The sequence below is a fragment of the Pseudonaja textilis genome, chromosome 11, assembly GCF_049901715.1.
Source record: "Pseudonaja textilis isolate UNSWEBS1 chromosome 11, rPseTex1.2, whole genome shotgun sequence".
NCBI lineage: Eukaryota > Metazoa > Chordata > Lepidosauria > Squamata > Elapidae > Pseudonaja > Pseudonaja textilis.
Genome location: NC_142000.1, coordinates 1,578,152 through 1,719,799, shown reverse-complemented (window position 1 = coordinate 1,719,799; position 141,648 = coordinate 1,578,152). Strand labels below are relative to the sequence as shown.

General features: G+C 44.5%; 5 protein-coding genes and 1 long non-coding RNA gene across 7 annotated transcripts in view; 4 read left to right on the top strand and 2 right to left on the bottom strand.

The window, feature by feature from the left end:
• LSM14A (LSM14A mRNA processing body assembly factor) overlaps positions 1 to 19,821 on the top strand; it is a 20,451-nt gene extending 630 nt beyond the window's left edge. Inside the window, exons 2-10 of the mRNA XM_026714350.2 lie at positions 8,055 to 8,218; positions 9,717 to 9,849; positions 10,084 to 10,203; positions 12,516 to 12,686; positions 14,067 to 14,132; positions 14,880 to 15,056; positions 15,722 to 15,884; positions 17,032 to 17,269; positions 17,995 to 19,821. Of these exons, the coding sequence (XP_026570135.1) occupies positions 8,055 to 8,218; positions 9,717 to 9,849; positions 10,084 to 10,203; positions 12,516 to 12,686; positions 14,067 to 14,132; positions 14,880 to 15,056; positions 15,722 to 15,884; positions 17,032 to 17,269; positions 17,995 to 18,018 (1,256 nt within the window). The 3' untranslated portion in view covers positions 18,019 to 19,821. The remainder of the gene's footprint in view (positions 1 to 8,054; positions 8,219 to 9,716; positions 9,850 to 10,083; positions 10,204 to 12,515; positions 12,687 to 14,066; positions 14,133 to 14,879; positions 15,057 to 15,721; positions 15,885 to 17,031; positions 17,270 to 17,994) is intronic.
• Positions 19,822 to 21,132: 1,311 nt separating this feature from the next.
• Positions 21,133 to 33,185, top strand: PDCD2L (programmed cell death 2 like). The gene is made up of 7 exons (XM_026714331.2): positions 21,133 to 21,274; positions 21,802 to 21,965; positions 23,646 to 23,715; positions 26,496 to 26,854; positions 28,580 to 28,693; positions 31,302 to 31,453; positions 32,642 to 33,185. The coding sequence occupies exons 1-7, from the start codon at positions 21,164 to 21,166 to the stop codon at positions 32,770 to 32,772; spliced, it is 1,101 nt and encodes a 366-aa protein (XP_026570116.1). The 5' UTR covers positions 21,133 to 21,163; the 3' UTR covers positions 32,773 to 33,185.
• LOC148124812 (uncharacterized) lies at positions 32,968 to 33,775 on the bottom strand. The gene is made up of 2 exons (XR_015744924.1): positions 33,673 to 33,775; positions 32,968 to 33,094 (listed from the first exon to the last, which is right to left on the bottom strand). It is a non-coding gene; the product is annotated as an uncharacterized LOC148124812 (long non-coding RNA).
• A 4,209-nt stretch (positions 33,776 to 37,984) lies between these two features.
• On the top strand, positions 37,985 to 54,695 carry UBA2 (ubiquitin like modifier activating enzyme 2). Its single transcript, XM_026714329.2, has 17 exons — positions 37,985 to 38,240; positions 40,934 to 41,017; positions 41,845 to 41,915; positions 42,475 to 42,539; positions 43,685 to 43,785; positions 43,895 to 44,016; positions 45,363 to 45,430; positions 46,409 to 46,530; positions 47,644 to 47,743; positions 50,827 to 50,987; positions 51,291 to 51,384; positions 51,476 to 51,588; positions 51,673 to 51,828; positions 51,995 to 52,091; positions 53,007 to 53,112; positions 53,324 to 53,451; positions 53,772 to 54,695. Exons 1-17 carry the CDS (start codon positions 38,097 to 38,099, stop codon positions 53,966 to 53,968), a joined length of 1,929 nt encoding a protein of 642 aa, XP_026570114.1. The 5' UTR covers positions 37,985 to 38,096; the 3' UTR covers positions 53,969 to 54,695.
• Positions 54,696 to 63,890: 9,195 nt separating this feature from the next.
• WTIP (WT1 interacting protein) lies at positions 63,891 to 112,845 on the top strand. Of its 2 annotated transcripts, XM_087940401.1 has the most exons (8): positions 63,891 to 65,111; positions 81,344 to 81,445; positions 96,965 to 97,032; positions 103,189 to 103,251; positions 109,091 to 109,221; positions 109,800 to 109,851; positions 111,067 to 111,135; positions 111,766 to 112,845. In XM_087940401.1, the coding sequence occupies exons 1-8, from the start codon at positions 64,286 to 64,288 to the stop codon at positions 111,916 to 111,918; spliced, it is 1,464 nt and encodes a 487-aa protein (XP_087796527.1). In that variant the 5' UTR covers positions 63,891 to 64,285; the 3' UTR covers positions 111,919 to 112,845. The 2 variants fall into 2 exon arrangements, with proteins under 2 accessions (XP_087796527.1, XP_087796526.1); XM_087940400.1 differs by lacking the exon at positions 81,344 to 81,445 and having other exon boundaries at positions 63,994 to 65,111.
• Positions 112,846 to 117,899: 5,054 nt separating this feature from the next.
• On the bottom strand, positions 117,900 to 139,164 carry GPI (glucose-6-phosphate isomerase). Its single transcript, XM_026723959.2, has 18 exons — positions 139,019 to 139,164; positions 135,210 to 135,300; positions 134,292 to 134,360; positions 131,889 to 132,008; positions 130,142 to 130,225; positions 129,909 to 130,055; positions 127,121 to 127,192; positions 125,209 to 125,253; positions 124,929 to 124,982; positions 123,541 to 123,601; positions 122,430 to 122,473; positions 121,970 to 122,122; positions 121,518 to 121,647; positions 120,878 to 120,954; positions 119,749 to 119,877; positions 119,195 to 119,270; positions 119,030 to 119,096; positions 117,900 to 118,368 (listed from the first exon to the last, which is right to left on the bottom strand). The coding sequence occupies exons 1-18, from the start codon at positions 139,135 to 139,137 to the stop codon at positions 118,245 to 118,247; spliced, it is 1,662 nt and encodes a 553-aa protein (XP_026579744.1). The 5' UTR covers positions 139,138 to 139,164; the 3' UTR covers positions 117,900 to 118,244.
• Between the last annotated feature and the right edge of the window lie 2,484 nt (positions 139,165 to 141,648).

Here is a 141,648-nt window from a genome sequence, read left to right as displayed (position 1 = left end):
TAACGCCTTTCCTGCATCATTTCAGTGCTTGATGTTGTCTCTGCTTCCACTACCACCCCCATTATTATTTCTTGAGTTTTCGTCCCTTTTGCCTCTCTTTTAAAAAATAAAAGAATCCTCACTAATTTAGGTCTTTAGATATTCTTGAGGTGGATAGAATAACAAAGATGCTAATCTTCTGGGTAAACATTTCTGTTCTGCTTTTCACTCCTCCCAGTTTTACTGTATGAAATACCCAGTGTCACTTTTTGTAATAGTTTGGGAATAATTCTTTGGTAGAACATCTGTTGTGCATTTCAGAAGCCTTTTCAGCCCTCCAACATCTTCAGGTAGACTTTCCCAGATTAATGCCTGAAGTTGGACACGTAAATCGGGATCTTAGCTTTACCGGAAGATGCTGTCAATCCAGCTGTCCCTGTCTGGGCCATTGGGACTCTTGCTGGAGATAGTGATAGAATAGAACAGAATAGTATTTTTTATTGGCTAAGTGTGACTGGACACACAAGGAATTTGTCTTTGGTGCAGAACCTCTCAGTGTACATAAAAGTACATTCATCAAGAGTCAAGAATCATCAGGTACCATGCTTAATAATAGTCATAGGATAGGGCACAATAAATTAAATCATACTAGGAAACAGTCAATATATGATGTGAGTTGTAATTCAAAGTACAAGAACTATTCGTTTTGAATTTGGGGTTAGTATAGACCAGAGGTCTTCAAACTTGGCAACTTTAAGGCTTGTGGACTTCCAGCTCCCAGAATTCCTGAGCTAACATGACTGGAGGAGGAATTCTGGGAGTTGAAGTCCACAAGTCTTAAAGTTGCCAAGTTTGAAGACCTCTGGTATAGACACTGTGAGGTAGGCATAGCAAGCAGCAGATTGAACTGAAAAAGAGAACTTGTGTCACTTCCCCAGGAAGCATTAAAGGAGGACAAAATTTGGTTGTAGGCAAAACGTCTTGACGAATTAAGCGAACTCTGCTTACCCAAATTATAGGAACCACAGTACAGTGTCTGACTGAAGTTTTGTAAAGGGAGACCTGATGTTTAAAATGCTGCTACGGGCTGGAGGTACAAAAGGTAGCTAGCTCAGCCTGTAAAAAGTATGCCAGACATAGTCTGAGTCACAGTATAACAGCTTCCGTAGTAATTCATATTTTCCAATTGTTATGATTCTTTTTCTAAATATATTGAAAAGTTCTGTTTACCTCAGTACAGAATTTCTGTATTTTAAGATGGCTAGTCATCTTGGTCATAATATATTTTTAAGTCTGGTCAGTATTTCTAAATGCTGTTAGCTTTTCATTGTGGAAGCATGTTATAATATGCCAATATCAATTGCTCAAATTGCATTGGCTTATAAGTTAGTTACACAATTTTTATTGGCTTCCCCATTGATTTTGCTTATCAGAAGGTTGCAAAAGATGATTAGATGACCTTGGGAAACAACAACAGTCATAAGTATGAGCCAGTTGCCAAGCATCTGAATTTTGATCACGTGATCATGGACCTGTTACAAAGGTTGTAAGTGTAAAAACTGGTCATAAGTCATTTTTTTCAGTGCTGCTGTAACTTTGATCATTAAGTGAACTGTTGTAAGTTGGGGGTTTCCTGTACATGCCGCTTGTCAAGCCCCTGAAATTTTGATCATGTGACCATGCGGGTACTGTAACAGTCGTAAATATGAAAACTGGTCAAAGTCATTTTTTCAGTATCACAAATGGTTCTAGACAAATGTTTGTGAGTCAAGGACTACCTGTACAGCAGTCACAACATCCCACATGATTGCCACTCGGAACCTTCACAGCTGGTTTCCAACAAACAAACTCAATGGGGAAGCCTGAAGGAACTTACAGGGTTGTAAGATATTGGGAACAATGATCCGTGTGATTTCCTTAATGATGGGGGCTGGAACTGACGACGAACTGCCATTGTAAGTTGGACATGACAACATGATTTAGCCACAGAGTTGCCAGTCCTAATTGTGGTTGGTGAGGGCTACCTGCCCATCTGATGCTCCTGCTTGTGAGTTCTATGTGGGAGAATCCTGGAAAGAGCTGGATCAGTAGAAGTAGAAATGCCTCTTGTCCTTGATAGTTGTGTGCAGATTGGGGAAAGACTATTCTTTTGGGCTTATGCTATTTGATGTAGTTGCTACATTTTGGTTGTCTGATATTTGATAGATTTGATTAGAAGCTTACCAGATTTCAAGAATCATTTGGCTACAGTATTGTGGTGTGGAGAATAGAGTAGTTTAGGGAATTGATTGTCTTCTATTTCACAGTATATTCTGATGTGATATATTATTGTGGTGTTGTAAAAGATTCAATTTGTCAGTCAACACTTGAGATTCGAATTATAAAAATGAATCAATGATCAAGAATAACTTGCAAAAAATTCAGAAAATTAACAACATGGAAATATTAAATAGCAGATAAAATATTTCTGGGCAGTTGTGTGTTGTGCCTCTTTGTATATAGGTAGTCCTTGAATTATGACTGTAATAAGGAGCTGGATTTTTCATCACTAAGCAATGCAGCCAAAATGCGAAGTCACATGAACGCATTGCTTAGCTACTGCAATCCTGGCACTTCCCATTGCCGTCCTTAATCAAATTCCACCCAAGGGTCCACCCCAATTCAAGCCATTTCAGGCTTGGTCCCTCCAAGCCTCAGTAAGGAAAAAGAGACTGCTTCCAATTCCACCCCCACCCCCCAAATCTCTGCCCTTTGGGGTGTCCTTGCCCAATAAGAAGGAGCACTATAACTGTAAGGCTCTGGGGTTGCTTGCCACGCTTCTGCTTCTGGTGTGTCATGACACCGAGGGTGCAAGAAACCCTGAACCACAGCATGAAGGCCGGTTGCTGCAGTTGCACAATACAGAGTCAACCATGGGATACCACACTGCATTGGTAGCGCAAAGCCATAGCAGCATCAGCCCTTTCTCAGCTACAGCCAGTCTCCCCACCCTGTACTCCACTGGCCCAGCTCACCTGTGCCATCTTCTTGTTCCTGCTGCTGTCAAGGCATGCCCAGCCTAGTCTTTCATGAAGGAACTGCTGGCCATGTGAGGCCATCTTACCTAGGTCCTCTGAGGAAACTGCCATTTGCAACGGGAAGAAAACTATGTGGCAAGCAGTTACCTTACTAAGGACCTGTGATGACTCCTCTGGATGCTTCCCCAGATATATCTCTAGATGTCAGCTCAGTGGAGAATGAACCAGTTCCAGGCCCATCTGGAGAGGAGTTGGTCAATGGCTCCAAGCAACTGTCTGAGAGGGATTTGACTGAAGCACAGCACAGGACGGCCCGGAAGCTTCAGGTGGGCAAAGCATGTGGCTGCAGCTGGTCAGCGATGAGAAGAAGGAACTGCCTTCTGCATCCAAGAACACCTAATAGGGCAGAGAAAAGGCATGAGCAGAGAATGTCACCCAGATTACTCGCGGGGAGGCAGCCTCGCCCTTCCTGATGGGCTGTACCAGAAGCTGGCTATTTATCCCAGCAGGCAGATGGTAGTGATGCTGGGAACATGTTCATTTCCTAGCTGTGTGTTTGCTTCTTTCTTTCTTTCTTTCTTTCTCTGAGATTTTTATTTTTACAACAAAAACAACAAATAAAAATCATATTTCAATTATACAATGTGTCATCTGGGTACATATTTCTTGTGCACATTATGATGTTTATATGCATTTATGGTTAAATTTACATTCATGTTAATCAACATTGTGTATCACATCAAATTATCATTGTTACAGTATCATTAGTTTTTTAATTTCAGTTACTATCTTTGAGAGCTTATCCTCTCTTACTAAATATATTCATATTATAACTTATTTAAAGTAAAATTTCAATACATCATTTATATAATATCCTTTAATGTCTTACTCTACTTTCTAACCATCCATAAAATAAATCCCATATCATAATAATCCCTTTCTTCTTGCTCTCTTGTTTTCTGATGGCTGTGATTCTTGCCTTGCTTTGGATGGACACCATGCCTTGACTTGGATCGTGCCTTGTGAACTCTGGACCTTTTTTGCCTTGTGAACCCTTTTGTGTTGTGGATTTAATTTTGCCTGTTTATTTTGGTTGAGAAACTTTCAAGTGCCTTGAGGACTCACGGGCCATTGCTCTGCAGACTAGGATTGGTCTGCTCGTGGCTGGACTTAATTGGGACAGTTCTGGGTTTTTGGTGAAAGGACTTGTAGGGGAATCCACTAAATGGTGTGTGTGTGTGAGAGAGAGAGAGACAGACAGACAGACAGACAGAGAGACAGCACAGGGCCAGGCATGGCATACTTGGTCATCAGTGGGAGCAAAAAAATGGGGAAGAGTAGCCGGGGCTGCAGAGTTCAGGGAGCTAAAAGGGCATAGATGGGGGAGATAAGCAGGTGGGAGGAGTTGTGGCCATAGATGTGGATGGGCTCTCAAGCATCCAAGTTTTGGTCACTTGATCATGGGATGCTGCAACATCTGTAACTTCAGAGACTGGGCATGTCCCTTTATTCAACGATGACTTGACTACCTGTAACATTTGGGTGAGGAGCAGTTGCCACAGTATGTGGGTGGTCCTCAATTTATGATCATTATGTTGTTTTAACATAATGTTTTTAGTTGTGTCCATCTATAGAATTTTTAACAAACACGGGGACTTCTAAGTGTTTATCTACTGAAGTCAAAGGTAAAGCTGTGTGTTTAGTTTGCGAAATACGGATTGCTGTGTTTGAGGATTACAATTTGAATCCCTACTAGGAGACTATAAACACAGAGAGAAATAGAGCAGCTTGACTGATGCAGAGTGGCACTGGCATCTGATGCTTTGCTAGCTAAGCTGGAAAAAGAACAAGGAATATTTTTTTGCCAAGCCTCACACATCCAGGGATGGAGCAGTCAAGAACAGTTATGTAGTATCTCAGAAAATCACAAAAAGCAGAAAGCCATTTTTTGATGGATAATTTATCAAAGAGTGTTTGGACTCTACAGTGCTACTGTATCCCAAGTGGTGGGGGGGAAGGGGCATTTGAGAATGTGCCCCTCTCCAAATGAACTGTAGCTAAAAAGATTGAGGGCATTGCAGAAAATCTGGAGTTTCAGCTGCCAAACAAAGCAGACAGTTTTGACTTCTCCTTGGCTTTGGATGAGAGCCTCGACAGGACATACAAAGCTGCCAGAGTCTGACTCGACTCAACATCTTCCACTCCTGCCGGGTGCTCATTTACATTTGATTCCTAATTTCCAATTGACCTCACATAGGCCAGGCAGGGATGGCCAGAGGGCTGGATATATGGCCTAGGGGACTATACAAAGGCCAGATCATGAGAAATTTGCAGTTTCTTTCAAGCCAAGTGGAAGCCAACATTCTTACCAACTTGCCAAGGCTAAAGGAAGCCACACCATCAGCTGATCAAGTCCGCAGGTACTCATCCGTGTTATTAAGCGCGCTGCGTGGTGAGTTTCCAAGGCAATTGCAAGATTTCAGAATAGTTGAGAATAAAATGCACATGATTTTTCTCTCACTTAACCTGCAGTGTGGATAATACACCCAGCAATGTTCAGCTCAAACTCGTTGACCTGTTGTCTGATACACTATTGGCAGAGCACTTTTAAGTCAGTATCACTACTGGGGTTTTATTTTTCTCTCAAAGAGGAGAACTTTCCACACATGAGGAGGCATGCTGAGAAGATGTTAATTCTCTTTGGATCTACTTACAAATGTGAACAAACATTCTCAGTGATGAAGTTCAACAAGTCCAGATAGAGAGCTTCTCTCACTGATGGTCACCTGTCGGCTGTCCTTTGCATATCAACCTCAGACATTCAACCAGACTTCAGTGCCCCTGTTCTGTCCCAAGACAAGACAGACTTTTTCCTCACTGAACAAGAAAAAAGAACTGAAAAACATCAAAAGCACTTACAGCTTTTTGTATAAAGTTAATTAAATGCAGGTCTTTTAACATACTGCAAAGCATATAAATTGTCAGTATTTGGGTTTTTTTGCGTGTGACAGTTAACAGTATGTTATGTTGAATATAAGATGAAATGATGCAATGATTGGAGCTTTTACTATTTTTTTGCTGCTATAATTTGAGATGCTCCACATTTTCATAGCTAATCAGAATGTGGATTCTTACCAGTAGCAGCTAACTAAAACCATATAGTTTACAATTTTTTTGTAAAGCAAATTAATATTAAGCAGAATTAAATTCAGCCTATTGGTTCAGCCCTCCAAAACAGTCCCAGTTTCTCATGTGGTCTGTTGGGAAAATTAATTGCCCATCCCTGTCATATAAAGACTTCTTCCCCCACACAATACAAGTAGTCTTTCTTTAGTGACTGCAGTTAAAGCAATGATGAAACTGTAACTATGGCCTCTCACATTTTGGACTTTTGCAGCCCAGTAAAGCAAAGGAAAAGTGAAGTAAGGATCCTAACCATAGTCATGGTCTTGCTTGACAGTCAAGTTGCCAGTCCCAATTGCTAAATGTGGGCTACTTCTTGTTCTAAATCAAATTTGTGGATCTGAATGGCATTTCAGGTGTTTCTGCAAGGAGTTAACCTGCTGTTCTCTAAACCAGGGCTGTTAAACTCCTGGTCCATGGGCTGGATGCGCCATATACTGCCCATGCCCAGTTTATTGAAGTGATGCAGCTGTGATGGCAGCTGGTCTAAACCAACGGATGCATTAATGATTATAGTCAACACTATTGACATCACTAGCCTGCTACTCCCAGATGTTCCACCTCTATATCAAGTGCTGTTTGTTTTTAATTTAATTTAAAAGGACAGATTAAAAATATTGGCATTGTAGAATAATAAAATTATATCCACTTGAAAGGGCAGGTAGTTTGCAAGTTTCCTTGTTTTGTAGCCTTGAAATACATTTTAAACAGGCTCTGCTCTTATTTCAAGCTGTTATTAATTAAAATGTTTAGTATTCTGAATTGTTTTCAGCTATTCCTTTCTTTGAAGCTGTTCTTAATTTTCTCCTTAGGGTATTACTGTTTTAGTAAGAATTTGTTTAGTTTGAACAGTGTTTTCTGGTAGGTTCTCCAGCTAGAGTGGAGGGCGGTGTTAAGAGGGGGGTCAAGCTTAGAGTCCTTGCACTGCAAAAAGCAGCTCAAGCCTGGCCTGCAAAATCTCTCAAACCTTATCTGGCCGTTCCACAGATGGACAGACAACTGCATTGTCCATCTGGTGAGATTCTTGTAACTTAGGTGACTAACAATAAAGCTTCTGCTTGAGACAACACTGAATTGTTCTGGTTGCTTGTGTCTGATGGACTATTGGTAGCTAGGCATGATGTGACAGATTTTTGTAGATTCATTACTGAGCCGCATGCAAATGTTGTAATAAGTAAGACATTGTTTCAGATTGATATGCCTCTATTTAACTCTCCTGTATTTTTAAGAAAGCATGTTCATTTGAAAATATTGGCATAGTAGCAGGGGTGGGTTTCTACCGGTTCTGTCCACCTCTATAGAACCGGTAGCTCTGAAGAGCAGCAGACATAGAACCGGTTCTATGTCTGCTGATGTTTTTGCCCACCTACCCACCCACCTGGGTTCTTACCTGATCTTTATTTCCTGATTTTTCAACTTCAGCTGCCGAACGAGCCACAGCTGCTGTTAAAAAGGCAGGAAAACAGGGCTGTTTCAAAGGCTGCTTCTTGGCACACAGCGTGTTGATGACGATTTACAGGCGTGCGGCTCACAGCGGGCAAGGAAGCTCGTAAATCATGAACTGGTAGTTAACCCTGTCAAATCTCACCCCTGCATAGTAGACCAAATGTATGAGTGATATTGCTCTAGGATTGCTTAGAGCAGGTATGTCCAACCTGTAGCCCACTGCATGCAACCCTGGACAGCTAGTAATGCCATGCCACAAGATTGTAAACTTTAACATTAATATGTGATTTATGTACATTAACTATTGCCCAAGACGATTCTTCTTCACTCAGTGCAGTTGGACACCCTTGGCTTAGAGCAAATACTTAATGATCCAAATTTTTGAATTGTTTGCATATAATATTAATATAAAATTGTTTTGTTCTGCAGTTTGTTCATTTGGAACTGAAGACAGACCAACTGATCGGCCTATACCACCTCGTGATGAAGTATTCGAATATATTATATTCCGTGGAAGTGATATTAAGGATTTGACTGTTTGTGAACCTCCGAAACCACAGTGTTCTCTTCCCCAAGATCCAGCAATTGTTCAGGTATCACACTGCAACACACTGAGTTTCATGAGAGTCATGTCTAATCATGAAAAGTGAAAAATGGATGTATGTGTGTATGTGTTTTAAATATTTAAAAATAAATATTTGCTGTCTGTTTCCTTGAATTTGAGAGAAAAACATCCAATACCTTGCATAGTAGTACTTTTAATAAAATAATGATCAAGGCCAATATCTAACATGTAGTCCTTGACTTACAGCTGGTCATTAATAACTATTTGCAGTGACAACAGCTTCAGAATGGGTGTGCTGTAAGGCACTTCTGGCCAATGTAAAACATCATGCTGTTGCCTGCTTCCCATCGCAAAGGTGCATTTCAGGTGTTTGATAGCCAGTTCGTATTTATGACCAGTTGCCAAGTGCCCTGCAGTCATGTCATTTGGAATCATCTCTGCCAATTTCCCCAAAATGTCAATGGGAAGGGGGAAGGATATTAAATTTGAAGTCTCTTCCTCCAGCACTTTGAGGGATTTCCCCTCCCTGCACACTAGAGGTGGGACCTCAAACCAGGTGAAAAACTAACAAGCGCCATGATTCAGAGCCTTTGAACAATGTTTTTCCACATCTCCACAGGAGAAAACACTAGCAAATGCCTTAGCAAGTGCTTATAAATCAGCAACACATGTACAAATGATGCAAGTGTGAAGAGAGCTAATTCACCATGTGTCAGCCTTCAAGATTTTTCCTTCAAGATTTTTCTCCCTTTGCGTTGCATCTTTCGGCTGTCATAAGTAACGGGGGGAGAAGGGGGGAATGGTTATGGGAAGTGAGCTGGAGGGGTTACAAACCAGAACTGTATAAGCTGGCGGGGGCGGGTACATTCTTGCTTAGGTTTCTATCCTATACTATGCGCAGCTGCAACCCTTTATCAAACTATGTCAAGGTCAACGGACAGAAGCCTCATCACCACCTGGAGATGCCCACATGATGATATACACAACTTTTAATTGGATGAGTCAATTGAACTATTGGGGGTGGGAACGTTGCCATTACTTTGTCTATGTGATTTACGCGCCCATTTTCTCAGATTCAGAATCCTTTTGTTGCAACCACTCGATTTCCAGTAAAAGATACCTTTTCTCTGATTAATGGAGTCTAAAAGTATTTCTTTCCTGGATTTTGAATGGAGCACCAGCTGACACCATGCATGTTGCTGCTAGGATAACAAAACAATAAGAGGGAGTGGCCAACATAACTTCAGAGTTTTAGTAGACATAGCCTCGTATTCAGGTTGAAGTCATTGTTATTCCATACTTTGTTATCTTAATGGCTAATGAGTTGATGAAAATCAAAATGTCTCCAATGTGTAAAATGAATTTTTATAAATGGACAATTGCGTTTCTTGTATGCCCCATTGTTAAGACAAAAGAAGAGCCTCTTTTGTTCTTATCGCTGATTTCTAGAAAACAGCACAAATTCTCTTTTGGGGCTCTGTTTTTCTCTGTCTTGATTAGTCTCTTCCAAATATTGTTTTCTTCAGTCTTCCCTAGGTTCATCGTCTACTTCTTCATTCCAATCTGTGGGTTCCTATGGTCCTTTCGGCAGAATGCCGGCCTACAGTCAGTTTAGTCCAAGCCCATTAGTGAGCCAACAGTTCGGGGCTGTGGGTGTTGGTAAGCTGCTTTATTTATTTCTTCAGCAAGCAAAAAGATATATTTGCACAGTAAAGGGATCTTATGGGCAAAAAGAGGGAAGCCTTTTGGGTGAGTTGAGCTTCTGAGTGGCCTTCAAGGGCAAAACCGTATAGAGCTCGCAACACATAGCCAACACCCAAGGTGGCTGAGTGACTTCATCTGTCAAAATGTTTCTTAAAAGTAGTAAAAATAATATTTCTTTTGTCGATGCAGGAAATTCATTAACATCGTTTGGAACAGAAACTCCAGCAAGTACTAGTTTGTCCCAAAACAGTGCAGTTGGTTCCACTTTTACCACAGATGCAAGATCTCTAAAAACACAGCTCTCTCAAGGTAAAGAATTAATCTTTTCATGTCCCTTATAATTGTCATGTGTTCCATAATGTAATTATGTGTTCTATAAATCAGAGCAAAGCTGGCTATGGAGTTCTGGGAATTGAAGTCCACAAGCCCTGAAGTTGCCACGGTTGGAGACCCCTGCTATAAATCTCTGCTCTCCAAACAGTAATGCTAGCACAGGTTTAAGCAAAGCACAACATTTTTATATGCCCTGCCCTATTTCTCCATATCAGATATTAAAGCCTCTGTGCTGAAAGTCCTTGAATTTTGGACCACACTAGATCTTAGTCAGGAAATTGCAGATATAATTTCTAAAATCCCTTACTTGAGAGTAGTCTGTTTTCTACCTAAGAGTACCAGTCAGCAACGATAAATGCAAACAAACATACCGTAGAAGGAATCTAGATTCCCAGACCCTCATATATTTCTGGCTGGATATACAGATAGTCCTTGACTTACAACCATTTGTTTAATGACCAAAGTTACAACAGTACTGAAAAAAGTGGCTTATTGTTTTTCACACTTATGTCCACTGCAGCATCCCCGTGGTCACATGTTCAAAATGGAGACACTTGGCAACAGCCATGTATGCTTGGGCTGGGGGTTGGAGTAGATGACCTGCGAGGTCCCCTCCAACTGATAATCTCTTATCTGTATGTATGACGGTTGCAGGGTCCTGGGGTCATGCGATTACTGTTTGCAACTTTCTGATAAGCAAAGTCAATAGGGAAGCCAGGTTCACTTAACAACCATGTTACTTAACTTAACAACTGCAGTGATTCATTTAACAACAGTGGTAAGAAAGGATGTAAAATGGGACGAAATTCACTTGTTTTGCTTAGCAACTGAAATTTTGGGCTCAATTGTGGCCATAAGTCATAACCCGATTCTTGCATCATTATTGAAAGCTTTATCTCATTGCAAATGAGGTGTTGATTAAATACTCTCCATCAGACAACAGTGGTACAAGCTTATAAAAGCTGTGATAAATTGCAGGCCTAGATTGGACCTGAGTGGCTCTGGGTTTATTGAAGTCTATGTATAGGATCTTCTGAGTGCTGTCACTGTTGAAAGATCCTGAACGATCGTACTACATTTTTTGGTATAAAGAAAATATTATTTTGTATTCCCTGGCTTTCAAGTACTATTGTATTTGGTTGGTTTTACTCTATAATTACACATTATTTTGCCTGCTCTGTATTGGTAATCAAAACATCTCAACATTTCAAACCTGGATGCTTCTTCTCAAATTCAAAACAGTTGGTCCAACTTTACCAGAATTGCTCCAGTCCTCTTTTATTATTCCAAAAAAATTTTGAGCTCAAAACAATGTATCTCAAACTTAAACATTCAAAATATTGTTTGTGCCCTTCGCTAATATATCTACTGGTGGCTTTTTTTTTTAATAATTTCATAACCTATTTAAAAAACTTGTCAGAATATATTTCACTTGGAAGAAAAAACTTTCTGAAAAAATAATAGTACTACTTTTTAGAATTTTCAGTGATCTGATTAATGAAATCCCATAATATTATAACATTAACACCATAATTAAACATAATTGAAAGTGTTTATTTATTCTTTTCCCAAAAATCTCAGAATTAATTCTGTACAATGAGGATACACAGTCGGTTTTTCCAACCAGATAACAAGACTCCTAGAACTTAAAGCAATTTCCTTCTTGTTCAAGCTCTCTTTTTAAGCTGCTGTCTTAAGAAAATGACTATAAAACATTAATGCTGTATCATGAACAAATTTAAGTGATAAAACCTATCCATCCCACCTAAATCTGGCAGATCCAGTATTACTGGATCCTTTCCTCCTTAAAAGAGAGAGGAAAATAATTTATGGGAAGAGAATTAGTGGCTGAAGATAAAGATTTAACAACAAGACAAGTTCTCTTTCTTTAAAATGAAAAAGGGGAAATATTTTCATCTAACTTTACAGATAAATTCTGTTTGAGAAAGTTTTGAGCCACGGTGGTGCAATGGTTAGAGTGCAGTACTGCAGGCTACTACTGTTAATTGCCAGCTGCCTGCAATTTGGCAGTTCAAATCTTACTAGACTCAAGGTTGACTCAGCCTTCCGTCCTTCCAAGGTGGGTAAAATGAAGACCCAGATTGTTGGGGGCAAGAGGCTGATTCTGTAAACCACTTAGAGAGGCTGGGAAGCACTGTGAGTCAGTATAGAAGTCTAAGTGCTGTTGCTAGTGCTATTGCTATGACTTCTTCAAGGGAATTAGTAGATTTCCAAGGAATCCTTAAAGGAGGGCCTAAGCTAATACTGTTTTCCTGCTTCTGTTTCAGCTCGGTCAACCCCGCCTCCCTTAGATCACTTGAGAAAGAGTCCAACCCTGGAACAAGCAGTGCAAACTGCCCATTTACCTGCCTCAGTCTCAGTTGGGAGAAGTTCTATTTCAAACCGACCACTTGGGTCTATCAACCAAAAAACATCAGACCACCAGGATCACAGGAGAGGTAGAATATTACTTTAGTATGATATTGCTGCCACATTGTGCATGGTGGGGGATTTTAGACTTGGGTCTTTTTATTAGTCTTTTGAAAAGTCCATGTAATTTAATTTTGATTTGTCTTATGTGCTAAAATGGTCATATGCCTGCAGATAAATGTCAGGCCTTGAGATAAAATGGTAAGTGCCTCTTTGTGTCTTTTATCTGGGGAGATACTTCTGGTAGGAGAGAAGTCTGTTCCGTGGTGGATTCCAACTTGGAAAAATTGATCCTTTTGTTCTGGCGCGTATGCAGAACAGAAAACTTAATGATTCTTAATTTGGAAACAAACCCATCACATTCTGAGAGTTCCGCTAAACCTTTAGAACAGAGGTCCCAAACTTGGCAACTTTAAGACTTGTGGACCTCAATTCCCAGAATTCTTCAGCCAGCTGTGTAAGTCCACAAGTCTTAAAGTTGCCAAGTTTGGAGACCTCCGCTTTAGAGTCAACCAGAGTTTGGCAGAAATAAAACCAGGAATATGTTGATTTCTTCCCAAGCCCCAGATGAGACGAAGCCTGGTGGGGTGAGTAGGGCAAGGCCAGCACACACTGTCATGTTTCTCTCCTCAGGAGCTAAGAGTGCAACATCTCTCACCTGCCCCCATGGCACTGGCTCCCCACCCCGATCTCCCCGGCACCTTTCTTTCCCCTTTTTAGCCACTGCTGCTATACCAATGCAGTATATCCCACCACACCTTGACTTTTCCACTGCTAAAATACAGGCAGTAATTGGGGCGAGAATATTCATTGCTAAGCAGTGGGGTTAACTGCACCACAGCACTTAGTGATGGCAATCAGCAGGCTTCGGGCACCATCAGTAAGCAAGGACCTCCCACGATCCCAGCTTCCCCGTTGCCTTTGCTTGTGGGAAACCAGCAGGTAAGATCACAAATCACAGTGAAGTGACACTGTGATGCATGGAATCCAGGCTAATTGCTCTACACCTGAACTGCGTTCATGTAAACCACAGGGGCTCTGCGATGGCCATAATTTTGAGGACCATTTCTAAGTACCACTCATTCAGCACCATTGCAAGTTCAAATGGTCACGAGCAAATGGTGGTTAATCGAGAACCACGTGCACTTTATGCAGAGACTGAAGCATTCCCAGACCCTGTTCATTCTGTCCAGGGGTCACAAGGCACAGGTGCTGTTTCTGATATGTACCACTTGAAATGCGCACAGAAAATCTTGTACCTCTGCATTTAAAGCAGTGGACAAGGTGGCCTCCTCACAAACCCCTGCTGCGCTTGCTATCAATTCTGTGTTTTTGTGCTAAACAGAATTATTAATCTGTTAGTTATAATCATTTATTATAAGTATTACTGGCATTTCCTCTATTTCTAGCTGAAGCACAGAAGGTGACAAGATGTGAAGCAGAACATCTAAGAAATGAAAACAAGCGGCCAATAGGTAAAATGAAATCACTTTTGAAAATAAGAACGTTCTGCCAGAGGCTGAGCTAAACTCCAAAGATGCCACCAAAGTCCTTCCCAGCTTTAAAGGGTTGAGATTATAAGACGATTCCTCCACCACCACCATTTTCTGCTTCCTTTGGATATGAGAACAACTGGATAGAACCTCTTGCATTATGTCCCTGAACAGAGGGATGGGGCTTGTTTCAGCCAATGCTGATTGGAACAAACCAGTGGATTTCAGTCCTGGTCCACAAACAGCTAGCTCCTTATTCAGACATTGCAAGGATGTTGTTTCTGAAAGAGAAAAGGCAACTTCTTTCCTCTCCTGAGAGGTTTTTTTTTGTGGGGGGGGCGGGGGGGATGGGAGGAGCAGGGCTCGATCATAAGCTTCCTTTCTAAGGTTACTTAGTATGTTTTCATCACTGGTGACTTTTGAGTTCGTATCTCGGCCAAAATGCAAATATTTTTGATCCTGAAATGATTGAGGAGTAAAACAGTCTTCAGTCTTATGGAACATGTTAATTCATGATTTCTGTGACTTTTTAAGCTAATTAATCCAAAATAAAACATCCAGTATGTCTTCAGTAAATTGATCTTACCTGGTGACATCAGATATTACCAGTAAGTTGTTTCACGTTATTAATATTAGCAAACAGAACATTGCCCATTGTTCAATGTTGAGGATGCTGTTTACCAAAACCTGAACATCAGTGGTGCCTGATTGTTGTTGTTGTTGTTACAGTTCCAGGTGCACCTTCACGGAGGAGTCGGGGAGGTCACCGGGGAGGCAGAGGAAGGTTTGGTATTAGGCGGGATGTTCCCATGAAGTTTGAGAAGGATTTTGACTTTGAAAGTGCAAATGCACAGTTTAATAAAGATGAAATAGATCGTGAATTTCATAATAAGCTAAAACTGAAAGGTAAGTGGTAAACACAGCCAATTTATTTTTATGAGGCTTGCTGACTTTGAAGTTAAGAGTTATGGGTGTTTTTGTTGAAGAGAGGTTTCATTTAGACATATTCAAATCTTTGGGTTTTCTCTTACATAATTTTCCTTTTCCCTAAAGTAATTTGCAAAGTTGTCTTACATTCTAAAATGCAACTGTTGTATGCACCAGATTTAAGTAGCCAAAGAGTCTCAATTAATAGAATGTAATTATAGAGTTTTCAGTGAGTTCAGTTCATGCCAGTCATGCTTAGAATAGATTGAAAATCATCATGGCATGATTTCAAGTGGTTTGATTCTGAATCTAACTAAATCTGGACCTAGCTGATTGTCCTGGTGTAACTTTAGTTTTTTTGCTGCTTACAGGAATATGGTAAAGTGTAGTAAAAGAGTACGAAAAGAAACAGAGAAAATCAAAAGAATCATTTTGTGTCTCTTCCCAGTTTGGGGGTTCCCTTCCCCCATCTGACAACGTTGTTTGCAGTCATTGAAAGCAGCTGCACCCAAGAAGATCAGGCAGTGATAGTGAATTTAAATGGTTATCTGCCTTTCTTCAGAGATTTATTTTCCTAGAATGGTCATTGAAGATGGTCTTTTTTCTTTCCTCTTTCCAAGTCTTTTCCCCTCTTCATTTTCTAGAGGATAAGCCTGAAAAACCTGTGAATGGGGAAGATAAAGGCGATTCAGGTGTTGACACCCAAAACAGTGAAGGCAATGCAGATGATGAGGATCCACTTGGCCCCAATTGCTACTATGACAAAACCAAGTCTTTCTTTGATAACATTTCCTGTGATGACAACAGGTACCAAGTTTTTCTGAGCAAGCTACACATGGCATTCCTTTGAGCCCTAACAGGTAGCATGTCTGAGCCAGACTTTTGAATGTGAACAGAGAACTGAAGTTTCTTTTTCACATTAAGCAGAATGAAGGCAGTAGAATGAACTGGACTAGTCCATCATGTAGGTGGGTGCAGTTTTTGATTGCAGTCTCTGCAATTAAAAATGCTTTCTATCTTATGCGAACACTAGTACCTTGTTTTTATAAGTATAATCTTTCTTCTGTGTTCAGGCATGCTACAGTTCATTCCACTCTACTCATTTTGCTGCAGGACTTGTGAAACATAAATGGAGACTTCTGAGTGTCAGGTTTGTCCTGATTTGAGCATTTAGGAAAGAAAGACCCTCAACTCCATTTTTTCATGAAGTGAAAAGTTTACTTTTACTAAAGTCAAGTGGTTACAGCATAAGCAAAGCTGGATCTGAACATTCCCACCCAAAACAGGCATTTTCCCCTCTTCCCTGGCCCTCCGCCATTGACTGTCAGTGTCCAATGATATTTGGCGCCTCTTTGGTGGTGGTTCACAGTCCGTTCTCATGGCTCCATCCTTGATCGGCTGGTCTCGTTCCAGATTGACACCTCTGTTTCCTGTCACCCTGTCACTCCCCTCTCCTACTTCCCCATTCCCCCACCCTCCCGCATTTTAAGGCAGGATGCCAGCAAAGCAGTGTATGCTGAAGATGGCAGATCTGGTAATGAGATTTAGACTTCTGGTTCTCTCAAAATCCAAGGCTGAGGCACTGGACGAGGTTGTTTCATCATTTTTCTCTTGAAAAAAGGTGCAACCTGTTTTTTTTTTTTAACATTTGAGAGACTTCTTAGCACTGCATCAGTCTATCAACAGTTTAATGAATTCCTTCTGATCTCAGTTCTCTCCCAAGTTACTCTCCATTACTGAAGATGTTGCCATTTCTAAATTCACCTGTCTCTTTTCCTTTGGGTATCCACTACTAAAGGTTTGAGAAACCTGTATGGTGTAGTACAGTTTTTACTTTTCATTTTGCTAAGTAACTCTGGCGTTCCTAGTGGTCATTTGGTGGAAGTATCTTTTGTAATGAAGAAATTGGTCGTAACTTGAAACAACAGCACCGTGTCACTTCTGTATCTTTCAGAGATCGAAGACCAAACTGGGCAGAGGAAAGAAGACTAAATGCAGAGACATTTGGAATTCCACTGCGTCCAAACCGTGGTCGGGGATTCAGAGGCAGAGGGGGAAGTGGAGGAGCTGGTGGCTTCCGGTCAGGTAGAGGACGTGGAAACACAAGAGGACCCTTCAATGCTCCTCGGGGTTTTCGTGGTGGATTCAGAGGTGGCCGTGGTGGCAGGGAGTTCGCGGATTTCGAATATAGGGTAAGACAGTTACCAATATTATTACTATTTGTAAATTGCTAATTATAGTGCTATTTACAGAACCAAAATAGTTTAGGTAATTCACTTTTTTCTTTAATTATAGTATTATCTTTATGATTTTAACATATATTATTATATTTTATATTATTATATTATATTTTATATTATATTATATTATATTGATATTATATTATATTATATTGATATATATCCTGCCAGTTTTTCCTTTTCTTTTCCACCACTGATGGGCGGCCTCATTGAATTAATTAAGCAGCACAATAAATGGGCTACAAACTCAGGGTGAAGTTTCTTTTTTATCAAGTCCTACCACTGATCTGTCTCATATCATTAGCTATACTCCCCAGCAACAGCACAGAACTTTCCATCTCTACCAGGCAATGAATTGGGACTTTTCACAGACCAAACATAGGCGCTAAAGTAAGAGGCATGGCTTAATTTTTCCTAAGAGCATAAATTACTCTATTCCATTCATATTTTGATGTACAGTAGTTATTATTGTAGGAGCATTTATGCTATATAATACATAGCTGGCAGGGCATAGTAGATGTGATGAAACTCATTTATTTTGAAAATTTGATTACAAGTTTACTAGTTATTTTGAAAATTTGTATGGCTGCCCATCTTTCAAAATGTTTATGATCTTGATCAAATTGACTTTATACCAGCTTGACCCAAAGTAATGTTAATCTTATATTGCTTTCTAGAAAGACAACAAAGTTGCAGCATAATCTACAAAGAATTTGAAAGCAGGTGGACTTGCTGATCTTCATGGTACCGAGGTGGTGTTGGTTTTTATAAAGAATTATGTTCATTTGCTGTTAAAACTTCACCAGCACTAGCGTTTGTTTTTAATTTCAAAGGAACAGTAACTTTTTTAAAAAATATGGCCATCTTCAAAAACAAGAATATTAAATATATTTGAGATAGAAAACTTAAATAATTTCTTACATATAGTTAAAAGTATAAAGCAGTACTTCAGTGGAGTTTTAGTATTTTTTTTCATTACAAAAAGGGTTTTTCTGAATTAAAATTGTATTTTATAATTGCTGCAGGCTATAAAGACAATTGTATGCAGAAGGCCGTCAGTACTGTGAGTGTGTTGATCCAGTGAAGGTTGTATTTGAAATCCTATAATCTCTCTTTTCAGATAGTTGTAATTTTTGTCAAATAGGATGCTGGGCAGTAAAAAAAAATTGGTTAAAGAAAGTATAAACATGGAAAATGCTGTTTCTTAGGCAAAGGAAGCTTTTATAGTTGTATAATTCCATGATTATCCCATTGCCAAAGAAACACTAGGGATTTTGTATAGCTGTATAAAAAGCAACTAATTTTTTAAGAATAAACATTTTTAAGTCTACAAAACTGCCGTGTTGAAATGCTAAACACATGTTTGGAGGGTTTCTTTCTAGCTTTTCAGCTTTAAATTTGTTTGTTTTTATATTTTGACTACCAATAAATATTTGAAATGTTCTTCCAATATTCAGAAGGATTAAAATATTTCTCTTGCAAGAAATCCATTTTCTAGTTTTTGGTCTTGCTGTACGATTGGACCACACTAAGGGACTATTTAGGTAAAGATAAATCTTAACATTTTATGCAGTTTGCAGGTCATGTTATGATAGTAAGTGAAAAAAGAGCCAGTTGTGACTTCTTGTTCCAGTTGATGTGCCTGGAATAAAAATGAAATGTCTCCGTTTGTCGATTCTTAAAATGTGGTTTTGTATTATACTCAATTAAGAATGATTTCTTAGTGTCTGCGATTGCCAGAGTTTTGATGGACTGTAACTTGGAGACATTGACTGTTCATTTTTACCCCAGCGTCACTAGAGTGCTTTTGCTTGGAGTAACTGAGGTTATCTGAATAACTAGTTATGACTTCTTTTGCTATTAAGTTATAATTAGATACAGATCTTTAATAATTTGTATTTTTATGTATATCTGAAAGCCGCAAGAATAAAGGGATCCAAAGATTAAAATATTTTATCTAATTTGCTGAATTTTTGTTCATTTTCCTTCGTGTTCAGTAGTGATAAAATATGGATAAATGCACTGTTAGCAAATGGGAATATTAAAGTGATAGAATGGTAATTTTATATTTTTTGTATAGCACTATAAAGAAGTATTTTGTAATTCATTTCCACATGAGGTCAAGTATTTGACAACTGTAGAATTAGATACTATTGTTTAGTAATATTCTGCATGTTAAAGCTTTTTTGGAATCCACAAATCATGATACTTAACCGTTTGGAGGGAGCTTTTTAGACAAAAGGCAAGTGCTGTGTTGTTGCAATAACTATGTATGCTGTATAAGGTGTCCCAAACTTATTAAAACCAGATAAATTGTAAATACCAATGAGACATTATGAGGGTATGATTTGGTTTCAATTTACCCATCACTTATTTGAGTTCACTAATTGGGGTGTACTGTACCCCAGCGAACAGCAAGCAGCATGACGTCCCTTCAGTGTATCTTGCTACAGAAAACTGGGCCTTCTTATTTTAAGCCAGAATAAAACCATTCAATAAGAAAAGTAATCTCTGTGAAGTTTCTTTACAGCTCAATCCTATTTCACACATTAGATATCTGGGCCACTGCTTTTGGCTGGCTTGTTTGGCTGACCACAATTTGGTCACGTTAAAGTTTTATCAATTAAACCTGCAGCCTCACAGCTTTGGATGAAAACATGCATAGTAATAATTTTAAACCTGGCTAAATGTTAAATTTTTGACCATTTTCTTATATTACATCTTAATGTAATACATTCTTCTATTACCATTCAATATCAAAATGACAAGAGAATAGGTTTGCTGTTTTAGGATCATCAAAACCAGGGGTCTCCAACCTTGGCAACTTTAAGACTTGTGGAGTTTAACTCCCAGCATTCCTGAACTTTAAGACAAAGCTGGCTGAGGAATTCTGGGAGTCCATAAGTCTTAAAGTTGCCAAGGTTGGAGGTCCCTGATCTAAACCCCAAGGAAGCAAAAAGGTGGGTGGGGTGTAAAGACACTTGATGTGTAGGAAACCCAAGATTTCCAATCAATGCTTTTGAAAACCTATCCCACGGGCACCATTTTTGCACACATGTATTTAAAAGCGCATCGTGGGCCGCATAACCCAACGATTGGGTGGCATCCTTGCAGGGAGGCAGATCGTGTCCCATTGCTAATGCTTGGGCGTGGGGGGGGACTCTAACCTCAGCATGGGACAGGATTTAAACCTGCATCTTCAAATCAAAACAACCTTTATTGTCAGAGTGCAACGTGTACAACGAGGTTGGCTGAGCCTCTCTGAAATTCTTGAACCTTTGCCTGCCTGAAATTAGACAAAACAAGCAAATTATTATTTGGTTATCCCTGGCTTTGCCTGCGGGGAAGGGGGGCTGGGCCGCCCTAGGAGCTGCTCCACGATCAGCACTCCTCTTCTCCCGCTTGTCTTTTGCAACGACGGAGGCGGAATCCCCGTAGCCGCAGCCGGACAGGAAGGTGAAGGGCGCTGGAGGAGACGCGGCGCCCGCCCGCCGCAGCGTTTACATCTGCGGCAGGCCGGGCCTCGACCCCGCCCCCGCGCCATGCCCCTTCCCTGCCGGGAAGCAGCCCTGCGCACGTCCCTCAGCCGAGCTCTGTCCCGCATCTTTCCTGATTCCCCGTTCCCGGCCGGCGGCCCAAGCGGCTTCCCTTCCGTCCCCTGAGAGCCGCCGGAGGAGCAGCAGCAGCAGCAGCAGCACCAGGCCGGCCTCCAGCTGGAAAGGGGCAGCTTCGCGCGCCCACGTTTGGTCGCCCTCGCCTGCCGTCTTCGAGGGGGGGGGAGAAGGGGGAGGCTCCGCGCTTCCGGTCTTTGCCGCCCCTTCCGCCACGTGGGTGGCCCGAGGCGCCATGGCGACGGTTTCGCCTCGGGTGCTTTTGGGGCTGCGCGACGCCGCCGTCGTCCCGCCGGGCGATGGCCTCCCGTCGCAGGGCACCGCCAGCAAGCTGGGCGGGTCTCCGGTGGGTTTTGGAGGCCCGGAGCCGGTCGCCGTCGCTTCCTCCTCCGGGCGGTCTGGGTGGGGTAGATAGAGGGAGCCCGGGCTTGATGGGCTCGGCCGAGCGAGGGTCCCCGCCTGAAACCTCGGGACTGTGGAAGAAACGGGAGGGCCTCGAGCCTCTGCCTTCCCTCTGCTGCGCTTGCCCCGCGGTGCTGGCGATAGCGAGGCGGGGTGCAACGGGACGCCGTGCTGGTCCCGGCTTTTCCTCGGAGCGCGAGGAGGAGGCGCCGGGTTGGGTAGCCGGGGGTCCTCCGTGGGTTGGAAACCCTCGGCCGAAATTGAGCTGGCCAGCTTTATGCCGGCTGGGCAGTTGGGGGGAAGGGGTAGCTGGGAGCCGCTTCCTTTGCAGGGTGTCTGCAGGCATTAGACCAGCTGGTTAGAGGGCGGCCTAACCAGCACACCTGGGGGCTTTTTCTGGCAGAAAAGAAAAGAAAAGAAAGATCCTTTATTGAAGATTGAACAATGGCAGGTTCTTTCCTTTTCTCCTAGGATTGGAAGCTCTCCGTCCCCGGGATCCATCCCTCCTGTGAGGTTTGCAGGGCTGGCTTGCTCCACGTGGTGCAAATCTATTGCCCCCTTGAAGGCTCACAGTACCACCGGGTCATCAACGTTTTTGCTTGTGCCACAGAAAGCTGCTGGGGGAATTCTGAAAGGTGGTTTGAGTTTTATCTCAGGCAGAACTTCATGTGTTTATGTGAAATTTGTGTAGCTAATCTAAGAAGTCATGCAATGTTGTCCCCAATTCGGGTCTGAGCCTGGTGCCAAAGCCAAGGATGGACGCCAGACACCAGGTGCAGGTTTTCTGATTGCCTTTTACTGGAGTCCTCCAAGGAAAAGGGGCTCCTGGTCAAAATGCCAAGAGCCAAGAACAAAGGATTGAGTAAGTTTTATACATTTTCACTAAAGGAGAAGGTGAGACAAAGCGAGATAATAAGAAATATCATCTAATAAACATTTTAGTAATAATTCTATAATTTGTTCTATTGGTCTCTAGCTTGTCCCTATTCCCAAGTCTTGGCTAATGAATGCTCTAGGAATTATCTAATACACATTTGATTTGCTGCAAGCCTAACTCTTATCTGAGGTCTGCAAGTTGGCTAACTCTGTTATTTTTATCAGCTTTCCAATTAGCCAGGATTGTTACAAGATTCACACACACATATCCTCCTGTGATAAGCATTCTTTGTTCTTGCCAGGCAGACTCCACAATTACAGGCTTCCTGATTTACTCTGAAGTATGTGCCATGACCTGGCTTTATTTTAGCAGATTGCCCATCAATGTAATACTTCACTCTGTAAAGTTCTTAATATTTTCTGCAATCTCCAGATTCCTATTGCAAGAGTTTGCAAGACAGTTATGGATGAGCACTTTCCTTGCATGCCAAAGACCTCAAATGGTAAAGAATATTCCAGAGATGTGATTTGGTTCAGGGACTCCAGCAAATCATAAACATAGTTTACAGGTTCAGCAGCTGTTTGAAGTTGTGACACTGTTGAACAATTGCTATGTGCAACTGGTCCTTGAAGTCCCAGTTGTCACACTTAAGACAGTCACATAATCACAATTTGCAGCCTTCCCCACAAGCAAAGTCAATGGGGAAACAGGCAGGAAAGGTCACAAATCATTCCCATAAGCCACTCCCACAGCTTTTTCTCCCAATGACCCTGCTACCCAACATCCCCCTGCCTTCACTCCCTATCATACATTTGCCTGCCCAAGGTTGGTCAACACCCTTACCTACCTGTATCCCGTAACACCCACCTGCCAACTGGCCTCATGAGCTGACTGGGACTTGATGTTTCCTGCTGGCTTCTCCATTGATTTTACTTGTGGAAGTTGCAAGTCATGTGGCCATGTGAGGTCCTTGCTTAACAATCCACCATCCTCATTTAACAATGGCAAGCGAGACTGGGAATTGCAATTGCTAAGTGATGAAGTTACAGGATTTGTTTTACAATGGAAATTGCCATCATCAAGCAAGGACTCCTTGTATGGCTTAGTATGCTGTGTGAAGCCAGCCACTGTAACTTATAACCCATAGTTTATTTTTTACTCTGTTGTGGTAATCTGTTGTAATAAAGCAAACCATATGTTGCATGAATACTGTGCAAAGCAAAATAGACTAGTGGCCTGTTTTAAAATCAGGTGGCATCCTGCATTAGTTCACCCAATGAGAACATGGCAGAAAAGGAATACAAATTAGAAATGTCTTTATTTATGCAGGTTACCTTTTTCCCTTAAGCTGTCAAATCTAGTAAAGTTACTGGGATGTAATTTTGTTAGCATTAATTAATTTGTGTCTCTTGCTATTGTCTGTACTATGTTTTTAAAGCTGGAAGGTGTTACGATCCCAGTATTTGCAAGTCCCAAGAAACGAAACACAAGGCTGCACATGGAAGCAGGTATTGTGAGCTGCAGAGAATATATTCTGTAATCAGTTGCAGGTGGACCGGGTCAGCTTTCTAACTGTGGAGGAACTTCTAATGTAGAAGTACAAGCCTTTGCTTAACTATTGATTAAAAAATTCACGTTAGAATTGGGGCATTTCATGGCTATTGAACTGGTAGCTTGTATCTAGTACCTAAGTGTCAGTGAAACATAGGGAGAGATAGCATTATATGCATTAGTCTGTTGAAACACAAGGGTAGCTTGCAACATGCTACAAGATAATATGTGTATTCTTCACCAGAATATATTTATTATATCTGTGCACCTCGTCTCAATATAGCTACTGTATATAGCTCAGTATAGTTATATGGAGGCAATCGGCATGAGCTTAAATGGATCTGGGAATAGTAGAGGACAAGAAGGCCTGGAGGAATGTTGTCCATGGGGTCGCGATGGGTCGGACACGACTTCACGACTAACAACAGCAACAAGTTATATGGAATATTAATGGGAAGACTAACATGCCTTTTTACATCAACTTCCCAGTCTGGGTGCAAGGATAGGCAAACATTCTCTGTGAACCAGAAGCGTTCTACTATGTGTTGGTTAGGTTATAATAGGCTGAACAATGTTCAAATCGTTAAAAAAAATGCCTAATTTATTTTTGTTCAAGTTTCTTTCTTAATGTGGTACCTGCTCCAGTTGGGATTGGCATATTTCACTCCTGGAGGATGTCCTTCATCCAACCTCTTGCCATCCCAGCTCCACCATATTGACAAGAGGAACGAAGGCTGTCTCAAAACTAATGCCCAGCCTGAAATTTAGCTGAAATTGGCCTAGAGAATGTATCAGAGTTTCTCTCCAAAATACAGTTAAATTTGAGGGGTCTTTCACACTCAGCTTGCTGGTTTTCTTAAAGATGTTTCATACCCAAACTAGGTAATATCCTCAGTGCTAGTAGAGAGTGGCTTTTGCTTTTATTTTCTGGTGGCTTGCTTTGTTAGCACTGATGGTCTTGGAGGTTTTTTTGGTTGGACTGTTTCCTGTTAGCTTGTTTGGCAGTTTCTTGTTTGGGGTATTGTTCATTTCTTGATTGCTGGTTGGTCTGATGTTAATCTTGGCATTAATCTTGGATCATCTGGGGGTTGATTGCTGTTAGGAAACTTCTTTTGGTCTTTTTGTTCCTCTTTGGCTTGTTGATTGTCTCTTTTGCCTAGTATGTAGATGCTTATGTGCCCCTTGATGGCCAATTGGTCAGAACACCAATGGTCACAACATCAATCCATGAACGCCAAGGAGAAGTCAGATGACATGATGAAAACTCTTCAATTTCACAATATATGGGCAGACTAACCATAGTTTCAACTGGACAGCTGTCACCAATCCTAAACCAAGCCAAATCCAAAAATGCTACCGAATTCCAGGAAGCCTGGCATCTTGACAAATTGGCCACTAATAAACACATAAGCCACATGCTATGCAAAAGAGGCAAACCACAAGCTAAAAAGGAAACAGAAAGATCAAACCACCTTCCTATCAGCAATCGACAATCAGATGAGCCATGATCAATGCAAAGATTAACATCAGACCAATGATCAAGAAGTAAGCAGCATCCCAATCAAAGAACTACCAAACCAGCTAACAGTAAACAGCCCAACCAAAGAAACTCCGAAGACCAAGAAACTTCCACCAACCCTGATGGGACAAGCTGCTAGAATATAAATTAAGAGCAGATCCCATTCCTTACTAGCACTGATGATGTTACCTAGTTCAGGTAATAAAACACTTGCACTAAGTACCCCTCATTTCAACCCCGAGCTACAAATATTCTCCTTTATCATTTTAATTTGATTTTTCTATAGCCATGTGTTCAATTTCAAAGATGTTTTCAGCTGTTCAAAACCTTCACTGTGTCCCCTGAAAGAAGCATAAAGAGCTCAAAGGTACAGCTCTGTTCTTATTCTGACCAAGGCTTCCCAAGACCGTAATTAAGCACACACTTAGTCCAAAGAACTCTTGTTTTATTTCAGCGCTGGGAATTATGTTCATTCCCAGCCTGTAATGAGTCCCAAACAGTCCCTCAAGATAAGCACCCACCTTTCTCTCCTTTGAAGTGCTGCCAACAACTAAAGTGCCAAATGAACTGTAAAAAACCAACCGAAGTACAAAGTCCACACAGAGCTTCAAGGATGAATCTGAACAGAACGAACGGCTTTGCTTCCTGCAAAGGTTTCTCTACCTTTGCACTTCCTTTATATCTTAGGGGAGGGGCAATCACCTCCAAGCCTTGCTCCCGAGTCGCCCCTTCTGCTTAAGCTGCTCTTGCCTTCTAGGAGCTCTGCGCACTGCACACACGCGCAGTGCAAACAGACTCCCCTTGTTCCTCTGCCTCGCTGCTGCCAGACTCTGGAGCCTCCGAAGGCAGCACCCCATTCCCAGGTGGCCCTGGTCCCATCTCTTCATCAAACGCAGGAACCTCGTTCGAGTCCTCTCCAGACTCCCGGACTGGTCCCCATTCTTCCCCACAGTCCGATTCTGCTGCTGTCTGCACCAGCTGCCGGCGAGCCACAACAGTTCTGCAGGCAGAAGGCCCCAACCAGATTTATATATTAGTTAAGTTATATAGCTGCCCATCTCAAACATGACTCATATTGGCATTGAAAAAAAGAATATAAATATACCCTGACTCCTCAAGGCCTGGAAAAGTCTCCAGCTGGATGGATTGAAGCAACTGCTTTATAGCTGCTTGGATCGGGCTCTGCATAAGTCACTTCTGTATCCCTTGGTTTGATAGGAGCAAGAATGGACCCAAGCAGCCACGGACTGGTGCAGTGGAGCAGATGACTGGGGAGAGGACTGTGAAGAGGCACCTTCTGAGCTGTGTGGGACTTCCAGCTCTTTCCCCAGAGAAACACAGTGTGCAGCTCTGCTGCAGAGGATGAGCCTGGGGGGAAACACCGGGGCCCTTTGTGATCTGACCCGGGAAGAGCAGATCAAGCCCCGCAGCCACGGCCCTGAGTTCCAGCCCTACTACATCAGTGTAGTGGATGAAGAAGACTACCTCTGTTGGGACCACCTGGATGATGCCCAGAGGCTCCTAAAGGAGTATCAGCAGAGGGAGGATGTGGATTTGGAACATTGGATGTCAGCAAGGTGAGGCTTGAGCCAAGGTGAACCTGAAAGTTTTCTCTGGGTTGCGAAGGTCCTAGAGTTGTACCAAGCAACAGCCAGGTCTGCAGATAAGGAGAATGTACTTCATAGAATGGAGTATATTCAAGAGACTTGCTATTTGAATATTTATAGTTTTCTATTGTAGGCTTCAAAGCAGCTCACAAAAGTACAAACCATTCAGGTAATAAAAGTACAAATGTAATGTAAAGTCTTGCTATAACTTTAGATCACAATGATGCCAAAAATGAACTTGAGCAGAGGCTTTGAAGAACAAAATCAAACTTTAATTTGATCAAGCAAAGTTAGGGTAAAACTAATCCACACATATACACAAGATAAACATGAGAGGAAGGCTACAAAGCATGTGGGACAATGAAAGTCATATACTTTAACTGCCTCGTAAAACTCTCTAACTTAGATTTACATCTTCCTGCAAAAGACAGCTCTTTTTCTGGCAACGTTTACCTTTCGTTATCTCTTCTCCTATTGTCTTCCTAATTGATCACAACTGACCACTTGAGGCTATTAACAGCATACTTCAAAGGTATGGATTACTCTGGGAGGCTTGGGATGCATTACATTCCCAGAGGATGCGGGGTGAGATGTGTCAATCCAGGAAAACTGATGGATTCAGATTGATTTAGATGGGAGAGCTATATGCCTTAATAGGAGGAGGATAGAACTGATTGCAGGCATGTGTTTATAATTGTTTTACAACAAGTGAATGGTTATGGAAATCTTTTTTTACAACAGCAAGATAACAAACGTGTACAGAGTGGTAAATGCTTAACTGTTATGGTTATGGCTGAGGTCTCGGAGAGCAAGGGCTAAGATGAGGGGCCTGCGTGTGACGCAGGGATGGGGCCAGGACCATCAGGGAGTGGAGCGCTGTCTTTGGGGATTGTGGAAGCTGGCAGCAATGAGGAAGAGATCCCCGAGGAGCCTGGGCCCAGTGGGCGTGCGCGCAGGGCTGCTCGAAGGAAAGAGCAACTGCAGCAGCACGGGAGACTCGGGAGTAAGGCTGCAAGGTGATGACCCCTCCCTTAAGAGATAAAAGCCAGCCCTCAGAGGTGGGATTCTTTGCAGGAAGCAAAGAGGTTCTTGCACTTCAAGTCTTGTGGAAGTTTGGTTTGTGTTTGGAGACTTTTGGTTTTGATTATTTCCTTGCAATTTAATCTAGTGTTCTTGGCAGACGTGACCAGCTTGTTCTTATCTGGGACAATTAGTTTTCAATAGCGTTTTACTATGAATGAACAGAATTCACAGAGAAGCATTAAAGAGGTTTTGCTTTTATCTCTGTTTGGTATTTGTTTGCTTTGAATGAGGCTTGGGTCAGAACATTAACAGAAATAATTCTACATATACATTATAGAACAAATGCCTATAAAGTAACTTTCTACTTAATGCTATAATATATTCTATTACATTTCTTTATTTATTATTACTATTCCCTTCAGTAAAAATGATCAGGATCAGTCATAAAGTCAACAGCATAAAATTACTATAGATAAATCTTCCTCCAGGTAGGATAAACCAGGCAGAGCTCCAACCCTGATGTCATGGCTCTTAACCACATCCTGTGGATATCCCAGTCCCAAGTTTTCACGTTCTCGTTTAGTAGAAAACACTTCAGAGTCTACTTTGGAGTTTGTTACTAATGCAGTAATATTGTGATGGTTGTAATATCAGTGTCTCCCCTATGCTTAGTTACACCCCTGATGGCTCTGGTGAGAAGTATGAGAAGAGTGAAGCTCAAAAGAGAAACCAGATATTCTACAAATTCATGAAAAGAATTTCCTCCTGCCAGGAACAGATCTTAAGGTAGGTTAGGCCCATTTATTTAGCTTCTGTGTATTAAAAAGGCAGAATGTGTTTGGAACTAAGCTAGAATTTAGAATATCTTCGAGCCCTGCTGTCAACCGTCCCACGCAGTTCAAATAAAGACTCTTGGGCCAGTGTCATTCTCCAAGAGTATATTTTACTGAACTGATACGGATACAGAAGTAGCAACGCTAATATAATAGGTTCCCACAGCATAAATACACCCCCCCCCCATCGCACAGTCCCTTTATTTCCTCCAATCCAGGTGAAAATCACATATCCCAAATCCTCCCCGCTTTGGCAGCAGTCCAATCAGGTATCAGTTCCAGTGTTTTGGAAACCAGGTGCCTCTGGCAGGGTTGTAAATTCCTTTCCCAGGAAGATACTCGGTTAGACACCTCTGGTTCCTGCTGGTGTCCATACTCCCTTATCTCCCACAGCATTGCTCCAAGGCGGGCCGCTGATAGTGTAATGATGTTCCTGGAAAGTAGGGAAGAGGGTTATGTGGCTTCGTTTTAGCAATGGAAGGGGAGGATCTGAGGCAAACGGCGGCATCCAGCTGGCAAGTGTTTTATGTGCCTGCTGTAAACATTATAAAGTATGAACAAAAGCAGTTGCTGCCCACTGGCATGTGGCCTTGAATTTTCATGCTGTCCTTTCTGAGCAGGTTCCCCACTGCATTGGGAGGTGCCATAGGGCTGTTCCCCTTCTTAAGTAAATATCCCAACCGTTGGCTCCAATGAACTGAACTAAACTAAAAGGTGGACTTAGTTTACTTTATTGTCATTGCACCTCATACAATGAAATCAAACACTGTCTTCAGTGCACATCAGGACCATGAAAATAAACACGAACACACATCTTTCACACTCCACACATTGAACCGGAAACCCCCGACACCGCACCAACACTGCACTACACAGCAGAATTCAACAGAGCTCCTGCCCTGGGATAGAAGCTGTTTTTCAGCCTATTTGTCCTTGTTTTTATTGTCCTGTACCGTCTGCCAGATGGTAATAGTTCAAAAAAAGGGGGTTCCCAGGCTGAGATGGATCTTTGAGAAAGTTTTGAACTTTCTTAAGGCAGCAGGAGCTCTAAAGCTCTTCCAAAGAGGGGAGGGGGCAACTAATGATCTTCAGGACAATGACATTAACCCTCTGGAGTGTCCCCCTATCTGCCACTGTGTAATTGGCAAACCATACAGGGGTTCAGTAAGTTAAGATACTCTCTATGGTGCAGCGGGAGAAAGTCACCAGCAGTTTTTCGTTCAGTTGTTTTCTGAGAAGCCTCAGGTCATATAATCTCTGCTGGGCCCTTTTGACCAGGGCTGCAATGTGGGGCCCCCAGGTCAGGTTCTCTTTTAGGGTAACACCCAGAAACTTAAAACTAGCCACTTGCTCCCTTCGATCTCCATTGATAAACAAGGGCTGGAGGTCTGATCTGTTCCTTCTCTAATCCACTATAAACTCCTTGGTCTTATTGGTGTTGAGGACCAAGTTATTGTTTCCATACCACAAAAGCAAACGGACCACCTCACCTCGGTAGGCAGACTCATCGTCCCCAGAGATAAGTCCCACCACTGTTGTATCAATCTGAAGCAAAATATTTTCTCTGTGTATAGCTGAAAGTCCTTGTAACAATAAATCAAAATCAGGTATTCCAAATATAAGCCAAACATTTGGCAGCTTCTGCAGCAAAAAATGTTCACAGTTGATCTCCTGTGGTTCATACAATTGTACTACACTGTGTGTGTTGTTGTTTTATAATATACTATACATTATGTAATAGGCCATGAAATACAATGACAGTGGAATGCAAGTAGTCCTCAACTTACAACCACAACTGAACCCAGAATTTATGTTGTTAAGTGAGACATTGGTTAAGGGAGTTTGGCCCCATTTTATGACCTTTCTTGCTACCGTTGTTAAATGAATCACTGCAGATGTTAAGTTGGCAACACGGTTGTATCTGGCTTCCCCATTGACTTTGCTTGTTAAAAGGTCGCAAAAGGAGATCAGTTGATCATGGGACACTTCAACTGTCATACGTACGAGTCAGTTGCCAGGCGTCTGAATGATCACGTGACCACTGGGTTGCTGCGAGAATTGCACGTATGAAAAAAGGCTCTAAGTCACCTTTTTCAGTGACTTTTGAACGGTCACTAAATGAACTGTTGTAAGTTGAGGACTACTTGTATTATTAAACCAACCATCTGAAAAGATAGGCCTGGGTGTCTTGGGATTGGAGGAGGTCCAGAAGGGCCATGGTGGCACAGTGGTTAGAGTGCAGTGTTGCAGGCGACCTCTAAACACAGCCTGGGGTTCAATCCTGACTGGGCTCAAGGTGGACTCAGCCTTCCGTCCTTCTGAGGTCCATGAAATGAGGACCCAGATTGTTGGGGGAAATACGCTGGCATTTAAAAAGCGCTCAGAGAGTGCTGTAAAGCACTATGGAGCGAGCGGTATATAAATCTTAAGTGCCACTGCTATATCGCTATTGCTACTGCTACCGTAAGTATTCTTACTGTGTATTTTTTGTTTAGCTGCCTAGCTTTTTCCCTAAATGGAAGCTTGGCGTAATAATAAGTTTGGGACCTTTTGCCTCTTAGATACTCCTGGAATGGCCAACCTTTATTTATTAACCCCCCACCTGCAGACTTCCAGACAAGAATCCCACCCTGTAACAACTGCAGAAGCAGGAGAATCTTTGAATTCCAGCTGATGCCAACCCTAGTCAACATGCTGAAGACCAGAGAAAATGGTAGGCAGCCTGAATTAAGATGTTGGCTGGCAATTAGTTGTTGGGTTTTTTTGGGGGGGGGGTGTCACCTTTCTGTGGTGTAAATAGGGAAGAGGGGCTGGGTAGAAAACTGGAGGCTCTACTTCAGAATGGATGGCTGTTCTGCTGATTTCTGCCTATATACTGCTTCTGTTTGCAAAGGTCTTGTCAATCTGGTTTGGCTGTGCTATTACTTCTGCAGATTTCTATTACAATAAATTATTTTTTTCCCCAGTCTGCCAGACTAGCTGATCATTGAGATGCTAACAGCTTGCGGGCAATAAGTCCCAGGGAGGCTTAACCTCCAAATCCTTGGAATTCAGAAGGGGCGGTCATATCACACTCCCTTAAGTGTTGGTATCTGCGCTTCTTTCCCAGACCTTTCGGACTTCTTGCAAACATACAAGGCAGGAAGGACCAGGGGAAGCTCCTGCACTGGTGAAGAACATGCTTAGCCTCTTTTAGATACAGTTGTTTGGATTTGCTTTAAGCGGATGATCGCACGGAAGTGACTGAGGCAGGACTTTGCTCAGTTATCTGGTAGAGATTCAGTTGGTTGGTTCTGAAAATGTGGTTGAGGGTCCTTGCAGCTGGCCCCGCTGTGGTCTGGACCAGTGGTGGGATTCAAACACTTACCACCGGTTCAGTGGGCGTGGCTTGGTGGGCATGCTTTGTGTGTGTGCACGCACTTTGCATGCACACACATGCCAAACAGACACTTTGCGCAGGCACAGAGGCATTCCAACTCACCTCCTGCAAGCCTCCACTCTGGGAGTTGAAGTCCACAAGTCTTAAAGTGGCCACGGTTGGAGGCCCCTGCTCTAGGGCTCTTCTGTTAAGAGTAATCTGATGGGACCCTGGAAGAGGGCATTTTCTGTCGTTGTGCCTATCCCTCTCCCCTGAAATACATAGGGCTCAGTCCCTCCTTGCTTTCCAGAAGTCTGCTCAGACTTGGGTCTTCCCTCAGGTGTCAGGGGAGGGAGGTATGAGCCCAGCATTTGGGACATCTTTTGAGAGACTCCTGATTGTGTGGGTGAGGGTTGACTTTAATCCTGTGTTTTTATGGTCTCTTCTTTGTTTGAAGGACAACACTTTCGTAAATTATCTCTTTACATGCATTTGTGATGAGGGCAATAACCTTGAAAAGGCTCTCTCTCTTTTTTTTGGCAGATACATCAGTAGAATTTGGAACTGCGCTAGTCTACACGTGTGAGAAAAGTTGTTGGACAGCCGGTTGTTCTTCACCCTTGGAAGAATTTATTTTTGTACAAGAAGATCCAGACCAGCGATTGTTTAAATAGATTCTATTTCATTCTTTGCCGAACCGAAGGCACACAAGAAGAGTGAATCAGATATATGAAGCCCTGTAGTTTGTCGAAAAGGGAAATGTTGGCCTCCACTGGTCCTATCTGGCTAATATTGTCCAGGCTCAGAAGCATATATTGTGTACATGTGCACCCACGGACGACTCTGTAATGCCTTTTGTGTTGGGGGCGGGGTTTCTGCATCTTCCCACTACAGCTGGGTTGGCCATTCTGATGCAGGGAGAAGCAGCGATTTTTTTCCCAATTTCCTGGAGGTCATGGATGTGGTCCTGGAGGCATGGTGGTCAGTGTGTGCTCCCTTCAAAATCCAAGAAAGAAATACCCAGACGCCATGGATCAGAGCAAAGTTATTCTTTTACTGGAAATTAAAGTGGAAGCTACAGATGGAATTCCGAATCTGAGAATTTGGCGCGCAGATCACATATACAAAGGAATGGAATTGTTCCCACCCCCCAAAGTCCAGAAGTCTCTTCCAATTAAAAGTTCTGAATACGATCATGTGGGCATCTTCAGGTGGTGATGAGGCCTCTGTCCGTTGACCTTGACGTATTTTGATAAAACTTCGCAGCTGCGCAAAAAGGGATAGAAGCTAGCAAGGAAATGGAAAGTTGAAAAGAAGAAATCATACACCCCCTCCTTTTGCTTACCCACAGTAAAGGAATGCAAAACACCTCCAGCTCTCTTCCGCCCCACAATTACCCCTCCCCCCATTGCTAATGACAGCTGAAAGAATTAAGCCTGGCAGCAGAGAAGATACAGTAGGTAGGATATGAGAGAGATAAATGAGATAGATAGCGGTTAGGGTAGCCGAAGAGATCTTGAGGCTGACACACGGCCTTTTGGGTGTTGGAGCAGCCCTTCTGGAATGACCTTAACAGGTTTAATTCTTCTCTCCCATTTGACCCGCCTTTCAGAAAAAGCTTCTCCAGCAGGCTTTTGAGACCTGATATCCTATGTTGGGCCTGGGATTTGATTATCATATGTATCAGAGGGGGTATTCAGCCGGTTCTGACCAGTTCTAGAGAACTGGTAACGGAAATGTTGAGTATTGCTCAGATCTGTTGGAAGGGAAGGGGAGATTTCCAGAGCTCCCTGGAACCCAGTTGTGGAAGCCAGCACTTTCCACTTCCACTGCCCATCAGAGGTGGGATTCACAGGTTCTGACCAATTCTGGAGAACCGGTAGCGGAAATTTTGAGTAGTTGGGAGAACCGGCAAATCCTGCCTCTGACTGGCCCCGCCAACCCCATCTATTCTCTGCCTCCTAAGTCCCAGCTGATCGGCTGGGTCTTCTTTTGTTGCCCTGCCCAGGAGAACGGAGCTGGAAAGCAGGTTACTGGGGTGGGGAGGGAAGGGGGATTTTGTAGTAACCTTTCCCTGCCACGCCCACCAAGCCATGCCCACAGAACCGGTTGAAATGTTGAATCCCACCACTGATACTTATCATATTGCTGTATATTCCTATCTCGTGACCTACCAAGAGTCATAGGACTGCAACATGGTATAAATTTGATTAATAAATACTGTTACTTTCTGCATAGCCTGTCTAGAGTAGTAGACCCCAGCTTCTATGGATCAAGTACTCAGTGCTTATTCTTGTGCTGCTGTGATCAGTGCTGTCTTTCAGTCTAACTCTTTCCTGCCACTGCTAGAATTTCCCAATATCTGCCACCGCAGCTATTGAGGGTACATCCCACATGAGGTCACACTTTGCCATGGCACATGGAATAGAGTAGAATTCTTTATTGGCCAAGTGTGATTGGATACACAAGGAATTTGTCTTTGATGCAAATGCTCTCAGTGCACATAAAACAAAAGATACATCCGTCAAGAGTCAAGAATCATCAGGTACAAGACTTAATGATACTCATGGAGTACAAATAAGCAATCAGATCACACTAGGAAACAGTCAATATAATTCGTAAGGATACAAGAGACAAAGTTACAGTCCTACAGTCACAAGTGGGAGGGGATGGGTGATAAGGAGTGATGAGAAGATTAATAGTAGTGCAGACTTGGTAAATAGTTGGACAGTATTGAGGGAATTATTTGTTTAGTAGAGTGATCATCTTCTGCTGGATCTTCCACGGCTGCTGCTACCTCTCAGCCGCCCATCTTTGGGTGCCATCTTACTGATGCACTCTTGGATGCTCTAGGTTTCATCCATGACAGCAACTTTGGCACTCACCAATCCGCACCCCACTGACTGGTTGGTGTACAGTCTTTGGATGTTGGGGTGGAAACCACTACATTGTGAGGAGCTTCCAGATCTTCACGAACACTTGAGGAAGGCTCTCAGAGTCCTGTTGATTGTGTATAGTGCCAGGCATACACAAACCCATGTGTGTGGCTCTGAATCAGATCGATGTGCCTAACCCTATCCTCATGGGCAATTGCTTTATCAATGAGCAACTGAGGTTTTGAGCCTTTGGTATTGTTTCCAATGCCCTTCTGAGCTGTGCTCATGTATTGACCCATATGTCCTGTAACTTAGTGGCTATAATGCCTGACAGAACTTTCCATGTTGTGCGGAGGCTGTAATTGCGTGGTGTTACTCCCTTGTTGGTGTCAGACCTGCCTCAGTCTGGTCCTTCGGGGAAGAAAAACCTTCAACTCCATTTGGTTGACACTAAGAGTGCTTTCTCTAGAGCCAGAAACGACTAGCAGGTATGTGCGAGGGGAACCTTTACCTTTTACCCACGAGAGTGCTTTTACTAAGAGATACTGATTGCAGTAAATTCAGGCGGAATTTAAAGTTCCTGTGCAACAATGCACAACTATTCCTCTGGTTCCCCATCCCTCCCCTCCTGACCAGTCCTTCAATCAATCCAGCATCCCTGAGAAATTTTGGGGAACACCCCAAGAGGTGTTGAGGCTGTGAAATTCCACACTCGGTGTAAATGGCTGCGAAGATGCCTAGCATGGATTCCACACTGTTCTGCTCTGCTCTTCTGCTCCAAATCAACTGTTCCCCGCTCCCAAATTCCCACCACAGAAACGCAGAACAGCTTAGCTAAGATGCAGGAAGAAGGAAGATGAGAAGAATTACTAACACAGCCACTCTAAATGGTAAGTATCCTTAACATAAAGCAGCACTGTGGTAATTAGGTGCCCAGCAGAGTGAGGGCAGGAAGGGAAAAAACTGCCTTTGTGTCGAGTGGTTTTGGCAGGTGATGTACGGTTATTAAATTGCATGATGCAGGGATCCCCAACCTTGGCCGCTTGAAGAGTTGTGGATTTCAACTCCCAGAATTCCTCAGCTGAGGAAATCTGGGAGTTGGAAGTCCACAAGTCTTCAAGTGGCTTAGGTTGGAGACCCCCGCTTTAGTGGAAACCTTGCATTGTGTTTTGTAAAGCATGGCTTATGGCTTGCAGTTTTGTGTAAATTCAAGCTATTGTGGCATATTCAGCCAGCCACGATTACAGTATAATAAAACTGTGTATTGTATGAATCCAAGCTTAGAGTCAGTCCTTCATGGAATATAATAAATGTTGATAAAAGCTTCTGTACTTGTATCGCCAGAGGAGAAGTCACCAGAAAACTGAGCTCCTTTCTCCAACATCCAAGGGCTTCCATTTTTCACTGGGGGGAAAAGCGCGTCTGCTTAGAATAACATAGAATGACAGAGTTGGAAGGGACCTTGGAGGTCATCCAGTCCAATAACCTGCTCAAGCAGGAGAGTCTATTCCAAATATTAGCTTATCCACGCTTTGCAGCTCTGGCTGCTCCTCCTGTGGTGTCTGTCTGGATCGGAAGGGGGGAGGTCCTGCTGCTTTGCACCCCCTCCCAAACAGGCGGAAGAGCCAACCACATTCGGAGCTGCCTTCCCTGCTCCCCAGCCCCCCACCCCACCCCCCGGCCTGCCGGGATGTTTATTTTATTTTTATTTATTTATTTTTGTCCATTGCTTACAAGATAATAGGTATAAGTAAAAATGTAGTTATGAATACATGGATACATATAAGAAAAATAAACAAAAAAACCCAATAGGACAGGGACGGTAGGCTCACTGAGGCGCTTATGCACACCCCTTACAGACCTCTTAGAAAACGGGTGAGGTCAACAGTAGACAGTGTAAGGTTAAAGTTTTTGGGATAGAAACCACATAGTCAGGTAGAATGTTCCAGACATTGACCAGTCTGGCTGAAGTATTTCCCGCAATCAAGTTTGGTGTGATTAACCTTGAGTTTGTATCTATTGTGTGCTCTTGTATGGTTATGGTTGAAGCTGAAGTACTCATTGACAGGTAGGACATTGCAATGTATGATTTTATATACTATACTTAGATTGGACTGAAGGCGGCGTAGTTCTAGGTTTTCTAGGTCTAGAATTTCGAGTCTGGTGGCATAAGGTATTCTGCAACGAGTAGAGGAGTGGAGAACTCTTCTGGTGAAATATTTCTGGACTTTCTCAACTGTGTTAATATCAGATACATAATGTGGGTTCCAGACTGATGAGCTGTATTCAAGTATTGGTCTAGCAAATGTTTTGTATGCTCTGGTTAGTAGTGTGATATTACCAGAGAAAAAGCTACGTAGGATTAGGATAACAACTCTTAATGACTTTTGGGCTATGTTGTTACAGTGGGCTCTAGCACTTAGGTCATTTGAGATGAGAACTCCAAGGTCCTTGACAGAGTTTGGATCATCAACAAGGTGTTGACTATTCAGCCTGTATTTTATTTTCTGATTTTTTTTGCCAATACGTAGGGCAGAGCATTTATTGGTTGAGATGTTCCCAGCATCAGCAGCCTGGCTGGCTGCGGCGGGTCGGTGCCCGGTGGCTCCTGGGTCGGGAGCGGCTGCCGCAAAGGGAAGCGGCTGCGACGGCTGGAGAAAGCCTTGCGACGCGGCTGCTCAGAGCCGAGCCTGGCTTGCAGCCTTCGGGGAAGCAGAGCTGCCAGGGCATCGGACGGGGCGCTTCTCCCCCGGATGCCGCCCGCGGCTTCCAAAGCCCGGCTGGAAACGGAGAAGAGGCCGGTCGGGCTCAGCCTCCTGCAGCCGGTTGGCATGGAGCACCGAGGGGCCCCTCCAGCAGGGCGCCCTTCCTCCGCTCTGCCGTTGCCGGGCGCCGGGGTGGCTGAGAGCCAAGGAGACGCGGTCCAGCACTGGGAATCCGCGCCGCACCCACCGGCCGCTAGGGGCAGCCGCGCAAGCTAGAGCAGCGGCCGCTCTGGGAAAGTTGCGCTCTGTGGCGAGGGGTTCGCCGGAGGCGGCCTGAGGAGCGGCGCATGCGCGGCGCCTGGGTTGGAGTTCCCTCGCCGTCCCTTTTTTTTTCCCGCCCGTTTCCTCAGTGCTGGGATGGCGACGGCGGCGGCCTTGGCCCTGCAAGAGGAGCTGGCCCAGGCCGTGGCTTCCGCGCGAGTGCTGGTGGTGGGCGCCGGCGGCATCGGCTGCGAGCTCCTCAAGGACCTGGTGCTCACTGGCTTCGCCCACATCGACGTGGTGAGAGGCCTGAGAGGCGCGCGCGGGCGTGGGGGTGGGGGGCAGGCGCGAGCGCGCGGCTTGGCGCCCTCGGCCCGCTCGCGTTCCATCGCCCCCCACGGGAGGGGCGGGGCTTGGTGGAGGCAGGCGGAGGGGCGGGAAAGCTGCGCGGGGCTCCGGTTCGGGGTCCCCGGATAAGCGGCTCCCCGGGAAAAGCAGCCCTACCCCCGTCCCCGCCCGGTTAACCCCTCCGGGGCTCCGCACAGCATCCAAGCAGGAGGGTGGGGAGCTGCAACCGGCATCCGGAGGGTCCTGCCCAGGCCTCCCTTGCAGCAAGGTTTGGTAGACCGGGACCCCCTGGCCTCCCTCGCAGGGCCGGAATGCCGCGATCCCTGGGCCGCCTCCGGTCTCTCCTTTGTTGGCGGTTCTCGTCGCCTGGCTCGCGGGAGATGCAAGAGGGAGCAGCTGCCCTGATCAGAGCAGGGCTCTCCGAGCATGGCCCCTTTAAGCCTGGAGGGCTTCAGCTCCCAGAAAGCAAAGCTGGCTGGGGGATTATGGGAGTTGAAGTCCGCCAGGCTTAAAGGGGCGAAGGTTGGAGGGCCCTGCTCCGGAGGGATTTGGAGCCCATCTAACAACGCTTCTCACAAGCAGTTTTCTTGTTTGGATGTAGAGGCAGCTGACGGTGGAGCCTCCCTGTGAGAGAGCAGGCTACCTTTAGAGCCCGGACACAAACCACAAATAGGCACCTCTTGCATTATGGATTTTCTGTTGGGTTCCTATCAGGGAGTTAATGTTAGATGAGTGGTTTGTATTTTGAGTTCCTGTGATTCGACTTCAGAATCTTCATTACTTCATTACTGTGTTTATTCATAGAATAGAATTAAAATTAGAATTAGACTTGAAGATGGAGTAGAGTAGAGTAGAATAGGGAATGAATAGAATAGAAATAGGAATGAAGAGATGAGAAGAGAAAGTATTGGAATGAAGAATTAGAATAGAATAGAATAGAAATAGAATTCTTTATTGGCCAAGTGTGATTGGACACACAAGGAATTTGTCACCATGCAAATGCTCTCAGTGTACATAAAAGAAAAGATACCTTCGTCAAGAATCATCAGGTACAACGCTTAATAAGAGTCATAGGGTACAAATAAGCCATCAAATCATACTAGGAAACAGTCCATATAAATCATAAGGATACAAGAGACAAAGTTACAGTCCTACAGTCACAAGTGGGAGGGGTGGGTGATAAGGAGTGATGAGAAGATTAATAGTAATAGTAATGCAGACTTTGTAAATAGTTGGACAGTGTTGAGGGGATTATTTGTTTAGCAGCGTGATGGCTTTCAGGAAAAATTGGGTGCTCATGAAATCTTACGAAAGTCTGTGCAAGAAAGCTAACTGTTATAAATGAACCCGTTTTCCTGGATTCGTACATTGCAAATTAACATTAACACAAAAAAGAGATCACCACCTAAGTTCAAGCTAGTGAAACTCAATAGGTTGTGTGAATGTATTTATTGGTTGCTGCAAGATTGTCAATTCATAATTGAGCTTTCTTTTTTTGCTGAGAATGCAACTCTTTAAAACATTTAAACTCTTTAAAACTGCAAAGTTGAAGGTCAATTGTTTTAGGGTTTTTTTTTGCAAAATCCTTAAGATTGGTCTCTTTCAGTGTTGATGTACAATGACTGCTGTGTATTTGGCAGCACCTAATTGTAAAAGGATTGTGAATTAATGTTTTCACAGAAGGGCTTGGGGTAGGCAGGAGATAGAAAATGCTTAAAAGTTTGAACTAATACAAAGAAAGAATACAAAAATTGTGGAGGATTTCAGGTGGTATTTTCAAACATCCATAAATTAAGCTGCTATATCTTTATAGATCTTTTTAGCTTAGATAAGTGTATTTTTGCACCTGTATGGGATGGGTACAGGTAACATTTTTTCTGCTAATAAAGCTTAGTTTAGCTATGTTTTATTGATTAATCTCATTCTATAATTTTAATTCAGCAGGACATAATAGTAAAACAGGCAACAGAACTAATTTTATTTTGTAATGCAAATGAAAAATTATTTCTTGTTGATTACTGCAAAGTAAAAGTTAGAAAATAGAAGTATCTATATTTTTAATACGCAGTACGCTGGATTCAGGATTAATTATACTGGGAGCAAATTCACTGATACCTTGATCAACTCAAGTCTCACTGATTTCAGTTATTCTACTTTTAAGTATGACTAAACCTGGACCCAGTTCATTCTGTTTGCATTCTAATAATTATGGGATTACCAAAGCACCTACATGAAGCCTTGAGCATACAAAGAAGAGACCCATTTGACAATCATGGAAGATGTATAAGATTGTTGTGCACATAACAGACAATATTGTGTGGTATACCGTATATTGTTTTCCGATTTTGGACTGCTAATTGAAGCAGGCAGTTGAAAATATTAATTGAGAATTGATTGACAAATGCTACTTCTTAAATTAATAATTTGTATTCCACAATGACCCAAATCCATATTGGTGTTCAGCTTTTAACGAAATAGTATCTAGCTGTATTTTTGGAGGAGACTGAGGTGAAAGCAAAGGGGTGGTAAGTCTCTCTGGGTCCTTCCTCATTCAAAAAGTAATAGCTTGATCTCTGATATGCATAAAATGTGCTTTTTAAAATTCATCAGAACAAATATGGTGACTACGATTACTATGTTTCTAGATTGATCTGGATACCATAGATGTCAGTAATCTCAATAGGCAGTTCTTGTTTCAAAAGAAGCATGTTGGGCGATCAAAAGCTCAGGTAAGAGGAATCCTAAGTATCTGCAGTTTTTTTATATTTTTCAGCTAATTCAAATTATTCACCATTTATATTCTCCCCTTCTCTCGCTTAAGAAGTTGTTTTCATTTGTTCCTCTCCATTATTCATTGGACAACAGTTCCTTAAATCTTCATTTATTTTATTCAATTTTGTGACTTCCTAACTCACACATTGCAGCCTTGGGTGTCTAACATTGTGTTAAAAGCCAGTAAACAAGAAATAACAAAAATATGTTTAAAAAGCAGACAAAAAAATTACACCTCCAAAGCCATCCAGATCTGGGCACTAAGTAAAATCATAGGTTGTTTAGGACTTAGAGCAGGGGTCCCCCAACCCCTGAACCATGGCCTGGTATTGGGATGCAGCCCATTTGGAACTGGGCTGGACAAGCAGCAGGCGAGGGTGCATGCACATCTCCATTTGCACAAGCAGCAGGCACCTCTATTATTTCATATCTGTTAATAAGAATTGTGATCCAATATAGCTGATCCCCTAGTTCCTTCCTCTACCTTTTGGGTGATAAAGTTGTCATTCCGCCAGCGATCTTTGCAGTGTCTCTCTTTCCCTCTCCCTCTCCCATCTTCATGTAGCAACTATTTTGCTTAATGACCAAATCACAGGAAAGGGCTGCCATCACTAAACAACAAAAGGGTGTATATACAGCAACCTTTTGCTTTTCATCTCGGTTTGGTTTGTGTCTGCCTATTGTCTTGCAGAATTAAAAATCCATAAGGTCATTTTGACTTACTGTATAAAGTTAAGATTTAATTGGTTCTTGAGTATCAGTGTGCTTTCTTGATCTCTTGCAGGTTGCCAAGGAAAGTGTGCTACAGTTTCACCAACAAGCTAATATTATTGCTTATCATGACAGCATTATGAAGTATGCCTGATTCTTGTTCTTAAGATTTTTAGTGCTTTTTATTTGAATGTCTGTTTTTTGGAATAATTTTTCTTTGTCACATACAACTGGGTTTCTTCCATAACTTGTAGCATTGTAATATATCAGACCATTTGAATTTTCTTTTTCTATTTAATTCTGATTTGGTAACATAGAATACCTGATAGCTACTGAAACCTCTGAAACCATTAGCTCATCATTAGCTGTACATATCTGACAGTCGATTTTATTCAGAAGATAAAATGTTTTGCTTTGGATCCTAACTAGCTTTTGCTTAAAGAAACAGGTTGTAGAAAGAGCAGTGATCTTCTATCCGTTAGCTTTCCAGCCTGAAATAAAACATTTTTCTTCAAACTGTTTTGACATATTAACTGAAAGGAAGTATTTTTGAAGTAACCTGCTAATTTCATATAGTTTGTGTAATGGAGTGGGTAATCAGTGGAATTACAAGCTTAGTGATTTGATGTTTGGAAAAGATTGTATTCACGTAGGTTTCATTTGACATATTTAATTAAAACAAGTATGTGCTCTTTTTCTGCAGCCCTGATTATAATGTGGAATTTTTTCGTCAGTTCACCCTAGTAATGAATGCCTTGGATAACAGAGGTGAGATATCTCTTTGCATCTTACATGTTTAAACGGGTCCCACCGACAAACACATTTGTAACCTCAATTATTCTCTACATCTCTTTCAGTGTATTTCATAATAATATGGGATGCATAAATAGACATGGGAATAATAACTAAGAATTCATGTTAAATGCTCTGGTTGCAAGCTGCTAATTTAATTCTTGCCCAGTAATGAGAGTGAACAGTATCCTCTTGTAGAGGGCATAGGGAATGGCCGGGAAGGACAGAAAGAAGAACTGGCTCATGCAGTAGTCAGAAATCAATTTGGCAGTTTGATTCTCACCAGGTTAAAGGTTGACTCGGCCTTCCGTCCTTCCGAGGACAATTCACACAAAGATTACGTGAGGGAGAAAAGAAGCACATTCAGACCAGTGAGATTCTGTTACAAAAAATAGCAGTCGCAATCTATACGGCTGTCAAGCTCTGCCCCCAAAATGGCATATAACAATCAGCCAAAATTCAGTTTATTATTTGCTTCCATCAAACAGACCGAATCTTATCAGAGTAAACATATATTACTCTCGCTCTAAGGAGAGAGTATCTCTATCCTGGGAGATTCTGGGATGTGGCTATCCTAGATCTCTTCCCCTTGTCTCCTACCCAGGTCTGGACTGTGTGGCTTCTTGTCAGGCCCTCTTTCTTGAAATGTGCCCCTCCCTTCCCAGAAACTGCTGCGTTACCCTAGTTCATTACGCCACCCCTTCCATAGGCACCAGCCCTCAACAATGACATAGGCTTCTTAGAAAAAACTTAGAATAACAAAGTTGGAAGGGAACTTGGAGGTCTTCTAGTCCAACCCCCTGCTTGAGCAGGAGACCCTATACCATTCTGGACAAATGGTTCTCCAGTGATGGAGTGCTTACAACTTCTGAAGGCGAGCCGTTTCATTGATTAATTGTTCTCACTGGCAGGAAATTGGTCCTTTATTGCAGGTTGGATCTCTTCCTTTGATAATCTTCCACACATCTTGTCCTGCCCTCGGGTGCTTTGGAGAATAGGCTGACCCTCCTCTTCTCCGTGAAGCCCCTCAAAGAGCTGTTTTAGTCAGGTCTATCTTGTGGCAGTAGTGAGACTAGCTCTTTGGGTTCCTGGAAGTCACTAATGGTCATCTCTTTGCCCAGCTGCCCGTAACCACGTGAATAGGATGTGTTTGGCCGCTGATGTTCCTCTGATAGAAAGCGGAACCGCAGGCTATCTTGGACAAGTCACCGTTATCAAAAAGGTAAGATGATATTATCCTTTTGGTCTCTGATGCTGCGGCATTATAATCCTCAACGTTTATCAATACTCAGTCTGCAGTACTTTTTTTTTCTGTTTTTTTTCTTCAATAGGGAGTGACAGAATGTTATGAATGTCATCCTAAACCAACCCAGAAAACATTTCCAGGCTGCACCATTCGGAACACTCCTTCTGAACCCATCCACTGCATTGTGTGGGCAAAGTATTTATTCAAGTAAGCTGCCTCTCTCTGAAGGGAAAAATGCCATTCCCCTGCTGCAAAGTTCTACTCTCTGCTCATAACTCCTTAGCTGGGGTTCCTTACCTGGTTTATATAGATTTATCTGCTAGGACTATTGTGTGGATGATCCCACCTTATAGAAGAAACCCGGACATACCAGGTCATTACAGCTAACATGCTGTAAATGTAAACACAAGGAAGACTCGTTCTCCTGTCCTGTTCAGCTGTGGCTGCCAAGAGCGCCTGTTTTCTGTGGAAACTTCTCTGACATTTTTGTAACAATTCTTCAAAGATTCTTTTTCTAACAGCTGCTTTGGGTGATGAATACCAAGAATACTTTAACCAGCAGGGCCCTTTTGAGCAAATTCCAGTAGTTGCAGTCTGTTCTTTGTAGATGATTTGGAATTGGTTCAAAGGATGATCCTTAAGGAAAGATTGGGGAACGTGGTACATTTGGCCTCGAGAAGACAAGTCTGAGGAGGCTACGGGGACATTTGTGACAACTCCTCTAAGGATGAATATAGGAGACCAAATCCTGCTTTTGTCACTGCGTTAAATAATGGGTTAAATAAGAGGAAAGCAAATTCCAAATGAATGCCAGAGAATCTTTCTTAACAATAAGTGAGGATAGAGCTTGGAGGAGTTAGTAGGCTGCCTTGTAAAAAAGGAAGCTTTACTACAGGTAATCCTCTACTTATGACCACAACTGGAACTGAAATTTCAGTCACTAAGCGGGCAATTGTTAAGAGAGTCATCAGGTAAGCCGGCCCAATTTTACCAGGGCTTTAACTGCAGTTAAGCAAACCCCATGGTTGTTAAGTGAATCACATAGTCATTAAGCAAATCCAACTTCCCCAGTTGACTTTGCTTACCCATTTTCCGCTGGGAAGGTTGCAAATTGGGATCACTTGACTACTAGATGCTGTAAATGGGAGCCGGTTGCCAAGCACCCAAAACTTCCGTTGTAACTCCAGGGGTGGTGCTTGTAACTTCAAGGGCGTGTCATAAGTCATTTTTTTCTGAGGTTGTCATAACTTGAACTATCATTAAACAAATGGTATAAGTCAAGGACTGCTGAATATGAATAATATTTGAATACAGATCAAGTCTGACTTGGACACACAGTATCTCTAACTGTTACTATGGGGTGTTTCCCTCTCTAATTCTTAAAATAAACACTTGCCTTTGTGATGTCATTGTTAAATTGGGCTGAAGTCAGTAGGCGTTCCAATAAACCAAAAGGATAATTCCAAATGCTTTTATTTGGGGGGAAAAGGATGTGCATATTCACATCCTTTGCTCACCGTGAAATTGTACATCTCGTGTGTTTGAACCCATAGCCAACTCTTTGGAGAAGAAGATGCTGATCAAGAGGTGTCTCCTGATAGAGCTGATCCTGAAGCTTCCTGTAAGTGTGAAATTCCTCTTTGTTCTTGAATACAGGAGCCCTCCACTCCGCATGGTGGAGGCCCAGGACCTTCCACGGTTTCTCACCAGGCTTTTCTCCCAGAGGGCCAGCCAAGGCTGTTCCGTTCTCCTTGCCACAAAACCGTCATTATCCGGACCATCCAAAGTTTGGCTGTTTCCTTAAAAAGGTTTAGACTAAGAAGACTTCGACTTAGAATAAATTTATTGTCACTTTGAATGTATGCTAATCAGCATACATTAAAAGGAAATTTCACTGCATACAGCTTTCAAAAAGTCTCCACGACAAAGATAAATAAATAAATAAACTACAAAGTTATGTATATGCCCTCATATATTATTATATGACACAGAGAAACAACCCAGTTTAGCTCAGATGTATACATGTACATGGCGAGAGAAATGAATCTTGTGAGTTTACCAGACGGATGGCCTAGGGAACAAAGCTGTTACAGTATCTGGTAGTCCTGCTAGAAATACTTCTAAACCTCCTCACAGAGGGGAGCAACAGAAACAGGCCATGGAATGGGAGTGTGGGTTCTCTAACGATGCTTTGAGCTCTAAGCACATAGTGCTTATAAGCAGTATCCTGAATGACAGGAAGCGAGCTTCCCATAATCTTCTCCACTGTCCTTACCACTCTCTGTATGGACTTTCTATCTGAGGCACTGCTGCCCCCAAACCAAACAGGGATGCCGTTTGTGAAAATGCTCTCAATTGTGCCTCTGTAGAAAGTGGTCAGGACCAAAGGAGAGAGAGGTGCTCTCCTCGTCCGATGCAGGAAATGCAGAAGGTACATGTCTTGAGAATGTCTCATACGTCCAGCCAAACTCTTGGAAATCTGAATGATATCCACCATCACCTGTGGGCTGCCTTCCTACGGCGTACTTGCTCTTTGCCCAATAAAAGGTCTCGGGGAAAATATCTTCGTAATGAATGTGAAATATTCCATCGTTGACAGGGGAGCCAGCAGAAGCGGAGGCCAGAGCAAGAGCCTCAAATGAGGACGGGGACATCAAGCGTGTTTCCACGAAGGAGTGGGCTAAATCCACAGGCTATGACGCAGTTAAGCTTTTTACTAAGGTAAGGCAGGCTCCGTGTTTATATCTGCACAAGCTAAAGAAAAACAGAACAGTGGAGTAAATATCTATAATGGACTTACAATTTCTAATAGGCAATAGGGCCTATTTGTATAGTGGGAGGTAGTGATGAAATTAAATGAAACACCGTGTCACAGTAGTTATCAGTTTCTAATGTTAAAAAGTTGTACATTTTTTAAAATTTAAGTGCTGTAAAGCACTTGAGTGTATTAATTAGTGATATATTCTTCTGAAAGGTGAAAAACAGAGTACAACCCCAGTCCTATATACCCGGTAAAATCTATATAGCCCAGCGTGGTTCCAGTGGGGCATTGCCAGTTTTGGTCAGCTGCATTTAAACTGTTTTGATCAGGGAGATTTAAGAGAGAGGAAGCCGTTTCCATAATGGGGTCGCCAGGGCCAGGGCCCGTAGAGGGATGCAGCCTGTTCGGAATCAGGCTGTACGAGTGGCCGGCACGCCCTTGCAGCCCCATTTGCACAAGTAGCGGGCACACACGCATGAAGCTGTGTTTGCCTTGCTCCTTCACCGCCCTCTTCCTCCTGCACTGGTCCAGGAATGCTAAAACTCCAAAGGCTCCCAGCGGCATTCACACTCTCCATGTTGTTTTAGAGGGAGTGCTATTTTTCAAAGCGACAAGCTGTACATTGAGACGGGAAAGCTGCTAAAATAGCGAGAAGGGATTATTACATAGACAAATGCTTGTATCAGGTGAGAACAACCCTTTTTGGACTGGGGGCCGCACTCTATACCTGAGGAGTTGCAGTGGGATAAGGTGGGGGTTGACATGACCTTTATTATGTTTTTTATGGGCTATTAGGCCACTTCAGTTTATGTTAAACCTTTAGAGTTCACAAATAGAATACAGCATGTTTACTAATTTTGCTCTCTTTATCAAATTTACACAAAGTTGCACTTAGTAATTTCAGGTGCTTCAGAAATCGACTATTATCAGCCAATGTCAAGATTCAGCGTATACCCTTGAAAGGGCCCTGTTGCTGATATTCCCAATCATCCCTAGCCAGGAACTGTTCATATTTCCAGAAGACAAAGAGCATCACTTAATATTAAGCTTCCTTTCCAAATCTGGTTTTCTAGCTTTTCAAGGATGATATCAGGTATCTGTTAACAATGGATAAGCTCTGGAGAAAAAGGAAAGCTCCTATTCCTCTAGACTGGAATGAAATACAAAATCAAGGTAAGGTAATTTTTAGATTAAGAGTTGAAAATAATTGAACCAGCCAAACAGTATTTGAATACTGGCCTCCAGTAGAACTGATCTGTGTATTTACATCATTTATTTAGTGCTGATTCCAGAATATTCGTTTGAAGGATATGATCATGCCAATTTAAATTTGACAAGCTGCTCTTTAAATTTCTATGCCACCCGACTCCCAAGGACTTTGAGTGCTAACAAATAAGAAAACATCAAAAAAGAAAATACAATCATTTTTACTTTACTTATTTAATGTACACAGCTGCCCATCTCACATATGTGACTGGCCATCACACACACAATTTCACAAAAACCAAACCATCCAAACAACTGAAAAACAACCATCAAAATACAACTAACCTGGTTAAAAACTATAAATAAAATGTGGGAAAGTACCTTCCAAAACTTACAAGCAATTAAATTTTGTGCATTCCAAACCTTTAAAACATCTTGTGGGCTCCATACTTCGATTGAATCCCTGGCTGAATGTCAAAAACCAGGTTTTAAGAGCTTCCAGAAGGTCAGTCAGGTTGGAGCCCATCTCTCCTTGGGAGTGATGTTCCACAGGACGGGTGCCATGATGGGAAAGGCTCCCCTCTTGGGTTCCACCAGATGAAGCTCCTTGGCAGGCACAATCTGCCACGGTGCCCTTCTGCTGGACTTGATGTAGGAAGTGGCAGGCCCTCCAATAACTTGGCCTCACATTGCAGAGGCCCTTAACAGGTCGTAACCAGCACCTTGAATTGAACTTGGAAGAAGAAGGCAGACAACCAAAGCAGCTTGTGAAGCAGAGGGATGACATGTACGGTGCTAGGGTTATGCATAACTGCCTAAGCCATTGCATTTTGCACCAACTGAAGCTTCTGGATGGTCTTCAAGCGCTGCCCCATGTGGAACACATTAGAGTAGTCCATTTGGGAGGTGACCATGGCATAAATGACTCGGCTGCCCGATCTACATCTCTTTCCGTGTATTACATAATAACATGGGGTGTAATATTTAAGAATTAATGTTAAATGCTCTTGAGTGCAAACTGCTATGGTTGCCCAGTGATCATAGTGAACAACACCCTCTTGTAGAGGGCATGGGGAATGGCCTTGAAGGACAGAAAGAACTTCTGCCTGTGCGGTTGCACAAAGGCCTCCTAGCGACACTCGCTCCTCAAGCCAGAGCCATGAGGCCCAAAGGACCCCAGATTGGACACTAGGTCTATATGGGGCAGTGCCACCCCATCCAGCACCAATGATGGCCTAGGCCTTCAACTGACAGGCTCCAAAACAAAATGACTTGGTCTTGTCAGGGTTGAGCACCCAAACTCATACGGCCTCTCAAGACAGGTCATCAACAGCACTGTTTAATTGGCCATGGGTAAAGTGGGGGCCCAGGGAGTCATCCCCTCAATCAACATTGACTGGAACAATGAGAATTACTGTAAACAGTGTTTCCAGTCCCTAACCCCTATTCAGAAGAATAGGGATAGGATAGGATAGAATAGAATGCATATATTAAAAAGAAATTTCATTGCATTCAGCTCTCAAAAGATAACCATTATACACACATACACACACACACATACACACACACACACACACACACACGACACGGAAACATCACAGTCTGGTTCAAATGTATACATATACATGGCCAAAAAAAAAAAAATCCTGCGAATTTACAAGATGGCACAAGGAACAAAGCTGTTACAGACTCTAGCAACCCCGCAATAGATCCTTTGAAACCTCCTCCCAGAGGGCAGCAACGGAAACAGACCATAAAGTGGATGTGCGGGGTCTCTAACAATGCTTTGAGCTCTAAGCCCATTGTGCTTAGAAGCAGCATCCTGAATAACTGGAAGTGAGCTTCCTATAATCTTCTCGACTGCCTTTACCACTCTGTATGGACCGTCCATCGGAGGCGCTTCTACCACCAAACCAAACAGTGATGCAGTTTGTTAAAACGTCCTCACCTGTGCCTCTCTAGAAAGGGGCCAGGGCACAAATAGAAAAATGTGCTCTCCCCCTCCACCGCAGGAAATGCAAATGCTGGTTTGCACGCTTCACTAAGTTTGCACGCTTCATCAAGAGCACAGTTGATGTTTCAGAAGCCACTGAGCACAACCTCCACCCTGATTTCACCCCAGGTCACCTATAATTGAAATGTGACCAAACCTGACTAAGCCCTAAATCCTAGCCTGAAACTGGATTGGAACAGATCTAGATTCATTTCCTCCAGCTGCAGACTGACCACCACCTCAACAATCTTGCCCCAAAATTATCAAAAGCCACTGATTGAAGGACTCCCTCGAGCTTATTGCATTTCACGCACGCAGGTGTGAAAATGTTGAGGATGTTCGTGTTCTAGGTCTGTATAAAATACTAAGAACAGTAAAGCCTCAGGTTATTGCACTTTCCGGAGGGGAGGGTTTTCAAGTCAGGCAGTTGTGAAGATCTCTTGGTTGCCTTCTCAGCATTGGAACTGGGGCCCTTCAACTGTTTGAGGGCCCGTTTTCTTCCTCTGCCAGCAAAGAAGTGTGGATCACAGCAGGAACCAGGCTGTGGCAGAGGAACTGCTCTTGCTTCAGCTCAACCTTCCACCACCCAGTCGGCCTCCCAGCACCCTTGCCCAAAGGTCCAACTGGCCTTCATGGCCGAGGTGGGACTTGAACTCACAGTCTTCTTAGCCACTAGACCAAACTAAACCAAACTAGTCAAAGCAGAAGCAGATCCCTTTCGTAGGGGAAGCAGTAACCAAAGTCCAGACTGCTTCCAAGAATCAAAGACAACCCCAGTGTGTTGAGATACTGTTTGGGCGAATATCGTGTCTTCCTGCTAAACTTTATCTCTGTTGAAGTGGCAGCTCATTTCCAACAGAAGGTGAGTAGCACATCCCAGAATCTCTGGAAGCTGCTGCTGTTGATTTGCTTCAGATGTGCATTTGTGTTTGTAATAGTTTCACAGAGAATGGAAATCTCATTCTCTTAATGTACAAATAATATATTTGATGTGAAATTGCATTCAGTTAAGAACAATATGTTCAGTTTTTTTTCTTTTCTCCTCTTCCATCTGAAGACAACTGCACATCTAATCAGCAGAATGAGTCTCCTTTGGGCCTCAAGGACCAGCAGGTTTTAGATGTAAAGAGCAATGCGCATTTGTTCGCTAAAAGCATAGAGACCCTGAGAGTTCAACTGGCAGAAAAAGGTGATGGAGCTGAGCTTGTATGGGATAAGGTTAGTTCAGCAAATGTTTGAGAATCTGTTGAATGCCGAGGAGTAAATCAGCCTGCAACCTAAGAACTAGCATTACATACTGTTGAAGGGAACAAAAAAGCGCTAGTTAAAATGAAACGAATGAAGTAGAGTCCGGGACCGATCAATGGATCGAAATGTTCTTTCCTGGATATGGGCGAGAAAGGTTTTGAAAATATATGAAACGGGGGAGGGGGTGGGGAGGGATAGACCCATATGGTTACTTTATATTTCATTTCATGGGGCTATTTTCTTGTTAACCAAAGATAGAAATCTCGATTACAGGATGAGCCTTCTGCAATGGATTTTGTCACTTCTGCTGCAAACCTCAGGATGCATATCTTTAGTATGAACATGAAGAGCAAATTTGATATTAAATGTAAGTTCTGGTTTCCCTGGGCTTTTTAAAATATTTGCTCTGCCGTTTCCACGTACAGGAAAAGCACCGTAACGCTTTGCTTCCCTTTCAGCAATGGCGGGAAACATTATCCCCGCTATAGCTACTACCAATGCCATCATAGCTGGTCTGATAGTGCTGGAGGGCCTAAAAATTCTCTCAGGAAAAATTGAGCAATGCAGAGCGGTAAGTGTGGGGCGGCAGCAGCTGAGTTCTTCTCTTTTCTTCTTGGCCTTCCTGAATACATGATTTGTTTTCTCTTCTCTTAAGATTTTCCTGAATAAACAACCTAACCCCAAAAAGAAGCTGCTTGTTCCATGTGCTCTGGACCCCCCCAATCCTAACTGCTACGTTTGTGCGAGTAAACCGGAAGTGACAGTGAAACTTAATGTCCACAAAGTCACTGTTTTAACACTGCAAGACAAGGTAAATCAGCTGCACTTTTCCCATTCAATTCCTGCTTGAACAGCATTGATAGAATGCTCCTCCCCAGAATCTCTGCCCCAAGACTGATTTTTAACATTCTTGTTTTTAATTTAGAGAGAAAGGGAGAAAGAATCTTAGCATCTGAAAGTATATTTTTATCTAACAGATAGTTAAAGAGAAATTTAATATGGTAGCGCCTGACGTCCAAATAGAAGATGGAAAGGGAACTATTCTCATCTCTTCAGAAGAAGGAGAAACTGAAGGTATGAAATTAAAGCTAAAACCAGATAGTGAATATTAAAAAAAACACATTAAGGAAAAAAACACTTCTCAACTTTCTGTGTGTTACATTTCATTGCTATTACTTAGTCCAAACTCCAATCCCACCACAATAGAAACAAACACCGTATCTTTTTCTGACAATCACGTTACATTGTATTCTGGTTATAATTAATTAATGTAACAAATATTCTCTTCTCAATTCACCACCTTTGCAACTGAACTAATACAAGGGAAAATTTGCTGCTTAGCCAGGTCACCCGTCCGTCATTCCTTATTCTCCTTTTCCAAGAAGCGAAAGAGAACAATGGGCGGGGGGAGAGATTGCCCTTTTTCAGCCACTTGTAAAGCAGGAAAACTTCATGAACACAAATGGGAGCACGGGTGTTCCTTTTTTTTCTTTGGTTTATTTGGGAATCAAATTTATTTTCCTTATGTACTTGCTAGAAGTGTGAGACGCAAGGAAAAGGGAAAAATGAGGAGGATTGGACACTGACTCACCTGGACAAATAGGGAAGTGGAAGAGATAAATGAAAGAGCTCTGAAGTCCTTCTGAGCTGAACTATAAAGAGGAGTGCATATTGGGCTGGAAAATGGCATGCTTGCAGTTAGACATGGGGTTTGAGTAAGAATGTATTTTTAGTCACTTTTAAAGCAACTCTTTGTGCAGTCAAGGAAGAAGTAATTGGCTTCAATGCGTCCATAAAACCTTTATATCTTGTGTCCATATTCCTTTCTCAGATATGGTGCGTGTCTCCCTTTTTTTTCAGTTAGACAAACAATTGACTATAATTCAATGTTTTACCAGCCTTAAGTTTTTGATTATTACAACAATTTTGTAGGTTGCTTTCATAAAACATTGCATGTGTCCTTTTTCTGATTTCCTTTCTTGCTTACAGCAAATAACCACAAAACGTTGTCAGAATTTGGGATTCGAAACGGCACTCGGCTGCAAGCAGATGACTTTCTGCAGGATTTTACCCTACTGATCAATGTGCTACACAGGTGAGGAAGGTCAAATCCAGCTTTATGAGACATTGCTGAAATCAGAATTCCTGCAAAAAAAAGAATGACATAGATATTGCTAGGACAATGGTCAAATCTGTGGCTTTTCTTGGCCAATGGCAGGAACCTAGAGGAGGTTCAGAAAGACTTCTTCTCATTAACCATGCAGCCATGCCCATGGAAGCTCATTCTTGTCTGTCTTTCTGAGCAGCGAAGATCTTGCAAAAGATTTGGAATTTGAAGTTGTTGGCGATGAAATCATTGGTCCCAAATCAGAACAGTCCACTAAAAATATCACCAATGGAAGTGACGATGGAGCTCAGCCGTCAACATCTACAGGTAAGAAATAACAATATTGCTAATTTATTTTGGAAGTTTTGGCAACCATGTTTTGGCATTGTTGAAACATAAGCTGTTTTGAAAAGAACTAATTATTTTGTACATTTTTTTAATGCTCTGTAAAACCAAACATTTTAGGAATTAAAGTGGTTTAGCAATTTACATCCTTCACTGCAAATGTCAGGTTGTGACATACTCATAAAAGATTGTTCTCGAACAGCAGAAAGTACTGAAAGAAATAAAAACGCAGGTTCTTCCTATAAATTTGCATTTTAAAGAACTGTAAAAGCGAGTTTGCAGCATGGATCTTTCTTTTTCAGCTCATGATGACGACAATGATGATGATGATGATGATGTTCTGATTGTTGAGACTGAAGAAGGTGCATCAAACAATGCCGATGACACAGAAGCTAAGAACCACAAGAGGAAGCTTGATGACAAAGAATACAGTGGTGCGAAAAGAATGCGCTCTGAGCTGCCGGATGACCAACAGGATGATGTGATAGCCCTGGACTGAGGGCTGCCATGCCGGAGGGTGCGCCAAAAGGCCAAAGGAAGGGAGGTGTGAATAGCTGTATCAGCCCGATTTGCAGAATCTCTGCACTGTCATTCTGTTACATTTAGATCTTCCCCAGTATGCTATTTGAAATATACTGGATTCTTTTATCTACTCAGGCACAGTCACAAAAATTAAGCTCTCTATAATGTTTGAAAGCTGAGTTGATAAAGGAAAACAAGGGAACCCCAGATTGGTAAATTTTCAAAACATTTCAATTCTGGCTTAAAAACATTTCTTAGCTTAGTTCTTGCAATTTGTCACAACTTCAGAGCTAAATTTGAAAATGAAAGTGAGCTGTGTTTCAAGTAGCGAACATTGGACACTATGTAAATTACTGTAAAACAATTTACTCTGTCAGCTGGTAGTGCCTGCTCTGTCAAAAATGGATGTTGGTGTAGTGTTAGGGTTTCAGATTATTTATATAGGATGTTTTGTAAAACTTAACTGCTACTCTACCAGTCATCTAATGGACCAAGTAAATACATTAACTGTAAATTACATCTGTTTGCACAGACCACCTGTGTGCTGACCTGAGGATTTGTAAAGTGGCTTCATAATATTGTACTAACTTTGATCTTAAGCATCCACAAACATATTGCAGGGCTTTTGAAAAACATTCTTTGTTGGCATTGAAAAGGGAGGGTTTTTTAAATAAAAAACATTGTCACTGATTGTCAGAAAAAAATCTTTATTTGCCAGGAGAGCATTTAAATCAATTTAAGTGATTTTACTATGTCAAAGTGTGAAAAAGTAAGCGGAGAGATCTAACCCAACTGCAAGGGATAACAAAAATCACTGCGTTTCCATAAGGACAAAAATGAATATGACACCAAGAAGCAATTCCATTTATCTTAGGAGATGGCAGATGCAAGTAAAGACTTCTCATCGTTTTTCTTCCCCAAATCTTAGAATGAGACTTCTACTTGTACTCAAAGGATATAAAGGAGATATACACACACACACTTTGATTACTGATTTCCTCATGCAACCATGCAAGTTATGATAGTGCTGAAAAATATTTTGCAACCAAGATGCTCATTTATCACCTTTGCAGCGTCTCTCAATTACATATATGCCATTACAGTTAGCAGTACCCATCCGACACTGCTCATTTTCCCCCTGCAGGGTGCAAATATTGGAGAGGAAGGGATTAGAAGAGAGTAAGCAGGCACCTCCGGGGAATACACGAGGAGGAGGAGGAGGCACCAGCACATCCCTTTCAACATGCACCCTCCCTTGCAATTGCTTTCTTCTAATCCCTTCCTCCTCTCCAGTGAAATACAAATATTACCCTCTTGCTAATTTCCCCAACATTAGGAGTAAGCATTCCAAAGGGCAGAGGAGTAGGGGGAAGGGAAGGAAAGCTGAAATAAAACCATAAGCCCACTCGTGTGGCTTTCCCTTAGCAACCATGTCAGCAATCCAGTTGCTAGTCCTCAATTGCGGTCATTAAATGAAGGATACCTGCAACCTCTTGGTGTTGGGGAAAGCTGTCCTTTATGGGTGGCTTAAAACTCTGCTTAAATGGCACCGTCTCATAGTTACTTCAAATGCTATTCTAGCTAATTAAGCAATAAGCATGGAGGGTAAGAGGGTTGCCAGCTTCATTTAATGATCAGGAGAGGAGAAAAGGCTCCAGACCATCTTATTACCTACAAAATGTGGTCAGAATGAAACCGCAACAACAGTAGGTCACATGTTTATACGGTCTGTGTTCCCTGACAAGAGTTGGAGCGGATGAATCTCCTGCTTTTCCAACTCAATGTGCCTCGCATAATCCCTCTTCAATCTCCCTCGTATACACTGGGTTCAGATACCCCATTAAAGTTAAATCTAGCCACCCAAAGTCGCTCAAGGGTAAGATCGGCAGCATACCAGTAGTGGAATTCAAATATTTTTACCACCGGTTTGGTGGGCGCATTTTGCACATGTGCACACAGTGTGGGCGCACACGCCAAATGCGCACTTTGCACAGGCGCAGAGGCGTTCTAATTCCCCTCCTGCAAGCCTGCACGCTCTTGGTCACTTCAGCAGCTGCCGCGCGGCACTCTCCTGTGTCGCGCAAAGCAGCTGCGCTTCAAATCCAGAGGATAAAGGTGAGTACGGGAGCCACGGCGGGCGGGTGGGCCCAACAGCCGAGCGGTGGAGAGAACCGCTTCGGTCTCGGCTGCTCATAGCTGCTACCAGTGCGGCAGAACTGGTAGAATACCACCACCGCAGCATACAGATGTGATGATTAACAGTTGCTGTATCCCTGTTGCTGTGTAAAATGTTGCTAAAGGTTATGACAATAGTTTGAGCTTCCAACATTCCAAATCACAAACTGCCCAGTTTTTAATGTAAGCTATGTATTATGGGAGAGAACCAGGCCAAGCATGAATGAGTAAAGGGCCAAGCGCATCATCACTCTTGAGTCGCTTCACACCCACACCTTGAGTTCTGTTGAGTTGACTCTCCACCAATTTGCTTTGACCATTAGAGGGTCAAATTCTTGTAGGAAATGTTAGCATGCATTAAATCTGCATTCCTTTGAACTGCCTTGGCTCCTGACTTTTTGTGCCTGACACTATGAATCCAGCTTCTTAGGATAAGGCCCCTAATTACCATATTCTGCAGCATTCACCATGCTTTGAAAAGAGGATGGAGTTTGACTGAGCTTCCCTTCCGTTGGGCAACCAAGAAGGAAACGGGATACAGTTTGAGAAAAAGATCTGCACCAACAAGCGGGATCTCAGGAGAGCTGCTTTGTCTCCGCTCGTGGCATCGTACTGAAGGGTAATAAAAATTTTTAGTGGAATATATTATATATTAATATAATGCTATATTATAGCATTAAGTAGAGAGTTACTCTATAGGCATTTCTTATCTTGCTGTTGTAGAAAACGTTTCTTAACCTCTCACTTGTAAAACAATTATAACACCTGCCTGCAATCAGTTACATCCCTCTCCTATTAAGACACATGATTGTCCCACCTAAATCTGAATCCATCGGTTTTCCTGGATGGGTAGGTTTCACCCCAACTCACCCCCAGGGAAGGGAAGGTACTTCTCTCGGAATGTAATGTACCTCCATTCGGAGGAATCTACACCTTTGAAGTAGGCTGTTAATAGCCTCTTTAAAGGGGTCAATTGTGATCAATTGGATGGACAATAGGAGAAGAGGTCATGAAAGGTAAACATTGCCAGAGTGGAGTCTGTCTGTTGCAGGAAGATGTAAATCTTAGTTAGATTACATGACTAGAGATTTACAAAGTAATTAGAGAACTAAGAACAAAGACTTTCCTGTGTATAAGAAGGACAAGACATCATTCTGTATTTTGTAGAATTTTCCTCCCATGTCTCTTATGTTGTGCTAGGAACTTCTTCCCAGATTCTTTAACTTTGATCAAAGAATAAAAGTCTGCTTTATTTAATTTGCAAGGCTTTATTTAAGTTGCAAGCCTTTGTTTTGGTTCATTTTTGGCTTAAGCGTACTGCCAGACCTTACAGTATGGTTCTCCCTTTTCCTCTGTCCAGTAAGTTAATGGCAAATAAACACAGCGAGGGGATGAAAAAACAGTCTTCCTTGGTAAATTTTGTCATTAAGGTCTGCAGTTGGTCAGAAGTAGCACTATCTCTATCTTTAGAACCTCTGACCATCATCTCCAGCAAGCTTTTAGCTGTTAAAATAAATGTAATAATTGTCAATTTCAATGTGTGATATATATATATATATATATATAATTTCAACATCATTCATTTAATTTTTATATCTGGTTTCTAAGTGTTGTTAGTTGGATTGAGGTGCTTACATTAATAGCAGAAGGAGCAATAAATAAATAAATAAAAATTGCAGTGGAACTAAAATGCCATAACCTTCCATGTTGAGCATTGTGACCACAACATAGACCCAAAAGTAGATTTGGGATTCTTGCAAGAAACAAGTATTCTCTCTCAGTGATCTGTATAAAAACCAAGCTCATCGTGTTGTCTTCAAGACCCAGGATCAGTTTTTACTGTATTTATAGAAAGGGTAACCTATTTTCATCTCAGTCCTTGGGGATGAGGGCAGAATCTGGCCCACACATGGCTGTGTGATGTGACTGAAGAAGCTGCACTTCATGAACGTAGATGTGGAGCTTTAATCTGCAGAGAGCGGAGGACTTTATTAACCTCCATTCTCAGGATTTTTGTTAAAAGATTTGAGGCTTGTTAGGAGAATTAAATAAGTAAAGAACAATCTTATTTCAGAATGACAGAATGTGAACTCCATTTCTTTAGCTGCCTTCCTTACCTCAATGTCTCTAAAAGCCTTAAATCCCAGGCGATGGCTCCTTCTATCTAATCTTAGGTATTTATGGCATGTCAATCATAACTGAATCTTCTGGCTGCTTATGCAGCCAGCGCTTGGCTGTATCAACATTCAAATATTGAAAGAATTGTAAGAATCTGAATTGTCTTAAGGCTGGTGGGCAACAAAAGTGATATGCAACTTACCACTGAAAGGTCTGTAAAACTTTTTTTTTTTTTTAAGAATTGGGTCAACAGTTCATAACATTCTGGGGAGAAAATTACTCCACATGTGTGCCCAGCCATTCCATGTAGACTTCATGGCCAGGAGGGAGATACGTCTTCTAGGAGAAAAAGGGTTGTTTGCATATCAATCACAAAACTTCTCTTGAATAGGTTTAGGTTAGCACTGCTTGTTCAAGCCAGGAATCCCAATTAAAGCATCTGTCTAAATCTCCAAAGATTTGAACATATCCAGTGATGTCTGCCCACCCTGGTCCTGTTATACAGATTTTTCTAACTTGCAAAATAAGGTTTCAAATCCTGCAATTAAATCTGTTTTGTATATTTATTGAAAAGATAAATCTGAGCAGCTTAAGAAGTAAAACATAGCACATTATCCTAGGAGGAGTGGTCTCGTACTCCTTTTGGGCATTACAAAATTATCATGTCCTGGCTTTTTCTTAGAACCGGACCGGTCCAGTACTTCAAATATCCTTAGCTGATGATCAGGTACATCCTTTTCACGTGTGCTATGTCAAGGGTCGTCAAACTTGGCAAGTTTAAGGCTTGTGGACTTCAACTCCCAGAATTCCTGAGCTAACATGACTGGAGGAAGAATTCTGGGAGTTGAAGTCCACAAGTCTTAGAACTGTCAAGTTTGAAGACCCCTGTACTATGTGATGTATTTTATAGCCACACATTTTGTGTCATTTTCCTATGTGAAAAAAATTCCGTCTGTCTCTGTTAAATTTAATTCTGATATTTTATATTGATTTGTTTAACCAGAAGATGGCTTTCTTTCTATCTTCCAGAATATTTATTTTTATTTATTTGATTTGTCAATCGCTTACAAGATAATAAGTATAAGTATAAACATAGTTATGAATACATGAAATGGGTACATATAAGAAAAATAAAAGAAACAATAGGACAGGGACAGTAGGCACGATTGGTGCGCTTATGCATGCCCTCTACAGACTTCTTGGGAAAGGTCTGAGGTCAATAGTAGACAGTCTGAGGTTAAAGTTTTTGGGGTTCGGTGAAGAAACCACAGAATCAGAGTACTATGTTCCTTCCAATGTTGCCTTCTGAATGCAATAATAATCATTTTTCCCTTCTCTCATCAAAGCATCAAACCTTCTAGCACAACACTCAGTGCAGCCAGTTTCATAGTTTTTTCAAGAAAGCTATTATAGAGCGATTTAATCCAGGCATCATGCATTATTTGGCCTATGTTTTGCTTTGCAAGTTCCATTAAACTTTGGACTGTTTAATTATAGTTTGCAGAGTAAATTTTTACAGATAGGGTTAAGATTAGGGTAAAATCACATCGCCTTAAACCAGTGGTGGTATTCAGCAGGTTCTGACAAGTGCTGGAGAACCGGTAGCCGAAATTTTGAGTAGTTTGGAGAACCGGTCAATCCCGCCTCTGACTGGCCCCGCCAACACCATCTCTGCCTCCCATTGAGTCCCAGCTGATCGGCTGGGTCTTCTTTGGTTGCCCTGCACAGGAGAACGGAGCTGGAAAGCAGGTTAGTGGGGTGGGGAGGGAAGGAGGATTTTACAGTATCCTTCCCCTGCCATGCCCACCAAGCCACACTCACAGAACCGGTAGTAAAAAAAATTGAATCCCACCACTGCCTTAAACCATTAACTGTTTTACAAATCATAAGAATAGCTGTACATAGTTCTTTAAACCAAAGTCAAGTAATCCATAATTAGACTGGATTGGATTGGGTTGGGTTGGGTTATGGGGGAGGCATGGGGAGACATGGTAGGAGGACTTCTGCCTGACCACAGTGGTTCTAAATGAACTAATGACTTGGCATACTGACCTTTCTGGATGTCAACAACGTAAACGTAAAGAATCAGTTTGGTCTGGTTGTGAAGGCACCATGCTAGAAACCGGCGGTCGTGAGTTCTAGTCCCCACTGTGGATACAAAGCCAGGAAGGAGGCAATGGCAGACGCCCGCCAAAAACCTTGCCAAGAAAACTCTAGGGATTTTCCAGGCAGTTTCCGGAGTTGGGACGGACTCAAACCACAGATCCAGTTTAGCACAGCAACGAAAGAGAAGACAGGTGGTTTTGCGTTCTAAGTCACCCACCTAGAAAAGGTTATTAGGGCCCTGGTAAAAGAAAAACGGGTGAGAAAAAGGAAAGAGTTGAAAGATAAAAGCCAACCGCTGCAAGTGCCTCAGCTCCCATTCAAGAGGCCCTGCTATGGGGCCACGCCCCTTGGGCCCTCCCGGATCCTGTCGCCCCCTGGTGGATTTCCGGAGAAATTGGTAAATCCTGCCCTGCCCTCTGGCTGCTGCCGCTGGTTCTTTGCCTTGGCATCTCGCATGTGTCCTTCCTGCTACATCCGAGGAGAGGCAACTCAAAGCAGCGGCTAGAAGGGCCTGGCATTTCAGGGGCAGCCTGCATTGTCCACCTTCTGTCCCCAAAGCACAACTGACTGGAGCCAGAATTGCAGGGAGAGCATTTTCCACAGCCTTTCTTGATGCAACGGCTTGGGGATTAGGGCAGTGGTGGGATTCAAAGTTTTTTACTACCGGTTCCGTGGGCGTGGCTTGGTGGGCGTGGCTTGGTGGGCGTGGCAGGGGAAGGATATACTGCAAAATCCCCCTTCCCTCCCCACTCCACTGTTGGAAATGAATCCAAAGAACAAAAACTTGGATCGGTTGAAAACAGAGATTTTATTTTTAAGGAGTTTGCAAAGAGCGGTAGGATCTGAGTTGACCTCAACACGAAGTGTGAGCCAAGAACCACACCTTAAGATTTCAATACATTACATTTTATAGTTTTTCTGTCCCGACGCCCCTCGTACATCGACCCAGGGACCGAGCACAGCTAATCCGAAGCGCTTTATGGAGACCACATCATCTCCTTCAATACCTCCCAATGACCTCCCATCACATCTTATCTTACTTGGCATTAAGGAATGTCCCTTCAGCAGGGCCTCTTTTCCAGCGGTCTGAGAACAAAGAAATATCTATTCCTAATACCACACTTGTTACATATTAATGTTACACTCAGCACTTCTTCCTAGAACAACCGTCTATGCAAAGTAAAAGTCTGGTAAAGTTAAGCTGATGTTTTGAAAAACAAAATCTAGCTTCAATTGATTAAAGAAAGTTAGGGCAATGGTTTATCTCTACTCCTATTGTCCTCCTAATCCTGGAGGAAATAGGGGTGGCATTACTTGATACAGGAGGATGTAATTGATTGCAGGTACATGTTTAACAATGAATAAATGTACTAGAAAATATATTTACAGCAGGATTACATCAACTGTCTTTTTAATGCTATACTATATTATTCTCTTCACCCACATTTTATTTTTGAATTTTCTTATTTCTAACACCACTAACCTGCTCCGTTCTGTGCAGGGCAATCAAAGGACACCCAGCCGATCATCTGGGACTCGATGGGAGGCAGAGAAGAGATGGGGTTGGTGGGGCCGGTCAGAGGTGGGATTGGCCGGTTCTCCAAACTATGCAAAATGTCCACTACTGGTCCTCCAGAATCCCACCTCTGGATTAGGGGATTGATGAGGGTCTTGGAGTTCCAGAGCTCCTGTAGCAATCTGCATTTCCTTTTAATCCAAGGTAAGGATGATGCAGAACACACACACACACACACACACACCTGGACTGAAATGGCTCCCAGGCAGGTCACTTGTTATGGGAAAGCTGCACCAGCTCTGCTTGCTTGTTCCTCTTGCTCGGGGATGGGAGCCTTCCGAGAGCTGTTGCGGCAAGCTCCTTGTAGGGTTTAGGCCAGGGTAAGAGGTCACCCCCCCGCTCCCCCACTCCAGGGCTGGTCCTCAGGGTCTTCCTCCGGCCTATCCTTTGGCCACCTGTGCTCACAAGCTGGCTTCCAGGTGAGAAAAGCGCCCGAGGTGAGGCTGGCTCCTTTTCCTGGTCTGAACGCTTTAGAACAGAGGTCTCCAACCTTGGCCACTTTAAGCCTGGAGGACTTCAACTCCCAGAATTCCCCAGGCAGCTTTGCTTAATTTCTTGTGATCCCTTCCTCTGCAATCTCTCCATTTTAATTTAGTTTTCTTCAATTCTGGGAGTTGATGTCCACAACCTTTGCTGGCTGGGGACTTCTGGGAGTTGAAGTCCTCCAGGCTTAAAGTGGGCCAAGGTTGGGGACCCTTGACTTAGACTAACTTTATTGTCACTTAGAATGCACACTAATTGGAACACATTAAAAGGGAAATGTTGTGGTCTACAGCTCTCAAAGTGTCTCCACCTCCAATATACACTACATCAAGATGACAAAATAAATACAAAATTATGCATATAATACCCACATAATATATTACATGGGACAGAGAAAGAACTTTCTGCTTTTTCTTGGCTGCTGAAGGAGGTCAATGTTCCCGATAGGGACAAGGCAGCCAACAGGAAACTTTGCCTTCCTCCACTCAGGTGCGGAAACCGGGCTGGGGGGTCTCTCCTCTGGGCAGAGGGGAAACTGCCATCCACTTCACCCCAGAGGTGGGTCACAGGAACCTCTCAGCTGGTCCCCTTTTGGGGTGAATTATTCCATTGAGGGGCCCCCAAAGGAGTTCCTTGGGCTTGGACTTCCAGCCTTTGGGCCTCCCAGGCCTGTAAAGCAGGTCTTCAAACTTGGCAACTTTAAGACTTGTGGACTTCAACTCCCAGAATTCCCCTCGCAGCAATCCGGCTGGAGAATTCTGGGAGTTGAAGTCCACAAGTGTTAAAGTGGGCCAAGTTTGGAAACCTCTCGTCAAAAACACTCCTTCCTTCCTTCCTGGGAAGAAAAGAAGGGCTGCCTCCCCAGGGCTGCCCACTAAAGTATCCCAAGAAGACCCCAAGACTGGATAGCCGCCATTTTCACCCCCTCAGCCACTCCGGACTTCAACTCCCAGAATTCCCCTTGCAGCAATCCGGCTGGAGAATCCTGGGGGTTGAAGTCCACAAGTCTTAAAGTGGCCAGGTTTGGGGACCCCCAGTCAAAAACATTCCTTCCTTCCTTTCCTTCCTTCTGAGGAAGGATACAAGGGCTGCCTGCCTAGGGCTGCCCACTGAGGTTTCCCAAGGGGAGCCCCTCCCCAATGCTGGAGTGCGGCCACTTTTGCCCCCTCAGCCACTCCGGACTTCAACTCCCAGAATTCCCCTCGCAGCAATCCGGCTGGAGAATCCTGGGAGTTGAAGTCCACAAGTCTTAAAGGGGCCAATGTTGGGGACTCCCTTCTATAAAACAAGGTCTGCGCTGGCACAAGCCCAGGCCGGGGCCCGCAGCGCGACGTTCCCACGTGCCGTCGGGCCAAAGTCCCAAGATCCAAGGCGGGCACATGGGCGGGGGGGGGGGAGAGAAGCCGCAGGGGGTCCGAGAGGGGGGACTCGCCCCCTCCGCTGGCGGAGAAAGTCAGGAGGGGGCGGAGGGGGCGGCTCCCTCGCCCCGCCCCCGCCCGGTTCGAGCCATTGTCTGGCTCCCGAGCGAAGCGCATTCCAGAGGGACGCAGCGCCGTCGGGCTCCTCCGCGCATTCCTGCCCCACACAAAGAAGTTCCTCCGCCGCCGCCGCCCGCACAAAGGAGGGCGCCGTCCAGAGAGCGCCGGGCCGGGCAGCGCAGCGCAGCGCCGGGGCAGCGAGTGGAAGCGGCCGGACGCGAGGCGGACCTTCCCGCGGCGCCTCCCCCAGCGCGTGGCCGGGCGAGGCCGGGATGCCTGGCGGGGGCTTCTGGCGGCGGGACGCGGGGTGGCCGCGGCGCTGAGCAGCCGGCCGGAGCGCGTGGAGCCCGGCGAGCCCATGGCGGAGCCGGCGCTGCTGCCCCAGGAAGCCGTCGGGCGGCGCCGGCGTCGGGAGCAGCCGCCGAACGGGGCCCCGCCGCCCTACCCGTCGGGGGAGCCCGCCTGCCCGCCGCGCGCCCCGGCCGGTGAGGAGGCCCCGCGCTCCGAGGTGGCGCTGCCCTGCTACAAGCGCTACTCGGCCGAGGGCTTCCCGCGCGGCAAGGCGGCCGGACAAGGGGCCAGTCCGCGGGCCTCGACGTGCTGCGGGCCGGGGAGCGGCTGCGGCGGTCCCCTGGCCAGCCCGCGCGGAAGCCTGTCGGCCTCCGAGGCTCCGCTCAGCCCGCGCTCCAGCTACGCCAGCACGGCCAGCGACGCCAGCAAGCCCTCCAGCCCGCGCGCCAGCCTGGCCGGCTCCTCCGACGGCAGCAAGCCCAGCAGCGCCCGCACCAGCGGCATCAGCATGGGCTACGACCAGCGGCACGCCAGCCCGCGCTCCTCTGCCGAGCTGGAGGCCGCCGCCGCCGCCCGGCCCCTGGCGCCGTCGAGCTTGGCCGCCGCCGCCTCCTCCTCCCTGGCCAGCCCGCGCTCCAGCCTCTCCAGCCACAGCTCGCGGAGCTCCCGCGGCTCGATGGGCGCCTCCCCGGAGCTGCCGGTTCCCTCGCCGCGGGCCTCGCTGCTTCCCGAGGAGGGCCCGCCGGCTGACGCCGAGGCCGCCAGGCTGCGCCTCCCCTGCCAGGTGACGCCGGCCCGGGAGAGCGGGCCCAGCCAGGTGGAGCGGCGGCTGGAGGCGCTGACGCTGGAGCTGGAGAAGGAGCTGGAGCTGCACGTGCGGAAGGAGTACTTCGGTGAGTGCGGGCTCCGGAGGGAGGAACCCGGGGCGCTTCGGCCCCCTTCTTCTCCTTCTCGGGCAGGCCTCCCCCCAAGAGTCCCTCAGATTGTGGCGGTGGGGTCGCCCAGCCAAGGAGGCCGCCTGACGGCTTTCCACGGCCGGCCAGATGCTGAGCCCAAGCTCGGCTCCCCCTTCGCCGCCTCTCCGCTACCGAATGGCCCCGGCTTTCCTCACTTGAAGCGGGGGAGAGGACTCTTCCCCTCCCTCAGCCCGCTTTAAACGGGCCAGGTAAAGATCATCCAGACTGTCTCTTGGCCAAACACACTGAGCTTAGTTTAGGTTTTCCTCTGTGCCGGTCCGGACATTTTGTTTCTTCTGCTCTGGGCCAGATTCTTTCCCAAGCACCCATGAGATGAGAAGGGGGCCTTTGCAGCCCCCCCTCCCCCAATAGAATAGAACAGAACAGAACAGAACAGAACAGAACGCTTTATTGGCCAAGTGTGATTGGACACATAAGGACACAAGTGGCTCAGTTTATCCCTTCTGAGGGAGGAAAGAACCCCCTCAGGTGGAGCTGGCAAGATTGGGGGTTCCAGAGGGAAAGAAGAGGAAGGCTTCCTCCCCCTTAGATGTGTCCCGTCCTCCCCTCCCCACCCAGGAGTCACTAGGCCAGAAATAGGGTTTTGCTGGGATTCTTTCTCACTGTCACAAGGCTAGTTTGGGGCTTCGGTTACTTTTCACTAGTTGAGCAAAGAGGAGCGAGCTGCCTAAAGTTAAAACAGCAAGTTTGGAGCTGAGTGGTCCAAATCAAGGGTCTCCAACCGTGGCCACTTTAAGACTTGTGGAGTTGAACTCCCGGAGTTGAAGGCCCCAAGTCTCAAAGAGGCCAAGGTTGGAGACCCCTGGTCCAAATGGCCCCTTTGAACTCCAGGCCGCTGTGAAATCCAGAAGGGGAGCTGCATCACCCCAAAGGCTCAAGGCCATCCTTTTCTGGGCTTTGTGAGGTTGCTGGAACATCTGGCCAGCTAGAGGTAGAAGTGGCAAACTGACCGAAGGGGTGGCCCTTTTGTGCCATCTGGCAGGAGTTTGGGCTGATTTGCCAATCTCTGAATGGTGCAGCCTTCTGGAACCTTCAACTTCCAGAATTCCTGGCTATCAGAATGGCCAGTAGAGAGAATTCTGGACGCTAAAGCCCATCTAATGCCCAGGCTGGGAAGCCTTTTGAATGTTGAAAATGCCCCAAGGGATCCAGGCAGGTTTTGGATGTGGCTATCTGTACTGCCAAGGCAGCATGGGGTATCCTTGTAGAATAGAATTCTTTACTGGCCAAGTGTGATTAAATACACTACGAATTTTGTCTTTGGTTTATAAGCTCTCAGTGTACATAAAAGATATAAATGATAAATCATGATCATAGTAATCATAAACACATTCCTCATGAATCATAAGATACAACACTTCGTGATAGTCATAGGTTACTAAATAAGCAATAAAAATCATACTAGGAAACTAAATGAAACAAAATGAATCGTAACGATACAAGCAACAAAGTTATAGTCATGAGAAGATAGGTAATAGGAAGGATGAGAAGAATATTGGTAATACAGACTAGGTAAATAGTTTGACAGTGTTGTGGGAATTATTTGTTTAGCAGAGTGACGGCATGTGGGAAAAACCTCCCCTTGTGTCTAGTTGTTCTGGTGTGCCGGGCTCTATAGCGTCATTTTGAGGGTAGGAGTTGAAACAGTTCATGTCTGGGATGTGAGGTGTCTGTAAATATATACAGGTCCTCCATGGAAGGCAGGTTGGTAGCCATTGTTTTTTCTGCAGTCCTAAAGTCTGTGTCTTTCCTGTTGGGTTGTAGAACCAAACCAGACAGTTATAGAGGTGCAGGTGACAGACTCAATAATTCCTCTGTAGAACTATATCAGCAGCTCCTTGGGCAGTTTGAATTTCCTGAGTTGGCGCAGAAAGAACATTCTCTGTTGGGCTTTTTTGATGACATTTTTGATGTTAGGCGTCCATTTTAAGTCTTCAGATATGATAGAACCTAGAAACTTGAAGGTCTCCACTGTTGATACGGTACGGTCTAGTATTGTAAGAGGTGGTATTATAGGAGGGTTTCTCCTAAAATCTACCATCATTTCTACGGTTTTGAGTGTGTTTAGTTCAAGATTGTTCCAGTCGCACCCCAAGGCTAGTTGTTCAACCTCCCATCTGTTTGCAGATTCATTTGTATGCAGATTTGTAGTAGCTACAAATCATACTTAATGACATTTAGGAAAAGGAAGCCTAGAGATTTTTCATCTTTAAGTGGAAGAATGCTTGTAGTTTGCCTTTTTAATTTTCTTGTGCCTCTTCCAGGAGTTCCGTTCTAGTTTTTGGAGTTTCTACTTCTCCTTGACAGGAAAGAAACTATTGTCTGTTTTCTTGATTAAATGGAACTCCATGAATACTCCATGAATACTCCAGAAAGAGTATTCCAGCTCTGTACAGTACCTGCTCCTGACATGATGAAGTTTAGCATGTTTCTGAAATGAAATGAGAGCGATTATCTCTCTGAAGGTTGAATCTTTGTAAGAAAAGGCCTGGGTGTGTGTGTGTGTGTGTGCAAGTTTTGGGAGTTGCATGTAATGTCTGAGACTCATCAGCAGAAGTAGATTGTCAAAAGCAGAAGTCATGCTCAAATTACATGTATGCCTCGTTTTAGGTACAATATTACAGGACAAACTGGACATAGAAGACAGCAACCAATAATAGGGAAGAAGAAAGAACAGTTGAAGGTATTTAGTATTATTAACCTGAGGGAGATGAAATCATGGAGGGAAGGAACACCATAATGGGCATTCAGTTACTGCCTTTGGCTCTTCCTGTCTGGCCTGTGGGGGCCGCCAGGGCAGGGAGTAGCCACAACAGTCCCAGTTCCATATATGGCCCCTTGGGAAAATGAATTGCCTTAAATACTCTTGCCTTAAATTATCTAAAGCAGGGGTCTTCCAACCTTGGCAACTTTAAGACTGGTGGACTTCAACTCCCAGAATTCCTCAGCCAGAGCTGGCTGAGGAATTCTGGGAGTTGAAGTCCACCAGTCTTAAAGTTGCCAAGGTTGGAAGACCCCTGATGTAACGGGCTGCCGTGTAGAATGTTGCAGCAGGATTATTCAGAATTGTTTTAGAACTAGAAAATTCAGCTACATCTCACAAAAAGTGGATCAGGAACGGTGGAATTCAATGATGGAATAAGCTATCTCAGAATATTTCATGGAAAGCTCAGTGAACTAAAGAGTTTGGGGATCCCTGATCTGAGGTTCTCTAAGATCCTTTCTAACTCTTCCATTTTATGTTTCTGGGGATTTTTAATCTCTACATAACAAACTTTCATATCACAAATATTTATTGCACAGGCAGAGAGAGTTTGAAGGTATAGTGGTTTAGACAGCAGGCTAGAACCCAGAAAAGTGTGACTTCTAGTCCCTCATTAGGCAGCTGGGCAGCCTTAGACCAGTCGCTTTCTCTGAGCCCTAGGAAGGAGACAATGGCCAATCACTTCTGAAAAATCTTGGCAAGAAAAGTGCATGGTTTTGGCCAGTAGTCTTCAAGAATCTGACAGGATTGAATGGAATAAAGAAAAATCACACAGGCAAAAGTCTGGAATGAGTTTTAACAGTGCTGTCTCTTTGTAAAGCTTGGGCAGTTTTTAAAAACACGATTCTACACTTTTCTTCTTGTGATGCTCAGAATTCCTGCCTACAGTTTAGAACCTGAGTATAATGATTGAAAAAAATACAGATATATGCATTGTACTTTTCCATTCAGGGAAAGCATTCTTCTAAAAACCTAAGTCTAAGAAAAAAGGAAGTTATAACTAAAGCTAGGATATGCCAATTCCATTACCTTGTAACTCTTTGTACCATTGTCTCTACGAAACAACCGTCTCGAAGCCTCCACCACAGCCACACTTTGTTCATAGGCTGCCTTGTGCTCTTTAAAGCTTTCCCTTCTCTCTGAGGATCCCATCAACTTCTTTCCATGACTTTCTTCCGTCTTCATTCCTCTCCCACATATTCTTTCATATACTTGTTTTTGGGACTGGATTCTGCTTGCTTCCCTTAGTACAACCACAATCTGTCAACAGCACCGCGTCATCCACATGCGTTCCTGCTTCTCAGGTGGTACCTCAAATGTCAACAAAGGCCTTCCTTATACAGGTAGACCTTGACCTATATGACTTGTTTGGTCAACAGTGTTCCAGATTACAACTGCACTGAACAAATGATGGTCCTCAGAATTTTGGTCGCATCTAAGAGTGGCCAAGTGCTGCGATCATGTGATCAATGCATTTGCAACCTTCCCTCTTGGCTTCCCCAGAGAATTAATGGCAGGGAAGTTTACAAGTTGTTGGAATAAGTCTCCACCAGCTAATGTGCCCTCCTCTGATTCCTCTGTGTTTCAGCCGGCCACTAGCACCCCTCCCCCCAACACACGACCTTCCCCCCTCCCCCAGTCCTTGCTGCCCTTCCCACTGACCTATGCACTCTCCCCAACCTGCATCTCTCTTGACCCTCAAGGACCCTCTTCAACCCTCCCTGACCCCCACAGCTCACCTCTCACGCTGTCCCCACCTTGCAGTGTGCCTCTTTGTGCACCCTGGCTGGCTTGGAAATTCCAGGAGTTGAAAGTTGCCACGTTTGATACAGATCAATAAACCAACTTCACTCCAAGGCTAAAACTATTTTTCTTAATTTTGGCCATATTAACAGAATCTTACGAGTCTGGGTGTATTTGACCCTCTCTCTGTACCACCCTGCCTGAGATTCTAATATTAATTAGAAAAGTATCTGCCTTTCGCCCATGGCTTCTTGTTTTGGACTTACACCATGTTTTTCCCCTTGTCATTTTGGTAACGGATATGGTCCATCCATGTCAAGGCCATCTTCCTTATCGAGCTCTTTTTAAGTCAGCTGTGAGTGAAGAATATGGGAGGACTGCCATAAGGCCCTGGGAGATACCAACACTGGGAAAAGAAAGTTGTGCTTGCCAGTTCTTCGGTATTGACCCCCCATACACACACACCTCATATTTAGAACTTAGCCATCTGTATTCCCACTCGAGGAACTGGGAAGAGGCCATCAAGTCCGCTCTTTGACTGGCTTGTTTTTTGGGTGCTATTTGAATGCATCCAGTGAAGGGAGTCTCTCTCCCTTCTTTGGTTTTATTCCTGTTCAACCTTTTTAAGGTTATACAGGAATAAAATCCAGCTGAAAGCTACCTTCGTGTAATTCACTCATATTTTGTGTCTTCTCTTGAGATTGAGGGAGAGCAGGTTTTGACTTCTGTACAGTATTTTAGATATTGGAAGACGAATTGTTTGTCTCCCCTTTCAGATTTTCTCAAGGCTAAATGCAGTCAGAGTATACCAGGGGTGTCAAACTCAAGGCCCAGGGGCTGGATCTGGCCTGGGGGGGAGGGGATGCTTAGATCTGGCCCTGGAAACAGGGACCGGCCCGGAGTGCTTCTGCCAGCGGAAATGGAACTTGGGAGGCCCACATTGCACTCCCCCCCTCCGCCCTCCGAGCTCCATTTTCACTGGCAGAGGGTTGCCGGAGACCTTTGCAGCCGAAAACAGAGCTCGGGAGCCCTTTTTTCCTGGCAGACTGCTTGGGCCACCATAGGCGCCCTGAACACGAGTGACTTTCAGCTGGCCACGCCTACCCTGGCCACACCCACTCTGGCCCCCTGAAGTCAAACACAACCCTGATGTGGCCTTCAATGAACTTGAGTTTGACACCCCTAGTCTATACTCTTAGGACTTAGTCCCCAGTCTTTTCCTCATTCCCACGCACTCTCTCTTTTTCTTGTACCTGTCTAGATGGTAATTGAGGCAGAGAATATAGTGGAACTCTTTACTCCCTAGGATTTGTCAACTACATAATTAAATTGGGCTTTTTCACTGCTGGAATACATTTCACATGTATGTATATCACGCATCTATGTATCTACCATATGTAGGTACGTTGTACCTCATTACTGTACATCTGCATTTGATGTTATTTTTGTTAATTGAAACCTGCTCTTCTTTTTTTATTAAAAAACATTTTAAAAACATCCTTTTTAGTGAACAGCATGATTCCAGGTTTCACATTTCCATACAAACATGACTTTGATTACATATTCATCTTTCACATTTAGTTTCATATCTTACCATTACTTTACATATTTTCTATTATTTCTCTCAAATACTTTCCTCAAGCTTATTTTATAAATCTGCAATTCATTTCTTAACCTATTTCTTTTCACTTTAAATAATTCTCATATCTTCATATTCATTGTACTTTATACTTTTATCTGTGAGGTTTGCAATTTCATCGCATATTCTTATTTCATCATTTCAAAAATTCCATCGCAATTCAAACATTTCAAAAAGATTTGTTTTAGAATATTCATTCAGCAGTAAATTCAGTGGTATGAGTGGGAGGACCCTTGGAAGATGCCATCAAGCATTGGGTGGGAGGAGGAATTCCAAGACTAACCCAGCCCTTGTGATTTTATTTAGCAACCAGTCCAAAGCTACTGTGTTTTCTTTGTGCCTTGAAATATTCTCCATCTGACTATTTATTTGTAATTTTTAAAAACATTTGGATTATCTGCAAGGAAACAGGAGGGCATATTTAAAACGGATACCTGAATATCATTTTTTTTTAAATCGAAGCTGCTAAAAAAGAAAGTTTCCACTATGATATGTGTAGGATTATGTTAGTTGTAACTGGAAAATATTTCAGTTCCTGGAATTCTCTAACTCTGTGTCTGTCTTCTCCATAATTTTTGCAGAGTTGATTCTGTAACTCATACTTGGAAGGAATTGCTTTCAATTTTATGCACCTGCCAAACAGCCTTAGAGATGTGCCATGCATGCATTAAACCTCATGTGATAGTTCTCGCTGCATTTTTTATGATAGACCCTATGAGACATGGAATGCTGCATCTGAGTGCCACATTTTAGGAAGGATAATGTAAATTGGAATGTGTCCCTTGCATGATGATTTAAAGATGGGAAGGCATTTGGAAATGACAGAAAGGACTGAAACATTTAGTCTGTAGAACAGTAAGATTAGACATGAAAGCCTGCATTTTGAAATGTTGCCATGTAGAAGTGTCTTGTGGTTGCTCCAGAGAAGGACTACAACCAGGAGGGAGGGAGAAATTGCATGAAATAACATTTTGGTTCAACTTCGGGTGAAGCTTGCTAGAATAGCTGATATTGTGAGTTTCAATTTGCTTGAGGGAAATTAAAGAAGCTCTGCTGTCCCTTCCAATAATGTGATTTTTTTTTCCAAATGAAGACTTATTATAAAATAAATGTTCATTAATTTCATTAAGTGGGCATGTTAGTATAAGATTGCACTAATTTCAGAAACTGAATCACCCATTTGTGAGTTGCTTTTTTACCCAGGCAAAAATTTCACACTTGTAGTGCCTTGAGTTCAGGCTGGTACAGCTAGTGCATTCCTCTAGAAGAGTGTAAGGGATCTTGTCCCCTGCTAGCTGATCCTATGAAATTCCAGCTGCTCATGACTGAACGGTTGTAAATCTAAGTGAGCTGTCACAGTATTTGTACCTGGCTAAGAAACAGGGCTATATAAGTAGTTGAAGTCTTGTCTTCATTGTAAGCTTGCTGGGTGGCTTTAGGAAAGTCACTGAAATTATATTATTATTATTGTTGTTGTTGTTATTGAAGAGCTTTAATGTATGTTAATTATTGTTTCTATAGTAAATTACAAAGATTAAGTAATTCAGTTATCAGTTCTGAATAAGGGTATTTGCTAGACTTTGTTATGGACCCAGATTGGGAAAATTCTGTCACTGCAGAAGAATACCTGGGTTACTTTTTTCTATCAGTGGAGAAGAGATCTAATCTCTTAACTCAGGGGCAGCGGGAAAATATTCACTAGACATGGGAAATTATTGAAATGTATGTAAACATGGTATTAATTGTGTGTTCTCTGGATGTGTAGGGACTGCAACTTCCTGCTTGCTCAAAATTGTGGGGATTGAAAAGCCAGGATTTCTGAATGGTGCTCACTTAAGAGAAACTCAATGTTTAAAGTCACCAAGTCTTGATAAACTATGTCTTTATGGATCTCATAATTAGCTGATACAATTCGCTGCCAGTGTGAAGTTATAGATAACAGCTTGGGTGGCTTATAGCAAATTCTGTGTTCTATATCAGGGGTCTCCAACCTTGGCAACTTTAAGACTTGTGGACAGCAAAACTGGCTGTGGAATTCTGGGAGTTGAAGTCTACAGGTCTTAAAGTTGCCAAGGTTGGAGACCCCTGTTCTGTATTCATAGTGGGCAGATACAATAACGCTACCAAATGACTTGGGTGACTGAGAATCTCCGAAGACATTGACAATAACTGTACTTGATCACAAAAGTTCCCTGCATTGGAAAGCACAGAGGTAGGTGCTAAACAGAGACACAAGGAATCTTATCTTATGCCCTTTCTAGAAGCATCTGAGCAGGTGTTGTAGGAGTTGGCGCCGGATTTGCGTAGTACAGCAACCCTCTGTGAGGAGAGTGGGCTGGGCAAGGCGTTTAGGATAAGGCTGACCAAATCACTTTTTCTGCTGGTCTTTTTAATATGATCGTCCCAAAAAAGGGGGCCGCAGCGTTTCTTCATTCTACAGATGCTCCAGTGCCTCTTTGAACAATTTTCCCAAGTAAAATAGCATCTGTTTAGTGGAGGGAAATGACCGCGAGCTCTACACAAATGTTCTCCCAAAGTACTAGAATTGTCCGTGGGCCAAATTTTATTTTCAGTACATAACTTTGGCAAACAATGCAGCTGTGTTTTCTTCCAGTGACTCGGCAAATGCTACTCTTTGTCCTTGTTCTCTGGTCTCATGTAATGAGTATTCCTTCTTGCCCCTTGCCAAGAGTTCCTTAATTCCATTCCTGAAATACAAGAGAACGTGCTAAATGTACACATGCAAATTTGCAAGTGGGGCCTTCTTACTTTATTAGAAGAATTGGCATTTGTTTCTTGTGGAATCTCGTCCTTGGTTTCTGCAAGAGTTGCAGGGTTCATCCTAAGGACCAATTCGTTTGGGACCAACGTCACTGAGCAAAGGTTCTTCTGTGGTTGTTGAGTGTTGAAGGTGCAGGAATGTAATTGGCCGGGTTTTGTCCCATTCCCTTGGTCCCTACTAAAACTTGGGCAGCCCACCTTTCACACACACATTGGCTGAGTCAAATGCAGGGGTGGGATTCTACCGGTTCTGTCCACTTCTGTAGAACCGGTTGCTCTGAAAAGCAGCAAACAGAGAGCATACATAGAACCGGTTCTATGTCTGCTGCTGTTTTGGCCCACCCACCCACCCACCCGGGCTCTTACCTGACCTTTAATTCCTGCTTTTTCAACCGCAGCTACTTTGCGCAGCACAGCTCTGGTTGAAAAAACAGGAAAAAGGGGCTTTTTCAACCGCTGCACACTTGTACGCAGCACTGCTGAGCTGTCAGGGCAGCTCAGCAGGTTGTAGATTGCACTCGCTTGATGCAGAGCAACAGTTATCCCATCCCTGGTCAAATGGCTGTCAGGGAAGACAAATGACAGAAGCCTACAAGATCAGGACTGCATGGCAATCCATCAAATCTTTTATTACAGCTACAGACCAGCATAAGGAAGATGGGATAAATGGATAATTTTTAAAAACTAAATATTAAAGCGAAAGTTACACAAACATTTTAGAAAGCACATTTTAAAAGTATGTGCATGTGTATTTGTATGCATACCAAAATATGTGACTCAGTGGTTAGTATCCACCAGAAAGCTTTGTTTTCCCGATTTCCTCCCTCACCTCAGTATATTGATCCAGGAGGGCACATGGACTGTGAACAGACTGGTATTAATTTCACTCATTCTCAGTTGGGGCAGAACCAGATGGAAAGCATGGAAGTCCAAAAGTGGGCTTGGAAGTTCCTCGTCTCGCATACTTTATATGTCATATCATCCTATGCCATGGCAGCCTGAATTCAGTTCAATCAATTGATGATAAATACCAATAGAATAGTATAGAATTCTTTATATATGCCTGCAGTGAGCCAGAAACCCCAGATATAAGGGATTGGACTGATAATATAAGGTTTAGAAGGTTCATAGTCTAACTCCATGCAAAAAACAGGAATCCATTACAACATTTTCAAAAGAACATCATCAAAGGAAGCAACGTTGGCCTGTCCTAACCATTTGAAGCCATTATTTCTTGTTTAATTCTGTCTGTGTTTCACATGACAGCTGTTCAGATAGTTGAAGAAGTTCAGTTTCTGTTTGTTTATATCCCACCTTTACAAATACTTCAATACAGCAAATATAGCCAACACGCTTTCCTCCTCCTATTTTCTCCACAATAACAACCCTGTGAGGCAAGTTGAGCAGAGAGAGTGTGATTGGCCCAAGATCATCCTTTCATGGCTAAGGTGGGACTTGAACTCACAGTCAAGTCTCCTGCTTGATCACAATGCCAACATTTGGCCATAAAGTCACCCCTTCGGCCAGTTTTCCCTGTGATTTGTGGAGGAAAGGCTGTGTCCATCTTGCCCCCAGATCCTTCTCCCTGTAGCTCATGGGTGCTGAAAAAGGCCAAATGAGCACCAAGAAGTGGGTTTCTTCAAACCTGGAGCCAACAGCGCAGGATCTGTGGCAACTCAGTCGCTCACTGGGCTGTCTCAGCTTCCCATAGCAGCCCCTGTTCAGGGTGGTTGATGTGGCAAACCCAGGCCTCTTCCAGGCCGCTTTCGAGGAAGCAGTTCGAACTCCACCTTTTGGCTGCTAACTCAGATCTTCTTTCCTTACGTAATTTCTACGTCCTGGAACTGAAGTCAAGCGGCACAAGCTTTTATTTCCACACAATTCCATCTAGATACTGTACAGTAAAAGTGGTATCTCTGTTTTTCCTTCTTGGCTATAGATGGGGAAGGAACATATCGGTCAAACTTGTGCTTAAGTGGCCTGGACAGATGTTGGCATTGGCTTGTTTCTAGGATCCCCTCCCAGCCCAAGAGTTTTGATCAGGCCTCGCCACCCACCCGATTTCCACTTCCCGGCTGCTGGCCTGCAGGGTAGGCCAGCCTTGGAGGCAGGGTAGAAAAAAGAAACACCTGTATCCACAGCTGGGAATTCCTCTTGATTCTCCGTATTTTAAGAAAAGCAGCCAAAAATGTTGTTCACCCACCTTTCTGAAGAGACCTAGATTCCATTCTCCTCTTTCCACCTCCCATCTTTCTTGAGAGGAGGCAGCTTTCTCTCTGACCCGTTAGGGCAGCCTTCAAGAGCCCCTCTGGTCTCTCTCGGCCCCGTGACTCTGAGCTGCAGCCCCCCCGGAGCCCCCCTGCGCTCCTGGGCCCTGTTGCCCTGGGCTCTAGCTGCCTTTCACCCTCTTCTGGGGAAGGGGAAGGTTATGAGTCTGAGTGGGCTGCCAAGTGCCCAAATTTTGGTCACATGACTGGGGCAGCGCTGCAGTGGCTTTAACTTTGGGATGATTGCAAGTCACTTTCTTCAGCGCCATCGTGTTTTTGAACTATTGCTGAACAAATGATCCTAAGTCGAGGGGAACCTGCAGCCGGGGGTGGGATTCTACCGGTTCAGACCCGTTTGAGTGAACCGGATATTAAAGTTACACCTGTAAAGTTTGCCAAAGCGGTATTTCAACTGACCGGCCGGCCCCACCCACCCCACCCCGCCCAGGAGTCTCCACATGATGCAGGTAAGGGCAGGGTCTGCGTGGAGGCTCTGGGAGGGGGAAAAAGAGACTTCGGGAAGTTCCAGAAGTCCAGAAACGGGCCTGTTTCCAGCTTCCAGCAGGCCTCCAGAGCCCGGGAGAGGCTGTTTTCACCCTCCCAGAGGCCGGGGGGAGATTTCCGGACCCTTGGGATGGCAAAAAAATGGCTGTACCGGAAGTCGCAGGGTGGGCCTGTTTCCGGCTTCCAGTGGGCCTCCAGTGTCCTGGGGAGGCCATTTTTGCCCTCCCAGAGGCCTTGGGAAAGCCTCTGGGCCCTTGGGAGGGCAGCAACAGCCTCCCCCAGGCTCTAGAGGCCCTCTGGAAAGGGAAAGTGCTGGTAGGCCACACCCACCCAGCAACCGGGCAACGAACCGGTTGCTGGGATTTTGGAACCCCACCCCACCCCCACCCCACCCCCACCCCACCCCCACCCCTACCCCACCCCCACCCCACCCCACCCCTGCCTTCCGCCGTTTGTTGGCCCCTGTCTGGTGATCTTTGCTCATCCCACTTTATTCCTTACTCTTGACAAAGTTGTTCTCAAGCAGCATCCGCTTAACTTGGAAGTCTTGTTTGTTCTGCTTGCTTTCTATTAGATTTTTTTGTGTGGGTGTTTTTATCATGGTTTTCGTTCTTTACATTTTGCACTAGCTGCTTTTTTTAGGGTTTAAAGTGATACACGTGTGAAAGGCAAGATACCAGTTTCTACATATTTATTTGTATGTTGCCCATCTCACACTAGAAAGTGGCTGTGGGTAGATAAATGTATTTATATTACATTTATATATTATATGTTATGTTTGTAAATAAAAACTGGACATTTTAATGCAATTGACAGTAGAATATCAACAGTTGCAAAAAAATTTTTATCTTTCGTGCACTCATGATGCAATGTGCATCAGTTCATTAAACTCATACATATTTTGCCTAAATTACATCAGGAATATATTGATGTCTTACATGCTAAATGTTCTAGAACACGGGTGTCAAACTTGCCACGTCATGTTGCCATCACGATGTTTCATGATATTTTCCCCCTTCATGGAGCTGGGGGCGTGGCTTGCGCATGACGCATTTGGCCTGCAGGCCGCCAGTTCGACACCCCTGTTCTAGAAGACACTTCTTCAACCTGGCAGTTGTTCGGTGATTCCATTTTTTAATCGAATGCATTGCAGTCCTCAGGAAGTTGCTAATACTCAAAAGGTTGAGGAGGCAGATAGAACACAACGGGCTGTTTCCCAGGAGAGGATTATGAATGAATTGATTGAAGGTGGGGCCTAGAGCTGGCCATGTTTTATGAATGAGTTTGTAGAAAATGAGGTGTTTCATTAAGGAAGTTTGGGCTGAAACTCGGGGAAACCGTTTCTATCGTTCTGAAATGTTAACAAACTCAGTTAATCAGTGTTGTGCTCAGATTCTGGAAGTTGGAGGAGGGTAGCGAAAAGCTGCCCAAAGACCCTAGAAGAATTGTTGCCATGATCAAGACGCTAATTCAAGGAACATGGGGTTGAAACAGGGAGGATCAATACTTACTCTGGGGGACTGAGCCCTAGTCCAAACACTAGGTAATATTTCCTTGGTGATTTTCTATAGATCAAAAACAGTATATACACTGCTCAAAAAAATAAAGGGAACACTTAAACAAGACAATGTAACTCCAAGTCAATCACACTTCTGTGAAATCAAACTGTCAACACTGATAATCAATTTCACATGCAAATGTTGTGCAAATGGAATAGACAACAGGTGGAAAGCAGAGGCAGGTAGCAAGACATCCCCAATAAAGGAGTGGTTCTGCAGGTGGTGACCACAGACCACTTCTCAGTTCCTATGCTTTCTGGCTGATGGTTTGGTCACTTTTGAATGCTGGCGGGGCTTTCACTCTAGTGGTAGCATGAGACGGGGTCTACAACCCACACAAGTGGCTCAGGTAGTGCAGCTCATCCAGGATGGCACATCAATGCGAGCTGTGGCAAGAAGGTTTGCTGTGTCTGTCAGCGTAGTGCCCAGAGCATGGAGGTGCTACCAGGAGACAGGCCAGTACATCAGGAGACGTGGAGGAGGCTGTAGGAGGGTAACAACCCAGCATCAGGACCGCTACCTCCGCCTTTGTGCAAGGAGGGACAGGAGGAGCACTGCCAGAGCCCTGCAAAATGACCTCCAGCGGGCCACAAATGTGCATATGGTTGCTCAAACGGTCAGAAACAGACCCCATGAAGGTGGTATGAGGGCCCGATGTCCACAGGTGGGGGTTGTGCTTACAGCCCAATACCGTGCAGGACGTTTGGCATTTGCCAGAGAATACCAAGATTGGCAAATTCGCCACTGGCACCCTGTGCTCTTCACAGATGAAAGCAGGTTCACACTGAGCACATGTGACAGACGTGACAGGGTCTGGAGACGCCGTGGAGAATGTTCTGCTGCCTGCAACATCCTCCAGCATGATCGGTTTGGCAGTGGGTCAGTAATGGTGTGGGGTGGCATTTCTTTAGGGGGCCGCACAGCCCTCCATGCACTCGCCAGAGGTAGCCTGACTGCCATTAGGTACCGAGATGAGATCCTCAGACCCCTTGTGAGACCATATGCTGGTACGGTTGGCCTTGGGTTCCTCCTGTGCAAGACAGTGCTAGACCTCATGTGGCTGGAGTGTGTCAGCAGTTCCTGAAAGACGAAGGCATTGATGCTATGGACTGGCCCGCCCGTTCCCCAGACCTGAATCCAATTGAGCACATCTGGGACATCATGTCTCGCTCCATCCACCAACAGACTGTCCAGGAGTTGGGGGATGCTTTTGTCCAGGTGTGGGAGGAGATCCCTCAGGAGATCATCCGCCACCTCATCAGGATCATGCCCAGGCCTTGTAGGGAGGTCATACAGGCACGTGGAGGTCACACACACTACTGAGCCTCATTTTGACTTGTTTTAAGGACATTACATCAACGTTGGATCAGCCTGTAGTGTTTTTTTCCCACTTTAATTTTTAGTGTAACTCCAAATCCAGACCTCCATGGGTTGCTAAATTTGATTTCCATTGATAATTTTTGTGTGATTTTGTTGTCAGCACGTTCAACTACGTAATGAACCAAGTATTTAATAAGAATATTTCATTCATTCAGATATACGATGTGTTATTTTTGTATTTCCTTTATTTTTTTGAGCAGTATATTATATTTTCATTTTGGGAAGTTGTTTGCACAGAATTTTAAAAACTTCCCATTACTTCTGAATTACTAAAACTAGGATTTTTAATATCAACGTTTTAATCCATTTGATTTACTGTTTTGAGATACCTTGTGCTGATTGTCCAAGAGGTGTTGCTGCCATGTGATGGACAGTGTGGGTTCTCCTTGGCCAGAGGTCTTCAGAAAGGTTAGGCGGCCACCTGCCAAAGAACTTCAAAATGGATCTTGTATTGAGCAGAGGGTAGAGGATGGATTACACGACCTCTGTGGCCCTTCCAATTTGGTGATTCTGTTCTCCTTATAACTAGAAGGACTTTATTTCTAATCCCAGTTTCGCAATATGAGGGATTGCCCTCTAATGTACATATGGCAAGAAAATACAATAGGAAGAGAACTAACAGATTATCCTCTCTACCTCTGGCAATACTAGAACTTAGATTTTGCCTGTTTCTAGACAAAGGTAATAAATTCATAAAATTAGTACCATTTTCTGATTTTCCAGTAGGTTACTATAAGCTCTAAGATTTCCTGGTGGCCTCCCATCCATATCCTAACTAGATGTGGTCCTACCGAGCTGTTGAGATCAGCCAAGATAGCCTAACAAGCCACATAAGAATTCTGACACGTCTTTGAGTATCCCCCTCAGTATCAGGGATGGGCAAATTCTGTTTTGAGCAGATAGGAAGAAGCGATACTGTATCCAAAAGGAGAGAAATTTAAAGTGAACACCCCCCCACCCCCCACCCCCCCGGAAGAATAAACAGAAAAAAGCTAATCAGGGAAATTCCTGTCCGATGTCCAGTTTCCTTGCCTGGTCAGCTGAGGACCTCCAACTCCAGTGAAAAGCCAGCATGGAAGCCCCCCCTCCTTGCCCCCCCATGTCAGGAAGGAAAATAAAAGCAATAGCTGGCAAGAAAATCGACTTGCTTCTGAAATAAGCGACTCCTTGGCAAAAATGATGGATTCCCATGTGAGTTTAGCAGCCATGCTCACTCATGCACAGCAGCACGTAGGTATAAGCATGTTAATACCCCCCTCGCTCGCTCGCTCGCTCCAGCAGAGCAGAAAAAGGTGGAACGAGAAAGATGGGAAAGAGGAGGAAAAAAGTGGGAGAAGAAATTCAAAGAGTACCACAGAGGTTGGAGGCATTTGCACCCCGTGGCCCTTCTGTGGGAATGTCATGTTTTCCTTTAAATAAGAGACCTGCAGGACGCTCGTGGAGAGGGGGGGTCTGCAGACCGTCAACAAGGTCTAATGTGCCTTCTGTTCTTCTTTTTTTTGTCTCCAAAGGTATTTGTATCAAGTGTGGAAAGGGGGTATATGGGGCCAGCCAAGCTTGCCAGGCCATGGGGAACCTTTACCATACCAACTGCTTTACATGCTGCTCTTGTGGTAAGTTCCACATTTATCCTTGGACAACTCTTTAAGTTCTCGCGCCCCTGTTAAAAACCGAACCCTGCCAGTCCTGATGGTTTGGTCTGAGTTTTGATTCGTGCAAAAAGTCTTATTGGGAGAAGGAAGGGGGAGGTCGTGTAGAAGGCATGCAGAGGGGTTAAAGTGGGGTGCAAAAATTATGATTTCGCCAGAAATGGGAAAGGAATGACGGCATAGCTGCGGCGAGACAAAGCGGCAAAATAGGTATCACAATATCTTGCATTTGGTACTTGTCCGTGCCCATGGGGCAGAAGTCCTAAGGAACAGAGCTTGCATCGTTACATGCTGAGCAGGGGTGGGGATTCTACCGGTTCAGACCGGTTCTATAGATCCGGTTGTTACGATTCTGCGCAGTTCGGAGAACCAGCCAATCGTGCCCCTGGCTGTCCCCACCTGTCTCCACCCGCTCCTCCCCGCCCAGTCAGCCCTTATCGCACATGGACGACATTACGCGCATGCCTGACCTTGCCGACTGCATTCTCCCCCGCTCAGTCACTCCTTACAGTATTCCTCTTTCTTTTGTCCTCCCGACGCTATGCCAGGGTCTCCCTCGCTGTCTTACTGCTTCGCCCAGGAGGCCAAAAAACGGAGCACGGAGAGGTGCTGCGCCCCCCGCAGTGCTCCGTTTTTGCCCTCCAGGAAACCTCCTGGGAGCAGAAGCAGCCTCTCGGGAGGCCAAAAAAACAGCGCTGGGGGGGTACTGCAAAAAAAGGTCACACCCACCTGGTCACACAGCCACGCCCACCTGGCCACGCCCACCTAGCCACACCCATAAGACAAGTAGTAAAAATTTAAATGGTATGTAGATGTTGTTCAGCATTTTCTTTTATTGATAGATTTGGGTTTCTTGTTGAAGAATGTGGATTGCTTGGTAAGAGAACATTTTAGTCCTGTGTAGCCTCTGGCCAGTCTTTCTCTGCCTTCCACACAGAATGCTTATTTTTTGCAACGCTCTGTATACAAACAACTTTCTTAAAAGAATGCCCTTCTACTCCTTTCCCCCACATTTCTTCCCACTGCGCAGAACTTATATTTTTAACATTCTTTGGATGCTAAAGAAAACCAAAAAGATCTCCGGCAGCTGTGGGAATCAAAACAATGTGGGACGCAAATGCCCCATCTGGCTGATCAGAGCAGCTTGGCACGAAGCCCGCTCAGAATTCCTCCTGTGAAATGGGAGGTTTCCATATGATGCTCTCCAAAGAAAATGATCCTCGGAAATCCTTGAAGGAAGGCTGTCGTTGCCCCTCACATGAGCGCCGGGTTTTATTTTTGTTCATTCTTAATGTCACAAAATGGAGTTGGATCCATAATCCACAACATGATGGATGTTAGTTGGTTGTAGGCTCTCTAGCTCTGTCCTTGGCTGATGTGGGCGCTTCTCCAGCTCGCCTTTTAGCCATTTTGACAAGCTGGTTTGAAGGATGTGCTAGATTAGGGAAGAGGGGCACCGTTTGGCTACTTTTCTCTCAGGGTTCCTAGCAAGGAATCCCAGTCACTCATGATGAAATGGTGGCCAAAAGGTTGCCTATTCCTCTCAAGCTGTATGCTTTCAAGGACAGTGCCACGAAAGTCCTCTGGCACTGCAGAATTCCTAGGTCAGGTTCTCCAGTTGATACTTGACTCCGAGGGAAGACGAGTCCCTTTTGTGGAGCTGAGACGCCTTCAAGGGCACCTAGCGGAAGAGTCCATACTTGTAGGTTTGAAAACTGCCCTGATGGAAAACTTGGGAAGTAGGGTTCCTATATAGTGTAGTTTGGGGAGTGGGACTAAATCCACACAATGGATACATGTGCAGTTCCTCCATATGTTAAGCTTCTGCAGGATTCTTGGACAGGTTCTTGCCCTCCATAGTACGTCCATAGTTCAGGCTAGCTCAGGGTATCAGCAGGCCTCCATTGCTGGGAGGTGTTTTAGAATCTGCTGGGGGAGGTTGGGGCAGTCGAATTAAAAGGCAGCCCAAAGTCTGTGCCGATAGTTAGATCTTGGAGGCCGTCTTCCTAGTAGGGTCCCTTTTGGGGCAGTCATCTTCCTGGTAGGGGTGAACAGGCCTCCTTTTGTCTTTCAAAGACCGGTGGAGCTGCTAAAGGCATTCAGGGGTGCAGGAACTTAGTTCCTGGGATGACCCTGCATAACTTGGGATTTTGCTTAAGGGGGACTTATCTCTCTCTCTCTCTCTCTCTCTCTCTCTCTCTCACACACACACACACACACACACACACACACACACCAAATACGGGACCTGAGCAACCTAGTCCTGCCTGAGAGTCCCATTCCCCCACACGTTTTCAAACAAACCAGTGAAGGTACATGAGCTAAAACTCACTCTAATAAAAAAAGCTGAAGTTTTCGAGAAGTTGCACGTGAACCAATCCAATATTTTATGGATTCTCAATATTAATATTGGCATTGATTTTTTATATAATTTTATTTAATTATTTTTCTTTAACATCCATAAGTGTTTGGTGGACAATGTATTATCAGTATTGGCAGTGATTGATGTTGTTGAATAAAACAATGTACCTTTTAAGAGTTGCTCAAAATACTAACTTTGGTGAATGAATAGTAAATATAGGAATTAGATATAAAATATAATCAGTGTAACCACCCCAGATTCTCATATTCACACCTGTGTGCATTACTTCATTCTTAAAGAGGGATTTTCCCAACCTTTCAGTGTCTTAACATTAACACCGTCTTTACTGAGGGCAGAGTGTGCGTGGCGTAAGAGCTTTTCAGAGAGCAACTTGCATTCTTCAAGGCGCGCATGTATGTGCATGCAGCGAGGTGGGGTGAGGGGGAACCGGACTGCCTCCCCCATGCTTAAATTGTCAAATTGCAGACTGGGGTGAAATATAACTGAGCAAGTCAGTGACCTCAGCCTCCAAGAATGCTCCTTGTTTATGTAGCGCTCCTGCTAGTTTAGGAGCAAGCCTTTTGTTCTGCGCAGACATGGCAGGCCAGGTTTGTGTTTATTGGCCAGCCAAAAGCTTGTGCGATATGAGATTTGCATCCTAATACTTGTTGTAACAAGACACATGCAGCCCCTCAAAAACACAGCCAGCTCTGGGATCCTTTTACTGTGTCTTGGAGATGGGGAGTGGTTTTTGAAAAGATTGGCTGCAAAAGTTGTGAATGCTTCCTTTTGCAGAACTCTGAAAGAAAGAAAGAAAGAAAGAAAGAAAGAAAAGGAAGAAAGAAAAGGAAGGGAGGAAGGGGGAGAGAGAGAGAGAGAAAGAAAGAAAAAGAAAGAAAAGAAAGAAAGAGAAAAGAGAAAGAGAAAAGAAAAAAGAAAAAAGAAAGAAAGGAGAATTGCACTGGCTTAATTTTGTTTTAAATAGCAACTTTTGCCTCCAGGTTCTGCCTTGATTAGGCAGGAACTTTCTTATTCAGGGGCCTGAGACTTCTAAAGTATTTGGGGGTCTTTTGAGGTACTGAACGACTGGAATGCACACTTGCTGTAGTGCAGGAATTGTGAGAGTGTGTACTTTCTCCTCAGGATTGTCTTCCCCTTCACCACAAAAGGCTTTTTTGGCTTGTCCTGGCCTCGTATCTGATGCATCTCCATTTCCATTTGAAGACACCGGGGTGCTTCTGCATCAAACTTGGCATAAAAGAAAGTGTACATCTGGGGAGAGGCCTTGTTGATGTGGTCCAGGTCCAGGAGGAATGTTATTTTTATCTTCCTGTCACCCAGGAATAAGAGCCTGTGAAAGAGGAGGAAAAACCTGCAGCAAATGCTTTGCAGACGCCAAAATGTAGTTTCGTCTGTGGAGGAGAATTTGGACACCAGTCTTTTCTCCACAGATTCTCTCCCTTCCTCCTTGCATAAATTGTTTATCAGATGCAGTAATAGGAAAGAGGATCAGAGCAGACCAGTTAAGTGTAACCTGGAAAGACTTTGCTCCTTGCCAACACTCTGGTTTTGAGCAGCTTCTGTGCTTTGCTTCCTCTCCTGCCAAAATAGTGGCTTGGTTCTCATATATTCTCAAAGGAATGGAAGGTTTCCCACAGGGCAGATTCCTAGCACATTTCCAAAGTTTAGAGAATTGGTCACTGGGCAGATACCCTTAGATATTTGGCAGCAATGATTTTTATCCTCTGTTCTTTCTTCCTGAGGTCCTTTCATTGTTACTCATAAGATAGTTTGCCACACCCTTCACCATCTTGGTAGCTCTCTTCTGGGATTGCTCCAATTTGTCATAGTCTTTTTTGGAACTCCGGTACCCAGAATTGCATATAAGAATTGCAAATGGGAACTGATGAGGGCAGATGAGAGAACAATCACTTCAGGTGATCGGAGCCCTAGACTCTTGTTAATCCATCCCCAAGATCTTCATTAAGGATTTAGGGGACTGGAAGCTAAAACGTATAACGAACGGTTGCAGGAACTGGGCTTGGCTAGTCTAGTAAAGAGAAGGACCGGGGGAGACATGATAGCGGTCTTCCAATATTTGAGGGGCTGCCACAGGGAGGAGGGAGGGGGTCAAACTATTTTCCAAGTCACCTGAAGGCCAGACAAGGAATAATGGATGGAAACTGAACAAGGAGAGACTCAACCTGGAAATCAGGAGAAACTTTCTGACGGTGAGGACAATCAACCAATGGAACAGAAGTTGCCCTCGGAGGTGGTGGGAGCGCCATCAGTTGAGACTTTCAAGAAGAAATTAGACTGCCATTTGTCAGAAATGGTGTAGGGTCTCCCGCTTGGGCGGGGGGTTGGACTAGATGACTTACAAAGTCCCTTACAACTCTGATTATCTGTCAAATCTGTTAAGATGCCTTTCCTATTTTTGCAGCAGCATCACTACATCCCTGGTTCATATGCAGCTTGTGTTCAACAAGGACTCCTTGTTTTCACTTGCTCATTTGTATGCCTTTCATTTTTCCTACTCCAATGCAAAGCTTACTTCTCCAATCCCTGTCTACTCCTATTTCAGCCCACTGGCACATCTTTGGCCAGTCCTTCACCTTTCTGACTTTCTTGCATTTTGAGCAGGAAGTCTACAGCTTACTCCTGGGCAGTTGGTGGCCTGCAGGAAGTCATTGGCAAAGAAGGGGACGAAAGTTACCAGGGGTTTGGAGATGCTAAGGGCAGGAGCAAGCAAGCAGCAGGCATACTACGAAGGCCTGCTTCAATTGGACTCCACCTCTAAAGAAGGCCGCTCTCTTGATACCTCATGAAATGTTGAAGGGACTTTGATAAACATTTTGGGGTGAATTGAGTCGTAGAATGAATAACAGAATTATTACCAGAAGCAATTTTGGAGAGCGTTCTATCCAACCTCGTCCCAGTGCAGAAATCTGTTACTGCAGCATCTTTGACAGCAAACACATCTGTTTAAGGAGCCTGTTGCCTTCCAGGGCTCCCTGCTCCCTTGGAATTGTTTTCCTGATGTATAATCCAAAGTTGCTTTGCTTGCTTGCTTGCTTGCTTGTCCTGCCTCATGGACAGTAACAGTTCTGCCTTGTCTTTTGCATGATAACTTTTCAGGCACTTGAAAGTGGTGATTGCATTTCTTCTCTCCAGGCTGAATATAGCCAGCATCGCATTTCTACCATTCCTGATGCATTTGTTCTTCTAAGTCCTTTTTCATCCTCCGAACAGTGTGATTTCTTTTCCCAAAATGCGGTGCTCAGAAGTGGGGTTTTAAAGGCAAAATGAGCTGCTCCATGGTTCTTCACCTAGACTGGCAGGTGTGAAATGGAAAACCACATCCAGTAATTTCCGAAAACTGGTCAGGCCACATTGCTATGCCAGAGGTTCTAGCCAGGTAAAACCACAGCAGGAGGAGGAAGGAAGCCGTGCATCTGGAAAACATTCTTGAGATGGAGGCTCGTGACAGAGCTGAGAAGCAGGAACTTTCTTTCTGGAATAATTGGTCTCTGCCCCAGAATTCTTAGAGCAGAGGCATTGCAGGATTCAGCCCCAAGCATACGGTGTCTCTCCGAGGAGTCTGTAGAGGACAGGAGAGCGTTCGGGGCTTCTCCTCTTTCCCTTCCAGCTGTGAGGCCTGCTAGTTTGGCACCAGGGTGGATAAAAATCAGTGGTTTTGTTTAAAAATTAAATCTGACTTTTTTTAAAAAATGTAAAACAGATTTTTTAAAAATCAAATTTATTTTAATCAAATGGTTTTGGAGTAAAAATCTATCTAAAGATAGTTTTCTATTTAAGATACATTAATAATTTAGTTTATTCAGCATGAAATGGAGTTAGCTATGTAGCATGATTATGTACATTTTTGGTAAACTCATTCAATGAATCCAAGCTTTGCAAGCTAAATAGAAACCTTCATTTTGTTTGCAAATAATACTATGAAAGATCCTAACTACCAGCCAGAATGAGTCCTTACATTTAAAGAACCCCTGTCATTTCAGATCCATCATGGCAGCGCCTGTTAGTGGGCATCCACTCACCTGCTGCCCGCTGTGTCCCTCGCCTTGTGGTGTCCCTGCCGCATCACCAGCTGTCCCATTGAAGTGAATGGGACTATTGGTGAGTCAACAGCGGGTTAGAGGAGGAGCCACTGTGGGACAGAAATGACAATTGCTCTTTAAAATTTGTGATTTAAATCAAATCCACCTTGCTTGGCACTAGCTGGCTAAAATGGTGGACAACAGGAGAAATGAGCTTGCCGATATTGCATTCGGGTAGCTGAGTCTGCAGCTGACCTCTGCCACTTAAATTCCGGAAATTCCCCTAGTTTTTTATGGAAATTCAGTTAAACATTTTAGCAACAGTGAATTCCATCCTCCTAAATTAGTTTGTAGAGATCTTTCGGTTCTCCTGTATGTTGATGACATAGTTAGGCTCTCATTGTCACAGTGATGCAAAAGGCCTTAAAAATCCTCTCTTCCATATTGTGAAGAAAAAATATGGATGGTAAATTACCAAGAGGCCTAAATTGAGTAGCTGGTTTACTAAGCATCTTAAGTAGTTTAGAGTAGGGGCCTCCAACCTTGGCCACTTTAAGCCTGGAGGACTTCAACTCCCAGAATTTTACTGGCTGGGGAATTCTGGGAGTTGAAGTCCTCCAGGTTTAAAGTTGCCAAGGTTGGAGGCCCCTGGTTTAGAGGGAGGTTTAGATTGTCCTTTTATTTTTCTAAAGGTGGACACTGTATTCCACCTTCCTTAAAATTATTTGAGGCAATAACAATGTGGTTCTCAGCTGCCCAAAGAATGAAGGATATAGAAGTACGAAATGACATAGCTATCCTTGGTAAGATGGGCAACTTGCAATGGCTGAGCAAATACAAACATACTTTTCAAATAGCTATTTAAAGTTACAACTGCCAAAACATCTTAGGGAGATTATTTACGCAAGCGAGATTCGAACAGCTTGATACAATGGTCAGATATGGGAGATTCCATTCTATACCCTAGAATGGATGTCTTTGCATTTGTGGAACGGCAGAGGTAGAAGAAGCTTTAGGGTTATAATGGAAGAGAATATCTGTAGCTCTGGGTTGAGCTGTGGAGTCCTTGGTGCTCACTGAGGTTGGTGGCTGGATTGCAGACATAACAGCACTGCTGATGAGCATGGAGGGGTTTGCTTCTGCTTATATGACATCACCTTGCCCTGCCACTGTTAGTGGGGTATGTGGTGGTCTCCCTCTTGGTAGTTCCTTGGTTAGGGAGGGTGTTGTCTTCTGCTTGATTGTTGGCTTGATGTGAATCCCTGCTTATCTGGGGCTTGTTACCTCTTTTGAAGGAGTGGAAATGTAGTTTGTCTATATATCTACAGAGGACCGATTGGTCTGAATGTCATGCTTTCTGCTTCCCACTTTACAAGATTTAACTTTGTCTAGGACTGTGATGGCAAACCTATGGCTCGTCGCCCCAGTTCAGCTCTGTGCATGCGTGCACATGCCTCCTGCCAGCCATCTGGTCTCTCAGGTCTCTGCCGTGCATGCGCAGGGGGCGGAGCACATGTGCATGGGTCAGGTATGCAAGTGTAGGGGCAGGGTGCATGTGTGGGAGTTGTGTGTGCATGCATGGGGGTGCACGCCATGCACGTGTTGGATTTCGAGGATGTGGCGCGCGCACTTTGGAACTTGGTGCCAAAGGTTAGCCATCACTGGCCTTGGTTTCCAAGTTGAAACTATGGTATAGTCCCGTGTTGGTGAACCGATGGCATGCATGCCAAAGGTGGCAGGCAGAGCCCTCCCTGTGGACACACATGCCCTCGCCAGCTGCTCTTCTGGTGCGTGCTGGCCATCTGGTCTTCGGTTTCTGACACTCTGGCGCGCACACATGCGTGTGTACATTCCGGTTTGGGCACTCGGTGCCGAAAAGCTTCTCCATCATTGGTATAGTCTGTCTGTGTGGTGAGAGAAAATAGGTACAATATCCTAATCAAAGAACTCCTAAGGAGAAAATCCATCCACAACACTAACGGGGCAAGTAAATAGGGAGCAAATCCTACCTCACTCCCACTGATGATGTTACCTAGTCAGGTAGGTAAAATGTCCAGTAAGCAAACATCTAAGTTAAAATTACAGTTAGGAACCACAAGGACAGACACCAGGAATGCCACTGTAAACTACCAGGTGAAATTAATCTTTAACCTGATGGTTGATCAATAACTTTCAGCCAACCTATATCAGAGGAAAAATTTGCTGCGGGTGTTTTCTCGAGTGAGGAAATGCAGAAAATGAGATGTGCTGAAGCAAAACAAACATTCAGGGTGGGTAGATGGGTGGATTCTTGACGTGGGATGACAGTGAGTGATTGGCATGGCACCAAAATAATCTTTAAGGCGCGCTTGACCATTAAGCCAGCTGATGACTGCCAATCCTGAAAAAATCATAGACATGCAGAGAGCATAGGCCTGAGCTAATTTTGATGCACTGTCAAGTAGTTTATAGAATCATAAAAGTTGAAAGGGGCCTAAGAGGTCATATACTCCAACCCACTGCATACTGCAGGGTGTGTTATACTATACCATCCAGCCTTTGAAAACCTCCACTTTATTTTCTGAAAATGAAATTTTAATTAGAACTACAAACACTTTGATAAAAGAAGCAAAATGAAAAGCATATCCTAGATGCCCCACCGGCCCTCAGTAGTACCATCCACTGTCGTGTCCCTTTGGGCTGCCTGAGGGAGTTGGAGACATGGGGTGCCTGTAACTCCATGAAGCCACTAGCAGACTTCATCAATAGGAGAGGGTGCCCAGTTGTGCAGGTCTGTCATTAGCTCTCCGGGGGAAGCTCTTGGGGTTCTTTCCCAACCTCTGGTGGTTGTGGGCCTGGCTGGGGAAGGAGAGTTCAGTCCGGCCAGGACTAGGGGATGATGGGCTTTGGAGGTTTCCCAGATCTGGGAGCTGAAGGATTTCTATCTTTCGTTCTAGATGGGGTGACACTGCTTCACTCAGACTTGGTGCCCAATCTGAGGTTTTTCATGGACTCGTAGCTTCTGCTGGAACTTCAGGTGGCAGCGTTGCCTGGCGGGTGCCTTAGCACAACCGTTTACCTTGTTTACCAGTTGCTTCCCTTCCGGGACCAGGAGTGGACAATGGACTCATTGTCACCTCCTGATGGGATTATTGCAGAACATGGGAATAGCCTGGAAAATGATCTGGAAGCTTCAGTGGGTCCAGAATGCAGCAGGAGAGCAGCATTATATGGCCCCACTATCTGTAAGCTGCCCTTGGCTTCTGTAATAAAACTTGCGCGGGACGCTTTTAGAATGAAACACAAATAGGCTTTAACCCCAGGGAAATACATTAACAAAATGTAGAAGTAGGAAGGTGAGACAAGAGGATTGGAGGGTGATTCAACCCCTTCCAGACCCCTTCATGAGAAATCTGAATTCCACCTGTGTAGCCACACGTTTGATGAAATTGTTTGCATTGGGGTTGGTTTTTTTTTTGCCGATGGGGGGGATTATTTTTTCCACAGTCACCCTTGTAAAGTAGACTCATCTCATTTTGTAGATGAGGAAACAAGCTGTTCTCCTCCACCTCCCCTACTCCACTCCTTCGCGTTGTCTGCAGGCAAGTTCTTGCTTGCTCCAAGCTTCCATCTGGGTGTAGATCCTAAACAAGTCACTACAAGCCATCTCCCCTTAAGAGCCTGGTAGAGCGGGCGGGACGGGGGGGACACGGGGGAACGGGGACTTTTTAAGTCTGGGTAAAAGAAGGCCTGAGCCAGCCTTCTCCCTCCTCCCTCCCCCAACCCTAAAAATATTCTTCGATGTAGTCCAAATTCCAGTAGCTTCTATGATTCTTGGCAGGAGAAGGCAGAGCGGACGATAACAACAGAAAGAAGGGGGAGGAGGGCTCGGTAATTATTGGATATAAAATGAAGGCTCCAGTGTCATTTCAGAAAAACATAAAATATTAACCCTCTGTTCCCTCCTTTCTCTCTGCAGGGTGGGCTGGAGATGTTGGGTTGAAAGGGCCCCAGAAGCTCCCTGACTTTTTTTCCCCAAAGGGAATCGCGGCTTGGAAGAACCATTCGGGGTAACGGCTGGGGGAGGGTTAGTAACAGAGAACAGATAAGTTGGAAAAAGTAGCCCACTGCATCTTTGCAACTTTGGGGATCCAGGCAATCCCCCCCACATTTTACAAGCGCCACAATTGGGACTGGAACTTCCATGGCTAAGCGGGGCAGCCACAAATGGGAAGTTGCATAATCCTGTTGCCGTCACTAACCAAGAATTATACATGGCTTAGTAAGTACTCCCCCTCCCCAAAACCTAAGCAACCTTGGTAAGATAAGAGGCTGCTTTCTCTTCAACTCCCCCAAGCCTCCTCCCTCGTCTCCGCCTTTTGACCCCCCTCAAAATGCCTGCCTTGCAAGACCACGCAGCTCGGGGGGCTGCAAGAGGCCGCAGCCAGCAGCGCTACACACAGCTGCCGTCGCAGGAAGCACCAGCGCTGTAAGCAGGAAACCACAGCCACGTGCAGCCGCTGCCCTTCGGGAGGACATTTTTCCCCAGGTCTCACAAGGAAACGGCCGTGCAGAACCTGGGGAAGAAACCTGCTCAGGTGGGCATGCTTGCTCAGAAGAGGGAGCAGGAAGATGGAGGAGCATGGAATCCAGGGGGCCTAAAGGACATGCGGGGGGGGGTGGGAATTAAAGGGCCCCCTGAAAGTCATAAATGCAGACAGAGGGACTTCCCAACACCTCAATTTTGATTGTAAGGCTTTGGACCGGGTTATTGTAAGTCACTTTGGTCAGCACCACTGTAACTTCAAACTTGTCAGTTGTAAGTCAAGGACTACTATCAAAAGTCCCATTCCCCAGGGGAAGTAGAAGGAATAGTAGACCATTTACTTGGAGCAGACCCTGCAGCAGGGAGGTGGTGGTGCGAACTGATCAAAGCTGAGGATAACTTTGAAACCTAAGTCGATGCTGTAGCCCTGGTCCTCTTACGACAGGGGTCCCCAAACTTGGCAACTCCCAGAATTCTGGGAGTTGAAGTCCACAAGTTGCCAAGTTTGGAGAGCTCTGACTTACGGCTTCTTCAGCTCAGCCTAGACCTTATGGTGACTTCAACACAAAGTCGTAAGATATAGTTGTCATGAGGTATGGTGTCATCCTTCAAGATCTTCTTCCTTTGCTTTGCTTCTTTCTGGCTGTCATGAGTAACGGGGGGCGGAGGAAAGGGGAAAAGTATGGGAAGTGAGCTGGAGGTGTTACTAGCTAATATTGTATAAACTGAGGAGGGTTTCTATTTCTTGCTTAGCTTTCTCTTCTCTGCGCAACTGCAAACCTTTATCTGAGTAAGCCAAGGTCAACTAATCATCACCACCTGGAGATGTCCACATGCTGAGGTTCACAACTTTGAATTGGAAGAACCGTTTGAACTATTGGGGGTGGGAACATTTCACTCCCTTGATACATGTGATGCACGTGCCTGTTTCCTCAGATTCGGAATTCTCTTGTTGCTACCACTTGACTTCCAGTAAAAGACATATTTTCTCTAATTACAAGAGTCTTAAGTATTTCTTTCCTGGATTTTTAACGGAGCACCAGCTGACATATGGTGTGTTTTTTTTTTTTTTTACTTCTCATTGCCCAGAGATGCCTGCATGTCCTAGGAAGATAGTCTGCCAGGAGAAACTTTCTAGTTTGACTTCTGGAATGTTCCTTTATAGTAATCTTCCCCAACTTAGTGTCTCTTCTTAAGCAATGTCAATTGTAGGACCTCAGCATTGGAAACAAGAATCTTTATTGTGACCAGTGACCTGTTCGTAGAATACCTGACATTCATAAAATACATAGCATTATTTCACCAATTAGGTTAACAGATTATAAGTTCATAAAATTTGGGCACATTTAAGGAACTGAAATAATTTGAATCTGAAAGTTTTAGGTAATACCGATCAGGATATTTAATTAAGTGTGTAATTATGAATTCACGGCAAGTCCCAATACAAAATGGATGGTAAATTTGATTCTCGTGAGCTAAGGAAAAACCCAGAAGTTGCCCTTTTTTTGTGTAGTGCCTTGACCCGAGAGAAAATAAATTTGTCAAAAAGTGGGGTTAGTCATGACAGGGAGAAGAGAAGTTTAGTCCTGTATGTGAAAAAATCCAGGGTAATAGCTTCAGTCTTGCTAACGGACAACTTACCTTTGACACTGTGTCATGTTTGAGACATAATACGAAACTTGAAAAAAAAATCTTGAGGAATTTAATCCAAAGGAGAAAAGAAGAACAGTGTGCACCTGAACCACAAACAGTAATTGCACCCAGAGTTGGGCTGAATGTGTTAAATATGCAGCAGGAACATTGAGCATAAAAGAAAGTTTCCAGAACTCTGTCAGGGCTTTTTGAATGGCCTATTTCATAGGCAGCCTACATTTGGTTGCGGCTTGAAATACAGTGCTGAGATATTTGGATGACTTGACTTGCTGAATTCCTGGGTGTGTTTAAGGTACTTTGTGAATACCAGCATGTTTTACTGTGCTGTACTTAATTTCTACGGCTTCTGCATTACAATCTTCATCCGGGGCGCTGAATGCTCTATCATAGTTTCCCAGGTTGGAGGAATCGTGTGAAAGTCCTAAAAAATTGATATAATACTTAAAGAATGAATGTATCCCTACTGAACTCTGTAAACAGCAGTTTTCTTGGGATAGTGATTCTGAGAGTAGTTGCATCTGATTTTTAGAGTTGAGTTATCATAGAATTTGTAGACAGGTGAATAACAGAATGTTAGCAGAGTTGGAAAGGACCTTGTAGGTCATCTAGTCCAACCCCCTGCCCAAGCAGGACACTCTGTACCATTTCTGACAGTCTCTTCTTGAAAGCTTCCAATGATGAAGCTCCCACAACTTCCGAAGGCAATTTCTGTTCCATTGGTTGATTTCTGTTGCTGTCAGAAAATTTCTCCTTACTTCCAGGTTGAATCTCTCCTGGTTCAGTTTCCATCCATTATTCCTTGTCTGGCCTTTGGGTGCCTTGGAGAATAGCTTGACCCCCCTCCTCCTCTCTGTGGCAGCCCCTCAAATATTGGAAGATGCTCTCCTGTCTCTTCTCTAGACTAGCCAGGCCCAGTTCCTGCAACCGTTCATCGTATGTTTTAGCCTCCAGCCCCCTCATCATCTTGGTTGCTCTTCTTGGCACTCTTTCCAGAGTTTCAGTTTTCTTTTTTATAGTGTGGTGACCAAAACTGGATGCAGTACTCTAGGTGTGGTCTTACTATGGCTATATAAAGTGGTATTAGTACCTCACATGCTCTTCTGTCTATGTTGGGATTTTGGAGTTTATGTCAAAGATTAGAGTGGAAGTTTAAATCATGGGCCACTATGAAATCTGTGAATGCTGCATATAGCTTCATGTGTGATTTTGAAGATAATTTCTCTACCAAGTGTTGTAGAATAACAACGTGATCAAAAATAGAGCCACAGTTTTAAATCCAGCTTGTTCCCTGACTAATTATCTATGTCTAACCAGTCCTAAAACTTTAGGGATCGGTTTCTCACATATATTTTGCAGAGTGCTCAATAGACTGATGGGACATGATCAATTGAAAGATTCTACCTTCCTTGTAAACAGGAACTGTTAGGGCAAGGCCTCGGGGTCTTGGGGAATCAACACAGTATGATAAATGTATGTAAACAGAAAGGCTAATACCAGAGTCCACCAGTCCAAATTATTTTAAAGAATCTCAGCTATAATAAATCTATGCCTGGCAGCTTGTCTGGGCTGAATTCTTGGAATCCTTTGCAACTTCAGCTTACCGAGCATATATGAACTGTTGATTAAATTGAATTCTGTGTCATACCTAAGTCTTCTACCATACATAGGGTTCAAAAACAGCTCTCCCATTTGATACTGGTACCGTATTAAATAGGGAGCTCAAGGCAGTTTAGTGCAAAAATAGGTGGCAATATAATATCAAAGCAAGATAATATATTCTTGCACATGCTGTGCCTATTAACTGCTGTTGGGTGTGCCTAAATGCCTCTTTCATTTTATACCGGTCTCTTTTATCACCCTTTTAAGTTGAGCCTTGTGAGGTTGTGATGCAGGGGGGGCGTTCTCTCTATTTTTTGAAGCCTGGTATTCTGGCAGTTTTGGTTGCTCGTGGTTGGTTTAGGAGTGGAAAGCTCTTGCTGGGTTTTACTTGCTGTTGTTGTGAGAGCTGTGTAAGATGTTTATGGACAATGGGGGTATCTGTTTCAAACTCCCCTCTTTGAGGCTAATGCTTGTTCCATTTGTCTGTGAGTTGGGAGGGCCGTCTGACATGGCTCCATCCCAATTCCAAAAGCCTACAATCTCACGATGTAGGGAGAGGACTGATTTTGGGCCAATAGTACATTCGTAAAGTCCATGTAAAGGGACAGAGGCTTCTAGAAGTGGTAATATAGTCCAGGGGTGTCCAACTTGATTTATTTGACCGTGGGGGCCGGATAGGCGTGGCCAGCTCGACATCACTTCTGTTGGGGGCACCTGTGGTGGCCCAAGAGCTCTGCCCACGAAAATGGAGCCCGGGAGCCCTCTTGAGCTCCGTTTTCGCTGGCAGAGGATTGCAGGAGGCTGTCACAGCCGAAAATGGAGCTCAGGAGCCCATTTTTGCTGGCAGAGCACTCAGGCCACCACAGACACTCCTGACATGAGTGACATCAAGCTAGCCACACACACACACACCCCAAGGTCAGACACAACCCTGATGTGGCCCTCAGTGAAATCAAGTTTGACACCCCTGCTCTAAAGCAGTACAAGCTTTCGGAAGCCGATTAACATCTCGACCGAGTCCCAGGAAGCTAGAGGATCAAATTGTTTTAATTAACTTCTAATTAAACTTCAACTTCCTGAATTACATACATTTCTATGACTGCGTATATATTATATTTGGCACTTTCCCCCTTCTGTTATGTGAAAAATAGCTTTTATACCCACAACTGTAGTTTGAGCAGAAACTCCTGAAGCCCACCGTTCCTATCCATCGTATTGCCTCTAATCCCCTTTTGTAATACCCCAAAAATATGAAAGGTCTGACAGTGCAATATTTTTAACAGGGAGAAGATTACGAGGGAAAGCCTTCTACAATGTTAATGGAAAGGTCTACTGTGAAGAAGACTTCCTAGTAAGTAAGGTTTTAGGCATTTCTGAGTCTTGTAGGGAATTAATGTATGTGTGTACAAAGGTCACGGGCAACTAATTATACATTAAATGAGGCTCAATTTCGTTTGTGTGAATTTCAAAATCAGAGACAAATTGTGAATAATAGGTCAAATCCTTAGGAAATTGGGTACTGATAATAATAATAATAAATTTCTTTTGTCCCCCAAATTACCTTGGTTATGCCGCTCTCTGAGGAGCAGCTTTAGTACCAGGCAGGTGCTGGTAAAATCCAGTGTACTAGCCTTTTACCTGCCACCATGTGAATTTTTGCACAGTGACTTGAGCCAATTACCCGGAGATGTTGAGTTCTAATCCATCCTTAGCCATGAAAGTCACTTGGCTGACTTTGGGCCAATCACCTGGAGATGGTAGGTTTGTCCCGCCTTAGCCATGAAAGCCAGCTGGGTGACTTGGGCCAATCACCAGGAGATTGTGAGTTCTAGTCCTGCCTTATTTATGAAAGCTGGCTGGATGACTTTGGACTTGTCTCTTTTGCTCAGTCCAACCACCTCACAAGGTGGTGGTTGTGGGGCAGATACGAGGAGGAAGACGTGTTGGGTGTGTTTACCACCTTGAGTTATTTGTAAAAACAGTAAAGGTGGAATCCAAATAAGTCAGCATTTTGACTATCTTGGAGCAAGAGATAAGTATGAACTAGTAGAAGATCAGTCATTTGGATAAATCCTGAAATCCTGTCATCAAATGTTGGGAGGCACAAAATATGCCGTAAAAGTAGTCCTAGGATTGTGGGTCTTGCTTACCCAATTGTTAGACCATCTCCGTAGATGGGGCAACTTAGGCTGAAGAACCTCCATGGAAGGCAGTATTTGGGGACAGACAAATTGTCATTTCCTGTAGGTAGCAATTAGGTTGCATTACCTACTTAAAATAATCCTGAGTTAGGAGATGTAGGGTCCAACAAATCTAATTCTCCCCTCCATGTAGGAGTCTAAACTTAAACATGCATGCATGTCATGTAACATTCAATCGTAAGCTGTCTTGTTGTAACATAAATCTATAATTTTGGTTTTTTGTGATGACATCTTTTTAGGTATTTGAAGAATGCTGTTATATCTCTTCCCAGTTTTCTCTTTTCAGGACTTCCCAGCTCCTTAACATGTCCTCATAGGACTTGGTTTGAAGTCCCGTGATTATCCCAGTTGTTTTTCTCTGATCCTTTTCTGAAAGCCAGATCAAGTGTCTGTGTGTGTGTGTGTGTGTGTGTGTGTGTGTGTGTGTCTGTGTGTTACACACCAAACTATGTGGCAATGATCAGGCCCTACAGTTCAGTGAGAGCAGTTTCCACGAGAGGAGAGTTTGTCACTTTAGATGTCTTGCAATAAGATCTCAGTACAAAAGATGGAGCACTTAACCGGGCAGCTCCCAATATCTGTATCTGAAATTAAGCAATTTATCAAAAAATATTTAACAACATGTTATCATTACATGCCACCTTTATAGATCTTAAGACAGCTTTTGATGCTGTATGCAGGACCAAATTATGGGAGAAGCTGGAAGCCTTGTCAATCCATCAATGAATTGTAAGCTGCTCAATTTAATTCACTCCCTAGAAATCCATATGATTCTTAGGGTCAGGTGCAGAATGCAACGGTTCTCGAAGCCAGTTACAACACAATTTAACACACACACACACCCATTTTTCAGTGTTTACGTCAACTGTATGGTAAGATGTCTACATGGCCCAAAGTTCCATCCCCTAAACCCAAGGATGGTAGCATCACCCTTCTACTCTGCACTGATGAAGCCTTGGTTCTCTTCAGACATCAATAGGCCTCAAAAAAGCTCTGAGAACTTAGTCCATTTCTGCAACAATGATAATCAGAAAATCAAAATTATAGCTTTTATCAAAAGGTTGAAGCTCGTTAATGGCGCATTAATGGCCATAAAGTAAAACCAATGATTAGCTTTATGTATTTAGGAGTAGTCATGCATGTCACTGGCCCATTGCAAATATGCTGCTGCTGCTGGACCACCTTTTTTGGGTCCAAGGGAGAAAATTAGGTTCCAGCTGCACTTCAGCTCTTTTAGGCTAAGCCTAAGCTCAGCTCCTTTATGGGACACTAGAATTGGCCTCCCGGCTTCATAAGAGGGCACCTTCAGGAAAAATGAGATCGTGGGGGCAACAGGGGAAGAAGTCCTTTTGTGTTGCGTTGCATAGTTGTGTGCCTAATCTGAGTTCTGGTTTTGCAAAGAATCCTGGAGTACAGCTGAAACGTGGTTGCCAACCATTGGTACTGCTGCACAAACTCTCACCATTGGGACCGTTTGGCTTACCGGTTGGATCAGGCTGGCATTCAGTTAGGATGACCCTTTCGCTGGCTTTTACTCACATAACTATTCCCAGCCAGATATTCTTCCTCCCTTTTGACGACAAACCGCAGCATTCTTAAAGCCAAAGAAAATAGGGGCTGCTATTTTTAGTCAGGAACAATCTGCTCTCCCTGTGGCCTTTGAATACCATGTTAGAGAAGGGAAAAATAAATCATTGTTGGCCTGGCAAAAGATTTAGGAGAAATTTCCATAAATTTGGACCAGAGCAAATTTTCTGGTTTTTATACCCGTAGGTTGCCAATATGGATTGTGCGGTCATTTTTAAAGCTATGACATTTGGAAAACAAATGTTAATGGCCTCCCGGCCCAGAGTTCCCACACTGGGCAGGCAAAAGGCTTTCCTTGATTGACTCGTCAAGAAACTTATCTGCCTCCGTTCTTTGATTTCACATTGACAGCCATCCTAGGAGTGTTCTCTATGCCAGTGGGTTGCTTTTGATGCCCTTCCTAAGGGATAAATAAAAACAAAAAGTGGTTTTCTGTGGTCAGAAAAAGGAGAAATGGACTCAAATGCTTTCCACCAATGAGGTGCTTCAGTTACATACAGCTGTTGTGGACAGCAGGTCCCCGAACAGACCTTGCCATCCTCCATTCAGCCTTCTTCAGCCATTCTCTCTACCTATCCATCTAGCGTAGGATGGGGAACTGTGGCCTTCTTATGACTTGTGGACTTCAACTCCCAGAATTCCCGAGCCAGACATGTCCACAAGTCATAAAAGGACCATAGTTCCCTACCTCTGATCTAGCATGGGTAAGAGTCGGAGCTCTTTCAACCAACCCTGGTTCAATGGCGATTGCCGCACAGCTAAGAAACAACTTCCTGTTTCAAGGAATATAAAAAGGATTCCCCTGCTGCTACTTAAGAGGAAGTATAAACAGTTAGTGCAGCTAAAGAAGAGACGGGGCCTGATACAGCATAGAGCCAATTATCAGTGCTTTCTCTGTACTCTCTGTTATTTCCTCGATGCCTTCTCTCATGAGTGAACCAATTGTTTTCTTGACTTTTTTCTTGTTTTTTATATGTTGAAAGGAACTTTCTTTTATTATTTTTGACATTTGTTGCAAGTTTTTTCCCCTATCCAACTGTACTTCTCATTTTTTAAAATTCCTCTGGCCAATTTCTGGCCATTTTTCGAATAGTCACAATTGTTGCCTTGTCTTTTTCCACCCCCTCATCCAACTTATTTATAAATATCTTGAACAAAATAGGGCCAAAATAGAGTCCTGTGGTACAGCCCTGGGCAGATCTATCCAGGTCACTCATCCCCTTTTTGTACAATTATTCAACCACTGAATCCGTCTGTTGGTAACATAGTCCGGCCCACGTTTTGCAGCCTTCTGTACTGGAATCTCATCAGAAGATTTTGTCAGATGTTTTTCTCAAGCCAAGTTAAGGTACAGTATACATACCACATTCCTGTGGTCAGCTTTACAAAAAGAAAAGAGTTGAGGTTGGCTTGTCATGATTTATTTTTGCTAAACCTGTGTTCTGTCCTGCCAAGTAATGCCTTCTTTTCTAAATGCTCACAAATGAAGTACCGCATAATCTGGTGGTTCCTATCAACAGACTGGTCTGAGGTCACTCTAGTCCCCTCTTTCCAAGACAGGAACGACCTTTCTTCTTCTCTAGTTTTCTTGATCTGATTCTCAAGGCTAATTTGCATTAATGCTGGCCAGGGACTCCTAACCGTCTCTTTATTTCCCTTGGGTTTTTAGTCCTTTTTACCAGATGATAGTTTCCCTTTGGAGAAAAGATTAAAGCGAAGTAATTCTGCCCTCTTTCCATCGCCTGTTACCATCCATCTTACCAACTTTTGCATCCTCGAGTTTCACTTGCAAGCAGAAGCTTTTTTACGGTTTCTCATACTTGTCCTGCAAATATAAGCCGTGTGCAAGTCCTCCTCCTCCGTGGTGGTTATGCTCATTTTCTGTCCCTTGAAATTGGAACGGCTTCTGAAGCTGCCCCCTTATTCTGCCTTGGTATGGGGTACAATTTGTAACCCCTAACCCTTATTTGAAGCACTTTCCAGTCTTCCAGGACTCCCTTAAATATGAGGATTTCAGTCCACGGGATTCCCTCTGTTATAAGTTTGCTTAAATTTGCTTCTTGAACCTAGTGTGCATATATACGACTGTGTAGCAGATCTTCTTTCTGATGGATCTTGCACCCCAAGAAGACACGAGTCTCTTCCTGTCAAGGTCTCCACAACTTTTACCTCTTCAATCATCTAACCTGCTTGAATGAAATTTTTGAGGATTTTGCTTGCTGTCTTGGCTGAGTTGGTTCTCTGAGAGTTGTCCAGGTGATCTGACCTAGTAGAGTATTATGTAGAGCTTCGGCCTGACTTGGTGGTTTGTACCACATCCCCACAACACTGTGTTTGCTCCTTCCCTTACCATGTTTTCTTGCAGGAACCTCAGGGTCAGATTCCTGCATCTGGGTGCACGTGTTCCCTTTTTTTTTCACATGAAATTTAATTCCTCCTTCATTCAGACTATTTTTGTCCTTTCTCTTCCCCAAACATGCATGCAGCCATATTTTGGCTACATTCGTCTAATGTGTGTTTGCCAGGTACATATTTTTAATACATTCTACATCCAATCCTTGCATTTCATCCATGAGCTTCATCCTAGAGTCACACCGAGTAAGCCATTCTTCGTGTTTTTAGATTTCCTAATGTTTCCTGTTGCTCCTCAACATTTGTCGGTTGCACTGAGAAATTCCTGGGTTGCATAAGATGATCTGTTTCCATCCTGTTGATGTACTTATTAATGATTGTCTCCACATTAGATCTATTTGCTTTTAATCTTGGGATAAAAATATTTTTATTGACTTATTGCTCTTAACCCACATGTCTTCTTCTACGATGCCCTCATCATTCTTTCATGCCTTGTCTTCTCCTTCTGGCTTAGTGACACTAGGGCACAACGTTAACCAAAGTGAGGGCAACGTTGATGAGGAACTATTTTTGAAGGCAATATCAGATAAATGGGCAGTTTAATTACCTTACATGTTGTCTTTTTATCTTACATATTGTTTTTTTTTAAGTATGATTTTACATTCCGTAAGCTGCCTCGAGTTGCCATGGGTCGCCATCGGCGGCAATATAAATTCAATAAATAAATAAACATTTAGTTTTTAAAATGTAAATTACTTGCAATCTCTAATTTAAATACTGATATTATGAATACAACATGATAGAATTGAGGATGGAGGAGGAGAGTTTTAGTAGAATCATCATTTGAATAATAACAATTTGGAAAAGATTTAAGAAATAATACCTTCCCTATCCATCCAACAGAGATTCAACAATTCCACCCTCAGTTGTGACAAAGTAGAGATGCTGGTTTCCTTTTGTCTGATGTGGTAAATGGAAACAGGATTCACACTTGCTGTTCTCACCATCACTTGGGGTTTTGCCAATGTTGAAATGAGTTTTCGGCATTAAATATCACTGGTGTCTTCTGTTTGAGCAACAGTTTCATTTTCACTGGGTGAAAAAGGTTTCAGTGCAAGCTTGCAGTGCAAATTGAAATGCTTGGATCAAAATTCTGTCCTCTTCAGTGCTATTGTGAAAATGTTGGGAAAGTAATGCGTGAAGAACCATTCTCACTTCCCCAGTCTCATTTTCAGTTTAGTAGTTAATCGTGAAGATTTGCTTGATTGCTGAAAAGAAAACGTGTTTGTGACTTAACGGGATGGAAAGAGAAGGCCTTCTAACTGTCTCCCTCCCTCCTTTTTCATTTTATTTTTATATGTAAACAGTATTCGGGGTTTCAGCAGACGGCAGACAAGTGCTTCATTTGTGGCCACCTCATCATGGAAATGGTAAGAGTCCTGGCGTTCTTTTTCTCCCCAGGCCCACACACAACACCATCACAATGGAGGCCAGGTTTGCCTCGTATGCCGAACAGGTTCAGGAAGGTGTCAGCAGCTGCATTTGCACAACCTGCTGAGCTTGATTAGTTTTAATCATTAATTTTTTGTAGTCTAATGTTATAAGAACTTTACCTATTCACGTTCCATTTTAGTCTGTTTTGTGCAGACAGAAAACAGATGGGTGCTGATGTTCTAACCAAGGCTTCCGAGACCGTAATTAAGCACACGCTTAGTCCAAACAGCTCTTGTTTCATTTCAACGCTGGGCATTATGTTCATTCCCAGCCCATAATGAGTCCCAAACAGTCCCTTGAGATAAGCACCCACCTTTCTCTCCTTTGAATGGCTGCCAACAACTAAAGTGCCAAATTAACTGTAAAAAGCCAAACAAGTACAAAGTCCACACAGAGTTTCAAGGTTTAATCTGAACAGAGCAAACGACTTTGCTTCCTGCAAAGGTTTCTCTACCTTTGTACTTCCTGTATACCTTAGGGGAGGGGCAATCACCTCCAAGCCTTACTCCTGAGTCGCCCCTTTTATCTCAGCTGCTCTCGCCTTCGGGCAGCTCTGCACTCACGCGTGCTGGGAACAGGCTCCCCTGGTTCCTCTGCCTCGCTGCTGCTCCGGAGTCAGTGCATAACTTCCAGATGGTCCTGGCCCCATCCCTGCATCGGACGCAGGACCCTCATCCGAGTCCTCCCCAGACTCCTGGACTGGTCCCCGTTCTTCCCCACTGTCCGATTCCACTGCCGTCTGCATAGGCTGCTGGCAAGCCACAACAGTAACCAAGTTCAGCCTGTTGTATGAACCCAGCCAGTCACAAGTATTGTGTCTTAGGAAACTACTAATCCACCCTGAACTCACCACAGGGCTCCTCTCTGTGGCCCCAAGACATATTCCAGAGTGTTCTGAAGAATGGCAGTTCTCTTCCTTGTTGCCTTTTGAGCCTCCAGCAGTGCCTTAAAGGATGGGGCAGAGCCCAGTGCGGATATTTGCCTCACAGGGCTGCATAAAAATAATAAAATGAACCCATTTTTTTCCTTCATGGACAAAGAAAATTTGCCACCCAGGGAAATCCTGCTGGCAATATATTAATAAAATATTTTTGCTTCCGCTTTAAAAATGTTGCACCAGTTTTTCTTCAAGAGATGGCAGGAAAGCCTTCCAGATAGGGTGGGGCTCATCTCATTTGCAAAGAAGGTGGATCCTTCTCACTTGCAGAAGAGTTCCTTTTCGGACCGTCCTTCCTGACTCCTGGAAAGAATGGGGCTTCTTCCCCAAACATTTGGCTTCACGGATAACCCTAGAAATCTTGTGTTTGGCCTTGTTCTCTATTCTCTAATGAAAAAAATGACTAGGCGTGACGTAGTAGCAGTGTTCCAGTATCTAAGGGGTTGTCACAAAGAGGAGGAGGAGGTCAGCCTATCCTGTAAAGCCGGGGTCTCCAACTGTGGCAACTTTAAGCCTGGAGGACTTCAACTCCCAGAAGTCCCCAGCCAGCAAAGCTTGTGGACATCAACTCCCAGAATTGAAGAGAACTAAATTAAAATGGAGAGATTGCAGAGGAAGGGATCACAAGAGATTAAGCAAAGCTGCCTGGGGAATTCTGGGAGTTGAAGTCCTCCAGGCTTAAAGTGGCCAAGGTTGGAGACCCCGGCTGTAAAGGCAGGACACGAAGCCACTATCAAGGAGAGCTCCAGCCTAGAATTAAGGAGAAATTTCAGTGAGATCTCCCAAAGTTGTGGGTGCTCTATCGCTGGAGGGTTTTAAGAAGAGATTGGACAGCCATTTGTCTGGGATGATATATGCCTGAGCAGGGGGCTGGACTAGAAGTCCTCCAGGATCCCTTCCAACTCTGTTATTCTGTTAACCGGACGGACTGTGCTTCGGCAAGCGTCGAAAGGCCAGGCCTCTTTAGGAAGAGAATGGGACAACTCACCAGAGTCAACTTGCTGTGGGTCAATTCAACCCGTCCAATTGAATTATTTAAAATAATGTTAGAAAAACACTGTTAATTTTTGTCATTGACGTTTCATTTTGTCCCTCCTTTTGCTTTTTTGATATTTTCTTTAAGGATTCTGTTACCTCACTCTTGCATCCCACAGTGAGTTGGCCATGGCCACTTTAGGAACGATGCATCATCCCTGGGGGGTCTCTGCAAAGTTGCCCGAATCCGATTGCACACTCCTTCTCCCTAGCAGGCTGCCCACCCACCCACCCGTTTCCCCCCCTCCCCGCTCTGCCTCCGGTGCCCCTTCGGCTCTCCAGCAAGGCTTCCGCTTGCGGCCCAGCTTCTTCCTCTTGAGGGCCCTCCCAGCAGCAGCTCCCCTTGCCTCTCCCTGGGGATGCCCAGCGGAGCCTCCTGGGAAGCAGCATCCTGCCGGGATTCATTCATTCGTGGCAGAGAGCAGGGGAGAAGTGGAGGTTGGAACGCCCCCCCTTTGGACTTTCCCAGGGCTCTGTTTTCTCTGCCTGGAGAAGCCCCCACCCCTTGACGCTGCTTTCCACCTTTGACCCTGGATCTGCCCCCAGAGCCCCCCTCTTGCCCCCTCGGTGGAGCCCCCGTTTCTCCCCCTGCTTGACTCCATGGGTATTGCCCCGAAGAAATCTCCATGCCCCCCAGCTGGCAGCCAGTAAAAGCCCCCGGGCAGGTTTTGCTCACAATGAACTTTTGGTCAGAACTCTGCCAACGTTTACCCAGGCACCTTTAATAACTTCCTTTCCCTCTGGTTTTTGCATTCACTCTTTTCCAATCACTAGATGCAGATGCAGCCTTCACACAGTTTCTTTCTCTTTTGCTTTTATTAATTCTTACATATTATGCATTATAATTGTCAAAAAGAAGAGGTATAATTCTAATAACAAAAACACATTTAAAAATTGGTCCCAGAGATTATACTAGTTATTACAATAGTTGGAAAAGGGCCAGTTTAAATAATGATAGATTGCAAATCCAGGGCAATTAAGAGTACAGGTTCTGTGCCCAATTTCTAGTCAAACAAGCCTATTAAACTTTGTTATCATAGTTAGAATTAGTAAGAAGAAGAAAAAGTAACAAATAGTGAGCAAATATATTCAGAGAATACTGTGACTAACATAAGAGAAATTTAGATAAAAGCTCAAAATTCAGATATGGCACAATTCCACTGATATTAAGATTTAGAGCTTTAGTTCCATTCTTAACAGTATAATTCCCATAAAAATTTATAAAGCATTCCCTTCACTTCTATTAATTCCATGTTGTTTCATTAACTTATTTCCTCATTCTGTTCCTTCTGCTGGAGGATCCCTGTTTAGCTCTGTCATTCCAGATGTAAATACAGTAAGGACGGAGTCTAGAACAATCAGAGTGATTGATTTCCAGTATTTAAACAATTGGAAACACATAAGTGGATGTTTGGTCCCTCTCACTCAGCAGGTGTTTCTCCATCATTCCAACTATGATTTTAGAAAAATGTTGACCAGAGGTCAGTTATGGACCATCTTTCCTTCCTTCTTTCCCCCCCATTCATAATATTGGAGTACAATAAATTAATAACATTTTTAAAGATTATATTGCTTCATACTCAATCAGAAAAAAGTACAACTTGTTTCCTTGATAAAGTAAAACTTCAGTCTCAACTCCACCGCTAATGCTGTTCAAAAAGGCTGCTCACACCATTCCTGGAGGCCCATCAGGTGATAGTTGGTGTTGGGTGTGGGTGAATGCAGTTATGCCACCCAAAGTATAATGGTAGATTACCGTTGATGCGTGTCACGGGTTTACCATCACTGACCTAAAGCAGGGGTCGCCCAACTTGGCAACACAAAGACTTGCGGACTTCGTATTGGTTGGAGAATTCTGGGAGGTGAAATCCACATTCTTTTAAGTTGCCAAGTTGGGAGACCCCTGAACTGAAGTCTACCTGATTGAATTTTCATAAACATTTATTCAAATCGGTCGTCCTTGCATAAGTTGGAACTTTTGTTTCACAAATCTTTCAGATGATGATGTGGCACTTAAGGTCTCCATTAGTGGATTTAACAGATTAAAATGAACAGAGTTGGAAGAGACCTTGCAGATCATCTAGTCCAACCCCCCCCCCCCCACCCGCTTGGGCGGGAGACCCTACACCATTTCTGACAGAGGGCAGTCCAGTCTCTTCTTGGAAGCCTCCAGTGATGAAGCTTCTGTTCCTTCGGTTGATTATTCTCAGTGTCAGAAAATTCCTCCTTATTTCCAGGTTGAATCTCTCCTTGTTCAGTTTCCATCCATTATTCCTTGTCTGACCTTCTTCATGACTCTTGTTGACCCAACCAATTCAACAACCAGAGAAGCTGCTCTGGTCAGGTTAAACCTTTCTCTTGCTGCCTCTTCAGCTGCTACCAAATGTATCACAGTTCATAAATGGCTAGAAGGCATCACTGATCCAACATTGCTTTTGCAGCCTGCTGTTCAGATGATGAAATAATAGCAGTGGAAATTGCTAATCTACAGTGCTGCTGCTGGTTTAGGCACCCGTAATCTCATTACATCTTCAGACGAAATACAACCATACCAGCTATCTGGCAACAATTCCACTGAGGGGACACAAAACTGATTTGGGTTGAGGCATCAAGTCCATAGAGCTGGTGCTGGACTTTTCACAAAAGAGGGTTCTCCTGTGCTTAAGGCAGCTCCAGGGCACTCCGCAGCATTGTGCCTCATCTCCAAGATCTCCAAGATCACTTGTCTGGGTTTCAGAGTCTGATCTAATTTTCAGTCTTGTTTTCTTTGTACAGTTTTATTTTAATTATGCTTGGATTTGGAAGATTTTTTCTTCTCCTCTGAAAGATACAAATCTAAGGGTTGGTTCTTGCTATTTCATTTTAATCTGGGGGAAATGTCTTCTCTGTTCTGATGCCCTCTGATGTTTGGGACCCAGAAGGCAATCCTTTCCGATTAGTATATTCAACACCAGATTAGTTAAGGAGAATGGTAATTGTAATCCTATACATCTGAAGGACATCAGTTGAGGAGGAGCCTTGGGCTATATATCAAAAGTAGCTCAATTTCATTTAAAAAGTCTGTGAAATAGTGACATGCTGAGGTCTATCTTGTGACCATCGTGGTTGAGAATGCTTTTGAACTCAAGGCTCTTTGAGGCAATGCACCTCCAATTGCCTTAGTTAATACAGGTGGGAGGATGGATCTGAATGAATGAAACTGTCTGAATGAAAGCATGACAATAAGAAAAGATAGTGTTGGCTCTCTTGGTAAGAAGTATCACGTGGAAACCCCTTGAGTTAGCATGCAATACAAATCAAGAACAGGCTTAAAATGATCAAGGGATAGTTATAGTCTGCCAATCGAAAGAGTTGGGCCCCCTTTTCCCATCTCCTGGAGCTTTTGCCACAAACACAAACAGTGTTGAGGCCTAAAACTTCTTCCAAGGGAGGCTGGTTGCAAATCCAGACTTGGTTCTAAAATTTGCAGAAGAGCAGAGTAGAGTGAGAAACGGTCATCCCTACTGTATTGGGATTGGAGACATTTGGGAAACTCAACACTGCTGGCTAGGCTGGGAAGCTTAAAAAACCATGCAGAGAGAGAGGGGGGGAGGTAAAGGCAGGAAGCAACCACTGTATTGTGCTGCAGGAAGCACGAGTGAGGCTTCTCAGGAGGGCCAGTTGTTACTCCCCAGCGGTCATTCCTGGCTAGCAATCCGAATGATTTCCCCAAGCCCAACATTTGCTGTTTCTTGAGGCATGAAACAAATTACAGACAGCAGGAAGAGACTTTGCATAATTTGTGACCTGTGCTTCTTTTTCAGATCTTGCAGGCTCTTGGGAAGTCATACCATCCTGGCTGTTTCCGCTGTGTGGTGTGCAATGAATGTCTGGACGGCATACCCTTCACTGTAGATATGGAGAACAACATTTACTGTGTCAAAGACTATCACACGTGAGAATGCAGAGCTCTGCAGGGCAAAAGGAGAAAGTGGGGAGCCCCGGCTCAGGTCTTGAGGGAGGAAGGGTTGGCTGCTGTCTCCAGGATCTAGCCCACTTAAGGACTGACAGCAAGGCGATCTAGCGGTCAACATTTCTGTATGTTGTGTTGAAAATGTAATAGGGACCGTTGCTACACTGAAAGGAGATTACGGCTATTTTCTTCTTTCTTTTAAACATTTCCATCGGTGACATTTGGAGATGAATTAAATCCTGCCTACTAAAGGGATGGCACACGGGGACCACATAGGTCTCACTAGATGGCAGCCATTCAGTTGGGGTAATTATCTGAGGTTAATGGGATCATCTTCTTGTTCAGCTGTCCTGCTTTGAATAGAAGGAGGGATATTCTGAAATCCATAGCTGAATTTAGATTTCATACCGTTGTGGTGTAAAAAAAATGGAACATTTAATCATGGGAAGGAGTTGGGATTAGCTAACATTGTTTGCTCTCAGTTGTTAAAATGCAACCCGCCATTCTCTTTCTTTGCTTCTCAAGAAAAATGTAACTTCTTTCCCGCCTCTCAAATCTAGGGTTTTTGCACCCAAGTGTGCTTCCTGTCACCAGCCTATTTTGCCAGTCCAGGTATGGTTTTCTTTGTCATTTGATTAATACTTTGGCCTCAGCACAGCCATGATGGGCTGGCTACACACGCAACTTTGTGCCTGTGCAGCTGAGTTCTCACCATGCTCCAGTCCTAGTAATTAAACTGCTTTGACTTTTGATTTCTGTCTGCTTGCTTCTCCCTTCCTCTTTTCTCTCTCTTCCCCCCTCTCTCTTCTCTATCAGTCTGTCTGCTTATCTCTTTTGTCTCTGTCTGTCTGTCTGTCTTGTCTATCTCTATATCTTTCTGTCAGTCTGTCTGGTTATTTTTGTCTATCTATCTATCTATCTCTATCTATCTATCTATCTATCTATCTATCTATCTATCTATCTATCTATCTATCTATCTATCTATCTATCTATCTATCATCCATCAGCACTCTCACTCTAACTATCTCACTTTCTCATATACACCCATAATGCTCATACAGTATATATCAAAGAGGTACCTTTTTTGGGGTACAGGCTGCTGGAAAGACTTTCCACGCCCACTAAACTGAGCCATTTGCTGCAGGCACTTTGCCTTCTCTGGCACAGGAAAGGTCACCGGCTTGGTTTCCACCACGCATTGACCCAGTCAGCTGTGTTGGCAGATGCCGAAGCCGTCCCAAGGGACCCACCTGCCCTCTTGAGTGGGCAGGCTCAGCAGTTCTCAATGTCTGATCTATATGAGATTCCAAAAGTCTTTCTTTCTCTACTCTGTGGATACGGGCTCCTGTCTTTCTTACCATAGATATAGAACCAAGCCCAAATTTGGCAGAGAAAGTATATGAGCCGTGGTAGCACAGTGGTTAGAATGCAGTACTGCAGGCTACTTCTGCTGGCTGTAGTTCAGCAGTTCAAGTCTCACCAGGCTCAAAGTTGACTCCACCTTCCCTCCTTCCAAGGTCAGTAAAATGAGGACCCGGATTGTTGGGGGCAAGAGGCTGACTCTGTAAACCACTTAGAGGGGGTTGGAAAGCCCTGTGAAGCGGTATATAAGTCTAAATGCTCTTGCTATCTTCAGGAACCATAATTTCTGCTCTTAATTTTGCAAGGAAGGAAGTCAAATATTTGGGAAATGGAAGACGTTTCATTGTGACACTTACGTAACAAGCAGGGATTTATATAGTTCCCGAGGGAGGCTTCAAAGTACCTTGAAAGCCAGTGATGGGCATGTCCCCAATGTTCACCCTTTTTTGCTCTCCGTCCAACCAGGGTTCTGAAGAGACCATCCGGGTGGTGTCAATGGACAGGGACTACCACGTGGAGTGTTACCACTGCGAGGTAAACCTTACGAGCCGCTAAGGCAGCCCAGTTGGAGGGAGGGAGCAGTATAGGACACATCCTCCCTCCAGGAAAAGTAACCCATTCAAAGGGGTGGGTGGCAGCATATTCCTGCTATGCTGGATGACTTGAGAATCTCCATAGGAATCTGTACTCATTGTTGTGTCTCCCTGAAGCTTACTCCAGGCATCCTAAGTCCACTGGCCACTAACAGATGGCTGTGTCAGGGATCCAGCAGTTACCCCCATTTAAATCATGAGTCTTGAGCCACCTTCCAAAGCTTAAAGAAGAGTTTATGATTTATGATTCGTGATTTAAATGGGGGTAACTGGCGGAGCCCTGACAGCTAGCCGACTCTGAGGCACATCATTCATTGTCACCCTTGACCCTGGTTTCCCCACCCCACCCCGCTCCCCAGGTGTATCATAATTCATATTCTCCAATGGGACACATCCATAGCCCAGAGTCACGGCAGAAACTTTGGTCACCTAGTTACTATCTCTGAAAACATTTATGGAATGCAGTTTCGGTTCGCAAGCTGCTGCACTGCTCCCCCCCCTTTCTGTTGGCAGCTCTAAAAAGAGCATAGAAATATTTCATGAGTTGACAGGCTGCCCTTCTTTCTCTTAGGATTGTGGACTCCAGCTGAATGATGAGGAGGGCCGCCGATGCTATCCACTGGAGAGACACCTGCTCTGCCACACCTGTCATATCAGGCGCTTGAGCACTCAGGTGTCGGCGCACTCTCCCTCCGGGTACCCCATGCATATCACGGAGCTCTGAGCCTCCCGCTTCCCCTCTGCTCAAGGCCAGGAGGAAGACACCTGCTGGGGAAGGGCTCAACACAAGAAAGACAAAGCAGCTGCCATTATTTATTGCTCCTGAGATTGGAAAGGAAGGGCCCCCTCCTGGGTTGGCTCTGTGTACAATTTGCCTGAGTGATTCTTTCCACGATGCTGGTACTTGAAAAGTCATGCAGCCCATGGATTGGATGGGGAAAGGCCAGGATGTCAGAGCTGTTGGGATGACTGGCCCACCCATGAATGCTGGCTTGTTGCCATTTTTACGGTTGAGTATTTGAGCTCCCAGAAGAAGCATTAGCTTTCCAACAGGAAAGAGACCAAAAGATTTCCACCATGTTTTAAGTCTCTTGCACCCTCTGACCTTGTGGTTCTCAGGCTCTGAGAGACACGGTGGCGGTTGCATGCGTCAAAAGGGTGATGGCCAAATTGAATGTGACTTAAAAAAGAAGCAACTTTGTAGGGGATACCTGTGAGTGGGTGGCCTTTTGTTGGGTTTTTCTGCAAAACAAGAGTACACAAGACACCGTGTGCTGGAAGCCCATGAATGAAAGGACAGAGAGCATTCCCATGTCAGGCTGTGTCAGGCACGGTTGTTAGGGGTTTGGCGAGGACGTGGGGGTTTGGTGTTTCCAGCTAAGGGGAGAGCTGCAGGCTCACCAGGAAGACCGGTTACCTCACCGTAGCTTTGGGGGATCCAACAGGCAGCAACTGTCTGCAGGAGATCCTTGCTGAAAGCCGCGTTGCAGGCGGAGGGAAAGAGCACAGACTGCTCCATTCCCAACCCAGAGGTTTTTTTTCTTAGAATTCTTCTGCAGCAGACATGTGAATGCGTCAGAACGGGAAAATTACATACAAGTGATACGAGATTATTCATTAAATTTAATTCAGATTTGAATTCAGCCAAATTGAGCTTCTGTCCCATCCATTTCTTTGGACCTGCCACCACTTATATTTTTGAAGGCAGTCTTCCCAGCACCCCAAAGTTCAGAGGCCGCCCGGCGCCCAGAACCGATTCTGCCCAAACAACAGCAGAACCTGCCAGGGCCCAGGTCCACTGGGGTTGCCTGCAGAAGCTCTGCTAGTTGCTCTCTCTTCCCCAGTACAAGGAAAGTGGATCCTGTGCTGCAGGCAAAGAAACAGGTTCTCTGGTAAAGAAGGATCCTCCAACATCACTTGGCACTTCTCAAAGTCACTGTTTTGAAACTGACTTAAATAGCTTCACTTGGAGCTGCCTGCAGGAAGGATCAAACAGATAAAAAGGTTGATTTCAGCTGCATGGTGGTGGCCACTGTCTTGACTCTTGCCACCCCACTGTCACCACCTGAAGAGATCCTGACCCCTGCAAATGTACAACACACCGTTCCCTCGCTTTCGGTTTAAGGGACGGCAGTTCTGTGCTATGACTTGCAAGTATAGCGATACTACTTCTGGAGGTATTTTTAAAAAAACAGTTGCTTGTTTTTTACAACTTGGCTATAACCCAGCTTTAAAGGCCAAGCTAATGATACTTGAATCCACAGCACTTGCATGATGATTTCCATGGCCTCTTGACCATGCAAAGAATTTTTAGGTAGGTCACAAAACAGTTGAACAGTTTTTAAAAGTCTCAGGAAACCATAGTCTTTTTTTTCTAGGCATTTGGATGTAAAGAAATTGGCTCAGATGTACAGCAGGGAAATACCTAATTTGGAGCATAGAGGAGGTTTTTTTAATTAGCAAAAATTAAAACATAAAAGAAATAATGTGTTACGTGTTAGAAGTCCTACACTTCTATTTTGGCTAAACTTTTAAAGCACATTTCCAACTCTGGGAAAATCTGTGTTCCATATGGAAAATGTTTACTTTTTCTATTAAAAAATAAGCTAAGTTTTGATCATTTCGAGACAAGGAGGTGCCGTTAATGTAATTAAAGCTGACCACATCAATTATGCGCTTCAGGCTCAGCCATGTTGTATTAATTCCTTGCATACATTGACCTTGAAACTGTTTTAGCTCAGCTCCTTCGGATAAAACCACCTGGACCAGCCCTTCATAAGCTGAAAGCTGGTGGTGCTCCAGCAACTTCAGTGAAAGTTCGCTTTGGGAATCAGATGGAAATACACGCCTAAATCTGTTTGAAAAACTGCAAAAAAGGCCCCTCGCGACAGAACAGCCATCCTGACTTCCCCCAGACTGTCCCGATAGTCCTGTCAGCTGCAGCAGGACCGTTTTCCCAAGTCTGAAGGGCTGAGAGGAGCAGGGAAGAATCAGGCGAGTCAGTGCAAGAGGAATGTAAGCAGCTCAAAGCCCCCGTCCCCGTCCCATCAGATCAGCCCTTTTAAGGTTGGTCCAGATGGTCCTGTTGGCCTTTTTCGGGTTTTGAAGTTTCTAGAAAGTCACACTAATTCCTTCGATTTTCCTGCAAAGGTTCCACCTTTTTCCTCTTGCAGATGGTTCCTTCTTGGAAAGTGCCTCTCATTCTTTCGCTGTTGAGTTTTATGGCATCTTGATTATTTTACTGTCACGCTTGTCCGTTTCTACTACTGCCTTAATCTTCCACAAATAAGCCTAACAGCCAAAATATGTACACGGGCTGCTATTTTTCAAACATGCCAGGCTATTCATTTCATTTGTCGAAAATATTTCAGGGGATTACCTTTTTTAGATACTTAACCTGGTGATTTCCTTCGTAAACATTTTGCTGTTTTTATTTTTGTCTTCTCCCCCCATTGCCAAAATCTGATCACAAATCTGAAGAGGTCTCTTTCTTTCAATGCCTTTTTTCATTTAAAAAATATAGTCTTTAAAGAGAATGCAGCTAGAAAGTGTCCTACAGCAACAACAAAAAAGATTCTGCAAAAAAATGTGAAACATGCTACCTCCCATCCGTGGTGGCTGAACTGTGGCACCCAGGGCCCCTGGAGGGCTGGGCTGGCCCTGCTCCATAGAAAGAAGCCTGGTTGCTTTGCCCACGGGCCTCTTTCGCTGAACGCAGTCTGGAGGAAGGGCCCTTACCCACCAGCACTGCCCCGGGAAGCTGCCTGCCAGCCTTCCTCCTCGGCAGGAGGTTCTCCAGCCCAAGGACAAGGGGTGCTACACCAAGGGACGCCGGAGGGGGGAAGCTGCAGGCCAACACTGGGAGTTCGGGGCCAGCTCTCCGTTTCCTTCAGAGAATTTGGCTCCACAGGGATGAAGTGCTTTTAACATTTGTGCCAAAATATTATTTATGGGAGAGCCTCCTTCCTTCCTTCCTTTTCACCTATTCCTATGCGCACGAGCGAGGAACCCGAGATAGATGCACTTAACGAAAAGTAAATATTTGGAAGACCCATCCTGCCCCATAGCCTAAGATTCCAAAGGAGATCTAGAGATTTAAGGATGGGGAAATATTTGTTTCAAAGTAAGTGGGTCTTATAATTGAGAAATTTAAAAAATTGATGGGAGTTCCATTGAGTTAAACCAAAAGTACAGATGATGAATCTTTTCTTAGCCCCCATTAAACTCTTGTGATTCAACTAATGCCATAACTAGAGTATATAATTTGACTTAAATTAAGTTTGTTTCTTGAGAAATATTTGCATTTTCTTTAAAAGAATATAGGTTTTATTTCCAAGAACTTGGACCAATGTTAATTTTTCTTTTGTAGGAAATAAAAAAAATGGCCAATTTGTATATTATGTGTCTAGTTTACATCTGCAAACATACTAGTTTAACCATGTTTGTATATATCTTTCTAAAATGTCACTTTTAGTTCATAAACTTGTCAGAGTTTTTGTGTTACCGTTTGGTTTCTATGATTGTTGAAGAATAAATGTTGGGAAATATAGATTTATTTATCTAAAAAAACTACTTACTATTATCCTAAGTTATTTTAATATTAAAAGTCAGAATTTCATTTAACCTTAGATGTTATAATCTGCTTTTTTTCAATAAAGACATTTTGTAGTTTCTTCTTGATTTTATAGTGCATTACCTACCAAAAAAAATGGATGTAAGAACAACGCACGTGTTACATGACAGCATACAAACATTGCTTAGACTTGTTATCTTCTGTCACAGGGAATTAGTTGGGTAGCCATATAAATTTTCCTAATAAATATTTTATGCTTCTTTGAATAAACCTAAATATTTGCTTTAATCACTTCAGCCCGGAAACCCCAAGCGATCCCAGAAAAGTAAAATCCTCTACAAACCTCAAGCAGCAGCTTCATGGGAGATTGCAAGGCATTTTTGCAAATCTCAGTTGGATGTGATAGGGGAGGCTGAAGAGAGAACATCTAGAGGAGATCTTTAAGATACAAGATTAATTTCGCTCCTTTCTGAACAAGTTCTTTAGCACTTCTAACTTGGTGTTAAAGCAGTTTATTTGATTGATTGATTGGATTTGTATGGCCTATAATATGCCACGGCCGCCTTAGTTCTTATGTCACCATATATGTTGCAGGGGAGTTCCCCATCCTTTCTGGCTTTGCAGACCGGATGGCCGGGGAGAGGGGATGGTTACACACAGTGGTGGGCAAATGGGCGCACAGCTCCAATCGCAGGCGCACCCACTGCTCACACAAGTGGGGATGTGCACCTGCGTGCTCTTTTGGCACTTCCACGTCCCAGTTTTGAACGGCTCAAAGCCTTAGTAGTGGGCTGCAACTCAGGGGTTGGGAACTCCAGTGTGACAGGAATTACTTAGATTCATGGATGCGGAAAACAGCTGTTTTTGCCATTTGTGACGAAGATCGTCTGGCTTTAGCTTTTATGATGAATCTTGTATGGAGGCAGGTTGTTTCCAGTGTCCGTCTGTTTAATACGTTGCCCAGCTCACGAGAAGTTACGCTGGGCAGCATACAGACAAAAATGTAAAACAATTAGCACGTCAAAAAAAACCCATCAGAAATGCAAAAAGTGCAAAATGCCTAAGATCAGGCAGAGACCCTTTATGACAGAGGTCCCCAAACTTGGCAACTTTAAGACTTGTGGCCTTCAACTCCCAGAATTCCTCAGCCAGAAAATAAGTAGGGACACTTAACTCCCTGGGATGTGTGTGTGTGTGTGAATTTCCACAAGGCGGGCACCACAAGAGAGACTGCTCCCTTGCCTGGTGTCTTTCCCTGACAAGCTGCATTCCTCGTGCTGCATCTGATGGGACAAGCAGATGTAAGCAGACCCTAAAATAACCCAGCCCTTTGCTAATGAACCTGCAACTGGAGAAGCCTGAAGAACACCATTGGCTACAGGTGACATTCACTCCCTTCTTGCAGAGGAATAACTGGCAGGCCACCTGAATGTGTTCTCCTGTAAGTTTGAGAAGAGCGCATGGCCTTCTGCTATCCACCCCATCTCAGATATACCAACTGTAGCTAATTTCCCTACCCCGATCTCCATCCCTCTGGGCCCCCCTCCTCTGGTGATCTTCGCAAAAGATGTGTGAGGTGTATTTCATAGACTAAACAGAGGTCTTCAAACTTGGCAATTTTAAGACTTGTGGACTTCAACTCGTTTTAATCGTTCTTTTTTGACAAAGTGGCTCTCTGGAAATTAAGAGAGATGGAATTTGATGCCCCCAACCTGGTCTGCGGACCATTAGGCATTCTCAATCTTTTCTTAAAGGGCAGAACCAGAGAAGAGAGAACAAGGGGGGGGGGAGGGGCACAGGGAGGGTCTGCAATCCTTCAAGATGCCCCCTTCTTTCCAGGAAACCTCTGAATATTTTTGGATTTGTGTTACAAACCTCAACTGACAGCATTTTTTCCCCTCGTGATGACTTCTGATGTCAAAATGGACTTAATAGGAGACACTCATCAAAGAGACTCAGAAGTGCTCAAATAAGGAGACTGCTGTGGATCTCTGGACCGGAAGTCTGGAGGTAGTTTGAAGCCTTTTTACTGAGGATGAAAAATCTAACTGTCCAGGGCCTCAGGATGCTCGAGTCCCTCTGTACACAGACCAAGAGAATTTACAGTCCAAATAAGGAAGGACAGAGAAATGTGAGGATTAATTCTGGTTTATTTCTGTGCAGGTAAGGCTGGGTCTTCACAAGACAACATGGCAAAGGTTTAATCACCACCTACAGGCTGCTCCCATCCACAGCAGGACTAGGCACGGGGACGGACACAGGAGGGATGCGGCGCTCTACACATCACAGTTGCCATGAAACAGTCACTGGGGTCAGGTTTTTCCCCAGGATTCCTTTGCGAACACTGCTTCCGACACAACAAAGCTAACCATTAGGAACAATGAGGCCAGAACTGTTGAGAGGTCTGGCCTGGGAAGTGGCTAACAAAGCAGCAGCTACAACGGTGATCTGGGCATCTGCCAGGCAGCCTGTTGCGGTCAGGCTCGGTTCTTCTTGATGAAGGCGATCAACCCGTTAGTGGAGGCATCGTGGGAGGTGACTGGTGCATCCGATGCCAGTTCAGGCTCAATTTTCTTGGCCAGTTGTTTTCCAAGCTCCACACTTAAGAAAGGAAGAGAGGGGAAATTCAGGCTCCAGAGTGAAAGCTTTAAAACACATTCCTATGTGCGCCACATTCCTATTCTCACCATCCCCAATTGTTTCAAAATCCTCTTGTAATATAGCTGAGCACAACTGGGCTGAAACACGGCCTGATGTCAAAACCACACTGAAACATGTTTGTTGTGGGAATCCAACCACAATTTATGGCTTAGCACACTGTCACAAATGTCTACAGCACAAAAACCAAGTCCATGACTACGCAAACGTTAAATGGTAAAAAGTTACCCAACTAACTTCTGAAATGTTGAGGAAAGATTTGAATCCAATCCAATTGACTGGGTCATTCAATAGGCTAAACTGAGAGAAAATGTACCAAAAACAGGTTTTGTGGCCATGATGTGTGTGTTTTCAATAAGTAAAAAGGCCCTGTGAAATGGGCCCCGATTAAATTCTTTTTCTCCAAACAAGGCAGCTTAAATTCATTCTGCCTTGTACGGAACGCAGTGCGTTAATTGATTTTATAACTGCTCGTTGTCCAGAATCACTTGAGATGGGCAGACAAATTGAACTAAGTAAGGAGATTTTAACTCCCAGGAAAGCAACGGATACACTCTTAGTGAGTGGAAACAAACTAGGAATTTGTATATGGTAGGACACTTACCCCCACTGGTCATAGCTATTAATATCCCACACAATTCCTTGAACAAAGATCTTGTGTTCATACATTGCTGAAAAAAAAGATTTTCAATGAGAGCAGTATTAATAATGTCTTTTGAGACAATATATTTAAGTCAAGAAACAAAAATAGGGAAGAGGAAAAACTTACCAATTAAGGCTCCAAGAATGAATGGAGTAAGTTTAGTAAAGACAATGGAATTGGTTGGGCGGTTTCCTTCAAAGACCTTTCAAGAAAGAGAGGTTACGTTTCAATTTTCAGACACATCTGCTAGTGATAAAACATATACACGGAGTTCCCTGTTCCATTCCCAAAACACCAGAAACTGCCGATTTTTCATATCCTGAAGTCAGGAAAGTTTAGGATTAGCTTCATCCCCAAGGTTATCACCATCTCGTACGAGCAGCTCGTAGCCGCAACCTCTTCGGAGCAGATACCCACAACTCCTCGTGTCCCTCTAAAGCAAGCTCCAAGCGTGACACAGCTCGCAAATCTCAGGCTCCACCTGGATTAAAGGGCTCATCCTCTGAACAGACTGAAGGCTCCTAATTAGCAGCAGCAGCAGCTAAATCAACCTAGGGGATCTAGGGCACCAGTCTTGATCCCTCCCCCCCCTTTGAGACCATCCCATCCATCGTTCATTGATCAAATCAGTGAGCCGAAAGGAAGGGATGGTAAGTGGATTCCCCCTGGACTCGAAGTACCTTATGTGGAAGCAGCTTCTCCAGAGTCTCTCCGCTCAGTCCAGCCGCCTGTAACTCCTTGCGGGCCTCCTCTGTCGTCTTCCCTTTCATTAACGCCTCTGTTTGAGCAAGAAAGTTGGCCAGAAGAATCTAGCAGGAAAAAGGCAGAGGTCAGAATGGCAAGTTGGGGACCTGCACTACCGAGCAGCGGGCTGGGATGAACAACTCCTCTTCTGCAGCTATGAGGTCCGTAGGATCACCACCCAAAGACCGTGGAGGGGAAAAGACGCCCGGCAGGCATTCCAGGATGACAAAGCAGGTGCCAAAAGGCCTAAATCTACCCTGACCACGCCCAGCCTAAGGAAATTAGGAAAGCGTTGAATGTACATGCAACTTCCTACACTGAGCTGTCTTATACTTTTCCCTGAAAAAAAACGGAGAAATGGACTCACTAGAAAGGATGGAGATATTTAAACATGGCAGAAGTAGAGAGATACGTGTCTTTGCTTTTGTTATGCCCCTCTTTTTGGTGTGACTGAGGAAAATTCTTCTCCAGGGGCAAAGCCACATTTTCCCGTGGCTTGAGTTTCTCAGCTTTGCTAATTAAAGAAACCTCTTTCTCTGGCTAAAATTCTAGAATGCCAGAAGAGATGGAGGGGACCCGATCCAAGTTGAGGTGACTTCATGAACTCTGTTGGGTCACAACGGGGTCTTTATTGTTCCGTGGAAAATCCACATCCCGCCTTGTGTTTTGTCCTCCCAGCAGGCAGACTCTCTTCGAAGTCTGCAACTTGAAATGGGTCCACAAATAAGTCACCCGTTCGCTTTCTCAACTTTTGCATCATTTCCTGGGGAAATAATCATGACTAAAATAGAGAAATTACTGCACTAGGTTCTTGTGGCCGTAGAATGTACACCTTAGAAGGGCAGCAACATTACATATTATGATTTCTCAAAACAACCGAAGGAAACACAGGGTCAACATAATATTTTGAGAATGGGGGAAGTTATCCCTGTATAAAAGAAACAGACTCATCAATTGTCCCTTTGAAACTATCTGGGGCAGGAAGGTTGCTCGTATAAAGCAAGATGGACACTGGACAAAGATTAGGGCAAGAAGGCTAGGAAGGGAAAGGGAAAGTGGGCTTACCGTGTGATGTAGGCCATTTCTGATTGGATGCTGGGTCTGGGCTGGAATCAGAAAGTCACAAGGGATCATGCGAGTACCTGCAAAAAGAGGGAAAAGTCATTTTATAATGGCAGGGATATGGAACTACTGCTGGGGGGGAAACAGGTCATCTTATCCCATCTCTGGTCAAGATCATCCTGTCTGCTGGTGAGGCCAGCTGGATCCCAACAAGATCTGGAGGACCAGAGTCTGATCCCACCATGATTGCTGTACAGAGAACATCAGAGACCCACAGGGGTCTCCAACCTTGGCAACTTTAAGACTTGTGGTCTTCAACTCGCAGAATTCCGCAGCCAGCTGGGAGTTGGAAGTCCACAAGTCTTAAAGTTGCCAAGGTTGTAGATTGCTGCACAACTAGATTGGCATTCAAGAACTTTGTGGACAAGTTTTGTGCAGTTAAACCTGAAGTCTTTCTCTCTTAAACACGAACCTATATTCACCCAATGCTCCCACAAACTAACTTGATCAAAGGTACAGACATCTGACCCTGAAGAACTCACATCCAAGTGGGTAGCTTTTCTACAGCAGCTCCAGACAGACTGGCGTCCAACCTTCTTTGATTGGCTAAGATGGCTAAAAAACCCCACCCCCTTCTCTATACCTTGATGAATCAGCTGATAGAAGGCATGCTGCCCATTGGTTCCAGGTTCGCCCCACACGATTGGTCCAGTATTATAGTTCACACGGGTGCCCTTCCTTGTGATGTACTTCCCATTTGACTCCATATCCCCCTAATCAAGAACACAGAAGACCGTCAGACTCACTTAGGCCCTGGGAGAGGACAGGAAAGGTCGGGGAAGGCCAAATTCTGGCCAGAGATGGTGCAAGGCCCCTGGAAGCATGTAAGGGAGTGTCAGGTATTGCCTAGCAACACATGCACCCCATCAGTGCATGCAGCAGATGAGACTGCCACTGCCCCCCCCCCAAGGTAGCCCAGGACCGCCCTCAAAGCAGCATGGCTCTCAAACATACACACACACACACACACACACACACACACACACACACACACGAGAACCCCTTCTCCTAGACAACACAAAAGAGCCACCTCACCTGCTGAAAGTAAGCAGCAAAGCGGTGCATGTACTGGTCATAGGGCAGCAGCGCATGGGTTTCTGTGCCGTAACAGTTGATGTACCAGACCCCCAACATCGCCAGCAGCACGGGGACGTTCTTCTCCAGGGGAGCCGAGCGGAAGTGATTGTCCTTTTAGGCGTGTAGCATAAAAACAAAACTGGATTAATAGGGCAGGCTGGACCCCTAGAAGACCCAGTACAAAACTCTAGGGCTTCCCAGTTCAGATCACTTGCTAGGAAGAACATTTTATTTTGGTTTTTGGAAGCGAAGGCTATTTTCACGAGAGGAAATTCTAACCCAGCTCAGAATCTTGTCCTCCAAGGGCAGGGCACCAGGGGCAGCAATTGGCCACTCAACTTTGGGTATGTAACTCAAGAGCCGCCGTCCCCCATTTCCCCCAACCCAGATCAGCTGCTGAGAAGAGTCAGGGACTTACCATCCAATGGGCTCCAGCAAGCAGCTTCTCGAAATTGTCAAAACCTAAATAAAATGGTTGTATTATTATTAATGTATTATTTCAAGAACGCAGGCTTTAAAGTCCAAAGCCTAATCCCATCTGCTGCTGCTGCTGCTGCCCAAACAGCTCTCAAGGTTTTGGAGTAAATAGACATGTGGCTAAAAGACCCCCCCTCTGCCTGATAAGACGCTTGGCCGACTCCCCCCGGAGCATCTGCCCAACCAGGCAGGAACCTTGCATGGGAATCACAGCAGCTTTGAATCTCTGGAATGTGCAAATTACCATATTTTGTTATTTTTTTTCTAGCTATTTCTCCTCAATTGGTGCCTCACCTCTTATTGAAATATCAAAGAACCAGATTTTTCTGTTTCACAAGCAAGTTGTGGGCCAGATGTCTGTCTGTTTCGATCCGAAAGTCCCACAGGATCTTGACTTGCTCATTTTCAAGAACTTTATAAATTTGGTGTTCCCAGTAATTTTTGCTGCATTCGAATCCAAACTTCTGGCAAAGCTCCCAATTTATGAAACTCAAGGTATTGTCTCATATAGGGGACTATTACTATTGTGGTTAATCTCCAGTTGGATTCAAAGTCTGGGACTGGTAAAAATTTAACAGTCCAAGTCTTATCCAAGCACCTGAGAGCTCTTTTAAGGGAGCACCTGATATAGGCATTCCAAGGCAGGTGGTTTTTTTGCACTCAGAATATCCAGGTGTAATAAATTCAAAATCTCCATGTATCTAGGCAGCTATTGGGGTATTGCTCCAAGGGCTCCTATGGCTACTGGTACCGTTCTTTTTTTCCTCCTCCCCCTCCCCCTCCTCATCATTATGCTGCTTTGCATGTGCATTGAGAGCTTCTATACAGCCGACAAATCCCTTGTGTTTCTAAACACACTTGGCCAAATAAACTATTCAGTTAAGCACAGAAGCCCCAAAGATTACTAGAATACTAGAACCTTCTAAGATGTTTTCAAAGCATTTCTTTCCTCAAGATATACTGTTTTAAGAAAGATCCAGTCGGTTATTAAGCTAAACTAACTTGAATTGCCCTCCATGGACCACGCAGTTCACAGGGAAGCAGATACTTACCAATATGCAGAGCAATGGAGAGGCCAATGGCCGACCACAGCGAGTAGCGTCCACCAACCCACTGCAAAGGAAAAAGGCGGAACGAGAAACAGAGGTTACGTTTCTCGATGGCATAGGAATGAACATGGAAGCTTGGTGTGTGTGTGTGTGTGTGTGTGTGTGTGTGTGTGTGTGTGTGGACTTGGGGGCAGGGTGGACAAAGTCTAGAAGAGCCCTTCTCATCGGGCATGAAGAAGCATCCTGTGGCCACGCAAGGAGACCCAGCTCTGCCCGCCATCTCGTGATGGGTAATCCTGCCAAGGGCTCGCCCAAATGACGAATGGCCGGATGGGGAAGGGCAGGTGCTTCGCTGTTGACCTTTGGGAGGACTTCCCTCCACCACTGATCCGCCGCAGCACCCAGTTAGTCCACTCCCTGCTTCTGAATCCCCAGTGACCAGGGGGAGGGGGGCGGGAGGGGGGCATTTTGAGCGCTCAAGCCCAGCCACGTTCTGTACCTGAGAGAGTAAAGTCAGGTGGGATACTTGATATGAAACTAGGATTAAGAAGCAGGAAAATGAATATTGCAACTGACAAATACTTCCTGCCTTCCTCCAAAACTTCTCTTACCACCTCACAGAACTTTTCAAACCAATTTGAAACACAAATCAGTCGTGTCGTGTCCCCCCCCCGCCCCCCCCAACTGGATCCCGCCATCCTCTGGCAGCCCCGCTCAAAGAACCCGGTCTGAGATTTTTGCCAGCCTCCCCTCCTGGGCTGTGGCCTCCGTTGCAGGAGCAGCAGTGGATGAGGGGCGGGTGGGATTTGCAGTGGCAGCAGCGGCCGCAGTTGTAGAAGCATGGAGCCTCCCGCTCCTCAGCTGTCCTACCAGGGGCTCCTCCGTGGCCGGCCAGGGGGTTCCTGCCCCCGTTTTGGCTTAAAGAGCTGCCAGGTAAAAAGAGCTTTAATGGCTTTCAGGCCAATCCAAAGATGCTATTATAAGCCATGACATTTGCCTGTGAAAGCTTGTCACTTGGGCCACTAAAGGTCACCTTTTGTGGGAGACCTCTCGGCCGTGAATTTCCCAAGGGATTGGAGCAACATGGCTTTGGCAATCAAGTTTGGGAAGGCCGGCGGTAAGCGGCAGAAGCACAATCCTAATTCTAGGGCTACTCATCTTAAGTCTTGACTGGCTCACGTGCAAAGCCCTAGGAAGGTTGCTCTGAGGAACCCGCCTTTTCTGACACCAGCCTTTCAACCGAACCCTGGCATTTTGGGACCTGTGTTTAACACCAGGGGGCGGCTGCAGGCCCTTAGAGGGGGCAAAACATACTCCGCAAAAGGATGCTGGGGGTGAGAGGGAAACGCCGTCCAAGTAACAAAGGTGGATCCTACGCAGCTTTTACTTACGTCCCAGAACTCGAACATGTTTGCGGTGTCAATTCCGAAGTCTTTGACTTTAGGCTGAAATAGCAAGAGAGGAAAGAGGAGGCACAGGTGGAGGTTTGTAAGGCCGCCTATTTCTCATCCTCTCCCCTCCCCCAGGAGAGGCATTTGCAGGTCGAGGCTCCCAGCAATCTTGGGGCCTTTTCAGTCCAGCCTCCCTCCCACTTTAATCTGATCTAGGATTGTCTTGTGAATGAAACGCTGCCTTGAAAGTAGAGATTTTAAAAACCTAATGTATACTCACCCCATTGGTAGAGAGGGCAGCAAAGTGCTTGGCCACAGCAGAAGGCTTTAAATAAACAAAGCAGACCCATTAGAGCAACATTACAAGTCTTTAAACATTAAATTTTATGCGAATTTTTTTAAAAAAAAGGTCCATTGTTTTGGCAACCCGGAAGGCTGCCAACTCATTGCTGTAAAGTGTGTGTGTGTGTGTGCGTGTGTGTCTTTAGGCCGTCCTTGGGGAACATCAGGGACACCCCAATCCTGCTCCTGTTCTGAGTGCAACCTGGAAGGTGCTTCCTTCAGCTGGACAGCATCCCTTCCGGATCCCTCTGGGGCCACTCTCGGCTCTAGCCAGGAACTCTCCTTCATGGGCCCTCACTGGATTCTCTGCGCTTAAAAAACAGTCTTTTGCTCAAGATCCTCTCAGCCAACCAGCACTGGCGAAGAGCCCGACAGGATCAGGAGAGTGGAGGACAGACGGAACAACTTAAGGAAGCCTATTCATAGACCATCTCTGAAAAGGCCACTCTGCCTCTGGGCCCAGGCCAAGAAAAAGCATCCAAGTCGCCCAAGCGGTCTCATGTTCTCTTGAAGCGTAACAGGCCCCCTCAATGCTGCAAGGCATTTGAAAACGGGCTCATGTTATCGTGTGTGGTGGACCCGAGGTAAAGCTAAAAAATGTTGGGCAAAAACACACAGATGGAGAGGAAAGATAATTGGGAAACATGTAGATTTTGGAGAAGAAAAGTATTTAATATTACACGTCTTAACAGCAGTGAGAAGTATTTTCACACAACATTGGAAAAAATGGAAGAAATACTGCAAGACGAGGAGATAACTAAGAAGATGGTGCGAAATGGATAAACTTACACTGAAAATCAAATAGAAAGAAGACACAGACTATGATCAAAACTTATTGCACCAATGGTTGGGGAAAAGGGGTGGAGAGTAAGAAGGGAATTTGTATTGTTAAGCAATTTAAATTCCCAGGCAAACTGTTTGTTAAGCACTAAGAAGTATAAATTAATACAATTTATTTCAAAAAATGCTTCAAGGCATTTATTAGAAGAGCTTGGGTGAAACCGGGTAGGCAGAAGCCCCCTAAGGAAAATCCCCTTCTTTGCCTAGTTTGATCTCACTGGGACGCAGAGGGGATCCATCTTAAAGCGGAGCCCTCGTCCATGGTGCAGAAACAGCTTCAGCAACCAGAGTTAAAGGTGGGCAAGGGAGGAAATGGATGCCCCTCCCCCTTCTGCACCTGCACTCAAAAGTTAAATCAGGAACTGTGGCTTGAGAAGCAAAGGGGGAGGGGCAGGTTGATCCGACTTTGAATGTAGACATTCGGATGGGATCTCAAAGCACCAACAAAAATTCAAACATTGTGCTTCTAAAGATAGACTTCTCCAAAGATTAAAAAATAAAGACCTCTACATACCCCCCGCCCCGCTTTTAAAGTAAAACCTGTTTGCATGGCACCAGGCAAAAGTTGTGCGGTGGTGGGTCCTATCTTGTTCCCTATCTTTAAACCATTCAAAGACAAAGCGAGGCAAATTATGGGATGTTTCCAGAATACCCAGAAACAGTCAGTGGAGATCCCAACTTCTCACAGGCTGCAGAGCAACCAACCATCTTCCGAGGGGGGCATACACGCCCCCCCCTCTCTCTGGAAGGACAGACAGCTCTAATCCTCCCAGCATTTGGAAGAAAGTTAAAGCCATCCTTTGGCTCTTAGCTGTCCTTGGCGCCTTGTTTTGTTGTGTCATTTTTCTCATTTATATATTTTATCAGTTACCCATCCAGAGGACTGAGGTGGGATATATTTGGTAGGGGGGAGGGGGGAAGCAAAGCTGCCCAGAGTCACTTTAGATAGCTAGATGGGTAGCACATAAATTATAAAATAAAGCAATAAAATAAAATAAACCTTTACTTACATCTTTAGCAGCTTGAAGGAACCATTCTTTGGCAGTTTCAGCATTTGTGATGGTTTCTTGAGTGGTAAAAGTCTAGGAACCAAGAGAGAAGAAAGAGTGAAATACCTGGTCAGGTCAACTGGTGCAGGGGTCTCCAACCTTGGCCCCTTTAAGCCTTGCTGGCTGAGGAATTCTGGGAGTTGAAGTCCACAAGTCTTAAAAGTTGCCAGGGTTGGAGACCCCTGATCTACTGACTCAGTGCCTGGTGCAGCAAAGCCAGGGAGGAGGTTCCTTCAAATGGCCCCTCAGGCTTCTTGTGACAAAACCAGCTGTGCAGCAGCTGCAGAGATCAACGTTTAAAATCTTGGTATCCTGACTGGTTGCAGAGGGAAAATGGAGAACTGCTTAGTTTTTAATCAGGTCAGTGGTAACAGGGGATGCATCTTTGTGAACAGGCCAAGTAAGTTTCTCTTTAAGCACTTCATTATCGAGGCCTATAAAGATGATAACCCCGTCATGTCCCAGTTGGGACTCCGAGGGAGAGGAGGAATACCTGACAGGGAGTGGGAGTGCTGCTCTGGAGGTTATGGAGGAAACTGGGGAAGGGCACAGGCCGGCTGGGCATTCAGAGGAAGACCCAGGCCCACCCCCTCTTCATCCTAGGGCATGCAGGGAGGGGTGAATCAGAGAGAAACATGAATGGCGTGGTCTACGGGGGGAGGAAGGGGCCTTGATCCCCTTCATGGGCTGCAGCTGGGAGGACTGCTTAAAAGGACAGACTGCGCATGGCCCAGTGTTGGAAGCAAAGCATGAAAATATTTCTGGTCTGTCTGTTCTTATCTGAGTTCTGGCATCCTTCCCAGGGTGTGTATTTCGATATCTGTGGACATCTTCAAGCACTTATCCTGCCTTTTCTCCTTAATTGCTTCAGTGTGGTTTGTGTTATTTTTTTCTATTTATAATTTATATGTATCTGGAGTTTGAACAGAAGTTCTTCCTTTTTGCAATTGTTTGTGGGGGAGTTTTTTCTCCAGTCAATGATAATTGGATCCTTGAAGCCAAGTTGAAGGAATGAAAGGGACTTCACCTCTTTTTGTGACTTTGTTGTTTTTTTATCCCGCCCTGGGTCATCACACCCAGGTTCTACAGAAAACAAAAGCTAAATTCTGGGCTCTGCATAAACCATAACACTAGTTGAAAAGATGGTTGCATTTTTGGTATTTCACCTAGGTTCTGTCTGTCACAGAAATGACAAAAACAACAGAACTTCAAACCACTACAAATCAATGGCATTCCAAATCTTTAGCGATTCTGCTTCAACCTGGTTAAACAACATTTTGCACATTTTTAGTTCTTTTGACTGAATTCAACACTTTAACTGTATTAATTGCAAACATACTTGCTTATTACTCAGAGAAGGAGACAATCCATTTGGAACACTTCATGCAATTGGGGTAAAAGCCACCAGAGCCCCAAGACATATTCGTGGAGAAATGTCTTTTCTCTTTCTCTAACAGCTGATTTTAAAACTTTGAATTATTGGTGATTGCCTTTTCTCCCCTCTGTGCTATATTTAAGCATGCAACTTGGCTATTGTTTATGCAATCTGACTTGCTCATTAGCCAATCCGATGGCCGACATCCTCTCCTTGTTTAGCAACTGCAATTTCCTAAGATCAAGTTTTCTTCTGTGTTACTCACTCTGCCATGTGGTTTAATGCAGAAAATTGGTTGTAAGTACAATGCACTTATCAGATTTTTTTTAAAATTACTGTTGAACTTGTGAATGGTCACCAAATGAAGTAGCCACTAAATAAGAAATGACTGTACTTTGACAGAATTATGCAGCTCATTAGGAACCAATCTTCTCCACGGGATCTGCTTATCCAACCATTCATATGTAATCTAGAGGGCCAACATCACCTCCTCTCTCAATAGTTTCATTTTTTTTAAAAAGCAAACTTTAATAATGCCATTCATACCTTTACATATCGATCTAGTTTTTTAACAACGGCAAGAGAGTTTTCCCAATGAAAATGTATCTGGCCCATGGCTCCACGGGCCAAATATTTTAACCCCAGGAGCCATGGTGGTGCAGTGGTTAGAATGCAGTAGTACAGATGGATTCGGCCCACCGCCAGGAGTTTGATCCTGACCGGCTCAAGGTTGAACCAGCTTTCTATCCTTCCAAGGTTGGGAAAATGAGAACTCAGACTGTTGGGGGCAATATGCTGACCCTGTAAACCCCTCAGAGAGTGCTGGAAAACTCTTAAGTGCTATTGTTATTGAATCCAAATTAACACAAATGAAGTTTTCTTCCTATATCAGCCCCCAAAACCTAATTATTTACAAGAAGGGCTCACAAGGAATGTAGCAGTACGCAAATTACATTTTGCATCCATCACACTTCACAAAACGCTGGAGTGCCAGTATCCAGTTTTGCTCTCTATCATCTGAACCCAAAGAGAAGCAAAGATAAACGAGGTGCCTCATCCTCATAACCCTCCACAGAGGGACTGGCCCCGGATGGGTGGTCCCAGACAAGACCCCAAAAGATGCCCTTTTAATGACAGCTCCCTCACTGACTGAGCTGGCCACCCTGGAGAATAAAACAGGAAGCAAGCCAGTTGCTCATCCCACCTTAGTCTTCGTACGGACGAAAACATTAATGCTTAGGGCTCACCGACACTTTGAATCTTTTCCACCACATTAATGACCCTGAGCTGTTGCCGCAAAAGGCTCACCTCCCAGGTTGCCAAGAAATGCGGAAAGAATGGCGGGGAAGTCCCCGTCCCCAGAGCAGGACCTACCTTGGAGGCAATGATGAAGAGCACGGTCTCAGGATTCAGCACCGCCAGAGTTTTGGCCATGTGAGTGCCATCGATGTTGGACACAAACCAGACACGAGGGCCTCCCTTGGAATAAGGCTTCAGCGCTTCGGTCACCATGAGGGGCCCCTGGGTGAAGGAGACAAGCCTTGAGCATTGCTACAGCCTGGAACTCCCCAGTCTTGGACAGGCAGGCGCTGCGGAGACTCACTCACCAAGTCGGACCCACCAATGCCAATGTTGACCACGTCCGTGATGGCTTTTCCCGTGTAGCCCTTCCAGTCACCGCTACGGACTTTCTGTGAGAAAGAAGAAGACAGCCCATTCAGAAAGTACGGCTTGCCTCTCGGGCGCAGAGGGGGCCATCGGGTCTTAAACTCTGCTTTAAAAAACGCCGGGCCTTTTGGATGACGAGTGCCTTAACATTCAGATACTGGGGAAGTCCCAGCTCTTCGTTTGACTCAACCTGCAAGGTAGCTTTTACAATTCCATGGTCCTAATTTTACACCAGTTTGATTAGATTAACAGAGTTGAAAGGGACCTTGTAGGTCATCTAGCCAGGCTTAAAGTTGCTAAGGTTGGAGACCCCTGATCTAGCCCAACCCCCCCACCTAAGGAGACCCTACACCATTTCTGACAGGTGGCCGTCCAGTCTCTTCTTGCAAGTCTCAAGTGATGAAGCTCCTACAACTTCTGAAGGCAATCTCTGTTCCACTGTTCTCACTCCAATGTGTGATTTAGCCTGTTTTCTTATTCTGCTTTTTTATGCTAGACGTTTTCCCAGGGGCCTTTCTTTCCCTTCACAACTCAGTGCTCCTTCCCCAGCCCAAACTCTTGCTTTCGACAACGTATTTTGCTATAATTCCACAAAGAACAAGGGTACCTTGCTCTTTATACCCAAACTGTAGATCCACCACACCACATTTTGGATTCAACTGTATTCAACTATATTCACAGCAAGATTTTTACCGTCTCGCATCAAGCTCACAAACCTGCCGTTTAATGAGAGTTACAGGAATACCCAACGGCTATCCGTTTGGGGACTTGTTACAATGATGCTGAACAAAGGGACGAACGATCTGCGTCCAAAGCGACAGCTGTTGCGGCACACCCAACCACGTAACCACAATTCAGGGCTGGCAGCCTGCCCACTTATGACCGGGGGCTCTTCAATTCCCCTCATCTATGCTGCTTTGGCCCCCCGTGCTCCACGGCCCCCTATGCTGTCCTAACTGACCCCTCCGTCTTCCTGCTCCCGCTGCCGACGGAGCATGCCTTGCTTGGCCCTTTGCTAGGCAGCTGCTGGCTGTCCAAGCCGCCCGGAAGCTGCGTACGGCTTTTTCAAGTCCTGGGTAGCCTTCTCAAAAGATTCGGAAGCCTTCCAAAGGCTCGCAAGGTGGCCAGGGGCTCTTAGAGAACGGTGTGAGTGGCCTTGTGGAGGCGGCCTGGCCTGGCCAGAAGTTGGCTCACAGAGGGGGCCCTGGTGGGCAAGGCCCGTCAGGACCAAGTGAACGGTGACAGCTGAGGGCAGGGCAGGGCAGAGCGGGCATCTGGGCAGGGCTTCGGGGGGGGAGGGGCAGCCACTGGAGTTCTCTGGCTGCGCTGCTGAGCCAAGAGGAGGCAGCTGCGGCCTCTTTCCCTGGCCCTCTTGTGCTCAGGCCACATTGCAGCACCCACCAACCTGTGCGTGGCCAGTGCTGGGCCTCCAGGCCTTACCTGGACTCCGTCTGCCTAACCAGCAATTCTTGCTTAACCAGGGCGGCTGGGATTGTAGGGGTTAAGCAAAGGGGCCACATGACATCTCACTTAACCATTTTACCCAGTGACCGAAATTCCGGTCCCAATTGTGCCCATAAGTCAAGGAGGGCTTATATATGTAATACAGGTGTATGTTATAGCGGTATACTACCAGGTGTACGTCATAGAGATCGTCCTCGGTTAATGACAGGAAATGCTTTATACCTGACAGAAATTCTTCATCTTCTCCAATACTTGGTTTACTTCCGGAACAACATCTTTGCCTTCAACGAGGATTGGAGTATTGGAGCGATTCCGGAGGGCAATGTGGAGCACGGCTCGGTTCTGCACCAGGGAGCAAGGAGAGGAGAGTGAAAGGAAGTTCAGTTCATCCCCACTCCCAGAACTACCCAGAGAGAGACCCCCAGCACAAATGCCCCTTGGCTGGGCATTCACAGAGTAGCGGTTGCTCTAAAAACCAACGTAAGCAAAGACTAATCCCTCTTCCTCTCACCTCCCCATTCCCACAACCCCCTCGGGAAAGACCGGGGGGCCTCCTCCTCCTCCTCCTCAGCCTGGTTCCTCCTCCAGCATCTCTTGATTCTTGACCTGTGACCTCCCCAGAAAGGGCTGCCTGGCTGTTTTCTCTACTTGGTTGATTTACAATATGTTATACTGCCCCAATTACTTGATTTTCAGCAGTTCACAACATATACAATAAACAATCGATTAAAAATGCAAATGTAATGTAGCTAAAAATTGCCCAGAGCAAAGCCTGTCGTGGCTTTCTGGGAGACCAAGCGCTGAGGAAGCAACCACAGACAGGCTGCACAGGATCACTGCCGCCACCGAGGAAGCCCAGGGGATTGGCGTTGTGTCAGGGTCTGGAAATTGTGGCAGCCAAAAGGGCAGGAGGGAATGCCAACTGCTAGACTTGGCTAGATTTTCCCCAGACAATCAGATACGTGCAGCCCCTACTAGCTTGGGGAAATATGGCTGCATGAAGGTTGATAACTTCTCTCTCTCTCGAGTCTTAATAGGAGATTTTAGAAAACTTAGTAAAAAGCATTTTACTAAGATTCTGCTAACATAATTCTCTCATCTTAACGCATAGCCCAAGGCCTGTAAGCGCAGCTTGTCCTTAGCAATCAGCCAGCCATTTTTATTTTCACCAGCCAGCCGTCAATTATCTGAACACAATGGCTAGCAAATCCCATCATCTGCACATCCTGGGCCACAAATCCGGAGGCTCCCCGTTGGAAGCCTGTGTTATTGGAGATTCTTCAGAAACTATTTAAACGTTGGCTTTACTTTTGTGCAGCTGTTACACAACCAAGTAACGGACCTAAGCTAAGTTACAGAAGAGGAATTTCAGTGGATTTCTCTGTCACAACTGAGGAACTTGCTTTGCTCATGTAATTTCTCTAAGATGTATTTTAAGCTACCCAAAGAGCACCAGGTCATTTGGCTTTGCAGAAGCAAAGTGTTTCGTAACAAGCGTGCAAGACATTTCATGTGCATCTTTTCAGGGCTTCTGACTATCAAAACTAAACAATTCTGCTCAGATGACACGGCCAAAACCAGTTGGCAGATTTTATGATAAGTGTTTCGTATATAACTTATAAGCTGCCCAGTCACTTTGTAAGGGAAATGGGTGGCATAGAAATTTAATAAATAAAAACAAAGCAAATAAGAATAAAAATAAGCACCAAGTCCTCATAATGTGTGCGTAACAAACCCTTTTACTCTTAATCTCAAGCCTCCAAAACCAGATCATAAACCTTATTTCATCTGCTGACCATTTGTGGTCTCTGCATCTGGGGGGAAAAATGCCCCCTGGCCCCAGGGAGGTTGTGCTTCTGGACCTGATGCCTTGTCCTCCTGGCACTCCTTCCAAACGGGAGCGGAAGAAAAAGGAGGAAACAGACCACCTGAATCCCATGGGAGGGAGGTCTCCACAACCAGCTTTCAGAGCTCAGAGGATGTGCAAAACGAGGCAGGGGAGGCAAGAGGTGCGGCTTCTGCCTTCTTTCCAGCTCCCCTACCTCCAAGCAGGCACAGCAGGCTGCAGTTTCTCTTAGGTAGCCAAGGGCCACATTCGCCCTGGGCCTGCTGTACACACATGTGCTAAGGGGCTTGGAACAGAGCAGTTGCCAGCAGCCAGGACAGGACATTTTCTCTGCAGCTGCTAGGGATGCATCTGGCCCATTTCCAAACACCTTCTTACTTTCGCCAGCTCTCCCCCTCCCCAAATTTGGCCTATGCTCTTCCGTTTGAGGAGAGTTATCTTCCACTTTTTCACACATTTGTATTTATATCTTGAGCCTTGGATAAAAATACCCAGTGATGCTAGACACCAGTTTCCTCCCTCCCAAGCAGATCGTATTTCACAGATAGCCACCCAGCCCTGGGCCAGTCTGGCCTCTCAAATTATTTTTCTGTACTGCTTACAAGCCCAAAATAGTTCTAATCCAGTTGCTTGCAGCTATTAATCCTTAAAAAGAGTTGAAATTCCCTGATGGGATGGACTGATAAAAGCAATCAAATTATGACACACCCTTCTAGCCTAAAGCCTACTATTTCACAAGCATGAAGAACCTTCAGATTATAGATAAAAACAGCTCATACCTCAGTGAAGTTGATTTTTTCTCCAGTGAACATTTGCTCTCTAGCTTTTTCAACACCTCTTGATTTGGCCTAAAAGTCAAAGAAGCTATTTAATGTAGGAAATAATAGGCTTTCCAAATCCTCCTGTACAAACCAGATAAAGTTGATCCATTTTCCATACATAGCCAATTATCTCTAGGTAGCTGAGCTGACTTTGTTCTGGGAGCTCAAGGGACCCCTATATAGCTATTCTCTTTCTCATTTACTCCTATAACAACATCCCTGACAGAGGGGCTAGGCTGAAAAATTGGCCTAAAGTCACCCCGTGCATTTTCCACAGTGGAATGTGGGCTGGAACCTGGGTATCCCAAGTCCAAGTCCAACCCACCACCATTGCTGGTCATCAGAAGGGTGGTTACATTAATCCCAGAGTCCTTTTCTGCTTCATTATTTTCTTTAAATTAGGACTGGGCATATCACAGACTCCTAGGGCACTGAATTCATCCCTTGCTCATGGCAGAAATCCAACTTCCCTGACAGAGAACCAACCACTCCTTATACATGTCTAGGAAAGGGAAAAGTAAAGTATCTCTTAGGAAAATCAGATCAAACCTCCCCCACCCCCCCCCAAAAAAAAACCTTCTGTGGTCAGGGCAAGTGGGTGAGTGGAGGCCAGGGGTTTATCTAGGGCTTTATAAAGGGGACCAGCTAAAGCCCAATACGACAGAGCCTAGAAACATGTAAATATCACACTCTACCAATTCATTAATGTTTGTATTTGAAGATACAACATGTTAGATTATTTATAAGATGAGCCAGCTTTTGTGAAGATTTTTGTTTTGCTTATGGTTCATTGTAGAAAGCACATGTAACGCAGATCATACATAAATGTGACCAAAAGTTATAAAATATTAATGTAGATGTAGCGGATTAAATTACCAGTTCCACCAGCAACTTCATAACTTCTTCTGTCACAAGATTCTTTGAATAGTCCACCAAGATGTCTCCATGCTCTGTATTTAGAGTCACACTGCAAGAGAGGAAGCAACTCCATTACATAAACCTAACCCTTGCCTTATCTAAGAAAGGAAGATATGTAACGAAGGGAAATCCTAATAATCCTCTAATCCAAATAGGAGCATAAGCAGCAGCAGACAAATGATAGTAAACAAGTACATTTTGCTGTTGTACAGATTATTTTTAAGCACGCCAGATTTTTCAGCGAATATTCACCTATGTCAGTCCATAAGGAAAGAAGAACCAACACTAGGAATTAACAGTTAACTCAACAGTTCCTCCTTCCAAAGGAAGAAATAAAGGTACCCAGCTGAGGTACCTCTAAAACGTCCCTGAAGGAAAACATGAGTAAAGTTGTCATTCCAACTTTCCAAAGGCCAAGGAAGGCTCTGACACTATAGCAGAGCAAACGAAACACGGGAACATTTGAGACATTGAATAGAGAAAACAGCTTTCATGGTCAGCTCAGGAGAATACTACTAGCAAAGGCTACTTGCATGTGCTTTAATGCAGGGGTCTCCAACCTTGGCAACTTTAAGCCCGGTGGACTTCAAGTCCCAGAATTCCCCAGCCAGCAAAGATGGCTGGGGAATTCTGGGAGTTGAAGTCCGCCAGGCTTAAAGTTGCCATGGTTGGAGACCCCTGCTTTAGTGCATCTATTGTCTTGGAAGGGTAGGAGAGATGTGGGGTCCTTGGTGCTCTCTGAGCTTGCTTGTTTTCTTGCAGACTGTTCATTACCCAAAGAAGGTAATATCAGTGCAAACTGCGCTCCTTACTAGCACTGATGTTACCTAGTTCAGGTAATGAAATGTCTGCCAGAAAGCAAGCTCAGGGAGCACCAAGGACCCCTCATTTCAACCCTGAGCTACACATATTCTCTGTTCAAGGAGAGACGTCGTTTTCTATTGCAGGCAAAACAGAGGGGGACCTGAAATCGCAGAAAACAGCGAGGAATGCAAAGGGGTCCCAGAGGTTATTCCTCTTCATCTGCGCATGGTTTCTTCCCATGCTGATTTTCCCATGCCCCCTGCAAGAAACCAAGTGCTCAGTGCAAAACAAGCATGTCCTGTATGCCACAGGCAAACTGAAAAATCAGGGGCAACTTGTCTTTCTTCCCTACTGAAGAACTTTTGCCTTCACTTGAAGAAAGATAAGAAAATGTGCTCCGAGTATCAAACAGGAACCAAATTCTTGTGCCTTTGATACCAAGGTGAGCACCCCAAAGTTACTGTCCTTGCAACACTCGTCATTCTCCTTCCAAGGTCAAATTGGACTTCAAACTGCTCACTCCTATGCAATTGAAAAATTTTGAAACTTAATCGAATATAGACTGGAAACTTTTTTTTGTTAGGGTTTATGGATAAAATAGTGGAAAGATGTCATGGTGTTTAATTGTTACTGGCATAGAAGAAAATAGAAACACGACTTTTATTGGCTCAGCTAGATCCTACAACATCCATAAATGGTTAATAAAGACAACAGAACTGGCAACAATGGGCAAGTGAGAGAAAAATCACTGAAGAAATTCATCTATAATTGGAAGCCCTTCATGGCCTTTTTGCAGGAGATAGATCAAATTTGGACATACAGATCTGTTGATTGTTAAAATCTAAAAAGGGGGAAAGAACTACTGTTTTCCATTCTCCTTTGGGAGGGAAATGGAAATTTTATAATTTAAAAATTAAGAGTCAAATGCAAGCATCTTTTCTGTCCCTGGAAGAAGCTGGAAGGTATTCTTTGTATATTTGAATTTTCTTCTAATACCTTTTTCACACTTCTATCCTTATTCTCTTTACTCTCATAGTTTCTCTTGTTAGTTTTTTACACATATATTTTGTAAAATGTAATAAAATTATTTGAGAAGAAAGTGTAGCTCATTACATTGAAAAGTTACTTGTCTTTGCAATAGATATAAAAAAGTGAGGAAAGTAAAGAAAAATACTGAGGAAAAGATGTTCTTTATTGTATCCAAAATTCTAATGCATTTCCAAGGAGTCATCTTTCATCAGGAAATCAAATGAATTAAAGAGCTTATAAAAATGGATACTCATTTCCTCCTAATTTTATTTTGTGGCTATTTCCATAAATGTATCAGATCGGTCAAAAATGAACTCTGATGACTGGACCAAAGAGGGGGCATTTTAGAAAATGCTTTATTTATACCTCACCAAGACACAGTACTTCTTACTCAAGGAGGCAAAATATTCAGTTAAACCATAAATATATATATTTCAAACAAGACATGAGAACACGAGAATCCAGATTTTCTGGATGAGTGGATATTTTCTGTGGGCATGTCCCTTCAGGTCATGTTTCTGGCACAAGGGTTTTGAAAGCAGTTTGCCCTTGCCTGCTTCTTCTGGCAGTTTTCAAGGTCACCCGGGTGGCTTTGTGCCAAAAGAACCAGGATTCTAGGTTTGCAGCCTGGTGCCTTAACAGGACACAAAACTGACCCTCTGGATAGGTAAGGCAGAAGAAATCTCTACACAGGCAGAAACGAGTTTGAAGAGCTCCTTCCTGGTTCTCTTAAAAATTTGAAAGTCATTTTGCAACTTAGGTAAGATCACCATTGCTGGGAAACTCCTACCAAAAAACCACCAAAATTAGTTCAATAAAAACAAGGTTAACATTTCAAGATCATTTTTTTTCAAGCAGTGATAAAGTCACCTGCTGCAAATTTCATTCCAACTTGACCAAACAGGAGAGCAAAAATATTGATTGCTTATTGTACCCTGTGACTATCATTAAGTGTTGCACCTGATGATTCTTGATGAATGTATCTTTTATGTATTGAAAGAGCATTTGTACTAAGAAAAATTCCTTGTGTCTCCAATCTCACTTGGCCAATAAAGAATTCTATTCTATTCTATATTATTTTGGGTGTTATTTTGCTTATCTTGAGAGTCTCTATTATCAAAGCTCGGAACTGCTTGGAGACAAGGACGGAATTCAGCAGGTTTCTGCATAGCAACGGACCAAGGATGTTTTCACACCAGTTGAAACAGGCAAACACAGTCCCTGTTCCTAGCTTGGCCCGATCCTTTGAAACGGGCTGGATTTGTGCAATGCAACGAAGACCGTCAGGATGGACGTGAATCGAGTTGCAACAGTGCAGCTACACCCCGGATTTAAATAACCCTTTATTTATCCTGGGTTTAGGCGCCGGGCCATTCCAACTACAGCTTCAGGCTGGGCAGATCAGGCCTTGGTTTCTGCGCCTTAAACGTGCGGAAAGCAAACCTCTGCCCCCCTGCCGCCCCCGCCCCCCCCCGGCCCGTTAGCAACCGCTGATTCACAAGCAGGAGGAAGTGCCCGAGCAGAAAAAGGCAGACCCGGAAAGGGCGCCCTTCTCGGGGCTCTTAGAGGAAGGCACGAGCGGCGACTCTGTCCCGCTACGAAGCAGAGCCCGCCCGGTCGCTTCTCACGCCTAAATAGGCCCCTTTCAGGGAAAAGCCCCCCCCGCCGCCCGACATCCCAAGCCGCCGCCTGCCCTTCCAAGGCCTGGGAGCTGCAGAGCGTGGGCGAGCGGGCGGGTTGGCCCTCCGCGCCCCGGACCTCTAGGCCCGGGCTCGCCAACCTTGGCGGACTTCCACTCCCAGAATTCCCCAGCCAGCGGGAGAGGAAGCCCACCAGGGCGCTCTATGCCTGCTCTATCCCCGGGCGAGGCCGGCCGGTCAGCCTGAGGGAAGAAGAGGGGGCTGCGAGGCTCCCGGCTGAGGGCGCCGGTTTACCTGAACTTGTGGAAGCGCTCGGGGTCGGCCTCGAAGAGCTTCCGCAGCACCAGCTGCCCGGCGTGGGCCCGCTGCCATTCGGCCAGCCTCTGGAAGCAGGGATCGGCGGAGAGCGCCATGCTGCCTCGGGGAACGGAACGGGGGGCGCGAAAGGGCGCGCGGGCGCTTTTGGTCGAGGCAGAGAGCTCCACCCCCTCCCTCGCCCCGCCCCTCGCCCCGCCTCTCCGGGGGCGGTGCTGCTGTTGCGGCTAATACACGAAGAGGAGGCTACGTGCGGGAGCTTTTGCCGAGACAGGGAACTCCGCCCACTCCCTCGCCCCGCCCCTCGCCCCGCCTCTCCGGGGGCGGTGCTGCTGTTGCGGCTAATACACGAAGAGGAGGCTACGTGCAGGAGCTTTTGCCGAGACAGGGAACTCCACCCACTCCCTCGCCCCGCCCCTCGCCCCGCCTCTCCGGGGGCGGTGCTGCTGTTGCGGCTAATACACGAAGAGGAGGCTGCGCGCAGGGCGCTTTTGCCGAGACAGAGAACTCCGCCCACTCCCTCGCCCCGCCCCTCTTCTCTCCACCGGCGGCGCTGCTGTTGCTGCTGATACACGAAGAGGAGGCGGCGCGCGGGCGCTTTTGGCCGAGGGAATGGGCGGAGCTCCCTGTCTCGCCCCGCCCCTCGCCGCTCCGGGGGCGTTGCTGCTAATACAAGAAAAAGAGGAGGCGGCAACGTGCGGGCGCTTTTGGTAGCTCCGCCCCCTCCTTCGCCCCGCCCCTCCCTGGTCGCTGCCGCTAAAGTACGAGGAGGAGGGGCTGGAGGGAGACGCCCCGCCCTTTCGGACCCCCGCGTTGTTTTCCGTGGTCGCCTCAGGCCTAACCCGGGTCGTCCTTTCATCGCGCCTCGCGTGTCGTGTGAATGCGGTTTACTCGATTAAAGCTTAATAGCTGGGTTGAAGCCGGAGAATTGGATGGAGGAAGGCCTCTGCTATGGTGAAAACCGGCCTTAACCAGACTTTGCTGATATGATAGTGCAGGGGTCCCCAAATTTGGCCCCTTTAAGACGGGTGGACTGCAACTCCCAGAATTCTGGGAGTTGTAGTCCACCCGTCTTAAAGTTGCCAAGTTTGGAGACCTCTGTGATAGTGCAAGGAAGAAAAAAAAACCCAGGTCTAAGCTGGGAATAAAATGGGGGCGGATTACAAAGAAAGTTGGTTTATTGATGAAGCCGGAACCACCAGCAGCCTGAGGTTCTGGGACAGCTGAAATGAGCGGATGGATCTGTAGGAAGTTAGCACCCACCCCTCTCCTAGAAAAATGAAATAGCCTGGGAAATATTAAAAAGGCAGAATATCTCCTCCAAAAAGAGTAGAAACTCAGAAGCAGAAGCTCACCCCCTCCTTTGTTAATTGGGTGGGTCATTAAGGCCTGGGCCAGGATACTTTACATAACAAAGATCTCCAGGTAAAGCTGTAGCAATTGCTCAAAAGCCCTTTCAGTGCATCATCATCCAGCAAGGCTCAACCAAGCCTGGAACTCAGGACAGCCTACAGAGTTGCCCTTGCATGGCCTCATGGGAGTCTGACAACCAATCGGAATACAAGCTCCAATTCAAATCCCAACAAAGGTTATAAAACCCAGGCACTCTCGCCACCTCAGCCTTTTCTTGATCTTCCTTCACCTTGAAGCCCTTCCTTTTCACTATGGAACTCCAGGCCACGTGGTCCTGCTGTCCACCATTAAACCTTCCAAACAGACTCCATGGTTCCAGTGTCTTTTTCCCCACTTGGGACTGAACCCTGAAGGATATTTCTTCCGTCAGATCTTTACAGTTTTCTGCAATGTTGAAGTTTGGGATTTGTGCAATATGGACTTCGTGTTCTGAAAGAGGGTTGGGTAATTCCCACTGTAGCTGATGACTATGCCCTGTGTTAAGATTTTTGGGTGAGGGGCTGCTTGCTCTAATCCTGTCTTGAATGGACTTCTGCTGGCAGTATTTTCTTTGCTTATGAATAGAGCCATCTAGACAGGTAGCTTCCTCTTTCAATAAGCTCATGAACTCTTTAAATGCTGGTATCTAGTTAGCTTCAGGTAACGCCCAGAGACCAAACTCAACAGTGCACATACACATGACAATCCCCAAACACCTCTCCACCCCACCAAAATTCCCCGTGTCCTAAAACACACAAGCATCCACACAACAGACCAAGTAATGCTGTCCAACAGCTCACAGATAATGGTCCTTAAGTTCATTGTTAAGTGCCATTATAGCTCTGGGATAAAAACTGTTCAGAAAACGTGTGGTCAGAGTTTTCTGCCAAATTCACATACATTGGAAACTTTCAAGGTACTTCAGAAGATCTTAAAGGCAATGGGTTTTTAACACAATTAGTCCTCGATTTACAACCAGTTACAATGTCAGCCTTCAAGACTCCTTTCTTCTGCTTATCTTTTCGGCTGCCATAGTAACGGGAGGGTGAATAAAGTTGGGCTTTGTGTGGTGGGGAAGAGTGCCGGGCGCTTTAGAGAATGAACTGTGTAACTTGGGGAAAACTTTGTTTATGCTTGTTTATGCTTATTTGCTGCTTACTGGGCAACTGCAGCTCTTTATCAAACCAGGCCAAGGTCATCTTATACTCATCTTTGAT

Coding starts and splice junctions, on each gene's coding strand:
- PDCD2L (XM_026714331.2), top strand. CDS start 21,164: ATGGCGACGGTTTCGCCTCGGGTGCTTTTGGGGCTGCGCGACGCCGCC. Junction 21,966..23,645: donor TGCTGGGGGAATTCTGAAAG/GTGGTTTGAGTT, acceptor ATGTTTTTAAAG/CTGGAAGGTGTTACGATCCC. Junction 28,694..31,301: donor TGCCAGGAACAGATCTTAAG/GTAGGTTAGGCC, acceptor TTTGCCTCTTAG/ATACTCCTGGAATGGCCAAC.
- UBA2 (XM_026714329.2), top strand. CDS start 38,097: ATGGCGACGGCGGCGGCCTTGGCCCTGCAAGAGGAGCTGGCCCAGGCC. Junction 41,916..42,474: donor TATCATGACAGCATTATGAA/GTATGCCTGATT, acceptor CTTTTTCTGCAG/CCCTGATTATAATGTGGAAT. Junction 52,092..53,006: donor AGAAGAAGGAGAAACTGAAG/GTATGAAATTAA, acceptor TCTTGCTTACAG/CAAATAACCACAAAACGTTG.
- WTIP (XM_087940401.1), top strand. CDS start 64,286: ATGGCGGAGCCGGCGCTGCTGCCCCAGGAAGCCGTCGGGCGGCGCCGG. Junction 65,112..81,343: donor CGTGCGGAAGGAGTACTTCG/GTGAGTGCGGGC, acceptor TTGTCTCCAAAG/GTATTTGTATCAAGTGTGGA. Junction 109,222..109,799: donor TGTGTCAAAGACTATCACAC/GTGAGAATGCAG, acceptor TCTCAAATCTAG/GGTTTTTGCACCCAAGTGTG.
- GPI (XM_026723959.2), bottom strand. CDS start 139,137: ATGGCGCTCTCCGCCGATCCCTGCTTCCAGAGGCTGGCCGAATGGCAG. Junction 122,474..123,540: donor CTCCATTGCTCTGCATATTG/GTAAGTATCTGC, acceptor CATTTTATTTAG/GTTTTGACAATTTCGAGAAG. Junction 122,123..122,429: donor TTGCTGGAGCCCATTGGATG/GTAAGTCCCTGA, acceptor CACGCCTAAAAG/GACAATCACTTCCGCTCGGC.